This window comes from Scyliorhinus canicula, chromosome 14 (assembly GCF_902713615.1).
Source record: "Scyliorhinus canicula chromosome 14, sScyCan1.1, whole genome shotgun sequence".
Classification (NCBI taxonomy): Eukaryota; Metazoa; Chordata; class Chondrichthyes; order Carcharhiniformes; family Scyliorhinidae; genus Scyliorhinus; species Scyliorhinus canicula.
In genome coordinates this window covers 17,877,032-18,021,210 of record NC_052159.1, presented here as the reverse complement: position 1 = coordinate 18,021,210, position 144,179 = coordinate 17,877,032, and the positions used below count along the sequence as shown (strand labels likewise).

General features: G+C 46.4%; 1 protein-coding gene and 1 long non-coding RNA gene across 2 annotated transcripts; one reads left to right on the top strand and one right to left on the bottom strand.

Annotated features, from left to right (window-relative positions):
- Positions 1-26,643: 26,643 nt before the first annotated feature.
- LOC119977333 lies at positions 26,644-94,983 on the top strand. The gene is made up of 3 exons (XR_005463172.1): positions 26,644-27,017; positions 85,297-85,505; positions 94,747-94,983. It is a non-coding gene; the product is annotated as an uncharacterized LOC119977333 (long non-coding RNA).
- asmtl (acetylserotonin O-methyltransferase-like) lies at positions 70,107-141,106 on the bottom strand. The gene is made up of 14 exons (XM_038818116.1): positions 141,013-141,106; positions 128,917-129,050; positions 114,044-114,175; positions 108,027-108,074; positions 103,548-103,612; positions 100,183-100,247; positions 98,213-98,321; positions 94,994-95,426; positions 93,945-94,116; positions 89,843-90,009; positions 87,479-87,584; positions 85,590-85,733; positions 80,684-80,806; positions 70,107-72,365 (listed from the first exon to the last, which is right to left on the bottom strand). The coding sequence occupies exons 2-14, from the start codon at positions 129,007-129,009 to the stop codon at positions 72,151-72,153; spliced, it is 1,872 nt and encodes a 623-aa protein (XP_038674044.1). The 5' UTR covers positions 129,010-129,050; positions 141,013-141,106; the 3' UTR covers positions 70,107-72,150.
- Positions 141,107-144,179: the final 3,073 nt, after the last annotated feature.

The window sequence follows — 144,179 nt, the reverse complement described above, 5'->3', positions numbered from 1 at the left end:
GTGGTCACTGGATAGACATATGGATGAAAATGGAATAGTGTAGGTCAGATAGGCTTCAGATGGTTTCACGGGTCGGCGCAACATCGAGGACCGAAGGGTCCGTACTGTGCTGTAATGTTCTATGTTCTAAAAGTGGAGCTTGTTCAAGGAACAAATACTGTGTGTCCTTGATAGGTATGTCCCTGTCAGGCAGGGAGGAAATGGCTGTGTGAGAGAACCATGGTTCACAAAAGAGGTTGAATGACTTGTCAAGAGGAAAAATGAAGCGTATGTAAGGATGAGAAAACAAGGTTCAGTTGGGTCGCCTGAGGGTTACAGGATAGCAAGGAATGAGCTACAAAATGGGCTTAACAGAACTAGGAGGGGGCATGAGAAGTCCTTGGTGGGTCGCATCAAGGAAAACCCCAAGGCTTTTTACTCTTATGTGAGAAATAAAAGAATGACCAAGGTGAGGTTAGGGCCGGTCAAGGACAGCAGTGGGAACTTGTGCATGGAGTCAGAAGAAATAGGAGAGGCGTTGAATGAATACTTTTCTTCAATGCTCACCAAGGAGAGGGACCATGTTTTTGAGGATGAGAGTGTGATACAGGCGGGTAGGCTGGAGGAGGTAGATGTTCTGAGGAAGGATGTATTAGCAATTTTGAAAAACCTTCGGGTCAACAAGTCCTCTGGGCCAGATGGGATATATCCAAGGATTCTTTGGGAGGCAAGGGATGAGATTGCAGTCTTTGGCTTTGATCTTTGGGTCCTCACTGTCCACGGGGATAGTGCCAGATGACTGGAGAGTGACGAATGTTGTTCCTCTGTTCAAGAAAGTGGATGGGAATGACCTTGGTAAGTATAGGCCAGTTAGTCTTACTTCGGTGGTCGGTAAGTTAATGGAAAAGGTCCTGAAGGATAGGATTTATGAGCATTTGGAAAGATGCAGCTTAATCCAGGATAGTCAGCACGGATTCGTGAAGGGTAAGTCTTGCCACACAAATTTGATTGAATTCTTTGAGGAGGTAACTAAGTGTGTAGATGAAGGTAGAGTAGTTGATGTCATATACATGGATTTTAGTAAGGCGTTTGATAAGGTTCCCCATGGTCGGCTCACGAAGAAAGTAAGGAGGTGTGGAATAGAGGGAAATTTGGCCAATTGGATAAGTAACTAGCTATCACATAGAAGACAGAGGATGATGGTGGATGGAATATTTTCAGACTGGAGACCAGTTACCAGCGGTGTACCACAGGGATCAGTGCTGGGTCCTCTGCTATTTGTGATTTTTATCAATGACTTGGAGGAGGGGGCTGAAGGGTGGGTCAGTAAATTTGCTGATGACACCAAGATTGGTGGAGTAGTGGATGAGGTGGAGGGCTGTTGTAGGCTGCAAAGAGACATTGATCGGATGCAGAGCTGGGCCGAAAAATGGCAGATGGAGTTTAACCCTGATAAGTGCGAGGTGATTCATTTTGGTCGAAAATGTTTTAATGCAGATTACAGGGTCAACGGCAGGGTTCTGAGGAATGTGGAGGAACAGAGAGATCTTGAGGTTCATGTCCACAGATCTCTGAAGGTTGCCACTCAAGTGGATAGAGCCGTGAAGAAGGCCTATAGTGTGTTAGCGTTTATTAACAGGGGGCTTGAGTTTAAGAGCCGCGGGGTTATGCTGCAACTGTACATGACCATGGTGAGACCACATTTGGAGTATTGTGTGCAGTTCTGGTCACCTCACTATAGCAGGGATGTGGAAGCATTGGAAAGGGTGCGAAGGAGATTTTCCAGGATGCTGCCTGGTTCGCAGGGTAGGTCTTATGAGGAATGGTTGAGGGAGCTAGGGCTTTTCTCTTTGGAGCGGAGGAGGATGAGAGACGACTTAATAGAGGTTTATAAGATGATGAGGGAGTGTGGAATGGACTGCCTGCTGTGGAGTCGGACACTTTAGGAGCTTTCAAGCGTTTATTGGATAGGCACGTGGAGCACACCAGAATGATAGAGAGTGGGATAGCTTGATCTTGGTTTCGGACAATGCTTGGCACGACATCGAGGGCCGGAGGGCCTGTTCTGTGCTGTACTGTTCTATGTTCTATGTTTCTATCAGTGGTGGTGGAGTGTGTAGATGTTTAAGGCGGTGAATGGGCTGCCAATTAAGTGTGGTTCTTTGTCCTGGATTGCCTTGTTTGAGCTTCACTCATCCAGATAAGTGGAGAATATAACATCATTGTGTCTTGTAGATAGCAAACACACTTTGGAGAGGCAGGAGGTGAATTACTCTGCAGAATTCCCAGATGGGAGAGGATTCAGTGATATTAATGCATTGACTATCAAGGGGAGGTTTGTAAATTCTTTCTTGAAGGAGATGGTTATTGCCCGGAACTTGTGTGGTATGAATGTTACTTGTGACTTATTAGTCCAAGTCTAAATGCTGTCCAGTGCTCGCGGATGTATATTTATTTATTTATTCTTTGTTTTTTGGGGGGAATTGTAGTTGTGTAAGTTAACCGAAGGTTTAAGACATGGCAGGATATCCCAGATGCGTGTCATGCTCCTCGTGTGCGATGTGGGAGCTCAGGGACACTTCCACTGTCCCAGGTTCCTTCTCGTGCAAGAAGTGTGTCCAGTTGCAGCTCCTGACCACTTGAAGGCTCTGGAGCTGTCGACAGACTCACTTTGGAGCATTCGCGATACTGAGGACGTCGTGGATAGCACGTTTAGTGAGTTGGTCACACCGCAGGTGAAAGTTACTGAGGGAGATAGCAAATGGGTGACCAAAAGACAGAGCAAGAGTAGGAAGGCAGTGCAGGTGTCCCCTGCAGTCACCTCCCTGCAAAACAGATATACTGCTTTGGATACTGTTGAGGCAGATGGCTCACCAGGGGAAGGCAGCAGCAGCCAGGTTCATGGCACCGTGGCTGGCTCTGCTGCGCAGCAGGGCAGGAAGAAGAATGGCAGGGCTATAGTAATAGGGGACTCAATCGTAAGGGGAATAAACAGGCTGTTCTGCAGATGCAATCGAGACTCCAGGATGGTATGATGCCTCCCTGGTGTAAGGGTCAAGGATGTCTCGGAGCGGCTGCAGGACATTCTGGGGGGGGGGGGGGGGGGGGTGCACAAAGGCACCTACAATATAGGTAAAAAACGGGACAAGGTCCTACAAGCTGAATTCAGGGAGTTAGGAGTTAAACTAAAAAGTAGGACCTCAAAGGTAGTAATCTCAGGATTGCTACCTGTGCCACAAGCTAGTCAGAGTAGGAATGTCAGGACAGATACAATGAATGCGTGGCTCGAGAGTTAGTGCAAGTGGGAGGGATTCAAGTTCCTGGGGCATTGGAACCAGTTCTGGGGGAGGTGGGACCAGTACAAACCGGACGGTCTGTACCTGGGCAGGACTGGAACCGATGTCCTGGGAGGGGGGGGGGGGGGGGGGGTGGTGTTTGCTAGAGCTGTTGGGGAGGTTTTAAACTAATGTGGCAGGGGGATGGGAACCAATACAGGAAGTCGGAAGGTAGTAAAACAGGGACAGAAACAAAAGGCAGTAAGGGGGAAAGTGTAAGTCAGAGAAGCCATAGTCAAAAATCAAAAAGGGCGACAGTACAAGGTACAGTGACTGAGGGGAGCTCAGTGAACAGGCCCAGTAATACTAAAAGGAATAAAATGGGAAGTAAAAACATAAATGGTAAGCGATGCGGCAGGTTCTTGCATGAAGATATGGGTTCAACAACAAGGAAAATTAGGAGAAAAGTTAAGAGGAAATATAACCGAGGAGAGGTTACTGATCGAGGTGTTAAGGTTCAAAACAGAGGTATAAAAGCCAACATAAGTGTACTTTACCTGAATGCTCATAGTATTCGGAATAAGGTAAATGAGTTGATGGCGCAAATCATCATGAATGACTATTATTTAGTGGCCATTACTGAAACATGGTTAAAGGATGGTCACGACTGGGAGTTAAATATCCGAGGGTATCAGACTATTCGGAAGGACAGAGTGGATGGTAAGGGAGATGGTGTAGCTCTGTTATTTAAGGATGACATCCGGGCAATAGTAAGGGATGACATTGGTGCTATGGAGGATAAGGTTGAATCCATTTGGGTGGAAATCAGGAATAGTAAGGCTAAAAAGTCACTGATAGGAGTAGTCTATCGGCCACCATATAGTAACGTTATAGTGGGGCAGGCAATAAACAAAGGAATAACTGAGGCATGTAGAAATGGTACAGCAGTTATCATGGGGATTTTAATCTACATGTCGATTGGTTTAACCAGGTCGGTCAAGGCAACCTTGAGGAGTTTATAGAATGTATCCGCGATAGTTTCCTAGAACAGTATGTAATGGAACATATGAGGGAACAAGCGGTCCTAGATCTTGTCCTATGTAATGACACAGGATTGATTCATGATCTCATAGTTAGGGATCCTCTTGGAAGGAGTGATCACAATATGGTGGAAATTAAAATACAGATGGAGGGTGAGAAGGTAAAATCAAATACTAGTGTTTTGTGTTTAGACAAAAGAGATTACAATGGGATGAGAAAAGAACTAGCTAAGGTAGACTGGGAGCTAAGACTTTATGGTGGAACAGTTGAGGAACAGTGGAGAACCTTCCAAGCGATTTTTCAGTGCTCAGCAAAGGTTTATACCAACAAGAAGGAAGGACGGTAGAAAGAGGGACAATTGACCGTGGATATTGAAGGAAATAAGGGAGAGTATCAAATTGAAGGAAAAAGCATACAAAGTGGCAAAGATTAGTGGGAGACTAGAGGACTGGGAAATCTTGTGGGGGCAACAGAAAGCTACTAAAAAAGCTATAAAGAAGTGTAAAATAGATTATGAGAGTGAACTTGCTCAGAATATAAAAACAGATAGTAAAAGTTTCTATAAATATATAAAACAAAAAAGAGTGGCTAAGGTAAATATTGGTCCTTTAGAGGATGAGAAGGGAGATTTAATAATGGGAGATGAGGAAATGGCTGAGGAACTGTACAGGTTTTTTGGGTCAGTCTTCACAGTGGAAGACACAAATAACATTCCAGTGACTGATAAAAATGAGGCTATGACTGTGGTGGTCCCGGCGGATTGGAAATTAGCAAACGTTACACCACTGTTTAAAAAAGGAGGTAGGCAGAAAGCGGGTAATTATAGGCCAGTGAGCTTAACTTCGGTAGTAGGGAAGATGCTGGAATCTGTCATCAAGGAAGAAGTAGCGAGGCATCTGGATAGAAATTGTCCTGTTGGGCAGACGCAGCATGGGTTCATAAAGGGCAGGTCGTGCCTAACTAATTTAGTGGAATTTTTTGAGGACATTACCAGTGCAGTAGATAACGGGGAGCCAATGGATGTGGTATATCTAGATTTACAGAAAGCCTTTGACAAGGTGCCACACAAAAGGTTGCTACATAAGATAAAGATGCATGGCATTAAGGGTGAAGTAGTAGCATGGATAGAGGATTGGTTAATTAATAGAAAGCAAAGAGTGGGGATTAATGGATGTTTCTCTGGTTGGCAATCAGTAGCTAGTGGTATCCCTCAGGGATCAGTGTTGGGCCCACAATTGTTCACAATTTACATAGATGATTTGGAGTTGGGGACCAAGGGCAATGTGTCCAAGTTTGCAGACAACACTAAGATGAGTGGTAAAGCAAAAATTGCAGAGGATACCGGAAGTCTGCAGAGGGATTTGAATAGGTTAAGTAAATGGGCTAGGGTCTGGCAGATGGAATACAATGTTGACAAATGTGAGGTTATCCATTTTGGTAGGAATAATAGCAAAAGGGATTATTATTTAAATGATAAAATATTAAAACATGCTGCTGTGCAGACAGACCTGGGTGTGCTAGTGCATGAGTCGCAAAAAGTTGGTTTGCAGGTGCAACAGGTGATTAAGAAGGCAAATGGAATTTTGTCTTTCATTGCTAGAGGATGGAATTTAAGACTAGGGAGATTATGCTGCAATTGTATAAGGTGTTAGTGAGGCCACACCTGGTGTACTGTGTTCAGTTTTGGTCTCCTTACCTGAGAAAGGACTTACTGGCGCTGGAGGGTGTGCAGAGGAGATTCACTAGGTTAATCCCAGAGCTGAAGGAGTTGGATTACGAGGAGAGGTTGAGTAGACTGGGACTGTACTGGTTGGAATTTAGAAGGGTGAGGGGGGATCTTATAGAAACATATAAAATTATGAAGGGAATAGATAGGATAGATGCGGGCAGGTTGTTTCCACTGATGGGTGAAAGCAGAACTAGGGGACATAGCCTCAAAATGAGGGTAAGTAGATTTAGGACTGAGTTTTGGAACTTCTTCACCCAAAGGGTTGTGAATCTATGGAATTCCTTGCCCAGTGAAGCAGTTGAGGCTCCTTCACTAAATGTTTTTAAGATAAAGATGGATAGTTTTTTGAAGAATGAAGGGATTAAGGGTTATGGTGTTCGGGCCGGAAAGTGGAGTTGAGTCCACAAAAATCAGCCATGATCTCATTGAATGGCGGAGCAGGCTCGAGGGGCTACTCCTGGTCCTAGTTCTTATGTTCTTATATAGACACAGATTGCTACATTATCTCAAGGGTAGCACAGTAGCACAGGGGTTAGCACTGTGGCTTCACAGCACCAAAGTCCCAAGTTCGATTCCCGGCTGGGGCACTGTCTGTGCGGAGCCTGCCCGTTCTCCCCGTGTCTCCGTGGGTTTCCTTCGGGTGCTCCGGTTTCCTCCCAATAGTCCTGAAAGATGAGCTGTTAGGTCATTTGGGCCTGCTGAATTCTCCCTCTATGTATCTGAACAGGTGCTGGAATGTGGCGACTAGGGGGTTTTCACAGTAACTTTATTTGTAATGTGAGCCTACTTGTGACAATAAAGATTATTATTATCTGAGGAGTTGCGATTGGAACTAAACACTGTGCAATGCACACCACACTTTTGACCTGATGATGGAGGAGCGATCATCAATGAAACAACTTAACTCGGACCCTGAGTAACTCTTGCACATGTCGTGGGGCTGAAATGATTGGCCTCCTGCAACCACAACCATTTACCTTCAAGGTAACCATTATTTCAACCAATGGAGACCTTTCTCCTACTCTGCACGGACTTCAATTTTAGGAGGACTCCTTGCTGGCTTACTTGGTCAGATGCTGCCTTGACATCAAGGACAGTCACTGCTGTCACCAATGAACTCATTAAAGGAGTCTTCAGTGGTGACATCAAGACAGCAATGCTCACTTTGGGGTCCCACTAGGACCACCCAGCAAAAGTTAGATCCAGATGTGGGTGCAAGAGCCGAATGCCACACAATAGGTTAGAACGTCTGCCCTTGCCATCAAAGTGGCATATGGCTGAATTTGCACCAAGGAGTCCTTGCAAACCAAAGTTGGGAACAAACTAATGAATGATCCATTCCGACAGCATAGTTCCCAACACTGATAAACTGGATGGCATTAAATAATCCCTTATCTGTCAGGAAACCTTGCTGCTGATTCATGTGAGAAGTTACAGTATTTTCTCTGAAAACAGTATGTTCTGAAACCATTTCCGTCCTTCAACAATAGTAGAATGAAAATGACATTGCAAAATTACATTATTCAAATGATGCTTGAATTAACAATATCTCCCCTTGCCACCCCAAACCCACGATCAGATAATTACCAGATCATCTGCTTCCTGAGTGATAATGGTTAAGGGATATATGTTGAGCAGGATATTGGAAAGAGCCCCCCCACTTCCCCAAAAAACACCTTCTGCCAAATTCTCTTCAAAATAATGCCATAGAAACTTTTATGTCCACCGAAGACGGCAGAAGAGCTCTCAATTTCAGACCTCCTCCGAAAGAAGGCGGCATGGTGTCACAGTATTTAGCACTGCTGCCTCATAGCGCCTGGATCCTGAGTTCAATTCCGGCCTTGGGAGACTGCCTGTGTGGAGTTGGCACGTTCTCCCTGCTTGGGTTTCCTCCGGCTGCTCCGGTTTCCTCCCACAGTCCAAAGGTGTGCAGGTTAGATGGATTGGCCATGCTAAAAATTGTCCCTTCGTGTCCAGGGATGTGCAGGTTATGTGGAGTTACGGGGATAGGGTGGGAGAGTGGGCTTAGGTAAGGTGCTCTTTCAGAGGGTCGGTGCAGACCCGATGGGCCAAATGGTCTCCTTCTGCACTGTCGGAATTCTAAGGCACCTGTGCAACACTCTCTCAGTATGACACTGGAGTGTCAGTGAAATTGCAATTGAGGGCCTTCCTTGTTTGTATGGACCAGGCTTCTGTTGAAAGGAAAATTACCCTCTATATTTTGGGCACAGCCTAACATTTTAGAAAAGTACAACTTGAACAAGTTAACACCACTGATTGCAAGTCAACATGCCCATTGGTACATGGCAGCATGCCCGGCCCTTCTGTGTTGACGGCTGTTGCAGCTTCCAATACATAATAGTGTCATGTGGTTATTTAAATTTGTAAAAGAAAGACTTCCACATATTTAGTGCATTTTGCCAGCCCATGTCACCCCAATGGAATACTCTTGAAGTGTAATCACTGTGGTAATGTAGGAACTAAAGCTGCCAATTTTCACACAGAAAGTTACTCCAAACATCAGTATGATCTTGACCAGATCACCTGTTATTGGTCAGGGGGCTGGCGCCTTTGATATAGTGCCAAGGAATTTGTTATGCCCAGTTGCCAGAACAGACACTTGAACATCTTATCCAACACAGCTGACAGTCACCCTCAACACCGCCCTTGTATGTCAGCCGAGAGTTTTCGTCCTGAATTCTGTGGAGTGGGGCTTGGACCGACAGCCTTCTGGCCTCAAAGCCAAGACTGCTGGCTTCTTCTCGTGCTGCCCCTTGGGATCGAGGAGGATTTGCTTCCAATCCAGTTCGATGGGTTCTGAAATAGCTGATAAGTTCAATGTGCAGACTCTGCCACACGTGGGGCAGGTGAGGCTTGGAAGGGTTCGGGTGGATGGGTTATTTGGATCTTGCACTCGCTCTCTCGAGTTCACCTCTGCCAGTTCCCACTGAAGGTTCTCAATGTGCTCGGTGACGTCCTGAATGAACTTCCTCCATTTTGGTCAGTCACGAGCCAGGGACTCCCGACTGTCATAGGGGATGTTTGACTTCTTCAGGAATGCTTTGGAGAGACCCCTCAAGAAATTTCACTGTCCCAGGAATCTCCTTTCACGGCCGAATTTCAGTTGAAACAGTTGCTTTCGGAGTCTGGTGGCAGGCATACATGCAGCATGTACCATCCAGCGGAGCCGGTATTGAGTGATTAGCATCTTGGTGTTCGGCATATTGACTAAGGAGAGGATAGCGCAGCTAGCCAACCTTATTTCACATTAGATTTAGAGGATCTTGCGATGGTTGCTGGTGGTATTTCTCTAGTGCTTTGACGTGTCTGCTGTAGGCTGTCCATGACATTGTCCAAAGTATATAGGAGCATTGGGATCACTGCTACTCGGTTAAATTATGACTTTAGATTGAGACTTTCTGCTCCCCCCCCGCAGCATGTTTTCCAGGCGTGGAGGAAGCTCACCATTGGCCAGCGGTGGGATCTTCCTGTCCCCGCTGATGCCAATAGCGTTTTGCGTTGCTCGTTGGTGGGAAAGACAGAAAATTCAGCCTTTAGTCTCAGTTTTCAGATCCCAGTCTTCAAACACTCTTTCCCTCAGTTGGTCAAAGAGTGACTTGGCATGTTGGAGGTAATGATAAATTTTGCCATCTATATCTGTCACCTGTCATTAGAAGGAGGCTCCTGCGATATTGAAAATGGGCCACATTGTCCAGGATATGACCACTGATCTTAATCGATAGAGTTGTGTGGTGCTGTGGGAGTTAGCTGGAAGAGGGTCTTCATTTTCCGAGTGTTTACTAAAAGCCTCTCATATGCTTCGGAGAAAAAGTTGGCAATGACCTGGAACTCAGTTACTGTGTGAGCGCACATGCAAGCGTCATCTATATACTGGATCTAAGTGTGCTACCACAACTGGCACCATAGTGCGGACACAGGCATGAGGAGATATGTTTGTCACTGGTCATAATCATTTAGATGCTAGTGGTGTTATTTTGGTTTATATAGCATCACCTGATCCATCAATCACCTGTGCCATCTTGCTTCACTCCCTAATTCCCACAGGTACTGTGTCAGTCACCCAGTTGACTTGCCATTGGGTCACCCACTAACTCTCTCAGGTGGCATTTAGGAGGGATTAACTAAGACAACTGGCAATCATACTGGAACTTTGCTTCTTCCTCAGGCAGGTACAGAAGTGGAAAGGCAAAACAAAGGGTTTAGTGATATCTCAGTGAACAGTCTTTCCATATATTCCAGTGTAATATATAATGCTACTGAGGTTTCATCACATGTGAATGGAGGGAGGGCTTCAGATACTGCCATGCATCCGGAGGGGGGACAGGTTACCTAGACACTTTATTCCAGGAGGAGGTCACACCCCTTCAGAGAGGCAGAAACTCGGAGTTGGTCAATGCTCAGGGGCTGGAGGTCAGGGAAGCAAGGGGAATCAGCAAGTTTTGATGAAGGAGCTTCAATCGCTGGCTTTCTCCAACGGGCACAAGGTGATTGCGACCTGTGTGGTTGAGGAGAAGGCCACAAGGTGCATGAGCAGGCTGACTATGGCACCGTGGTGAAGGATGCTATTGATGTGGGGGGAGCAAAGAGGAATGTGTTATTGATAGGAGACAATATAGTCAGGAGGATTGATGCTGTTCTCTGCAGCTGCAAACGAGAGCCCCGAATGTTGTCTTACCTGCCTGGTGCCCTGGTTAAGGATATCTTCTCGCGGCTGGAGAGGAACTCAGAGTGGGAGGGAGTGGATCCAGTTGTCAGTGTCCATATGGGAACCAACGACATTGGTAGATTCAGGAATGAGGATCAGCTAAGAATATTTGAGGAGTTAGGTTCCAAATTAAAATGCGGAACATCAAAGGTAACTCTCTCAGGATTGTTACCTGAGCCACGTGCCACCTGGCATGGGGTTAAACTGATTAGAGGATTAAAGAGTGGTGTGGGAAGAAAGGGTTACTATTCATCGGGCATTGGCATCAGTAGGTAGGGAAGAGTGAGCTATTCCATTGGGATGGTCTCCACTTAAACTATGCTGGGACCAAAGTCTGGGCCAATTGTATATCTAGGGTTGTGAACAGGGCTTTAAATTGACAGTGGGTGGGAGGGTGGGGGGGGGGGGGGAGAGTGGGGGTCAGTAGGGGCATTGAAGGTGGTGGGGGATGCGGTGAGGGGAGGGGGGGAAGCAAGGGTGAAGGGAGATTTAATAATCCAACATGAATGGTCGAGCTATCGGAACAGGAGAGTGATGTGGGAATAGACAGGCAGGGACAGAGAATTTAACAAAAAATGTATGTCAACGAATGAGGTCATTGCAGGACCAATATTCTGACTCCCAATATTCTGCTTTCAGGAATTCATCCCAAGTAGATGACCTAATTAGAAAAGAAAATGGCACGTTGGCCTTTATTGCAAGGGGACTGGAGAACTGGAAAATAGAAGTCTAGTTACAGTTGTACAGGGCTTTGGTGAGACCATGAGACTTGAAAATGTTGTGCCCTCGACCAAAAAACATTGTAAGGTTACCTTCAGCAATTGTAGACCAGTCAGTTTATCATCAGGGCCAGAATTCCCGAACCATTGGGATTCTCTGCTCCCGCCAGCAATGCATTCCTTACCTATTGGTTTCCTGGTGGCGCGGGGTAGCTTCAATGGAAAATCCCATTGACAAGTTGAGGGAGTAGAGAATCCCGTCGGCAATGAACGGTGTGCTGCCAAGAAACACATGGCTGGGGGACCAGAGAATCCAGTCCCAGGAGTGGGAAAGCTTCCAGAAACAATTCTTCAGGATGGAATGAGCAGTCACATGGAAAAATGTAGGTTGTTTAGGAAGAGCCAACTTGGATTCCTTTTCTTTTTAATTTTTTTTCCAATTAAGGGGCACTTAGCGTGGCCAATCCACTGACTCTGCACACCTCTGGGTTGTGGGGGTAAGACCCCTGCAGACACAGGGAGAATTTTCAAACTCCACATGGACAGTGACCCGGGGCCGGGATCGAACCCGGGTCTTCGGTGCCGTGAGGCAGCAGTGCGCCAGTTTGGATTTCTAAAGAGTAAACCGTGTTTAACTAACTTGGAGTGTTTTGAGGAAATAAGAGAAAGAGTCGATGAGGGTAATGCTGTTGATGTGGGGTCAACATGGACAGAAGGCATTCCATACAGCGCACCAAAACAGACTTGTGAGAAAAGTTATAGCTCATGGAATAAAAGGGACAATGGCAATGTGGATACCAAATTGACTGAAGCAGAGAGTATTGATCAATGGATATTTTCTGCGCTGGAGGAAATTTGTAGTGGTGTTCCCCAGGGGTTGATATTGGGACCCTTGCTTTTATAGAGCTACTGCAAAATACATCTATCCACCAACACAACTTACTCCCAACCTCTCTCTAAATGTCGTAAAGACCAAGGAACTGATCATCGACTTCAGGAAGCGTAGCACGACATACCCTCCTGTCTGCATCAATGGCTCCGAAGTGGAGATAGTCGATATCTTTAGGTTCCTGGGGGTCACCATCACCGACAGTCTGTCCTGGTCCACTCACATTAATGCAACAGTCAAGAAAGCCCAACAACGTCTGTACTTCCTACGGAAGCCAAAGAAATATGGCATGTCTGCATCGACTCTCACAAACATCAACAGATATGCGATAGAGAGCATCCTATCGGGCTGCATCACAGCCTGGCATGGCAACTGCTCAGTCCAAGATCGCAAGAAACTGCAGACTGTGGTGAACTAAACCCAATGCATCACACAAGCTTGCCACCCCCACATTGATTCTGTCTACACCTCCCGCTGCCTCAGGAAGGCAGGCAGCATTATCATAGACACCTCCCACCCAGGCATTGCCTTCTTCCAGACCCTTCCGTCAGGCAGAAGGTACAGAAGTCTGAAGACCCGGACATCCAGACATAGGAACAGCTTCTTTCCCAAAGCTACAAGACTCCTCAACAACTCCCTTGGACTGATCTGTTCCCAGTACGAGCACTATTCACTACGCCCTAAGCTGCTCTTGCTCATGTATTTGCTTTGTTTGGCCCCTTGTTCCGCACTGTAACTAATCACTGTTTGTCGATGTGCCATTTGTCAATGTTCTCTGCTGATTATTCTTTTTGTCTACAATGTACGTACTGTGTACGTTCCCTTGGCCGCAGAAAAGTGCTTTTCACTGTACTTCGGTAGATGTGACTTTAAATCAAATCAACTGCCCAGACACCGAGCCAGAGTCACCGGGTCAAAATCTTAGAACTCCCTTCCTAACAGCACGGTGGGTGTACCTACACCACATGGACTGCAGTGGCTCAAGACGACGGCTCACTGACACCTTCTCAAGGGCAATTAGGCTTAGGTAATGAATGCTGGGAGAGGCAGTGATGTCCGTACCCCACAAAACAATGTACTGCTGTCCCCAATCAACGTGCGGAGTCTGCACGTTCTCCCCGTGTCTGCGTGGGTTTCCTCGGGGTGCTCCGGTTTCCTCCCACAGTACATAGATGTGCGGGATAGGTGGATTGGCCATGCTAAATTGGCCTTCGTGTCCAGAAAATGTTAAGTGGGGGTTACTGGGTTACGGGGATAGGGTAGATACGTGGGCTTCAGTCGGGTGCTCTTTGTAAGGGCTGGTGCAGACTCAATGGGCCAAATGGCCTCTTTCTGCACTGTAAATTCTATGATTCTATGATCTATTAATCAGGGAAAAAGGCCCTTGTAGGTGCAGGCATGGATATCATACTGCCTCGTTACCATTGATGGTGCACAATTAATTTGCGGGAAGGAGTGTGACAAAAGGATAGACGTGCTCAGTTCTGCACATTCGAGGGGGGGGGGCGCAACTGGTAAAATCCTCTAGACCCTTTCTGCACTGGCCAGTTATGCGTAAGGTGGGATAGGTTCTGAACAACTCCTTTCACTGTATTTGGATAGCTCTCCTCGTTCACCCAGGTGAACAAATGTTCTGAGCTCTCTCCTACACTGGGATCATTCTCCCATTGCCCCATTTGCCTTCCTGCAAACATTTTCTCAGACCTCTGCTTCAGCAAAGACAATGACGATGTTACCAATCCCTTTAAACTGCTGAAAACCTTGGAATCCTGGAGCAACAAAGAATCTTCGCCCCTGAGTCTGCCCGGAGGACTATATGAAAACTGAGGCCTGGAAATTACAGAGGAGGACTGTGTTAACGCCATTGCACAGTCATAAATTCTCAGTACACATGCTCACTTTCAAGCTTAATGAGCAGTTCATTATTGCTCATTCATCAGCTCTGCATTGTCACTTCCTCTGTTTATATTTCTTTGTAATGTGCGTTACATGACACAATATATTTTTGAGAATGTGCTTCATTTTTTATCTGTTTGTCCTCCATCTCTGTGGCTGATATTGAGCAGAATTTTCTGGAAAAATGGCAAAGAGGCACTTTTGGGGTGAAGATTGGTATGAATCCTGCTGGTCCCAGCAACGCGATGATTTGCCACTTTGAAAAAAAAATTTCCCCTCGTGAAAAGCGGCACGCCTGCGGCGCAAAGCATCTGATTGGCCTGCCCCAGGGGTCATGAGAGCACTTCAGTCAAGGGGACGCTGCATTTAAACAGGTGATTCACCTGAGGAAGGAGCTGCGCTCCGAAAGCTAGTGTTTGAAACAAACCTGTTGGACTTTAACCTGGTGTTGTAAGACTTCTTACTGTGCTCACCCCAGTCCAACGCCGGCATCTCCACATCATGATCTACAGGGTAAGTGGCCCTTGTCTCCTCTTGGCACTACACGCCTTCTGTCAACCCCTGGAATGTCACCTTGAACGCACATGCCGCCACCTTGCAGGTTCCCGGCACCCGACCTCCCACCAGCATCCTCAAAACTCCTCTCCCCCCCCCACCTCTCCTCATCAGAACCCACACATGGTTCAGCACAATGCCCACACATGCCAGTTTCCCCCGACCTCTGACTTGCCAGGTGTCCGCCTCACATTATCCCCTTCTGTGTCCCTTGCAGAAGTTTGCAAGAGAGAGAAGACAGGCGGTGTAATACCTGAACTAATTATCTCGATTCTCTTCGAGGAGAAGGCCATGGAGCTGGCAGGAGAAGACGAGGAGCGGGCCTTCACAGATACCGAGGTTGGCCTGCGGCAGAAAGGTGCTGACTGCACTTTCATCCAGATGACCAGTCTCAAGTGAGTTCTTGGTTGTCCAAACCCTTGAACAGGCCATGAACTAAAACCATGTTCCTTGCCTTGCAGGAACATCAACCAGAGAGCCTGGTCGTCAACCAGCAGTGTCCTACCACTCACCCTCGACATCTCTCCACAGCTGTATTCTGCCTATCGGTACAAGTGCCATTTATTTCTGCCCAAAGCTGTTCATAAGGCCTGTTAACAAGGGGTTCAAAAATAGCCATTCAGTCTGGTGTCCTTGTTTCTCACCAGAGAATTGAACCTTGATGTTTCACTGAAGTAACGTATGTTCTATTCCTAAGCACCAACTAACTTTGAGATTTAAGCAGGCATCCTAATTAGACAAGGTTTATTGAGAAGCCAGCACAGCTTTCTGGCATGGTTACCTCTTCATGTATTTATCCTCTGTTCAACCTATCATTAGAATCATAGAAAATTAACGATACAGAAAAAGGCCGCTTGGCCCATCATGTCTGTGCTGGCTGATAAACAACTCACTTTCCAGCATTTGGTTTGTGGCCCTGCAGGTTGCAGCACTTGAGGTGTATATCCAGACACCATTTAAATGAATTGAGGGCTCCTACCTCTATTGCCTTTTCAAGCAGTGAGTTGCAGGCACCCGCCATCCTCTCAGTGAAAAGACTTTTCCTCATCTCCCCTCTAATCTTTCCGCCAATCATTTTAAATCCATATCCCCGAGCAATTGACCTCTTTGCTAAAGTAAATAAGTCTTTCCCATCCACTCTGTCCGGGCCCCTTCGACTTTTACACACCTGAATCAAATCTCCTTCCTCTGATCCAAGGCGAACAGACCTGGCCTACCCAATCTTTCCAATTTTCCCGTCCTGACAACATCCTGGTAAATCTCCTCTGTACCCTCTCGACCGCAATTACATCTTCTCTGCAATGAAGTGACCAGAACTGCACACAGTACTCAAGCAGTGGGCTTAACTAATGTTAGATATAGTTCCAGCATAGCCTCCTTGCTGCAGTACTCTATGCATCGGCTAATAAATGAAATATTTCCATATGCTTTCTTAACCACCTTAACACCTTATCCTGGGATCTGTGGACATCCACTCAAAGGTCTCTCATTTCCTCTACACCCCTCAGCATTCTCCTATGTATTGTGTGATCCTTTGGCTTGTTTGACCTCCACAAATGCATCACCTCACACTGCTCTGGGTTAGATTCCATTTCCTGCCCACCTGGCCAGTCCATTGATATCTTCCTGCAGTCTACAGTAGCCCTCCTCGCCATCCATCACACAACCAACTTTGGTGACATCTTCAAACTTCCTATTCATTCCCCCCTACATTTGCACCCAAGTCATTCACGTAAAGCACAAAAAGAAGGGGACTGAACACTGTTGAACCCCACTGGAAACAGCCTCTCACCCACAAGAACACCCGTCAACAATGACCTTTTGATTCTTGCCATTGAGTGAATTTTGTATCCAGTTTGTTACCCTCCCCTAGATCGCATGGGTTCTTTTTTCTAACCAGTCTGCCAACTGGGGCCTTGTCCCTTTCGGGGAGTGGTGGCGTAGTGGCATCGTCGCTGGATTAGTAAACCAGCAACCCAGGGTAATGCACTGGGGACCTGGGTTCAAATTCCGCCACTGCAGATGGTAACATTTTAATTCAATAAAAAGCTGGAATTAAAAGTGTAGTGGTGACCATTGTCATAAAAACCCACTAATATCCTTTAGGGGAAGAAATGTATCATCCTTCACTGGTCTGGGTACATGTGACTCCAGACCCACAGCAATGTGGTTGACTCTTATCCCTTCCAAAGGACAATTAGGGATGGACAATAAATGCTGGTCCAGCATGTCCCATGAATGAATTTAAAAAAAGGCCTGCCTAAAGTCCATGTAGACCACATCAACTTCACTACACTCATCAATCCTCTTTGTTACTTACTCAAAAAATTCAATCATATTAGTCATAAATGACCCTCCCTTAACAAATCCATGCAGATTGCCCTTAATTAATTCATGCCTTTCACACTAAAATTATCTCTGTTCATACTGGGGTGGTTAAAATTACCATTACTGTCCTACTCTTTTTGCACTTCTTAGAGATTTGCCTACGTATTTGTTCTCTTATCCCCCTCTGTCAGTTTAAGGGTCTATAGTACACCCCCAGTAACGTGACTGCCCCTTTTTTATCCCTAAGCCCAGGCAGTACGGCAGCACAGTGGATAGCACTGTTGCGTCACAGCTCCAGGGTCCCAGATTCGATTTCCGGCTTGGGTCACTGTCTGTCCAGAGTCTGCACGTTCTCCCCGCGTCTGCGTGGGTTTCCTCCGGGTGCTCTGGTTTCCTCCCACAGGTCCCGAAAGATGTGCTGTTAGGTAATTTGGACATTCTGAATTCCCCCTCTGTGTACCCGAACAGGCGCTGGAATGTGCCGACTAGGGGCTTTTCACAGTAACTTGATTGCAGTGTTAATGTAAGCCTACTTGTGACAATAAAGATTATTATTATATGGCCTCAATCGATGATCCTGCCAACATATCATCCCCCTCACAGCTGTAATTGCTTCTCCAATGAAAATTGGCACAGCCCTTCCCTTTTTAATCCCCCTTCCCATCACGTCTGTGAACCCTGTAATCAGGGATATTGAGCTGCCATTCTTGTCCCTCTTTAAGCCATGTTTCTGCAATAGCTATGATATCATACTGCCATCTTTCTATTGGTGCCCTCAGCTCATTTGTTTAATTTGCTATACTCCTGGCATTGAAATATATATACACCCTTGAACACCGCAAAACTCTCTTTTTTATTTTCTATCTTTGGTTTTCTCTGTCTTCCAGCCTCACTCACTGATTTTGTGCCTTCCTTTACCATTTCTGATTTTGCCCCATCCTTCTATGCCCTCAGGTTCCTTTCCCCCTGCCAAACTAGTTTAAACCCGCCCCAACATCACTGGCACAACTCCCATTGAGGTCCCACCTCTTCCAGAACTGGTCCCAAAGCCCCAGGAATCTGAATCCCTCCCTCCTTCACCAGCTGTCCAACCTCACATCAACAGCTCTAACCTCCTATCTCTACGCTCACTAGTACATGGCGCTGGTAGTAATCCAGACATTACCGCCTCTGAGGTCTTGCTTTTTAATGCCTCATCTATCTCCCTCAAAATCTTCTTTCAGGACCCCATCCCACTTTCTAACTATGTCATTGATACCAATGCGAACCACACTCTCATGTTGTTCACCCTTCCCCTTAAGAATGTCCTGCAGCCATTCTGGGACATCCTTGACCCTGGCACCAGGGAGGCAACATACCATCCTGGAGTCATGTCAATGGCCATAGAACTGCATGTCTGTTCCCCTAACTATCGAATCCCCTATCACTATTCCTCTTCCACTCTTCCACACAGGGCTGTTTAGCACAGGGCTAAATCGCTGGCTTTGAAAGCAGACCAAGACAGGCCAGCAGCACGGTTCGATTCCCGTAACAGCCTCCCCAAACAGACGCTGGAATGTGGCGACTAGGGGCTTTTCACAGTAACTTCATTTGAAGTCTACTTGTGACAATAAGCGATTTTCATTTCATTTCTTTTTCCTTCCCGCAAGGTGCAGTTGAACAGTGCCCCTGATGTGGCTGTTGCTACACTCTCCTCAAGGACAATCGCCCTCAACACCATCCGAAATGGAAAACTAGCTCATGAGCGTGAAAGACCCAGAGGATTCTGCCGTTAGCTGCCTGGTCCTACTAGACATTCTGGTGGTCACCCGTTCCCTCTCTGCCTACACACTCCTAATCTGCACTGTGACCACCTCCCGAAACCTGCTATACACGCAGCCCTCAGCATCGCGGATGTGCCACAGTGAGTTCAGGCGCCGCTCCGGAACTCAGGTTTCTGCAGCTGGTAACACCTCCTGCCCATGAGATCGTCTCGGCCTAAAATAATAGGCCTAAAAATAATCACTCCACTAGCTTCGCTTACAGAAAGCAAAGCCCTCAGCAGTTTCTCGTAAAACTAAAATTACAGCGTATCTCCTCTAACTATATTTTTAATTCTAACATATCCCCGCCCTGAGAAGGAAATACCTTACTGATGCCTCACAGTTGACTCCTAGCCAAGTTAGCTATTTCTAAGCTATCAGCTCATTTCTCCAACTTAATAATCACCACGTAGATAATATAATTACTGGAATCATCAAAACAAAGCCTTTGAGTAATTATTGGGAACATGGCAGGCATCCTTAACCAGGGAGTCTGCCTAATGTCCATTTCTGGGGTCGCTCAGTGGTTAGCACTGCTGCCTCACAGCTCCAGCGCCCCAAGTTCAATTCCGGCCTCAGGTGAATCTCTGTGTGGAGTTTGCACTTTCTCCCCGTGTCTGCGTGGGTTTCCTCCGGGTGCTCCGGTTTCCTCCCACAGTCCAAAGATGTGCAGGTTAGAACATAGAACATAGAACGATACAGCGCAGTACAGGCCCTTCGGCCTTCGATGTTGCACCGACATGGAAAAAAACTAAAGGCCATCTAACCTACACTATGCCCTTATCATCCATATGCTTATCCAATAAACTTTTAAATGCCCTCAATGTTGGCGAGTTCACTACTGTTGCAGGTAGGGCATTCCACGGCCTCACCACTCTTTGTGTAAAAAAGCCCACCTCTGACCTCTGTCCTATATCTATTACCCCTCAATTTAAGGCTATGTCCCCTCGTGCTAGCCACCTCCATCCGCGGGAGAAGGCTCTCGCTGTCCACCCTATCTAACCCTCTGATCATTTTGTATGCCTCTATTAAGTCACCTCTTAACCTTCTTCTCTCTAACGAAAACAACCTCAAGTCCATCAGCCTTTCCTCATAAGATTTTCCCTCCATACCAGGCAACATCCTGGTAAATCTCCTCTGCACCCGTTCCAAAGCTTCCACGTCCTTCCTATAATGAGGCGACCAGAACTGTACGCAATACTCCAAATGCGGCCGTACTAGAGTTTTGTTAGGTGGATTGCCCATGCTAAATTGCCCTTAGTGTCCAGCAAGTTTTTCGGTGGGGTTACTGGGTTACAGGGATAGGGTGAAGGTGTGGGCTTAAGTAGGGTGCTCTCTCCAAGGGCCGGTGCCGACTCAATGAGCCAAATGGCCTCCTTCTGCACTGTAAATTCTATGATTCTATAATAATGTTACAGACTGATGCATATATACCAGTCCCAATCTTCCAGTTTTGGATTTTCAACTCTTTCGTCAGACCTTTTTGTCAGAAGTGCTTGCCCTATCCAAAACCAAACTGTGCTTAAACATAGCAAGGGAATTGGGCAGCCAAACTGGGACACAGCCTTGAGGACCTTGCTTTGCATAGTTGATTGATCCTCAATTTTTTAACTCCATATGTGTTTTTTCTGGGAAACAGGACATGGCTCCCAATCACAATGGGTGCTGAAATGGGACGTAAGTTACTCCCATGTTTCACTGTCCTTGCATCATAGTGCAGTGAGTGCCTATCTGAAGGAGTACATCCTTTGCACTATTTTCTCCACTGTTCTGAACACTTGTGTCCAAGATGGGTGATTCTGGATCCAGGGTGAAGCTTCAGGCTGGATTTTCTGAATTCTTAACATCACAGCGGCCCCAATAAGTCCCCTCTCTGAAGGACCAACACTCGGGGTATAATTCTGTGGTCGCATTGTGGCGGTGGGCAGAGCTGGAAAAGGCATTGAGCCATTCAGACATCCACTGAAAATCCCACCAGTGACAGGGGTAATATTCCTTTGGCTAGCCAGGTCTGATTTTGGTTGATTAAAATTGCGGGAGAGGCTGAATAGCGTGAGGATATCCTGTTGCATAGTCCCTATGGATTCTACCTTGAACATTTCCCATTCATTCTTGAATCCGAGGTGCGGTAACCACCAGGCTGTCAGTACCATATTGCCCTGTGCCCTTTACTAAATAGGACAACCCATACTGCCTGGTTCCCCCATGGTGCCATTATAATCCCCCCAATTATCTGTCAATCATTTCTGAAAGATGGAATCAGGTTATTCTCTGTGTTTTTAAGTGCACTCATTACCTGGTCAAGCACATAGATTTCATAGACAGAATAGAAGACCACCCTTGGATACATTTGTTTTTTAACTTCACTCTTTTCTTGAATAAATTAACCCTCTTACACTGCCAGAAAGTCTTTACGATGTCTCGTAAGAAGGTTTGGGAACAGTTCCTGGATTGTGTCCTGTTCTTTGTCCCGGACAGACAAAGCTGTTTCCTCATTGCTTCTTCACGTTGCCACATGTTCTCTATATCAGCCCGGATCTTCTGAGGAGAGGCAATCATTGTGGGAATCCTGCTCTGCACGAACCTTCCCCGGCCTCGACGCTACTCCACATTTCTTTGCTTCTCCTCCCTCAAACCCCAGCCCAAATACCTCTCAATGATTTTTCTATCAGCAGGTCACATACCAGTGGAATGTAGACAGAGGGCCATTCTTTGGACTCAGGATGTTGGTATTGGAAGGGCTGACCCTCCTGATACTGTGCAGGAACAATCGAATAGGGGTCAACCGTGGCTTGCCATTGACTGATCTTATGGGTCAAGTTCCCGGGGCCCTACCCAGTCTAGCAGCTGTTTTATAGCCTTGTTTGCCATGGAATGAACCTTGGCAAGTGTTTCTGTGGAGTGGGATTGTGCTCTGACCTCACCAATGTAAATGGACAGTGTGCCCTCTCAAAGTGTCACATCGATGGATTGAAATAAGCTGGTGAGGAAGTGCAGAAATTATTCTGTGCAGATAGTGGCTGGCGTAGCAGAGAGTTATTTGGGCCAAAATATTAACTCTTTGAGAACTGATAAACTGGATGGGAGTTAAAGAGCTCAGCAGCCTCGGCATATAGTACAAAGTTGGGGTGTGGGGTGTGGGTACATTTGCACTGGATTGTTGAGTTTGGCATGACGATGACATATCCTGTTGCTGTCCCTGTTAGGTGATGATCCATTAAAAAAGACACCTGGAGCCCTGTTACTCAGCTTGGCCCAAACCAAAGGAATGAGGAAGAAGTCCAGTGAAGAAGGAGAAGGCACTCGTGTGGTGGGCCATGATATAGCATGCATTGAGGCAGCAGAGTATTCTGCATGGGGGTGGCTTCCAGATTGTGGTGTGCAAGTTCCAATGTCCAGTGACTTAATCAGGGTAATGACACCGGTGCATCCCCTGGTCAAAGCTGTAGATTTAGGGTACTATGTGGGCTGTGCAGTTGAGCCCTGTGACTTCGCTGAAAGCCCAGAAGGTGGCAAGCATGTGTCTCCCACAGGCAGAGGAAGCTGGTTCAATTCCCCCCTCAGGATTCCTGAGGCATAACCAGTAATCATCTCCACTGATTCTCCTGACACAGAGGGGCAGCCGAACATTTCTCCCAAGGCCCCTCTTCCATTTTGAAGGCCATGTCGGGGTTAAGCGACATCAGACATGTTGCTTGGGCAACAGCTTTTTCCAGCTGTGTCCTCTTCAGTCCAGCCAAGTTGAACCTGGTCACCGTCACCCATTAAGTGGCTGTTTTGGTGACACCGCTATTTCCACAAATCAAAGAATGACGGTCCATTGATAACCCACAGCTCTCGGGAAGAGCGCAGAGCAGTCTTTGGAACGGACAGGGGCAGGCACTGACCGGATTTGACCTCATGTTGATCGAGGCTGTTGTTGGATGACCTGATCTGGGTGGCGAGGAAGGTGACACGATCCTGTACCGACCTGGCTTTATGCGGATGAACCTCCAGGTTGGTTCCCAGGAGTAGCTGCAACAACTTGTGTGAAAGGGTCAAATGTTGAACACTGCCCCCGGTGGCAAGAAGGAACTCTTTCACGTATTGGAACAAGCAGCAGAGGCTGTGAAAATCTCTGCAAAATCCGGCCACATCCTTCTTGGGGAATAATGGGGAGCGGTGTGAGATCCTTGGGTGACTCCGATCTTCAAGATAACAGCAAATTGGAGTGGATCCTCCTGTTCGATTGGGAAATCAGTGGAGATATCCAGGTTGGAGAAGACGATACTGTCACTGGGAACCTAGGAGATTGGAGTGGGGGGTTTCTCAGACTCCACACTGACTGAGTTTCAGTTTATGGTAATCTACAGTTAATCGTCAGCTGCCATCTGCTTGTTTTAAGGATCCAGATTGAATCATAGAATCATTGAATTTACAGTGCAGAAGGAGGCCATTCGGCCTATCGAGTCTGCACTGGCCCTTACAAAGAGCACCCGACCGAAGCCCACGTACCTACCCTATCCCTGTAACCCAGTAACCCCCACTTAACATTCTTTGGACACTGAGGGCAATTTAGCATGGCCAATCCATCAAAGTCACACATCTTTGGACTGTAGGAGGAAACCGGAGCACCAGGAGGAAACCCACGCAGATACGGGGAGAAGATGCGGGATGCGGACGCCGCACAGACAGTGACCCAGCTGGGAATCGAACATGGGACCCAGGAGTTGTGAAGCAACTGTGCTAACCACTGTGCTACCGTGCTTCCCCAAATGCCCCGATGCATTGGTAGTGAGCATATTGTTGCAAACAACATCCTGTTTTAATAGTAACTCAATGATGGCTCCAAACGTACAGAATACACACCTCTCTAAGCTGGATAAGGGTACTGCTTTCTAAAGCATGTACCGGTCTGTTAATTCTTCCCCGCCCACACATTATCTGTGTGCTGCTGCACGGGTTTCCTTCTTAAATTGTGAGTTATTCAGTTGTGCAAAACAGTTGTTATGGGCCATTGATTAAACACGTGCTATCTACTCTGTGTATATTTTCAGTGCAGCCTATAAGTGACACATCATTATATCTGTGGATCTCTGACAATTGAGATGTCAGGGAGAGCGCAGAAGCCTCCGAGTGGCCCATCCAATGAAATGAATGAAAATGAATGAAGAGCTCGAATGAGGGCTCGAAAGGCCCTCATGACTCTCTCTGCAAGCACCCCCTGTCCCTGGGAACTCAGACTGCTGCTCTGCTGGCTGCTGACATTGTGCCTCCATGTGGCACTGTTGAAAACAGGGTTTCACAGCAGTTTATCAATCTGCTCTCCAACACAGATCAGTGGGATTGTGAAGGTGCAGCCCTGGGTGGCTCCATGGAGTATGGATCTACTAACCTGCTCCCAGGATGACGCCGTTTGTGCTCCCACCATCGTCACTCTGCCGGCGCCCTTGCTGTGGCCTGCCAGGCAGCCAGCCCAGACGGCTGAGTCTCACGTTGAGGCAGTGCAGTCCCAAACCAGGCCTTACAGGCCTAGAGCTGCTCAAAGTTGAGGGCAACTCATAATGGCAAGGAAGTGCAGTACACATCCTGGCATCTGCTCAACTCACTCGTGCAGGGCTCCCCCAGATTAGTCCGGTGGTAGAAATATTGCTTTAAGGTCGAGCTCGATGATGTCTTTATGCGACAGTATGACACTCATTGCAGGTCTGATGGGAGCATGTGCAAGGGTTACAGCACAGAATCATGCGGGGTAACCCTTGCAGCTCGATAGCCATCCTTTGACTTTCTGCACTGGTGCAAGTGCAGGTGGAATAGAGAACTGCTGCAGAATGCAGGAATTGCAACTGTTACCAGGATGGCGGGCGCGATGTGCTCCCTGTGGTTGCAGGCCAGCTGCACATGGAGATGGCCAGGTTCACCGCCGACCCACATAAGGCAACGTGTTTCCAGCCAATGGCATCCCGCAGCATGGGGGCAGCGTTCAATCAGGGAAAACCCTCATGCTGAGTCCACTTGCTTGTTTCTGGCGAGAGGGAATGAGATCAAGCCGTCTGTCTTTGCATTGAAAGCCTCAGATGTCCTCCCTTTTGGCGAAATAAAATGAGGCTGCTTTGAGGTTGCAGAAACTGGAAATGTTCGGGCTCACCCTCTTCATTGAAACAAAGACATCCCATGCACTGGTCCTCACTGAAGACAAGGCAAGAGGATAGCGCTCCGAAAGAGGCTCAGTGGATGGCAGATAAAATTGGGACAATCCAGAAGAATGAAACAGTATTTTGTTCATTTCCTCTGCGCACCAAGAATGTGAATTGATTTGAAATGATAGTTTGTGCAGTTTTATGGAAGTCCAAAGATCACGGGTGGGAATTTCTGGCCCTTCCCGCTGGCGGGATCTTCCTGTTCCGTTAAAGCCAGCCTCCCCACGGCGGGTCCGGTGAGTGGCGGGACGGACAAGCCATGCAAAAACTTACACGGAGATTGTAGCAGGACTAGGAGAAGGTCCTGCCGGTGGCCAAGGGATCGCCCCATCTGTAGCGGGCGAATCCACCGTGGGGTCACGGGGAGGTCTGGAAAATCCTGGCCCATACATTATCAGGTTGAGTCCCTTAAATTCTGAATACATAGAACATAGAATATACAGTGCAGAAGGTCATTCGGCCCATCGAGTCTGCACCGACCCACTTAAACCCTCACTTCGACCCGATCCCTATAATCCAATAATCCCTCCTAACCTTTTTGACCACTAAGGGCAATTTAACATGGCCAATCCACCCTAACCTGCACGTCTTTGGATTGTGGGAGGAAACTGGAGCACCCGGAGGAAACCCACGCACACACGGGGAGAACGTGCAGACTCCGCACAGACAGTGACCCAGTGGGGAATCGCGCCTGGGATCATGGCGCTGTGAAGCCACAGTGCTACTGTTGTTCCCACTATCATTTACATTCTACCTATGCATTCCATAAAGCAACAGTTGGGATGTCTCGGGTTCAACATCTTTTTTGCAGAATGGTATCTTTTCTCCTTAATTCACACGTTGACGTTTGTGTCTTTGTGACTCAAGTGCGTGGGAATGAGAGGTGAAATTTGAGAGCTTTCCAGCCATCCAGACAGAGTGTTTTCTGCCTTTCAGTCAGGAAACACCTATTCAGGTGTTTGATTGTGTCAGGGTAGCTTTGCCTCGATGCTTGTTTGTGAATGCTTTCGAGCTTGTTCAATGGTCTTTGGAAAGTCCAGCATTCCAATTGACACTGTGTGTTCTTACCTCAGTATTCAACACAGTGAATGCATCAATTGGAAGTGTGTTGCAAGGCTTGAGAAGAGACAGCATGTGAAGGCTTTGTTTCTTAAGCATGACATGCACTTGGTAATCCCATGTGACGTCGCTTTGTGCATGGATTCCAAAATGGTTGCGCAATTCTGCTCGTTTCTAGTCATGTTCGATTTGCTGAGGAAAAATTTCCAGGCCACCCAAGTGGGGGAGAAAATGCTTTAGCAGATGATTTTCCATGACCAGAAAAATGTTTCAGGATTACTCCCTGAATACATAGAACATAGGTCATATTCAGACTTGAGCCAAGTATTAAAAAGTTCCAAAAGCCTGTTCTCCAGCAGCCAGAAGGAAGAATGCAGCAACCAATCTGTCAAACTAATGATTCCCACAGTGTGGGTGCGGGTGGAGGAAGGGGCATGTCAAGGGTTGGGGCTGTGGGCGCTGGCTACAGTGTCACTCCCGTTGATGCCACAGAAATACTCAAGGAGCCCGGTTGCAGTGTCAACACTGAAGATACGGAAGCAGTTTCGCAAACACAAATTAGTCGGCAGGGACGAAAACCAATGCCAGTCCATGAAAAACATCTGTTTAACCTTCCAAGAATAGACACTGGGTTTCAAGACTGGGAGGAAAAAGGGGACTTGTTTCTTGAAGGTCGATTTGTAACATTTGAAGAATTGAGGGAGAAATACGAGATCCCGAGGAGGGAGGCCTTTGGATATACACAGATGCGGGCTTTCATAAGGGAGACCTTCCCGATGTCCCCAACGTTACCCCTTCTTCTTTTCTGCAGGAGAAGTTAATGGTGTTGGGAATAGAAGGGTGAGTTACCTCGGCTATTTATATTAAAATTATGGACGCAGGATCAGAATCCCTGGATAGAGTTACGGCCGAATGGGAGGAGGAATTGGGGGAGACATTGAGACAAGGGCTTTGGGGCGAAATTTTAAGGAGGATAATTGCTTCGACCGCTTGCGCGAGGTTAGCACTAACAGAATTGAAGGTAATTCACAGAACACACTTGACGAGGTCCAGAATGAGTCGCATGTTTGAAGGGGTTGAGGGCATTTGTGAAAGGCGTGGGAGGGGGCCGGGTAATCATATTGAAATTGAAAATCGCTTATTGTCACGAGTAGGCTTCAATGAAGTTACTGTGAAAAGCCCCTAGTCGCCACATTCCGGCGCCTGTCCGGGGAGGCTGGTACGGGAATCGAACCGTGCTGCTGGCCTGCTTTAAAAGCCAGCGATTTAGCCTCGTGAGCTAAACCAGCCCCTATACACATGTTTTGGTCATGCCTGAAAATGAGGAAGTTCTGGGGGACCTTCTTTAGCACCATCTCGACAATGTTACGGTTAAACCTAGAACCCAGTTCCCTGGGGGCTATATATTCAGGGTGTTGGACTTGCCAGAGCTCCAGACAGGGGTTGGGGCAGATGCCTTAGCCTTTGCCTCGCTGGTGGCGAGCAGGCGGTTCCGATTGGAATGGAGTTTCTCCACCCTGTGTCTCAATATGGCTGGGAGATTGAATGGAGTTTCTAAGCCGAGAGAAGGTTAAATTAGTTTAAAAGGAAATGACGAGAGGTTTCTGAAAATATGGCATCCGTTCGCATCCTATTTTGACGAATTAACCTTAGTCAGCAGCTAAAGGTCGTGGGGGGGTTAGTAAGTTTGTTAATTGTTTTTGGGTTGAGGACGGCATTGTATGCGGAATGCAATTTATGTAAAAAAGTTTGAAAAAGCTATTAAAACTATTTTTTTTTTAAATATTCCTTCCAGTGATGTTGATGGGGGAGGTCCTTCATTCTGTTTAAGAATGAGGGGATTGGCTTTGCAATTTGAAAATGGCAGGACTCATATCAAATCAGCGTTCTATAATAATAATAATCTTTATTATTGTCACAAGTAGGCGTACATTAACACTGCAATGAAGTTACTGTGAAAAGCTCCTCGTCGCCACATTCCGGCACCTGTTTGGGTACACGGAGGGAGAATTCAGAATGTTCAATTCACCTAACAAGCACGTCTTTCGGGATTTGTGGGAGGAAACCGGAACACCCGGAGGTGACCCACGCAGACACAGGGAGAACGTGCAGACTCCGCACAGACAGTGACCCAAGCCGGGAATCGAACCTGGGACCCTGGAACTGTGTGGCAACAGTGCGAACCACTGTGCTATCTGATCGCCAATTAAAGGGGATAAAAAACATTGTTACCGGGGGGTGTTACCAATCCCCCCGGCCCCTTCCGAAGGCCAGTGGAATGCCCCCCCCCCCCGACTGTGGTAGCGCTGGACTGTGGCATACGCAGCTGCCATGCGAGATCCTTGAACAGACACCCTGTGAGACACGCGAGCGACGCCGTTGGGGACTCGGCCCATCGGGGGCGGCGTATCGCGGGAGAGCCTCAGGTGACGTCCTGAGGCTGTCGCAACGGCGTGCGGCGTACTCTTTGAGGAGGTGGAGCCTTGCAAAAACGGTGCTGCTGCCGATTTCTGCGTGAACAGGGATTCTCTGGCCAATCGATGAACGAGATTTCGGCGATCGGAGAATCCTGCCCAAAATTCCAGTGTAAGTCAGTGAGCGCAGGGGCGATGGGTTAACAGGACTTGAAGCCTGGTCTAATATGGATGGCAGAGCCTTGGACTGGATGGGGAAGAAAGAAAGAAAAAGATTTATTGCCAGGCTTGGATGAAGGAGGGTAGGAGGCAGCTTGCGTGGAGTATAAAAATTGGCAGACTGCGCAGAATGGCCTGTTGCTGTGCCCAAATTGGAAGCCATGTTTTCTTCTTTGCAACAGGAACTTTGTAACAAAAATCGCAAGATTTCTGGAGACTAATGACGTCAAGGGATATGGCGATAGCTCCACAGGCGTTGAAGTAGATAATTAGCAATGGCCTAATTGAATGGGGAGGAGACAGCCTCAATGGACTGAATGGTCTACTCCTGTCCCTGTGACTACATTAAAAAAACACTACTCCGGAGGGTATGGGAGGCCTTATGTAAATGTAAACTCTAAAGTGCAAGCCTTCTAGTTTATTAACCTCTTAATCAGCATTGTTATGGTTTAGAGAACCCCAAAGGGTATCATGGAGTTCACCTGACCCATAACTTTTAATAGATTGTGGTTATGGGGAGCACACAGGCCTACCTTACGGGTGTAGTGCAACAGAGAGTTAAAGTACTTTTAAATTAAAACAATGTTTATTTATGAAACTAGTTGACACTTTATAAACCTACTGTAAATATGTGAACAACTATCAACACCAATAAATACCCCAAAGAATACAGTACTCTCTAAGTAACCCTTAATCTTTCCTTGCAACATCCATAAGACAAAAAAAACCTTTTAACAGAAATACATCAGGTTTAACTTCTCTACAGGAGAAATTAATTTTTAAATCACAAAAGGATCTGGAGACCGTCTATAGATTGCAGAGAGAGATCCTTATACAGCTGCTTGCTTTGCCTGCAGCTATCCAGCTCTCAAAATGAAACTAAAACTATACCCTGTAGCAGGCAGCCCCAAAGCGAAAGTAAAAGCAGACAGACAGCCCAGCTCCACCCACTCTCTGACATCACTGATAAACACCCATTTCTTAAAGGTACATCCACGACAGCTATTTTATAAACACCCATTTCTTAAAGGTACTCTCACATGACAGCATAATGGTGCAAAGTTGTTTCAGGATACAGGAGCTCTCAAGAGCCATCACACGGTGCCTGATATGCCTCCTCACTAAATGCCACTTTTCTTTGGAGGAGCAATTTTGTTCAAGTAAAGTGGGTGTCAAATCAACCCCCAAACCGCGTCCTTCACCATTCTCCTGCACCTTCAACTGCTCTCCATGTGATCACATGGAAGCAAGGAAGAGTCTGTTCATGGTGCCCTAGGGTTGTGGAATATGGCAGGCTTTACGAACCAACTGTTCTTTACCTGTCAGTCAATTTCCAATGCCTGTAGGAACACTGGAGATAGTACCAGGGGCCATGTGGACAACTATAGTTTCTGTTCACACTGCAGTTTGTAAATGATTATCTCAAACTTAGCTTCAGGTGGAACCTCCATCTACACCTTCCGCTGCCTGGGGAAAGTGGGCAGCATAATCAAAGATCCCTCCCACCCGGATAATTCAAAATAGGGGCAGGAGCAGGCAATTCAGCCCCGAGAGTCTGCTCCACCATTCCATCAGGTTTTGATTCCCTTGCCTAACAAGAACCTATCTATTTCTGCCTTAAAGATATTCAATGAACCCACCGCCATTGCCTTCTGTGAGACAAAGATACTCCTCATCTCTGTCCTAAAAGGGCAACTTCTAATTTTAAAACAGTGCCCCCTTGTTCTGGACTCAGCCACAAGAGGAAACATCCTTCCCACCCTCACCTTGTCAAGGCTGTTCAGGGCCTTGTATACGTCACTCAAGTCATCCCTCACTCTTCGAAACTCCAGTGGAAACAAACCCAGCCTTTCCAACCTTTCCTCATAAGACAACCCGGTCATTCCAGGTATCAACCGAGTCAACCTCCTCTGAACCGCTGCAATTCGTTGACATCCTTCCTTAAATAAGGAGACCAAAACTACACACAGTATTCCAGATGTGGGCCGTGATTATCCGAACTCCCCAGCCCATGTTTCCCGGTAACGGGGCGGGGGGGGGGGGGGGGGGGCGTGCTGTTCACTGGCGGCGGGATTCTCTGCTCCCATTGCTGCCAGTGGGAATTCTGATTGAAGCCTCCCCCCCGCACGCTGCCGGGCAACCCATGGGATACACTGCTGGTGTCCAGAGGATCAGCCAGAGAATTCCAGCTGTGGCCTCAGCATTTTATGATGGTTGACCTCAGCGACATTTCTGTGTGCATCCATAGTAACAGCTTTGGTTCAGAGGCTCTGGGTCTATAGGGAAAAGAAATGCGTGGGAACCAACCTACTCCACCCTTTAAAAACTCTGCTTTCCTCAAACATCTGAGCAGCAAAGTTCACACACAAGACCCAAGTTTATATTTTGTGACATTTGAATCACAGAGAAGTAAGTTATCTACTATGTTGCCAATGACACTGAACTTGAACTCAACTGTTTCCACACGGCAGTATTTTCAAGTAAAATTCAGCCATCATTGTCATTGGAAAATAATTTATTCTGGTGCCATCCACAGGGCACAAGGCCGTAAGTGCAATGGTTTACCTGCCTGGATGAGAGCAATTTGCCCAAAATCGTTAAAACCAATCCACAGTATGGCAGATTGTTGTAGTGATATTCAGATATCAATATACATGATCAATGTATGTAAATATAGTACAGTCATTTCAACACTAGATGGCTCACAGTGTTATGGGCCAGGGTTTAGAGAACCCCAAAGTGTATCATGGAGTTCACCTGACCCACAACTTTTAACAGATTGTGGTATGGTGAGCACCAACTTTGTCCCACGGTGACTTAGCCATCTCATGTTGTCGGAGTGGCTCCTTGCATTGTGCCGGCCGATGTTTTTGACACGTGTCAAATGTGAGCACCATGTTTGTTATGTCCTCGTTATTCCCGGGCCAGTACACGGATTGTCGTGCTCTTCTTTTGCAGTTCTCAATACCAAGGTGCCCCTCATGAATCCTGCGGAGCAGGTCCGCCTGGAGCGCCAATGGAATGACGATTCTTTCATTTCGCAGTAAGATGCCATCCACCACGGACAGTTCAGTTTTGCCGTTTTGGAACTGTGGGCACCACCCTCTTGGCCAGCCATGCTGAAGGTTGTGCATGACCTGGTGTAGGGTCGCATTTTCTCGTGTTGCCTGATGAATTTGCTGCAGTCTCTCGTCCGTTGCCGGGAGTATCTCTCTGCACAACTCTGCATGAGCTTCTACATCACTAATGGATGCCGGAGGTGTACTGTTAGCATCAATGGATCAGGACAAAGTGTCAGCGATTATTAAGCCCTTCCCTGGAGTGTAGACCAGCATGAAGTCGTACCTCCTCAACTTCATCATCATGCTTTGTAGGCGTGGCGTCATGTCATTGAGATTTTTGTTGATAATGTTGACCAGTGGCCTATAATCAGTCTCCACTAGAAATGTGGGAAAGCCATACATAGTGGTGGAATTTTCTTATACCCGTGATCAATCCCAGGCACTCCTTCTCTATCTGTGCATACCTGCACTCCGTGGCGGTCATCGCTCTAGAAGCATATGCCACTGGGACCCAGTACAATTGGTCATTCTGTTGAAGTAGCACCGCACCAATTCCATGTTGACTGGCGTCGGTGGAGATCTTTGTGGGTTTTGTAGGGTTGAAGAATGCCAGGGTTGGAGCTGCCATCAATTGGTGCTTCAGATCCACCCACTCGTTTTGGTGGCGTGGTGTCCAGTCAAACTCTGTGTCCTTCCTTATCACATTTCGTAACGCTGTCGTCCATGCTTCTAGGTTCGATATGAACTTGCCGAGGAAGTTGATGAATCCAAGAAACCTGAGCACCGCTTTTTGTCATGTGGCCGCTGTATGTTCTGAATTGCCGCGACCTTCTCAATGTTACTGAAGGAGGTGAGAGAGGAAATTGCTGAGGCCTTGACAAAAATCTTTGGATCCTCACTGTCTTCAGGTGATGTCCCGGAGGACTGGAGAATAGCTAATTTTGTTCCTTTGTTTAAGAAGGGTAGCAAGGATAATCCAGGGAACTACAGGCCGGTGAGCCTTACGTCAGTGGTAGGGAAATTACTGGAGGGAATTCTTCGAGACAGGATCTACTCCCATTTGGAAGCAAATGGATGTATTAGTGAGAGGCAGCATGGTTTTGTGAGGGGAGGTCGTGTCTCACTTACTTGATAGAGCTTTTTGAAGAGGTCACAAAGATGATTGATGCAGGTAGGGCAGTGGATGTTGTCTATATGGACTTCAGTAAGGCCTTTGACAAGGTCCCTCATGGTAGACTGGTACAAAAGGTGAAGTCACATGGGATCAGGGGTGAGCTGGCAAGGTGGATACAGAACTTGTTAATTCATAGAAGGCAGAGAGTAGCAATGGAAGGGTGCTTTTCTAATTGGAGGGCTGTGACTAGTGATGTTCCACAGGGATCAGTGCTGGGACCTTTGCTGTTCGTAGTATATATAAATGATTTGGAGGAAAATGTAACTGGTCTGATTAGTAAGTTTGCAGACGACACAAAGGTTAGTGGAATTGCAGATAACGATGAGGACTGTCAGAGGATACAGCAGGATTTAGATCATTTGGAGACTTGGGCGGAGAGATGGCAGATGAAGTTTAATCCGGACAAATGTGAGGTAATGCATTTTGGACGGTCTGATGCAGGTAGGGAATATACAGTGAATGGTGGAACTCTAAACAGTATAGAAAGTCAGAGAGATCTAGGTGTACAGGTCCACAGGTCACTGAAAGAGGCAACACAGGTGGAGAGGTTAGTCAAGAAGGCATACGGCATGCTTGCCTTCATTGGACGGGGCATTGAGTATAAGAATTGGCAAGTCATGTTGCAGCTGTATAGAACCTTAGTTAGACCACACTTGGAGTATAGTGTTCAATTCTGGTTGCCACACTAGCAGAAGGATTTAGAGGATTTAGAGAGGATGCAGAAGAGATTTACCAGGATGTTGCCTGGTATGGATGGCGTTAGCTATGAGGAGCGGTTAAATAAACTCGGTTTGTTCTCAATGGAATGACGGAGATTGAGGGGCAACCTGATAGAGGTCTACAAAATTATGAAGGGCATAGACAGAGTGGATCATCAGAGGCTTTTCCCCAGGGTAGAGGGGTCAATTACTAGGGAGCATAGGTTTAAGGTGCGAGGGGCAAGGTTTAGAGCAGATGTACGAGGCAAGTTTTTGACACAGAGGGTAGCGGGTGCCTGGAACTCGCTGCCGGAGGAGGTGGTGGAAGCAGGGACAATAGTGACGTTTCAGGGGCATCTTGATAAATACATGAATAGGATGGGAATAGAGGGAAATGGACCCAGGAAGTGTAGAAGATTGTTGTTTAGTCGGGCAGCATGGTCGGCACGGGCTTGGAGGGCCTGTTCCTGTGCTTTACTTTTCTTTGTTCTTTGTTCTTTGTTCTTCTGTCCGGCTTCAGCCCGTGCCCTGATATCGTGTCACCCAGGAAGGTAGAGGTGAACGTGCGAAGATGCATTTGGATTGGTTAAGCTTCAGCCCAAATTGGTGGCTTATTTTGAAGACTTGCTTTAATCGAGCAATGTGGTCTTTCTCTGTCGTTGACCATATTATGATGTCATCAACATATACTCAGACGCCGTCAATGCGCTCCGTCATCTTCTCCATAATTCTGTGAAATTTTTCGGATGCAGAGCTAACCCCGAAAGGGATTATAGCAGTATCGTCCAAACGGTGTGTTGAAGGTATGCAGCAGTCGGCTGGAATCATCGAGCTGTATCTGCCAGAAGCCTTGTGAGGCATCAAGTTTGGTGAATATGTGAGCCTTCGCCATTTCGCTCGTTATCTCCTCTCGCTTGGGGATGGGGTAGCGTTCCCTGCAAATGTTTTTGTTCAAATCTTTGGGATCTAAACAGGTTCTGAGTTCACCGGACGGCTTCTTGACACATACCAACGAGCTGTGCGACCTGTGATACAATGCCTTGAGATTGGAGACATTGGAGTTCTGCTTTTAGCCTTTCCCGCAACGGAGCTGGTACCCTCCTTGGTGCATGAATGACCGGTGTTGCATCGTCTTTGAACAGGAATTTGTACTCGTAGGGTCACGTACCCATGCCACAAAAGATGTCACGATACTCACTGAGAAGCAGCTGGATGGCATCAGCCAGTCGTGATGAATCAATTGTGTTCATGAAAATCCTCTGTATCAGCCACAAATCCTGGTAGGCTTGAGCACCGAACAGCGACGTTCATTTGTCGTCCACGATCTCAAAGTGTAGTCCTTTCGTGACTTTCATTTTGACTACTTGTAGGTGGCATGATCCCCCCGAGGTGATCTGGTTCCCATTGTAGTCTGTTAATTTGCATGCAGCAGGTATGATCTTGTGTGTCCCTGGGATAGATACGAGATCTTTGCTTGTCATCAAGTTTGCGGATGCTCCCGTGTCAAGGTTGAACGTAATTGGGGAGTTGTTCACTTGCACCATGGCACTCCATTCGCATGTAGAGTCAATGGTATGCACGTATCGAGGCTGTGTGGTCAGCTCATGCGGTTCCTCTGTGGCATTTATGATTCCACCGCTGTAGGTGTTCTCCCAGCAGTGGAAATCTTCGTGGTCGGAAAGATTTTCTTCGAGTGTCTGAGTGCCCATTGCATCTACTGTGCGAACCTTGAAGTTTCCATGTTTTGCGTTGGAGAGTAATATTTTGCTGTGGACTGACACTGGGAGGCAAAAGGATTCATTTTGGATCACTTTAAACATATTTTCCCTAGTGCAGGACATTTCCCTTTTAAGTGGGCATTGCCACAACGGTAACACGTCATGATGTTCGTGACATCACGCGTTGGCAGCGATCACGCATGCGCAACTTGCTCTTCTGGTTGGGTTTGGACCTTTGCATACTGCGCATGCACAGACATGCTGGAATGGGCGCCGGCGGCAGGAAAAGAATGCGTGTGAGGAGAGGCCACCATTTTAACGTCTTCCACCTGGTGGAGGATTTTCTCCGCGTTTTCTTTTTCACAAAACTCTAGGTACTGCTGTTTTTTCTGTTCTTGCTGTCAGCATTTTGCTATGGTAGTTTTTAAAGTTAAATCGTTTTGCTGCATTAATGATTCCCTTAAATTTACATCTGAGAGACCATAGATTAATTTATCCCTGATGGTGGAGTCTGTTACATCAGCATAGTTACAACCTAGTGCTAGCAATCGGAGATCTCTGACAAAACTAGAGATAGTCTTCCCATTTCATTGGAATCTGTTGCGCAGGTTAAAGCGTTCCATGATTTCATTTGACTGTGATTTACAGTGTTCATCATATTTTGCAATTATTACTTGAAAGCTATTTTTATCTTCATTGTCACCATACGTAAAAGAGTTATAAATGTCCACAGCTTGCCGGCCGACCGTTGACAGTAATATCCCAATCTATCTCTTGTCAGGAGCTGCATTTAAGGCAGTAGCTGCTGTTTATACATTTTCCAGTTACTCTTTAAATTACCGGTAGATTTTAGCAGCTCTGGAAGTGGCGTGTGATCCATCGCTTTAGTAGGTTGTTTGGAATCCAAATGCTGCGAAGTCTTCCACAGTTGAGTGGCCGGCCCGTCACTTTTTCTGCTTATTTTGGTTGTCTCTGGTCTAACCTAATCTATCTAGTACTGTTTGATTAAAGCCAACCTGGTACCATGTTTTGTTACCTGTATGGCAGGTAACATGTGCTACTCAATTCAGTTACAGCAAAGGCTTTCGGAAGAAGGCTCAAACTCGTCCAGATGTTTTACATAAAGTTTATTGAGTAACTCAACTTAAATAACTGCGTGAGCCTTTTACCTGGCGATTTTCATCCCTCATCCTCACTCATTGTGGCGGCTAACTTGCATAATTCCTAAAATGTTATACTTGAGTAACTGGAATTGCCACCATCATGAAGCTAAGACACTGTGCATTGAATTTCTATGAGGGGGTGCAGGGCTTAGAATGCTGACGGTGAGGATGGGAGAAGGCATGGGGGTGAGGGGTCGGGTCACCCGGATGCCTTCTTGGCATGGAGAGGGTTACCCAGCCATTGAGTGGTGGATGTGTGGTTGGCCCTCTGTGTTGGAGGGTTGGAATCATTTCCCTTGTCTGCTGAAGGTCCCGACTTCCAGTTGGAGGTGGTAGTGGCCTTTAACTGCACTTTGCAATCAATCCAATCACTGTTGAACTGGGTTTGTTAATTCTCTGAGGCCACATACCTACCGCCAGAGTGACAGCTCAAAACATGTCCCCCGTTTTTTTTTTGACAAAATGTCAGAAGATTCGGGTCAGGATTCTCCCATCCCGCGGCAGAGAGTCCACGCCGTCAGAAACGCCGTCGCGTTTTACGACGGTGTGAACGGGCCGCTCCCACAACTAATTCTGGCCCCTATAGGGCGCCAGCACGGCGCTGGAGCGGTTCCCAGTCGCTGAAGATCCCAGCGTGAACTGTCCGCCGTGGGGATCCGCGCTTGCGCAGTGGCACCGACGGCAACACGTGCATGCACAGCGCCGGCCCCGATGCAACATGGCTCAGGACTACAGGTGCCGGCGCGTAGGAAAGGAGGCCCCCAGCCACAGAGGCCGGCCCGCCAATCGGTGGGTCCCGATCGCGGGCCAGGTCACATCGGAGGCCCTCCCCAAGGTCGGACCTTCCCCCCCCCACCATGCCACCACCCGATCCTTCCACGCTCAGTCCCGCCGGCCCAGAGCAGGTCAGAACGGCGCTGGCGGGACCGGCTCTTTTCTTATGGCCGCTCGGCCCCTCCGGGCCGGAGAATCGGCGGCCGGCACCAATGACGCCAATTCTCCACTCTGCAGTGAATCACGTGCTGCCATCGGGGTGGCATGGCGCAATTCGTGCGGCCCGCCGGCGATTCTCTGACCCAGCGCGGGGTCAGAGAATCCCGCCCCCGGAGTTGAAACCTGGCTCTGTTTGTGAGGGGAATCACATTGGTGTTTAGTCAGAACCTCACACTTTGCCATTCTTGACTCCACAGATGCTGTCAGACCTGCTGGGTCTATGCAGCATTTTCAGCTTTTGTAACCAATTGGTTGAAGGAAGGGAGGAGGAAACGCTGAATGTAAAATGACTGCATACAAACAAAAGTTATTTCGGTCGTAACTGTGTTATAAAAAGCTGCAAATCCAACTTTTAACAATGTTAGATAGATAGATAGAACAGTACAGCACAGAACAGGCCCTTCGGCCCTCGATGTTGTGCTGAGTAATGATCACCCTGCTCAAACTCACGTATCCATCCTATACCCGTAACCCAACAACTCCCCCTTAACCTTACTTTTTAGGACACTACAGGCAATTTAGTATGGCCAATCCACCTAACCCGCACATCTTTGGACTGTGGGAGGAAACCGGAGCACCCGGGGAGGACGTGCAGACTCCGCACAGACAGTGACCCAGCCGGGAACCGAACCTGGAGCTGTGAAGCATTGATGCTAACCACTATGCTACCGTGCTACCCATAATGTTGTCACTGTAATAGTTGTGTTATGATAGGGTTTCCCAATAAATGTACCAGACTGTTTCTTTTGAAAATGTGACCATTTGATCGTCAAGGAAGCTGTCTGGCTGTTTTCAGTTGCAAATCATTTTTGGAAATGAATCTCAGATTAAAGTAAATTCTTGGCAAAATGTTGCATTTATCTTCTCAGAAAGAAGAATTGCATTAATGTAAATCCTATATCGTTTTGTGTTTATTTTTGTGCAACTAATTGACATGTAGCTGGGCTCCTATGATTTGACAAGAAGTAAAAAAAAGTTGATATTTTTCATTTGTCCCCAGTTCCTTGTCACAGATTATAGAAATTGCATAATTTCTGACCTCCCTTCAATAGTTTTGAAACTAGTCATAGACTCAGAATGATTACAACACGGTGGAAGCCACCATGTCTGTGCCAGATCTCTGCCAGGACAGCACACCTAGAAAACATCATAGACTGGAAAGGCCATTGCCTTAACCCCTCGACCACATTGTCCCAATCATTTGAATAGCATTGCAGGAAATAGGGCGGCACGGTGGCGTAATGGTTAGCAATGTTGCCTCACAGAGCCGATGACCCGGGTTCAATTCCGGCCCAGGGTCACTGTGTCTTAAATTGTTCCAAGGGTTCTTTGTTTTCAGACACAATGGCCGGCATTCTCCGCTCTTGCGCCGGATCGGAGAAGCGCCGGGAGAGCGTGTGAATCGCGCAAGCCACTCCGACACCAGGCCGGCAATTCTCTGCCGATCGGAGAATCGGCGCCAATCGCACCGGCGGGGTCACCGCCGTGCCGGTCGGGGGCCGTTGAAAGCAATCCCCCCCCTCCTGCGATTCTCCGCGCCTCGACTGGCCGAGTGCCCGCAGGTGTGGGTTACGCATGGTCCTACCCGGCGAGACCTCGGAGTTATGGCTGCAGGGGCCATCATGGGGGGGGATCCAACTCCGGGAGGTGTCTCCATGGTGGCCAGGCCCACGATCGGGGTCTACCGATCGGCGGGCGGGCTAATTCTGTAGGGGGCCAATGTTCTTCCGCACCGGGCCCCTGTCGGGCTCCGCCATATTGTGCGGGGCCTGCATGGAGACGGCAACCCAGGTGCATGTGTGGGTCCGCGCCAGCCGTGGCGCTCATGCGTAGCCCTGCGCGGCCGTGGCGCGCATGCGTGGACTTGCACCGGCCGTGGCACATCGGCTTTCGAGCGCCGGCGCAGCGGACACCACTCCGGCGCCGTACTAGCCCCCTTGGAAGGGGTGAATGCCTGGGCCTGGAGGCTCTTTGACGCCGGTGTCAGAACCTGGTCAAGGGATCGGAGAATCCCGGTTAATGTAATTAAGAGAACAATGGCAGAAGTTCGTCTACACTACTTTATTGATAAGAATAATATGATAGAAGAATATAATATAACATCAATATAAGATAAGAATACAACATAAGAATCTCTTGCCCATCAGCTCATTGGGGACCCTGCTGTCGATGGCGGCTTCGAGATTCAGCTCCTGACACCTGTCACGACTCAGGTCCGAGGTGAAGTCCAATGAATGAGCAGCAGGGCCTAATATTTATATAGTGAAGTAAATAAGTCTAGGAGAGTCAGGCGGTTGGGAAAGTCAGCCAGATGTTGCAAATAGTTGGACCAATCCACTCATCCTCGCCTGAGTCATGTGTACCTCATGCACCACCTTAAATTATATCAAATTCATCCTCGCACATGAGGAGGTCGAATTCATCCTGCGAAGTGCCTCACTCCACAACTTATCTTCCCCCAATTCCTCCTCCCATTTCTCCTTGACCTTCGTCACTTGCGCTCCCCCCTGCTCTCCCGACCACTCGTATATGTCCCCAATCCAACGTCCCCTTCCACGTCCGGCAGCCTTGCAAACCCTTTCCACACCGTCTGTGCAAAGTCCGCCACATGTATATACCTAAATTCACTTCCCTTTGGGAGCTCTACCCTCTCCCTCAGCTCGTCCAGACGAGCGAACCTTTCCTCCAAAAATAAATCCCTCGCCCTCACCAGCCCCACCTCTCTCCACCTCCAGTCCATGCCAGCCACCTCCCCCGGCTTGCTTCCCCTGTGCTTCTCACACAACGGTGTTAACACTGGCACCCTCTCCATCCTAACATGTCTCCTCAGCTGGTTCCACACCTTTGTTGTGGACTGTGCAACCGGGCTCTCAGTATATCTCCTCAGTGCCGGCGATAGTGCCGCCATCGCCATGGCCCTCAGGCTGGACCCCCCCCCCCCCCTGGCCCCACAGGATTCTTCCTCCATCCACACCCATTCTAACCCCTCTCCTTCCCACTATCGTTTCACTTACTCCCCATTCGCTGCCCAGTAGTAGTGCAGCAGGTTCGGTGATGCAAACCCCACTTTCTGCCTCTGAAGCAGTGCCCTTGGCATCTTCCCCGCCCATATAAACTCCAAAATCACCACGTCCAACTTCCGGAAAAAGGCCTTCGGAGTTAAAATTGGGAGGGTCTGGAATACGAATAGGAACCTTGCCAGGACATTCATTTTCACCATTTGGACCCTCCCCGCCAATATCAGGTGCAGTGTATCCCACTTCCTAAAGCCCTTCTTTTATCTCCTCCACCAACTTTGTCCAATGTCGCCCACTCCTCCTTCACCTGGATCTCTGGATACCTAAGCCTATCCTTGGCTATTCTAAATGGCAAGATGCCTAAATTAGCTTCCCAACCCACCACATTCACCAGAAACACCTCGCTTTTTCCCACGTTCAACTTATAACCTTAGAAAGCCCCAAAACTCTCTAATGAGCCCATAATTCTCCACATATTCTCCAACGGGTCTGACACATATAACAGTAGATCGTCTTCATACAGCACCACCCGGTGCTCCTTACTCCCCCTCTTAATCCTCTGCCACTCTGCTGACCCCCTGAGGGTCATCGCCAAGGGCTCTATCGCTAGTGCAAACAACAGCAGCAACAGCAGACACCCCTGCCTCATCCCCCTATGCAACCCGAAACTCTGAGAACTCATCTTGTTGGTTCGTACACGAGCCGCCAGAGCCACATACAGCAGATGCACCCATGCCACAAACTTCGGCCCAAACCCAAATCATCCCAGAACCTCAGATACCTCCACTCCACCCGGTCCAAAGCCTTCTCCTCGTCCATAGATGCCACTACCTCTGGTGTCCGTCTTCTCAACGGAGTCAGGATCACATTAAATAGTCGCCTTAAATTATTCGAGAGTTGCCTGCCCTTCACAAAGCCCATTTGATCCTCTGCAACCAACTCGGAACACATCCTTTCATCCTCCCCGCCGCTAACTTAGCCAACACTTTCATATCTGTATTTAACAGTGATATGTGCCTGTATGACCCGCATTCTAGCGTGGTCTTCCCTTTCTTTGGAATTAGTGTGATTGTTGCCTGTGTCATTGTCTCTGGCAGCTCCCGCTTCCCCAGCGCCTCGCTAAACGCCCCAGTAAATGTGGTCACAACTCCGCCGCCAATTCCTGATAGAACTCTGCCGGGTAACCGTCCAGCCCCGAGGCATTCCCCAACTTCATCCCTCTGTCATAAGAATGTCGCTTTAAGAAATGTTTGGCTGCTCATGTTACTGCAGTGATGTCAGAGTGTGGGTGGCGCTGAGCTCTGGTTCTGCTTTTTAGTTTCACTTTGAGAAAACCTTGGGGTGTGTCTGTGTCTTTTTGGTTTCGTTTTTCAGTGAGTTGCACCTGAAGTCAGACAAAGCAGCTGTACTGTTGCGCTCTCTGCCATGAAAGACTATCTCTGGATCATTTGGTGAATTGCAAATTATAAATGTTCTCAGTCGTGAATGTAATTCACAATGAAATTTCCCCCCCCCCCCCCGAGAAGAAATAACCCCCCCCCTCACCTCTGGCCCCCACACTACTTGTGTCCTCTGAACTCCGTTGTTCCAACTCCTCCGTTTCCCATCAAAGTTCAATTCTCCCCCAGTTTATGTTCTTTGATAAAGTCTTTGGCCTCCTCTAGGGTTTCAAAATTGTACTCCCGGCCTTCAAAAGTCACCCACAGTTTCCTGATGTGCTGTTGATAGAGAGCAGCCTTGAACCCAACACGACTTTTTGCCAGCTTCGCTCCAATGTACTGATATATTCGGACCTTGTTCCCCTCTCATTCACAGTTCCGTTTCTCCCTGGCCCAACACAGGATCTTCTCTTCCTCCACAAACCTGTGGTGCCTTACAATCACCGCACGTGGCGGCTCCCCTGCTCTTGGCTTCTGCCTGAGGGCTCTATCCACCTCTGGAGCCTTGTCCAGCATCTCCTCCACCACCAGCCCTGCCAGCATCCTCGAGACATACCTCGTAGCATCGTGCCTTCCACACCCTCTGGCAAGACAACAACATGCAGTTTCTGCCTTCTAGATCTATTCTCCTGCTCCTCTACCTTTGCCCTTAACAAATTGCAACAAAGGTCCCCCAGAAGCCCCAGCTCCGTCTCCAATGCCACCACCGATCAATGTGGTCTGACATAACCCCCTCCATCTCCCAGATCTGTGACCCCTGTGCCTCCAAGCACGTCTTGACTCTCTCCATCGAGCCTTTCAGGAGTGCAACCGTTCCTTCGATGGCCTTCGATCGGTCTTCCTGCATCTCCACTCTTTGATGGCGGAACTCCTCTTTGATAAACGCCATCAGTTGCTCCACCTGGGGTTTTCCAACATGAGACGACCTTTCCCCCTCCGACACCTTTCCAATTGTTGCTGCGCCACATGTCTCTTTCAATTCCTTGACCAGGTCTTTATCCTTCTTTTGCCGGGTCTGATAACCAGCAGACATGCCACTCCCGGTGTGGGGAGGGGGGGGGAACTTCTCCTCCACACCTTCAGCTACGCTTTCCCGTCAAAATTCTCTCGCTTTTGGGTAAAAAGAGCTCAAGCCCACGCCTTTGAGCTGGAGCTGCCTTGAGTGTGACCATTCACTCCATGGCCACCATTCAATAATGATCACTTATAGCAATGCTGGTTCAGGGATAAATATTGGGTTGGGCACCAAGGAGAACTACCCTGGGGTCCTCAGCTCAACGGCTCCTCTGAGAACAGCAGTATTGGCTTAAGTGCTCAAGTATATGAGGTAGGCCTTGCCCTAGCAACCTGCTGAGAGAGAGAGGTGGCAGTGCTACTTACCAACCGCAGCTGGTATGTCAGCCCTACCATGTAAGAATGTCTCCAGTATAACCTCTTCTTTTAAATTCGGTCAACATCTCAAGACTTTTTACAGACTGAAACAAATCAGACCTAACTGAATAACCAAAGAAAGGGAGATAGAATGTTAAAGTAGGAATATTTGCAATTCCAAAAGAATCTAAAATAAATAATAACCTGCACGCAGACGATGCCTCTAATGATGCCGAGCATCTCAAGTCATTGGGAGTAAAAGGAGGCTAGAAGTTTTGGCTGCATGAGACAAGAGTGTTTACAGCACTGCTTGTGGTCCAGTAGGAACAGAAGCACTTACCCTCAGTTTAACAAATTCACCTACTTGCATTTTCGCAGTTGCTGACTCATCGCCAAACTGCTCTGCCACCCCCTCCCCTCCCATCAATCTCCACCAATCTCCATCCGCCAACTGACATCAATCTCTTCCCCCATCTACAATCTCTCCTCCGATCGCAGCTACTCCCTGACGACGATTTCCACTCCCATCCACCATCTGTATCCAGGAGCCAGCTATTTCCATCCCTCTCTAATCTAAATAATTTCCAATTGCTGGTGCAACATTGCTCATTAATTAATGTGTCCCTGCCTGCTTGATTAAATTATCTCTTCTAGTCCCGGCGTTTATGTCTATTGGAAGCATGGCTGTTTGGAAACCAGGTTTCTAACCATTTATTTACATAACTAATTAAATAACTAATTTTGTTATTAAAATTTGACACAACACGCAGTGCTGTGCATCTCCTGTTGCGTTAATGCTTCATACTCCGTGCTGTTAATCCCTATATAGACTTTGGCTGGGATTTTCCAGGCCCGCCTCCCCAGGAGGGATTTTACGACCTGCAGAGGCAGATCAACATTAGCCAGCGAATGATGCAAATGGCCATTGTTTTCAATAGGGCTGGAATATCCAATGGCACAAAATCACACACACACAGGATTGAGGGGAGCGCGGTGGGTGGGGCGGGCAGTTAGGTGAAATTTCCCGGAATTTGTGAAAAGTTATCTCGCGAAATGTGGACGTCACTGGCAAAGACAGCACGCACCCCTGTCGCTAATCGCCCGAGAGAACAAAAACAACTTGGATTTATATAGCGACGTTAACATAATGAAATATCCCGAGGGGGCAGCATGGTGGCGTAGTGGTTAGCATTGCTGCCTCACGGCGCCGAGGTCCCAGGTTCGATCCCGGCTCTGGGTCACTGTCTGTGTGGAGTTTGCTCATTCTCCCCGTGTCTGCGTGAGTTTCGCCCCCACAACCCAAAGATGTGCAGGGTAGGTGGATTGGCCATGCTAAATTGCCCCTTAATTAGAAAAAATGAATTGGGTACTCTGAATTTATAAAAAAACATAATGGAATTTCCCAAGGCACTTCTGACCAGCCCTGTGAGAGAAATAGGTCAGATTCAAAGAGAGAAGAAAGATAGAGAGTTGGACAGGTGGAGGCAACTCAAGGTGCAGCTAGCAATACTGGTGCAATTAAAATTGGAGGAGAACACAGAGATGTGGAAGGGTGAGGTGAGGGAGGGATCTGAAAACAAGGATGAGGATTTAGCATCAAGTGGCTGGACGACACTGGAGATCGTTGGAATAGTCAAGTCTGGATGTGGTGAAAACATGAACGAGGATTTCAGCAGTAGATGAACGGAGACAGGGGCGAGGTCAGAGGTTACTGAGGTGGAAAAGACCATCTTAGTGATGACATGTGTATGCGCACAAAAGCTCCTCTCGGATGATTTGAAGGCAAGAGGGACAAGAGAGTAAGAACCAATTTTAGTGTCTGCAAACAGGGGGGTCTGAGAGGAAGGTTGGGTGATAATCTGTTCACTGGGATTGGATCAAGGAGGTGGGTCTCAAAGGCAAGATGGACTCAAAGAGGGCTGGTGGGCAGATAGGTGAGGAATGAGAGAAATATGTGAGTTTAGGGTTAGGTCAGTGGGAGCATTAATGGATATGATAGTGAGCCATTTTCTTGAATCATAAACAGCAGTTTGATACATTTGGATGCTTGCTTGGATATTTCAGAGGGTACATAAGTGTCAGTCACATTGCTGTGGGTCTCGTGTCACAGACAGGCCAGATCTTTTTTAAAAAGTGTTTGAAAGTGTTTTTATTTGACAGATTTTCACAATACAAAAAGAACCCCAACCAAACAAACCCCCCTGACCCCCTTCAACGAGGGGATCATCTTGTCCACCGCCCTGAAGGAGGAGTTCGGTAAAGAGACATTGAAATAAAAACAGGAATCGCGGCACAACATTCAAGAAATAACTGCCTGCACCCGGCCGGCCAATGGCAGAGGGAGATTGTCCCACCTTGGCAAATCGGCATTCACCCTCCCCACCAAGCTAGTGAAATTAAACTTCCGAAGCTCTGTCCAATCCCGGGCCACCTGCACACCCAAATACCTAACGTATGTTGCCGCAAAGTGGAATGGCAGACCCCCCCCCCCCCCCCCCTCACTCCCAGCGTGGAAACCATAGAATACTCGCTTTTTCCAAGATTTATACCCTGAGAATGTCCCAAATCTCTGGAGCAGCACCATTATACTCCTCACTGCCGTGCTCGGTTCCGGAATATACAACTGCAGATCATCATCATATAGGAACATCCTTTGATACCTCCTCCCCCCTGCCCCCCTTTCTAGCCCCTTCCACAACCTCGAGCTCCTTAGCGGAACGGCCAAGGGCTCTGTAGCCAATGCAAACAATAGGGGGAACAGAGGGCACCCCTGCTTCATAACCCAGTGCAGTGCAAAATGCCCCAAATAAATCCTGTTAGCGCGAACACTCGCCACGGTTCCTTATACAGCAGCCGCACCCACGCCACAAACTTTGGCCCAATTCCACATCTCTCCAGTCCTGCCATCAAATAACCCCACCCTACCTGATCAAACGCCTTCTCTGCGCCCAGTGCCAATACCACCTCCACCTGCCCTCCCTCCGCTGGAGAAAAGATCACATTCAGCAACCTCCTCACATTCGAGAACTTCCCTGCACGAACCCTGTATGGTCCCCTCCAATCACCTTCGGGAGACACCCTTCCAACGTGACGCCAAGACCTTTGCCAATATCCTGGCGTCTATATTAAGCTGCGAGTATATTAAGCTCCTATACGGCCCACACTCCACCTGTTCCTTGTTCTTCTTTAGCAGTAACGAGATGAAACCTGCCCCATCGTTTGAGGCAAGGCACCCCTACCTGTCGCATCCTCAAACATTCCCATCACTAACAGCACCAGATTTGCCTAAATTTCTGATAAATTCAACGGGAACCCATTGGGCCCCACTGTCTTCCCTGCCTGTATCCTCCCACTTGCCTCCTTCACCTCCTGCTCCCCCACCGGCCCCTCCAACCCTGCTCTATCCTCCTCTCCCAGCCTCAGGTACTCCAGCCCGTCCAGAAATTCCCTCATTGCCCCACTCCTCCGACCTATACAGGTTCCTAGAAAATTCCTCAATTACTTTATTAATTTTCTCCAGAGCCACCACCAATGTCCTATCCCGTACTCGAATTATTATCTCCCACGTCGCTGCCTCCCTCCGGAACTGGCTGGCCAGCATAAGTCCTGACTTCTCCCCATACTCATAGACCGCCCCCCACACCCTTCTCAGCTGACGCAGGGCTTTCCCCATGGCGTGTGTGTTAAAAAAGTCAAAGGTGAAGCTCCAAGATCTGTTATGGGGAACACGAGGGAGGTCATAAAGGACAGACATGTCAAAAATCGCAAAGTGTTGGTTTTGTTCCATAAAATCTGGCTGAGAAAGAACTAAGAACAATACAGCACAGGAACAGGCCCTTTTGCCCTCCAAGCCTACGCCGATCACGTGTCCTATCTTGCGGATTCAAGAAGCAAGGAAAATATTGAGGAAGACAGAAACTTTCAGTGACACGGGACTCGGATCAATGAGGCAGTGAACTGCAGCAAATGTCATTTGTCGCATAAAATAATGAAACAATGTTGCCATCTTACCATTTACTTAGAATATTCAGCATTTATCAATAAATTTCCTGGTCATGTTTTTGAAATGATGGGACTTATTTTTGTTGAAAAATGTATTAGTGGAAGGCAGGCACTGTGGATGATTAATTAGGACAGGAACCATTTTCTTCTGTATTTCCGCATTTTAAAAATGCTAATATTGAAATGCATACATAGTAAATATCAGAATGTTGACTTTAAAATGGTGGCATTTATCTTGTGAGTGTGATGCACATCGACCGACACCAATGCCATTGAATTAAGTTTGTGTGAAACATTTTTCCTAATATGAACGCACATCTGCAATGCATCTGAAGTCTTATCCTAACCATCTCTAATGTGTGTTATCTGACCTCCAACCCCAGGTCAGATAGATTATCATAGAATTTACAGTGCAGAAGGAGGCCATTCGGCCCATCGAGTCTGCACCGGCTCTTGGAAAGAGCACCCTACCCGAGGTCAACACCTCCACCCTATCCCCATAACCCAGTAACCCCACCCAACACTAAGGGCAATTTATCATGGCCAATCCACCTAACCTGCACATCTTTGGACTGTGGGAGGAAACTGGAGCACCCGGAGGAAACACACGCACACACGGGGAGGATGTGCAGACTCCGTACAGACAGTGACCCAAGCTGGAATCGAACCTGGGACCCTGGAGCTGTAAGCAATTGTGCTATCCACAATGCTACCGTGCTGCCCGGTAGATGATCCTATATGTAGCACAGAGTGTACTGTATAATATCTAATCCTGGAGTCCGCAACCACAGTCACCTATTATCATGACAACAAATACCCTTGTGAATCTTGCATGATGGGTGATGGTTTCCATGGCAGTTCAGCAGCCATGTGTTCTCCCATATCCCCAAATAATTGTTCTCAATGGTACATTGTTAGTTCAAACAATTAAATAGGAGACTGGGCAGCACGATAGCACAGTGGTTAGCACAGTTGCTTCACAGCTCCAGGGTCCCAGGTTCTATTCCGGGTTGGGTCACTGTCTGTGCGAAGTCTGCACATTCTCCCCGTGACTGTGTGGGTTTCCTCCGGGTGCTCCGGTTTCCTACCACAGTCCAAAGATGTGCAGGTTAGGTGGATGGGCCACAATAAAATGTCCTTAGTGTCCAAAAACGATGGGTTACGAGGAGAGGGTGGAGGTGTGGGCTTAAGTAGAGTGCTCTTTCCAAGAGCTGGCGCAGATTCGTTGGGCCGAATGGCCTCCTTCTGCACTGTAAATTCTATGACTCTATGATTATCGCGAGAAAGCCGGAACTTAGAATTGGCTGCAGTGATCAAAGAATAAGGGAACATTCGAAAATTCTGAATCCGCACCATCTGAGGGAAGAGGTGAAATCCATTGGCCGAGATATTCCATTGAGAATAACAATGAGGTCATGCGCAACAATACGATGGAGTCAAATGGATAACAACTTCCGCACTCCTCACGTGTAACTCAATGTGAAATTCCAAAAGTTAATTCCTGAGTTGATCAGTCCATCCACAGGCTTTGTTATGCTAGTAGATCCTGCCCATAGATTTAGCATTAAAATACATGTAAGGGTGTGAAGTTGATAAACCTGGTCGGTCAGTAACTGTTAGAACAGGTGCAGTCAGATATAAGTGAATTATTGATGGTATGCTGAGTGATAATTACTTACAAACAACCTCTCCGGATGCCTGAAAGTTTAATTTTAATGCAGTGAATCTCATTCTCTCAGAGTTTAATCAGTGTTGGAGGTTTTTAAAAATATATTTTTCTTTTACTTTATCTCTGACCCTTTTATATCTCCCTTAGTCCCATTTGTCTTTCGCTCTCTTCTTTGCATTCTGTTTATGATTTTACATGGAATTAAAATTAATAATGCATATTTCCTGGAATTAGTATCTGAAACTGCTGGAAGTTGCATCAGTCAAAATATTGATGCGACACAAAAGTCGTCTGTAGAAGCTTTATATTCTAGTGCGTACCCAGCGCAAGAGTACTCAAAGCCAGACACCAAAGGTGTAAAATCAAGCACTGCCCTCTTCTTTCCCTCTTCTCCCCATAAAGCAACTCCTTGGCCTGAACTGTAAAAAAAGGCAGAAGGCATTTAGTGGATGGAGCAAGTAGAAGCAGATAAATGGTTTCTGAGAGCAGTTGTACTCTGTCATGCCTCATGTAAATGCTTGAGATTTAAGTGTGAAGATAATGAGGGGATGGGGATGTCAACAGCCGCTCTTCAAATGGGGCTAGCATTTGAATGAAGGCCTACTTTCCCAGGTTGCCCAATTCCCTACTATCGCTCCTGGCATTTCCTTCCAGGAGAGAGAAGGCAGCCTATCAAGTAAAGGTTGGGTAGTGTTGCTACTGTGTGCAAGTTGCTAGACATGTGAGGAAGCAATAGTGAGGAGAGTAGCAGGTGCAGAGTGGCATAGAGTGACCTGAAAGAGGTGAAGTGGCGACGGTGATTGCAGCTGAAGGTTGATGATGGAGGTGGGGGTGTGGCACTGAGAACTGGGCCAACATGCATTTCAAGGCGTTGCGTGGAGTAATGAGAGATGGGTGGCACGGTGGCACAGTGGTTAGCACTGCTGCCTCACAGCACCAGGGACCAAGGTTCAATTCCAACCTCGGATGACTGTCTGTGTGGAGTTTGCACTTTCTCCCCTCGTCTGCGTGTGTGTCCTGCGGGTGCTCCGGTTTCCTCTCACAGTTTAAAGATGTCAGGTTAGGTAGATTGTCCATGATCAATTGTCCCTAGTTGGATGGGGCGGGGGAGTTGGTCTGCATAGGGTGCTCTTTCAGAGGGTCTGTGCAAGCTCGATCGGCCGATTCGCCTCATTCTGCACTGTAGGGATTCTATAATATGAGTGAGGAAACTTAACATATCTAGTTTTGGAAGGTTTTTGAATTTCTTTCTACATTGTAACCATGTCCTGGGCTGTAATCCCCACATGGACATGGGAAGCTTGCCCAGAAAACGTTCTGCCATCCGGTGAATAGAAGGCAACCCTTATTCTGCTGACCTCTTCACCCAAAACCTTCAAAGTTACTGCCCAAAAATCTGGGTGGCCCTTGGATCCTGATTGAGTGGCTGTCATTGTCCATGGAGACTTGTCTGAAGCCAAAGTGTGATTTTCAGTCTGTCTCACCCAATGCTGCCTCAAGCTCAATAAATGCACCGTTTTAATGTGTCTTCCTGATGGTTGGAAACAGATGTGAGAATGATGCAGACGGCTGCAATTGTCTTTGTTTCTCCAATTTGACAGGGGTACAAACATTCAAATGTGACTGCACTCTGAAGTGCTGGAACCACAATGTTTATAATTATCAAGCTGTGATTGACAGCCCCTGGACCAGTTACTCCAGAATGGTGGTGGGAGGCAGTGGGAGTTGTGTTACAAATGTCAAAGGTAAAGCTCAAAGGTCTCTCTTCTGGGGGTATTTGTGTGTGTGTGCGTTGGGGGGGGGGGGGGGGGGGAGGGAGGAGGTCTCCTTATTTAGACAGTCTCTTTATTTAGACAGTCTCTATTTAGGAAGTCTCTGGTGGGTAGGGGTATTGGGAAGGTTCTGATGGGGGTGGGGTGGACAGGTCTAGCATTATGGGTGGCCCTCGGATGGACTTTGAGGGCAACTCCCTCAAAGGAGTAACCCCCTTGGCCCACCATGTCAGGGCCACGTTTGGCAAGACCTGTAGCGATTCCCGCTCACGTGAATCCCGGCCCAGAGAACTGGAGAATCACGCAGGCCGGAGAATCTGGTGCCCGGCCTGTTAATAGGAAGCAAGGGAGTCAGTAAGGCTCATTAATACCCCGCTAGCGCTGGGCGCAAATCTCGATGCTGACGCCAGTGGGGGAGGGGCCAGTGCATCGGAAGCCATCCTGTTTTCTTTACACAGGCTGGATTCTCCGCTTCAGGGGGAGCTCCGCTACAAGTGGGATGGGAACCTGGATTGTAGTTTTGGGGTACGGGAGATTGAGAGTATAGAGGTCAGGAGCACAGATTTGACTTCGCAAGAGGGTGCCAGTGTTCAGGTAGGTGGTTTGAAGTGTGTCTACTTCAATGCCAGGAGTATACGAAATAAGGTAGGGGAACTGGCAGCATGGGTTGGTACCTGGGACTTCGATGTTGTGGCCATTTCAGAGACATGGATAGAGCAGGGACAGGAATGGTTGTTGCAGGTTCCGGGGTTTAGGTGTTTTAGTAAGCTCAGAGAAGGGGGCAAAAGAGGGGGAGGTGTGGCGCTGCTAGTCAAGGACAGTATTACGGTGGCGGAAAGGATGCTAGATGGGGACTCTTCTTCTGAGGTAGTATGGGCTGAGGTTAGAAACAGGAAAGGAGAGGTCACCCTGTTGGGAGTTTTCTATAGGCCACCTAATAGTTCTAGGGATGTAGAGGAAAGGATGGCGAAGATGATTCTGGAAAAGAGCGAAAGTAACAGGGTAGTTGTTATGGGAGACTTTAACTTTCCAAATATTGACTGGAAAAGATATAGTTCGAGTACATTAGATGGGTCATTCTTTGTACAATGTGTGCAGGAGGGTTTCCTGACACAATATGTTGACAGGCCAACAAGAGGCGAGGCCACATTGGATTTGGTTTTGGGTAATGAACCAGGCCAGGTGTTAGATCTGGAGGTAGGTGAGCACTTTGGAAACAGTGACCACAATTCGGTGACCTTTACGTTAGTGATGGAAAGGGATAAGTATACCCCGCAGGGCAAGAGTTATAGCTGGGGGAAGGGCAATTATGATGCCATTAGACATGACTTAGGATGTGTTGGTTGGAGAAGTAGGCTGCAAGGGTTGGGCACACTGGATATGTGGAGCTTGTTCAAGGAACAGCTATTGCATGTTCTTGATAAGTACGTACCAGTCAGGCAGGGAGGAAGGGGTCGAGCGAGGGAACCGTGGTTTACCAAAGAAGTGGAATCTCTTGTTAAGAGGAAGAAGGAGGCCTATGTGAAGATGAGGCATGAAGTTTCAGTTGGGGCGTCTGATAGTTACAAGGAAGCGAGGAAGGATCTAAAGAGAGAGCTGAGACGAGCAAGGAGGGGACATGAGAAGTCTTTGGCAGGTAGGATCAAGGAAAACCCAAAAGCTTTCTATAGGTATGTCAGGAATAAAAGAATGACTAGGGTAAGAGTAGGGCCAGTCAAGGACAGTGGTGGGAAGTTGTGTGTGGAGGCTGAGGAGATAAGCGAGATACTAAATGAATACTTTTCGTCAGTATTCACTCAAGAAAAAGATAATATTGTGGAGGAGAATGCTGAGACCCAGGCTATTAGAATAGATGGCATTGAGGTGCGTAGAGAAGAAGTGTTGGCAATTCTGGACAAGGTGAAAATAGATAAGTCCCCGGGGCCGGATGGGATTTATCCTAGGATTCTCTGGGAAGCCAGGGAAGAGATTGCTGAGCCTTTGGCTTTGATTTTTAGGTCATCATTGGCTACAGGAATAGTGCCAGAGGACTGGAGGATAGCAAATGTGGTCCCTTTGTTCAAGAAGGGGAGTAGAGATAACCCCGGTAACTATAGGCCGGTGAGCCTAACGTCTGTGGTGGGTAAGGTCTTGGAGAGGATTATAAAAGATACGATTTATAATCATCTAGATAGGAATAATATGATTAGGGATAGTCAGCATGGTTTTGTGAAGGGTAGGTCATGCCTCACAAACCTTATCGAGTTCTTTGAGAAGGTGACTGAACAGGTAGACGAGGGTAGAGCAGTTGATGTGGTGTATATGGATTTCAGTAAAGCGTTTGATAAGGTGCCCCACGGTCGGCTATTGCAGAAAATACGGAGGCTGGGGATTGAGGGTGATTTAGAGATGTGGATCAGAAATTGGCTAGTTGAAAGAAGACAGAGAGTGGTAGTTGATGGGAAATGTTCAGAATGGAGTTCAGTTACGAGTGGCGTACCACAAGGATCTGTTCTGGGGCCGTTGCTGTTTGTCATTTTTATAAATGACCTAGAGGAGGGCGCAGAAGGATGGGTGAGTAAATTTGCAGACGACACTAAAGTCGGTGGAGTTGTAGACAGTGTGGAAGGATGTTGCAGGTTACAGAGTGACATAGATAAGCTGCAGAGCTGGGCTGAGAGGTGGCAAATGGAGTTTAATGTGGAGAAGTGTGAGGTGATTCACTTTGGAAAGAATAACAGGAATGCGGAATATTTGGCTAATGGTAAAATTCTTGGTAGTGTGGATGAGCAGAGGGATCTCGGTGTCCATGTACATAGATCCCTGAAAGTTGCCACCCAGGTTGATAGGGTTGTGAAGAAGGCCTATGGTGTGTTGGCCTTTATTGGTAGAGGGATTGAGTTCCGGAGCCATGAGGTCATGTTGCAGTTGTACAAAACTCTAGTACGGCCGCATTTGGAGTATTGCGTACAGTTCTGGTCGCCTCATTATAGGAAGGACGTGGAAGCCTTGGAACGGGTGCAGAGGAGATTTACCAGGATGTTGCCTGGTATGGAGGGAAAATCTTATGAGGAAAGGCTGATGGACTTGAGGTTGTTTTCGTTAGAGAGAAGAAGGTTAAGAGGTGACTTAATAGAGGCATACAAAATGATCAGAGGGTTAGATAGGGTGGACAGCGAGAGCCTTCTCCCGCGGATGGAGGTGGCTAGCACGAGGGGACATAGCCTTAAATTGAGGGGTAATAGATATAGGACAGAGGTCAGAGGTGGGTTTTTTACGCAAAGAGTGGTGAGGCCGTGGAATGCCCTACCTGCAACAGTAGTGAACTCGCCAACATTGAGGGCATTTAAAAGTTTATTGGATAAGCATATGGATGATAAGGGCATAGTGTAGGTTAGATGGCCTTTAGTTTTTTTTTTCCATGTCGGTGCAACATCGAGGGCCGAAGGGCCTGTACTGCGCTGTATCGTTCTATGTAAGTGGCGCAAGACAGAGAATTTTGCCCATCGGCTCCCTTCTCTCTCCATAGCTGTTGTCAGGCCTGCTGAGATTGTCCAGCATTTTCAGTTTTTGTTTCCGATTCCAACATCCGCAGTAATTTGATTTTATCCTTTTTGAATACCTCGATCAAACCTTCCTCCGCCACCCTCTCAGGAAGTTTGCTCTATTTATTCTCCAACAACTGTCCGGGTGAAAAACAATTTCCGCACACCATTTCTACTCCTTTTGCTCGTTATTTTGGATCTGGGCCCTCTCATCTGGAATCTCCCTTGACTGGAAACAGTTTCTCACTATTCACCCTGTCCATACCCTCAGGATCTTGAATACCTCTATCAATTCTGCTCTTAAACGTCTTTTCTCAAGGAAAATAAACCCAACCTTTCCAATCTATCCTCACAGCCACAGTTTTCTATCCCTGGAATCATACTTGGGATTCTCCTCACATAAAAACATTCCAAACTCAAACAATTCTATGGAAAGATCTTTCTTTCAATCATCCTGTCCACATTTCAAGTGACTTCAGATGGAAAAATCTTATTGCTGCCTACTCCACCAAAGAAAATAACTTTAACCATTTAAAAAAAACTATTCAAGGGATATAGGTGTTACTGGCTAGACCAACAATTATTGCACATCTCTAATTGCCCTTGAGAAGGTAGTGAGCTGCCTTCTTGAACCACTGCAGTCCATGTGAAATAGGAACACCCATTGTGTAATAGAGGGTGTTCCAGGATTTTGACTCCGGAACAGTGAAGGAACAGAGATATATTTCCAAGTCAGGATGATGAGTCACTTGGGAGAGGAACCTTCAGGTGGTGATATTCCCACGTATTAACTTTGTCTACATATGAGTTTGTGGCGCTCCCCTCTTCACTCCCCTGATGAAGGAGCTGGGCTCGGAAAGCTAGTGACTCCAAACAAACCTGTTGGACTTTAACCTGGTGTTGTAAGACTTCTTACTGTGCCCACCCCAGTCCAACGCCAGCATCTCCACATCATGTAAAACCTGGTCAAGGAGGTAGGTTTTAAAGAGCAATTTGAAGGAAGAGCGAATGAGGCGGAGAGGTTTAGCTCAGAGCTAAGGGCCTAGGCATCTGAAGGTGTGGAGCGATAAAAAGGGAGGAATTGTGGGGATGTCGAGGAGCCCAGAAGTGAAGTGTAACACTGCCCTGCATACAAATGGCAGAAAATATAGCAGAGTAATGGAAAAATAGAGACAATAGAGAATATTACGCCAGATTTGGAATCTACAATGTTGTTGGTATCAGAAACATATCCTGTTTATGGACTGTGGCAGTAAGGGGAGGTGGCAAAGCAGAAACTAATAGACTTCAGTGGAAGGAAAAGAAAGACTCAAGTTGCCACGTTGTCCATAGTGTGCAGAAAATAGCCAGCTTAATGGCATCACAAAGTCTTCATGTCAACTCGGGCATACATCGGGTTCAACCTCAAAAAGCAGGTTTGTGAATGGTGCAGTCTGCAAATGGTGGGGGAAACAGGAAGGTATCTACAATTTGCCCATTGAAGCACGAAAGGACTTTCGAGAGCATTAAAACAAAAGAGGTGAATCAGTAGCAATGCAGACACTGAAAATCATAAGACAAAGCTTTGAATGCACACCGTCAGCTAAAATCAAATCGGAACTATCTGGCTTTAGTGTAAGTAAGGCCTCAGGCTTGAAGATGAGCCCATTAACTTCATGTTGCCTTTGCGAACATTGGCAGTTGCCACGGTAACAGTTTTTTGTCAACTGCCGCGAATTTTCTCCAGAAAAGAAACGAGGAATGATTAACAAGCTGGCAGAGATTTTTTTTTAAAACACAAAAAAAATTATTTGTTTTATGTTTCTCTCAAGTTCCTGTTCAGCCCCTTGCAGGATTTGGGGTTACCACCGGGGTTATCATCCTATCAGTGTGTCACAGGAGATTGTCTGCCCTTGGGACCGAATTGATGCCTGATATCTCGAAAGCTCATGTTTCAAAACTCCACTCCTAAATATAAAAGAGTAATTTGATTCAAGTAAATATACCACTTAAGGGCAAGTTGTTAAATAATGGCAGTTTGCCACTCTCGACAGACTTAACTTCGCTGGGATTATGAACCCCCCCCCCCCCCGACTCGCACACACTCAGAGGGGGGGTGTCAGTCTGGGATGGGGGTGTGTCAGTCCGGACGGCAGGAACCGGACGGGGGGGGGATGATTGTACCCGAGGTGAGGGTGTCAGTCCAGGCGGTGGGATGTCGGACTGGGTTGCACTGAGAGGGTGGGTGGGGTCAGGTTGTGCCGGGGAGGGGACGGTTCAGGAATGGTGTGGCGAATCCCCTGAGGGGATGGGGGGGGGGGGGGGGGGGGGGGGGGGGGGGCATGTGTGTGGGGAGTGTCCCATGAGAGGTTGGGTCTGGGTTTTTTTAATAGTTACTTTGGAGTAAGAAATGATTTTATTCCTCCAACACTATCAGAGAAACTAATGATAATAATAATCTTTATTATTGTCACAAGTACACAAACACTGCAATGAAGTTACTGTGAAATTCACCTCGTCGCCACACTCCTGCGCCTGTTCAGGTAGAGGCGGAATTCAGAATGTCCAATTCACCTAACAAGGATGTCTTTCAGGACTTGTGGGAGGAAACCGGAGCACCCGGAAGAAACCCATGCAGACACGGGGAGAACGTGCAAACTCCGTACAGAGGGTGACCCAATCTGGGAATCGGACCAGGGTCCCTGGCGCTGTGAAGCAACAGTGCTAACCACTGTTCTACCATGCTCGGCACAACATCGAGGGCCGAAGGGCCTGTTCTGTGCTGTACTGTTCTATGTTCTATGTTCTATGCCACTCAAGAGTAAAACTGGCAGAAGGTGAAGATTTGTGTCTGGGTTCCAAGCCCAGTGCAATTGTCCAGAGGAATTTAGCACTTATGGGCATTGACCAGGTAAACTCTTAGGTGTGAACGTCGTAGAGGGATTCCCCAGCGCATCATAGGTGAATCTCCTAAATGCGATGCTGGGTAACCAGGAAGTTATGGGAAGTCAGCGTTTTACCTGCGATAGCATTGACTTCCTTTCATCAGTTGATCCTGCCTTTCTGAAGCTAGAGTGGCAGATCTTGTAACCTCTTGACAAACTTGAAAGTCGCTCTTGTAAAGGACACTGCAAGAGTGACTGCTTGTTTCGGAGGGAGGTGGAAAACAAACAAGAATTTGCAGTGGAGCCTTGCATGACTGTCAATGATGGGATACGCACAGTACCGTGTACGTGCCTGAATTTTGAAGTGTTCACACTCTGGCGAGAGTTCAAAACCCCAATAAATGCTAACTTCCTGTTCTCGTCTATGGAAGGTAAATGTTGAGGAGTTTCCTGGTGGAAGGGAAGGAAAAGCGTAAAGGATGTTGCTTGGGGTGGTAACGTGCACGTTCTGAGACAGACATCTGAGAGAGAGCTGCCTGACTTCAGCTCCCTTTGCGGCGAAACAGAAAATTCAGACTCAAAAAGAGGGAAAAAAAATTCCCTGAAATGAGAATCACAAATAATAGTTTAAACGAACGGCAAAATGTGCAGGTGCAGTGCGCATTTCACTTCACGAAAGAAGCACAGAGGAATTGAGAAAAAAAAAATCCAATTAATTTTAACTTGCTAAATTCAGCCATCTGGAGCTGTCAAAGAAACAGCTTAAAGTGGCTCTCCTACTTTCCTCACACACCTCCTCTTGGGAAACTGTCTGAGAATTGTTCCGGTCATCCCCATGCTGGCACGGCTGCGATTTCAACATGTAATATATACTGCACGCATTTAATTAAAGCCCTTGTACTTTACAAGGTGTTTAATCCATTTTAGGTGTTGCGTATAACATTGAACCCCTCAGAATTTAAATGAGGTTTTTATTGACTTTAATGAAAAGACAGACTTAAATTTGTAACAGTGACTACCAGGTCCCTGAAAGCACTTTCTTTTGTTTAAAAATCTTTTTATTGGCATTTCCCATATTATAAACAGTTGTATATATACACATCACATTTTTCTCACCCGCCCTAATTTCCTTTATTATACAGAGAGGTTCAGTTTGCCCTTCATTTAACTGACCCTATGTGCATTTCATTGCCCTCTGGATCGATCTATGGTACCTCCCCCTTCCCCGTTGTCTAACCCTCCCTGCCCCCCTCCCCCCCCCCCCCCCCCCCCCGCCCCCCCCCCCCCCCCCCCCCCCCCCCCTCCCCCCGGCTTCGGCTGTGCTTTTCTTCTATTTTCCAGACAGAATGGTCTCTCGTGGTTTCTCCGCCTTCCTTCAGAATTCTACTCTCCACTCCCAGAAGGGTCTCCCTCCTCAACCTGCGTCCAGGTCAGGGTTTTTATACTCAAAGGCTCTTCCTGTTAAGGTGGAAACCCCTCCCTGTTTACCGGGAAGTTCATATACCGTGGTGGCCAAGGGGAACCAGATGGTGCACAGCCCGTGAATTCCGAGGGAGTCATAACACCACTCCCACCCCCTCCCACGCCCAAAGTCCAAAGAAACGTCCATGTCCATTGCCGGTAGCGAGGGGACCCTGGTCCGTTTTGCCGGAGGGCAGCGTCCAAGCATCAATGGAGCACGGCCGGTGCTGCGCACCAGCGGTTTCGAATGGAGAGTCTGGGCTCAACAGGCGTGGCCGGTGCTGACTTGAGAGCCAGCGCAGCAATCTCCACTTGATATTGGACATCCATTTTGGAATCACAGGCTGATAAGTCCAAGTCAAGCATCTTGGTTTCCTGGATGTCGACAGCCGGTGGAGCTGGTGGCAGCAATGGTGGCATCGGAATATGTGGGATCGGCGCATCCGGAATAGGTTCCAGTGGTTCTGGGGTGCATCGGAAGATATGGTTCATATGGTGATTAAACTCTCTGCATTGCGCCCTCACAGAATAAGAGACCGGCCCGGTCTGTGCCACAACTAAACCCAGTATCCACATGGCACCTGCTCCGAACTTCGGACATAAACCACGTCTCAGGGGGCTTAACAACGCAGTGGGGCGTGCCTGCCCGTATCTGATTCAGGTCGGTCCAGCCCAATATTTGGGGTGACCAAACTCGGCCGTGTCTAGAGGCACCACCCCATAAGCGGTTTGGCCGACGTGATCCCTCTGGTGGCGTGTGGAGCAGTCTGATAACATAAGAACTAGGAGCAGGAGTAGGCCATCTGGCCCCTCGAGCCTGATCCGCCATTCAATGAGATCATGGCTGATCTTTTGTGGACTCAGCTCCACTTTCCGGCCCGAACACCATAACCCTTAATCCCTTTATTCTTTAAAAAACAATCTATCTTTACCTTAAAAACATTTAATGAAGGAGCCTCAACTGCTTCACTGGGCAAGGAATTCCATAGATTCACAATCCTTTGGGTGAAGAAGTTCCTCCTAAACTCAGTCCTAAATCTACTTCCCCTTATTTTGAGGCTATGTCCCCCTAGTTCTGCTTTCACCCGCCAGTGGAAACAACCTGCCCGCATCTATCCTATCTGTTCCCTTCAAAATTTTAAATGTTTCTATAAGATCCCCCCTCATCCGTCTAAATTCCAACGAGTACAGTCCCAGTCTACTCAACCTCTCCTCATAATCCAACCCCTTCAGCTCTGGGATTAACCTAGTGAATCTCCTCTGCACACCCTCCAGTGCCAGTGCGTCCTTTCTCAGGTAAGGAGACCAAAACTGAACACAATACTCCAGGTGTGGCCTCACTAACACCTTATACAATTGGAACATAACCTCCCAAGTCTTAACTCCATCCCTCTAGCAATGAAGGACAAAATTTCATTTGCCTTCTTAATCACCTGTTGCACCTGTAAACCAACTTTCTGTGACTCATGCACTAGCACACCCAAGTCTCTCTGCACAGCAGCATGCTTTAATATTTTATGGTTTAAATAATAATCCCGTTTGCTGTTATTCCTACCAAAATGGATAACCTCACATTTGTCAACATTGTATTCCATCTGCCAGACCCTAGCCCATTCACTTAACCTATCCAAATCCCTCTGCAGACTTCCAGTATCCTCTACACTTTTTGCTTTACCACTCATCTTAGTGTCATCTGCAAACTTGGATACATTGCCCTTGGTCCCCAACTCCAAATCATCTATGTAAATTGTGAACAATTGTGGGCCCAACACGGATCCCTGAGGGACACCACTAGCTACTGATTGCCAACCAGAGAAACACCCATTAATCCCCACTCTTTGCTTTCTATTAATTAACCAATCCTCTATCCATGCTACTACTTTACCCTTAATGCCATGCATCTTTATCTTATGTAGCAACCTTTTGTGTGGCACCTTGTCAAAGGCTTTCTGGAAATCTAGATATACCACATCCATTGGCTCCCCGTTATCTACTGCACTGGTAATATCCTCAAAAAATTCCACTAAATTAGTTAGGCACGACCTGCCGTTTATGAACCCATGCTGCATCTGCCTAATGGGACAATTTCTATCCAGATGCCTCTCTATTTCTTCCTTGATGATAGATTCCAGCATCTTTCCTACTACCGAAGTTAAGCTCACTGGCCTATAATTTCCTGCTCTCTGCCTACCTCCTTTTTTAAACAGTGGTGTCACGTTTGCTAATTTACAATTCACCGGGACCACCCCAGAGTCTAGTGAATTTTGGTAAATCATCACTAGTGCATCTGCAATTTCCCTAGCCATCTCTTTTAGCACTCTGGGATGCATTCCATCAGGGCCAGGAGACTTGTCTACCTTTAGCCCCATTAGCTTGCCCACCACTACCTCCTTAGTGATAACAATCCTCTCAAGGTCCTCACCTGTCATAGCCTCATTTCTATCAGTCATTGGCATGTTATTTGTGTCTTCCACTGTGAAGACCGACCCAGTTCAGTTCCTCAGCCATTTCCTCATCTCCCATTATTAAAACTCCCATTTTAAAACTTAATAAAACTGTGGAGGAGTTTCATTAAAACTCCTCCACAGCACCGATGTCATCTCTTACTATTGCCCGGATGTCATCCTTAAATAACAGAGCTACGCCACCTCCCTTACCATCCACTCTGTCCTTCCGAATAGTTTGATACCCTCGGATATTTAACTCCCAGTCGTGACCATCCTTTAACCATGGTTCAGTAATGGCCACTAAATCATAGTCAGTCACGATGATTTGCGCCACCAACTCATTTACTTTATTCCGAATACTACGAGCATTCAGGTAAAGTACACTTATGTTGGTTTTTTTACCTCTGTTTTGAATCTTAACATCTCCAGTTTTATTCCTTTTAGTATTACTGGTCCTAATCACTGAGCTCTCCTCAGGCACTGTACCTTGTACTGTCGCACTTTTTGATTTTTGACTGTCTTCTCTGCCTTGCACTTTCCCCCTTACTTCCTTTTGCTTCTGTCCCTGTTTTACTACCTACCAACTTCCTGCATTAGTTCCCATCCCCCTGCCACATTAGTTTAAACCCTCCCCAACAGCTCTAGCAAACACCCCCCCAGGACATCGGTTCCAGTCCTGCCCAGGTGCAGACCGTCCGGTTTGTACTGATCCCACCTCCCCCAGAACCGGTCCCAATGCCCCAGGAATTTGGCAGGGCTATAGTCCTCCTTCAATCCCTCCTTCTTGCACCATCTCTCAAGCCACGCATTCATCCTATCTATCCTGACATTCCTACTCTGACTAGCTCATGGAACAGGTAGCAATCCTGAGATTACTACCTTTGAGGTCCTACTTTTTAGTTTAACTCCTAACTCCATGAATTCAGCTTGTAGGACCTCATCCCATTTTTTACCTATATCGTTGGTGCCTATGTGCACCACGACAGCTGGCTGTTCACCCTCCGCCCCCAAGAATGTCCTGCAGCCGCTCCGAGACTTCCCTGACCCTTGCACCAGGGAGGCAACATACCATCCTGGAGTCTCGATTGCGTCCACAGAACCGCCTGTCTATTCCCCTTACAATCGAGTCCCCTATCACTATAGCCCTGCCATTTTTCTTCCTACCCTGCTGCGCAGCAGAGCCAGCCACGGTGCCATGAACCTTGATGCTGTCTTCCCCTGGTGAGCCATCTCCCCCAACAGTATCCAAAGCGGTATATCTGTTTTGCAGGGAGATGCCCGCAGGGGACACCTGCACTGCCTTCCTACTCTTGCCCTGATTTTGGTCACCCATTTGCTATCTCTCTCAGTAACTTTCACCTGCGGTGTGACCAACTAGCTAAACGTGCTATCCACGACCTCCTCAGCATCGCGGATGCTCCAAAGCGAGTCCATCCGCAGCTCCAGAGCTGTCAAGCGGTCTAACAAGAGCTGCAACTGAACACACTTCTTGCACGTGAAAGAACCAGGGACAGTGTACCTTTCCCTGAGCTCCCACATCGCACACGAGGTGCATGACACGGGTCTGGGATCTCCTGCCATGTCTTAAACCTTAGGTAAACTTATACAACTACAATTTCAAAATAAAAATAAATAAATTAGACAATGAGAAGAAAAACTACTTACCAGTCACTTACCAGGGTTAAAAAGCACCTCCGAAAAAGCACCTTCTCCCACTCTGCACCGAATTACCTCACTGCAAGTTGCAATTTCCACTCTGGGTGTGCTTCACTCACTCAGGCTGTGTCTTCTCAACTTGCGCAAGCTTACTGAATGCGCTTTCTGTCGGTCTTTTATGCAGACCTCAGCTAACTGATGACTCAAAACTACTTAAACTTCAAAGAGAAGAATACAAGAAGACAAGAACCGGGCTAACCTGGTCTCTCAAGTTCCGCTGGTCTGCTTTTTCTTTTATAATTTAGAGTACCCAATTACTTTTTGAGTTTCTAATTGTTTTTAGTTTTTTTCCAATTAAGGGACAATTTATCGTGGCCAATTCACCTAGCCTGCACATCATTGGGTTGTGGGGGTGAAACCCATGCAGACACGGGGAAAATGTGCAAACTCCACACGGACAGTGACCCAGAGCTGGGATTCGAACCCGGGTCCTCAGCGCCGCAGTCCCAGTGCCAACCACTGCGCCACTGGCTCGTTGGTCTCGGGGTAAGATTCTTGCTTCGGGGGTTGTAATGCACGAAAATGTGAGAGGTCCCGGGTTCAAATCCCAGATGAGCCCTCTGATGTCAGGGCAGCACGGTAGCACAGGTGGATAGCACTGTGGCTTCACAGCACCATGGTCCCAGGTTCAATTCCCTACTGGGTCACTGGCTGTGCGGAGTCTGCACGTTCTCCCCGTGTCTGCGTGGGTTTCCTCTGGGTGTACGGTTTCCTCCCACAGTCCAAGATGTGCAGGTTAGGTGGATTGGTCATGATAAATTGCCCTTAGTGACCAAAAAAGGATAGATGAGGTTATTTGGCTATGGGGATAGGGCGCAAGTGAGGGCTTAAGTGGGTCGTGCAGACTTGATGGGCTGAATGGCCTCTGTCTGCACTGTATGTTCTATGTTCTATATGCCGCCCTTGGTCTGCTTTTTCATACCTCGCTTGAATGTCTGTCTGGACCACCTGCTCTGCCAAACCATTATTATGGTGCTGTCGCACGTGACAAATGCCATTGGCGGCCATGAAGATCCCAAACTCTGTACTTGTAAAGGCTTCCCAATTGTCAGAGACTAGTATTTCGGGAATGCCGTGGGTGCAGACTGTTTAGCACAAATGCTACATTTCGGCCTTCGTGGTGGTGGCTTGCATCGGGTGGACTTCAACCATTGAGTGGGCGACCACTAATATCAAAAACATCGCCCCCTGATAGGGTTTGACAAAATCGATGTGGAGGCGAGACAAGGGCTGGCCCGATCCCTCCCATGGATGCAGCGATGCTGCCAGTGAGTGCCGTCTTCTTGGCATGGTCCACAATGTTGAGCCAACTTTTCAATGTCCGAATTGATCCCAGGCCACCAAACGTAGCTGTGGGCCAGCATCTTTATCTTGGCCAACCCTGAGTATCCATTATGGAAGTCACCAAGCAGTCAATATTGATACCTTTCTGGGCATGATCAGCAATACAAGCGGTTGGCAAACTTGTGTGAATCATTTATAACTTTGCTTCAGTGTAGATATTATGTGCATCAGGATTCTATCAACCACAGCAAATTATATTCTTCTGAACCAACAACAATGCAGCTGTACCACCTGTGAAAACGTGAAAACTTTCACCAAATTTGAAACTTGAGTCTTCAGTATTGAAAATGATTTTGGCATCATCCACAAACACCAGTTCAAATCACTGAAAGTATTAACTTCAGTGTAGAAGTATCTGGTTATGATCAATTGGCCAGAAGCAGCCTCACCGTCCACAACCCTTCAAATATTCATGCAGGCCATGCCCTCATGCAGCAAGACCTAGACAACACTCAGGTTCAGGCTAAGTGGCAAGTAATATTCATGCCAGACAAGTGCCAGCAATGACCACCTGAAATGAAATGAAAATTAAATGAAAATTGCTTATTGTCACAAGTAGGCTTCAAATGAAGTTACTGTGAAAAGCCCCTAGTCACCACATTCCGGCACCTGTTCGGGGAGGCTGGTACGGGAATTGAACCGTGCTGCTGGCCTGCCTTGGTCTGCTTTAAAAGCCAGCGATTTATCCCTGTGCTAAACCAGCCTCATACAATCCCCCCTGATTATTAATGGTGACAAAGCGGTGGGAGTCGGGATGCAGAACCAACTGCAAATATGCATGTCTTATGTCGAGCTTTGTGAAAATCCTGCCCCTGCTGAACGTGGCGTAAAGGTCCTCAATCCGGGGAACCGTGAGAGATGTCATCGCCACACAGGCATACGGAACTATCAGGCTTTACTACAGGCACCACCGGGGCGGCCTAGCCAGCGAACTGAATACCCAGGCTCTCTAGACAGTCTAACTTGGCGCCCACATTCGGCCGTAAAGCATACGGTCCGGTCAAGCCCGGAAATAGCGGGGTTGTGCCACAGGATCCATGCTAATTCTGGCCACTCCACCTTTTATTGTCCCTAAGCCATCTTGAAAGACCTCAAGGAACTTTGTCAAAACTCCTTCCGGGCCATTCGGGTGCATCTGGCAGACTCCCTGTCAGCATAATTTAAGATTTCTGCTGACGAGGGAAGGACTTCGATGGAGGGACACTGAGGAGATCGGGGGTGGAGGCCGCCGTGTAGTGGGTCAGAGGAGGTGCGGCGCATGGGCCGGAGGCAGGCCCAAGGGGATGGCTGATTGGCTGGGGGGTCTTTGCCCCTCCCACTAGGCTGATCACCTGTAATGTTCGGGGTTAAATGGGCCGGTAAAGAGGGCACGTGTGTTTACACACTTGAGAGGAGTGAAGGCGGACGTGGTAATGCTGCAGGAGGCGCACCTTAAAGTAGTGGACCAGGTCAAGCTGAGGAAAGGCTGGTTTAGTCAGGTTTTCCACTCAGGGTTGGATACAAAGACTAGAGGGGTTGCGATTCTGATTAACAAGCGGGTGGCATTTGAGGTGGGAAGAATAGTTTCGGATGTGGGAGGTTGATATATCATGGTTAGCGGCAAGCTGCAGGGGACGAAGGCAGTGCTGGTCAATGTATATGCGCCAAATTGGGATGACGGGGATTTTATAAAGAGGGTGCTAGGGAAGATTCCGGACCTGGACTCGCACAAGCTGATTATGGGAGGGGATTTTAATAGTTATTGATCCAGGCCTGGATCGGTCATGCTCGAGAACGGGCAGGGTGCCAGCAATGGCAAAGGAGCTGAAAGGGTTCATGGAGCAGATGGGGGGCTGGATCCATGGAGATTTAGGCAGCCGAGGGCGAAGGAATTTTCTTTTTACTCCCACGTACACAATGTGTATTCCCGGATAAATTTCTTTGTCGTGGGTAGGGCCCTATTGGCGGGGTTGGTGGACACGGGGTATTCGGCGATTACAATCACAGACCATGCCCCACACTGGGTGGACCTGCAGGTGAGTATGGATAGCAAGCAGCGGCCACAACGGAGGTTGGATGTAGGACTATTGGCGGACGAAGCAGTGTCCTAGAGGCTAAGGAAGTGCATGCTGAATTACTTGCAGGGAAACAATACTGGGGTCTGGGGAGCGCTGAAGGCAGTGGTGAGAGGAGAGCTGATCTCGATCCGGGCTCACAGGTACAGGACCGATAGGGCAGAAACGGATCGACTGATAAGAGATTCTACGAGTTGAGAGGAGGTATGCAGAGGCTCCAGAGGCAGGGCTTTTGAGGGAACGTCGGAGGCTACAAGCGGAATTTGGTTTGTTAACCACTGGGAGGGCAGTGGAACAGCTCAGAAAGGCGAAGGGGGTGCTTTACGAGCACGGTGAGAAGGCCAGCAGGATGCTTGCAACAGCAGATACGAAAGAGGGAGGCAGCTAGAGAAATAGGGAAAGTTACTGATGGGGATGGGAACTTAGTTGGGGACTCGGCGGGGGTGAGTAAGGCCTTTCGGGACTTTTATAGCAGGTTGTGTAGGTCGGAAACGCCTGCGGGGCCGGAGGGGATGAGGCACTTCTTGGATGGGCTGACTTTTCCAAAGGTGGATGGGGAGCTGGCAGAAGGGCTGGCGGCCCCGATCGGGCTGGAGGAGATAGTGGAGGGTCTGAAGACCATGCAGTCGGGTAAGCTCCGGGACCAGATGGGTACCCAGCCAAGTTCTATAAAAAGTTCCCCAGAATATTGGGGCCGGTGCTGATGAAGGTCTTTAACGAGGCTAAGGAAAGAGGGGCTCTGCCCCAGACGATGTCACGGGCCATGATTTCGCTCATTCTGAAACGGGACCAGCACCCGGAACCATGTGGGTCTTACAGGCCGATTTCTTTGCTGAACGTAGATGCCAAACCTCTGGCCAAAATCTTGTCCTCCAGGATTGAGGACTGTGTACCTGACGTTATAGTGGAGGATCAAACGGGGTTCGTTAAGGGCAGGCAGCTGGTGGCCAATGTACGAAGGCTGCTAAATGTGATGATCATGCCCCCGGAAGGCAGGGAGGCTGAAGTAGTGGTTGCGATGGACGCGGAGAAAGCCTTTGACCGGGTTGAGTGGGATTATTTATGGGAGGTGCTGGAGCGGTTTGGATTTGGGAGGGGCTTTATTAACTGGGTTAGGCTTCTGTACCAGGCTCCGGTTGCAAGTGTACAAACAGGACGACTTCGGACTATTTCAGACTGCACCGGGGAACGAGACGAAAGCCCCCTCTCTCCACTGCTGTTTGCGTTGGCGATAGAGCCACTGGCAATTGCTCTGAGGGCCTCAAGGGGCTAGCCCAGGGGGGGTGGACACAGAGTCTCGCTGTATGCGGACGACCTCCTGTTGTATGACTCAGACCCAATAGAGGGGATGGAAGAAATTATGGGAATTCGGCCAGTTTTCGGGGTATAAGCTCAATATGGGGAAGAGCGAGATGTTTGCGGTCCAGGCGAGAGGTCAGAAGAGGCGACTGGAGGAACTGCCATTCAGAATAGGGAGGGGACAGTTTCAGGTACCTGGGTATCTAAGTGGCACGGCATTGGGACCAGCTACATAAATTTAACTTGGCCCGGTTGGTGGATCAGATGAAGGAGGATTTCCGGAGATGGGATGCGCTCCCGTTTTCACTGGTGGGCAGAGTTCAATCGTTAAAAATGGCAGTCCTCCCGAGATTCCTATTCGTTTTCCAATGCCTCACCATCTTCATTCCGTGGTCCTTTTTTAAGCGGATGAATAAGATTATTGTGGGCTTTGTGAGGGGGTGGGGGGCAAGCCTCCGCGAGTGAAGAGGGCAATGCTCGAGTGGAGTCGGGGGGGTGGAGGGCTGGTGCTGCCGAATTTCAGCAATTACTACTGGGCAGCTAACATAGCCATGATGCGGAGGTGGCTGGTGGGGGAGGTGGGGGGGGGGGGGGGGTAGCCGGCATTGGTGCGCATGGAGACGGCTTCTTGTAAGGTCACAAGTCTGGGGGCGTTGGTAACAGCGCATCTGCCGTTGCCGCCGGCGCAGTACTCCAGCAGTCCAGTGGTGGTGGCAGCCCTGAGAGTCTGGGGGCAGTGGGGGAGACATGTGGGAGCAGAGGGGGCATCGGTCTGGTCCCCAATCTGCAATAATCACCGGTTCGCCCGGGGGAGGATGGATGGGGGGTTCCGAATTTGGGGGAGAGCGGGGATTGAGAGGATGGGGGACTTGTTTATAGAAGGAAGCTTCCTGCGTCTGAGGGGGCTGGAGGAGAAGTTTGTATTGGTGGGGGGAAATTAATTCCGATATTTACAGGGGCAGGACTTTTGCAGAGGCAGGTACCAACCTTCCACTCCTGCCGCTAAGGGGGATTCAGGATAGGGTGGTTTCTAGAGGATGGATAGGAGAGGGGAGCGTCTCTGCCAGGGGCCCTGTTCCTTGGGCCTTTGATAAGCCGCCCGGTGCTCAGTTGGATTCCCCAGTCTCAGTACGGCCATCCCTTGGAGCTCTTGCATGCACTACTCCGTGCTTTCACGGGAGATGGCTATCTCTACTGTCCGTTGCAAGGTTAGGCCAGCTTCTGCCGAATGTTTTTGCAGGGTCCCTGTGTTGCGGATGCCGCAGATGAATCTTCTCTCATAGTGATTCAATCAAAGTTCAGCGAGCTTTCAATCCCGCCAAACAAAATCACTGCTGGATTCTCCATGGGCCTGGGCGACCATATGAAACCGGAACCAGCAAACGATAATTAACGGTTTTGGGTTAAAGTGCTTCCCAACCAAGGCCACCAATCCGGCGAAAGACCACAAATCGTGGTGCATCCGGGTGGGTCAGGCTCTTTATGATCCTGTAGGTACGCAGGCCCACCAACAGCCATCAATAAGGCCACAGATTGCTGCTCATCTCCGACAATCGCATTCATCCTGAAAAAGTACTGCATACGTTCGATATACTGAGTCGAGTTATCGGTACTCACATCGAACGTTTCCAACTTCCCAATATGCGGCATCTCGGTCAGTTGAATAGGGGCTTCTGGAAGCCTAAACGAGATGGTCTGGGTACGAAGTGCGCGTTGCCTGCAGCAACTCCATCCCATCCTCGTCGCCCTACGGAGCGAACACACAGGAACAAATGGTTCGGTACAAACAAACACAGATTTATTTCCTTCACAACTTTACTCTCCACTCCCTGAAGGGTCTCGAACTTGCTTCGAGGTTGGGGTTTTTATATTCTGAGCCTCCCCGTCAGAGGGGAAGTCCCGCTCTGTTTACCGGGGAAGTTCGTATTCCGTGGAGGTCACAGAGAACTGGATGGTGCACACCTGGTGATCTCCGAGGGAGTCACACCAGTGATAACGACCAGACTAACTTGCTTTCTGTGATGTTGATGGAGGGATAAATATTGGCCAGGACACTTCTTTGGGAAGTGTTGTGGGATTTTTACATTCACTGACTGATTAAACAGTGCCTCAGTATTACATTTTATCTGAAAAAAGGCATCTCTGGCAATTCTGCACTCCCTCAGTCTGGGTTCTGAAGGATATATTAGACTCGAAACGTTTACTGTTTCTTTCACTACATATTACATATATGACAGGTTCATATTATAGAACGAAAACTGACCACTTGCGACAACCTTAGAGAAACCTATACAACACTATCACAGTCAAAGATTACTGATAGAGTGAGGCACATAATCTGATTTAAAACTGAACATTTGAAGTAATTCAAAGTTTAATATACAGGAGTAAATCGGGAGATTTCATGTGACTCATTTGAATAAAGCCGTTAGTTCTGATACCAATTCTACTGTATTGTGTAGGACTCTATTTTACGTTCTCATAAGAATCGGTAGTCCAGTTGGTGGGAGGTGTCAAAATACAACTTTATTATTGTTAATTACTCAATTGAATAAGAACTGAATAAAAACTTAGAAACAAAATATCAAGCAATACATTAAAAAAAAATCAAGCACATGGCAAAAAGCATAAAGCACAAAAATAAATCACTTTAACACAAAGATAGATGATTCAAGAATTCAGGAAAAAAGACCTCGACCACGAGGTGCTACTTTTGCCTTTGATTGTTCCTATGTTTAGGAACAGTCATCAACACTGGAATAGGCAAGCCTTGAAAGAGTTACAAGCACTTTTGGCTAATAGTAAGAACTGCATATACCTGGTGGAGGTATTTGATTAAGCAAATACAGAAGAACCATTTTAGGACTGCTTGCCATTCTTTTTGATCATCAGAAACAAAACATACATAGCAAAAATGATTACAAAGTACATGACCAAGCCTTGCACCACTGAGGCGCCCAAGGACCCTAGACATCCAGCACCAGAGGGTGCTGGAATCGGGTTGCTTGGGTTTTTCAACCTACTCCTGGATGTGTTTTGCCAAATCAATGATCTCTTCAGAGCTATCTGGAAAGTAAGCACAACATTGTGACCCAATCAGGGCACATGTCCCACCTCTCTTGGCGAGAATTTAATCAACAGTCATTCGATTTTGCAAGGACACAGTACAGATAACTTACATTTCATCAGAAATCTTGGACAGGGCTGTGGAGGTATCATGAGCTATCTTTACTATGAGTGCCAGTTTATTAAACTCTTCGGCTACCTTGGCATCCCTGTAAAAAGTAACAAAGCAAACAACCTACCACATGCAGTAATGGCACGCTTACTTCTTCTCCTACTATTTCTAATAGAGTTGTTAATCAAACATTGGACACTACTTAAATTGACTGGTGCCTATCAAAACTAGCTCAGCATCGACGTGCACAGTCTTAGGAAAATTACTGGATATATTTTCTCACACTTTTTTATGTTTCACAGCTTGGCAGAGACCTTACAAACTGATCAGTTGATTAGACAGAGAACAATACATTCTCAGTGCTGAGTACACTGAAATACAATCATTAATTTATTATATGAGACACTTTAGTTCCCACAGTCAAACCACTTTTAATATTTAGCACTCTTCAGCTATATGTATTCAACTAGCCCCTATATGAATAAAACTCGACTCTATCATACTGTCCTGTCCTACTGAACCAGTAGGCAGGGATCACGGTTTAATACCACAAATAGATACCACTTAATACCACAGTTCAGAGCTGATTTAGCACAGGACTAAATAGCTGGCTTTTAAAGCAGATGAGGGCAGCCAGCAGCACGGTTCAATTCCCGTTCCAGCCTCCCCGAACAGGCGCCGGAATGTGGCGACTAGGGGCTTTTCACAGTAACTTCATTTGAAGCCTACTTGTGACAATAAGCGATTTTCATTTTCAAAGAAAACACCTCCGAGAATGAAGCACTTATGCAATGCAATCCCAACCTCGCTTACATGCTTAAGTATATGGTCAAAGTCCAAATCCTTTTGATGCCGTAGGAAAATGAGCAAACAGCCAAATAAACTAAATTTATGATGTAAAACTCTATGCAATTCAAGGTGATAGCAATGATTTACATGCATCTGGGCTGGTTTAGCTCTCTCGGCTAAATCGCTGGCTTTGAAAGAAGACCAAGCAGGCCAGCAGCACGGTTCCATTCCTGTACCAGCCTCCCCGGACAGGCGCCAGAATGTGGCGACTAGGGGTTTTTCACAGTAACTTCATTGAAGCCTACTCGCAACAATAAGCGATTTTCATTTCATTTCATTTTTTTTTCATTTGTCACTCAATCTCTATGTGCAATAGTTTAAGTATATAATTCTAGCCTGCAATTAAAAAACAGGGACCAATCATTTACTCATTTAATTTATTTTGCAGAAATCACAATGCTGCCATGATTTTAACTGACAATAATGCCCACCTCCATCGGAATCAAGTGTTCGTTTGGTAACAAATACATTTTTCCCTTCATTTAAGAAAAAGACCACCATTTATTAGTTAATTGCAACAAGAAAATTATTGCTTTATGCACAAGATGGCATCCAGAAGAGTTTCTGTGTACTTGACCTCGACGTTTGTGAAGCCGTGTTTATGTAAGAGCTTTTTGTATTCTGACCCACTCCTCTCTCTCCGCTCGCTTTGCAAAAACATGTCGAGGGATTGCAGTACGGCTCTGTTGGACTTGGTCTTCTGGTCACACAACACAAGCTCAGCCAGTAATAGACCACATCCTAAAAATAGTCAGAACAGTTTAATCAATCAGTGAAAGTTCAGAACAATTTAAATCGATGAGAAACATTTCACAACAATTTAATCAGCAGTGTGGCGTACTGAACTGGACACAACATTCCAGCTGAGGCTGAACTCCTGTCTTATACACATTTAATGTAACCTTGCTCTTGCATTTTAGTACTATATAATAAATCCTCGGATACTGGATGCTTTATTAACCATTCTCTGAACCTGCCCTGCCACCATCAACGGCTGCTGCACAGAAACACTCAGATTCTGGTCCTGCTCCTCTGCTCCTGGACTTTCTTCAGGATTGTACCCTTTATGTTACATGTCTCTCCACGTTCTTCCTATCAAAATGAATCGTTTCACATTTCCTCGGATTGAACTTCATCTGCCCATTCCATCAACTAGTTTATGGTTCCTTTGAAATTCCAAACTATCCTCCTCACAGTTCACAATGATTCCAAGTTTTGTATTATCCGTACATTTTGAAATTGTGTCTTCACGTTAGGTTCAGGTCATTAATATATATCAGGAAAAGCAAGTGTCCCTACATTAATCCCGGGTGAAACCTTCCTCCAGCTGGAAAAACATCCATTAACCAGTACTCTCCATTTCCTGCCACTCAGCCAATTTCATATCCAGGTTGCTGCATGGAATTCCACATCCATGTTGCTTTATTCTATGAGCTACAATTTTGCTCACAGATCTGTTGTGCGGCACTGTATCAAATATCTTTTGGAAGTCCGTGCATATCACAACAACCATTGTCAATCCTTTTCTGTTACCTCATCAAAAGCCTCCAGCAAACCAGTTATACACAATTTTCCCTTAAGGCATCCGTGATGGCTTTCCTTAATTAACCTCACTTTGTCCGTGTGACTATTAATTTCATCCCAAATAATTGCTTCCAGAGTTTTCCCACCACTGAAATTAAACTGACTGGCCTGGAGTTGCTGGCCTTATCTTTACATCTGGGGCAGGATTCTCCGTTTGGGAGACTATGTAGCTCAGTGGGCTAGACAGCTGGTTTGTGATGCAGAGCAAGGCCAGCAGCGCGGGTTCACATCCCGTACCGGCTGAGAATTCTGAATTCTCCCTCCGTGTACCTGAACAGGCGCCGGAATATGGCGACTAGGGGCTTTTCACAGTAACTTCATTGCAGCGTTAATGTAAGCCTACTTGTGACAATAAAAATATTATTATTATGTTCTCCCACCAGACGTGAATTGCTCCTGGTTTGCGCTGGCATTAGGATCGGCGCCCAGGTGCGATTCCGTGCCCTTGCGAGGCTAATTTATGCATGGCGGGGAGCGCATGCGATTTTGTTCCGAATTCGACTATTGGACCGCCAATACAGATGTCCAGTGGCTGCCCTTCCTCCCCACTGACAAGGGCATCCTCCCATAATGTTTCTAAACATCTAGCTCTGATTGACAACTCCTGACCACATTAAAAGTAGTTAAGTGCTTCCTACTGAGAAAACTAAGTGAAAGCACTTAACTCATAGATGTGTATAAACATTGTGGTCAAGTTCAAAGGAGGGTATTTGAGATTCATTCAAACGCGAAGGGAAATGAAAATAAACAGGTACCTGGAAGCTACTACCCTGTCAATTGAAGTCTACTAAAAGCTATTTCTCTTTGAAACTGAATAGGCGCATTGCAGATCAAAGAATCTGAAGGGGTTTAAAGCATTGTTGTGTATTTTATTTCTGTGAAATAACAGCTGCTGCTTTTCGCACCTGTCTGAGGCAGCAGGCACAAGGCAGGTAAGTAAAAAAAGCATTAATTTTTTACTGTTTCTGCCTGAAATGCTGTTTAGCTTTCAGGCAGGGGTAACTGATCGGGGGCCTGATGGTCTCTGGTGGGGAGGACTGAAGAGGATCTCTGGTGGTGGTGGTGGGGGTGGTCTGGTGAGCGGGTCTGATGGGAGAGTTGGGAATAAGATGGGCAGGATTGGCAATGTGGCGGGAGGGTGCTCTTGATTTACTTTGGGCGCACCAACATGAAGCACTTATTCCCTTGGCCCACCATGTCAGAGCTACGCTGGAAAATACTTGCGCCAATCCACACTGGCGTGAATCCCAGCCGAAAGGGCCGCAGCATCATGGGGATGTGGAGAATCCGATATTTAAAATTTTAGAAGAATGAGGGGATGCGATAGAGTTATACAAAATATTAAGAGGGACTGATAAAGCAAATGTAAACCAAATGTTCCTCCTTGTGGGGCAATCTAGAATGAGAGGTCACACATTTCGGTTGAGAGGTAGTAGATTTAAAACTGAGATGAGGAGGACCTACTTCTCGCAGAGGGTAGTGAAGTTGTGGAACTCGCTGTATGGTGGAGTGTGAATCAGTATGTGGTTTCAAGGAGGAAATAGATACATTTCTGATTTTAAAAATGGGTTAAAGGGATATAGGGAACAGGCAGGGAGGTAGATTTGGGGCTAGGAAAAGATCAGCCATTGACAAAGACTCATCGGACTCGAAATGTTAGCTTTTGTCTCTCCCTACAGATGCTGCCAGACTTGCTGAGATTTTTCAGCATTTTCTCTTTCGTTTTAGCCATGATCTGATTGAATAGTGGAGCAGGCTCAAAGGGCTAAATTGCCTACTTCTGCTGCTGATTCCCATGTTTCTATGTTCCAGCCCATTAATAGGTTGCAAATTGGTTCAAATGACCCATTTGCATCCTTCCGTCGGCACAGAAAGAAAACCTCAATGCCGCCACGAGTGGGGGAATCGGAGCATCGCAAAGGGATTGCCGCACGATTTTGCCCGACGCGAGATTCTCCGCAACATCGGAAACTCCGCTAATGGTGGCAGAGTTCACAATGAGGTGTAGAATCCTGGCCCTGTTTTTGAACGAGCGCGTAATATTTGCAATTCTCCAATCCCCGGAGTGTAACGAAGACTGAAAAATTATGACCAGTGTCTCTGCAATTTCTACTCTCACTTCCCTCAAAATCCTTGGATGCACTTCATCTGGTCCTGGTCAATTTTTAAGTACAATCCAATGCCTCCCATTTAAACCCATCTCGGGCTGGATTCTCCACTCTGGAGTCAATGTGCTCTTGCTCCAGGGAGCTATGGGTCGGTTTGTTCTATACCTTGACTGTGTGTTAGAACTTTCTCCTCTTTCGCCTTCATGTAGCATGTTAGATCTGTAGAGTTAGGTCTGTGCAAAAAATGCATAGGGTAGGGCATGGAGGAAAAGATAGCATAGTGGTTAGGTTACTCCACTAGTAATTTAGAGGTTTGGGCGAAACATCTAGAGGTTAGCTAAAAAAAAACTGGAATAAAAATATAGTATAAGCCATGGTAACAATTAAGCGACTGGATTGTTGTACAAACACATATACTTTGTCAACGTGGTTTCTGGCATAGACACAAATGGCCTGAATAACATCCTCTGATGTTGCAATGCCAATGAATAATTGTTTGTTTACAAACAAGTTGTACAAAAAGAGCAGGAGCTACTGACAAAATAAAAAGTTTCTATATTAAAAGCAGCAATAGGAATTTTGCCAAGAATGGAGAATTTTAGGTTCAAGGAAAGACTGGTTAGGCTGAGGTTGTTTTCTTTGGATGAAAGGAGGAAGAGGGGTTGTTTAACTGAGGTAGTCAATTCCTGCCGGTCGACGAGCAGGTTCCTGCAAATCCCCGCCTAGTGTGAAATCGCGAACAGTGAACTGCGCGGAGTTGGCACATGTACAATGCACACTATGTGGGAACGACGTGGGAAAGGTGGGAGTTTAACATTCTAACTCGTGGATGGGTGAAGTGTTGGGTCTGCGAACCGTGATTACGCGTACAACTACATTTGTGTGGGTAAACGAATTTGCAGTAGAAGGGGTCGCAAACAGTGGGAATTGAGGGCCACATTTCGAGTTGCTAATAATATCAAGGGAGATATTCAATAATAATAATTTTTATTAGTGTCACAAGTAAGGGCAGCATGGTGGCCTAGTGGTTAGCACAACCGCCTCACGGCGCTGAGGTCCCAGGTTCGATCCCGGCTCTGGGTCACTGTCCGTGTGGAGTTTGCACATTCTCCCCGTGTCTGCGTGGGTTTCGCCCCCACAACCCAAAAATGTGCAGAGTAGGTGGATTGGCCACGCTAAATTGCCCCTTAGTAGAAAAAATAATTGGGTAATCTAAATTTATTAAAAAAAAAAAAAAAAAATTAGTGTCACAAGTAGGCTTACATTAACATTGCAATGAGGTTACTGTGAAAAGCCCCTATGAAAAGCCACATTACTATGAAAAGCCACATTACTATGAAAAGCCACATTACTATGAAAAGCCGCACTCAGGCACCAGTTCGGGTACACAGAGGGAGAATTTAGAATGTCCAAATAACCTAACCTGCACATCTTTCGGGACTTGTGGGAGGAAACCAGAGCACCCGGAGGAAACCCACGCAGACACGGGGAGAAAGTGCAGACTCCGCACAATGACCCAAGTCGGGAATCGAACCCGGGTCCCTGGCGCTGTGAAGCAACAGTAATAGCCACTGTGCTACCATGCCACCCCACACGGAAGGACCTTTTCCCCTTAGCCAAGAGGTCAATAACCAGGAACAAAAAACTGATAGAATGGAGGGATGGTCAAGTGAAAATATTTTCATTCGGGTAGTGTGGGTCTGGAACTCACTGCTTCAACGGATGGTAGAAGCTGAAATCATCATTGCAGTTAAAAAATATATTTGGATATGAACTTGAATTGCCAAACTTAAAGGGTTATGGACTAAGAGCAAGTGGGACAAAGGTGGATAGATCTTTCTCGGTCAGCAAAAACATGATGAACTGAATGGCCACCTTCTGGCCACAGATTTTCACAATTTGATGTTTCAGCACACTCAGTAGACCTTTTGTTTCAAGGAGCACAATATCAATTCAGATCATTCCACAACACCTTCATTTAATTTGTGTTTCTTCCCCTCACATGCCATCTTTTCCCCTTTTCTTTCGCCTTTCTACGTATTTTTGTGCATCTTCATTTCCTTATTTCTGAAATCCATCAGATAATTTTCTGCATCCTATTTTCGCTGTTCTCAGTTTTTCGAAGAAAAACGTGTTCAACCTCCTTCATTTTTGTCAAGCATATTCCCACTTTTCAGATTAGATCCTGGATTTCCACCAGGACACGTCAGACCAGCGGATCTGAAACCTTTAAAACAACTTTGAACCGCTGAATGAAGGGAGGCCGGTTGGCCCCATGATGGGGCCTCACGGTAGCATGGTGGTTAGCATCAATGCTTCACAGCTCCAGGGTCCCAGGTTCGATTCCCGGCTGGGTCACTGTCTGTGTGGAGTCTGCACGTCCTCCCCGTGTGTGCGTGGGTTTCCTCCGGGTGCTCCGGTTTCCTCCCCCAGTCCAAAGATGTGCGGGTTAGGTGGATTGGCCATGCTAAATTGCCCGTAGTGTAAGGTTAATGGGGGATTGTTGGGTTACGGGTATACGGGTTACGTGGGTTTAAGTAGGGTGATCATGGCTCGGCACAACATCGAGGGCCGAAGGGCCTGTTCTGTGCTGTACTGTTCTATGTTCTATGATGGCCCACTTCCAGAGCAACACAGCTGGTTCCACTCCTCCGTCATTTGCCCTGCAGCCTCAAGTGGGCTTACCTAATTTTTCTGTTGAAAGCCACAATTGAAGCTGGCTCCAACCACAGTCAGGCAGTGCGTTCCACATCCTGGCCACTCACTTTGTCAAAATATTTTTCCTCTGACTCTTCACCCTTCTGCTGATGGAACAATGGAACTCATGAGGGACAAACTTCCTTCTGACAGTTACAAAGCACAGAAGCATCAAACATTTCTAAGTTCCTCGAAAATAATTATCTACCCTGTAACTGGTTCTGAGTCAGCACTTCCCCTGCTTCCATAGATTTCATCATTTTAAACCTTTCATCCACAAAGTTAACTCGAACAGAAATACTTTAATGACATTTAGTTCAATTTATTCCTTTTTACAGGCTGTGGGTGCTGCTGGTGAGGTCAGCACTGATTGCCCATCCATAATTGCCCACGAGAAGGTGGTGGCGAGCTGCCTACTTGAACCGCTGCAGGCTCTGTGGTGTAGGCATCCCCACCGTGCTATGAGGGAGTGAGTGCCACGATTTTGACCCACAATAGTGAAGGAACAGTGATATATTTCCAAGTCAGGATGGTGAGAGATTTGGGAGGGGAAACTCCGGGTGGTGGGGTTCCCAGGTATCTGCTGCTCTTGTCCTTCTAGATGGCGGTGGTTATGGGATTGGAAAGTGCTGCCTCAGGAACCTTGGCGAGATTCTGCAGTGCATCTTTCAGAGGATAAAAACTGCTGCCACTGTTTATTGGTGGTAGAGGGAGCAAATGTTTGTGGAAGGTGTACCAATTAAACAGGCTGCTTTGTCCTGGATGGTGTTGTGGGAGTTGCACTCATCCAGGCAAGTAGGGGGTATTCCATTACACTCCTGACTTGTGCCTTGTGGATGGTGGACAGACTTTGGAGGGGCAGAAGGTGAGATACGTGCTGCAGGATTCCTAACCTTTGACCTGCTCTTGTAGCCACATCATTTATATGGCTAGCCCAGTTCAGTTTCTAGTCAATGCTAACCCCCAGGGCGTTAATAGTGGGGAATTCAGCAATGGTGATGCCATTGAATACCAAGGGGTGATGGTTAGATTCTCTCTAATGGGATATGGTCATTGCCTAGCATTTGTGTGGTGCAAATGTGTTTTCCCACTTGTCAGCCCAAGCCTGGATATTGTCCAGGCCTTGCTGCATTTGGACATGGACTGCATCTGTATTTCAGGAGTCACAAATAGTGCTGAACATTGCATAATCATTAGCGAACATTCCCACTTCTGACCTTATGGAAGGAACGTCATTGATGAAGCAGCTGAAGATGGTTGGGCCGAGGACACTACCTGAGGAACTCCTGCAGTGATGTCCTGGAATGGAGATGATTGATCTCCAACAACCACAACCATCTTCCTTTATGCTAGGTACAACTCCAACCATTGATTCCAGTTTTGCTTTGGCTCCTTGATACCACAATCGGTCAAATGCTGCCTTAATGTTAAGGGCAGTCACTCACCTTACCTCTGGCATTTAGCACTTTTGTCTATTTTTGGCCCAAGGCTGGAATATGGTCAGGAGCCGAGTGACCTTGGCAGAACCGAAACTGAGCATCAGTGAGCAGGTTATTACAAAGTAAGTGCCACTTGATAGCCCTGTTGATGACGCCTTTCATCACTTTACTGATGATCGAGAGTAGACAGATGCGGGCATAATTAGCCGGTTTGGATTTGTGTTTCTTGTGCACAGGACATACCCAAGCAACTTTCCACATTTTCAGGTAGATGCCAGTGGTTGTAGCTGTACTGGAACAGCTTTGCTAGGGACACAGCAAGTTCTGGAGCACAAGAATTGTCAGAATATTGTCAGGGCCCATGGCCTTTGCAGTATCCAGTACCTCCAGCCGTTTCTTGATACTAGCTGAAGACTGGCATGTATGATGCTGGGGACCTTCGGAGGAGGCGGAGATGGATCATCCACTCAGCACTTCTGATTGAAGGTTGTTGCCAGTGCTTCAGCCTTGTCTTTTGCACTTATGTGTGCTAACCTCTCTCATCATTGAGGATGGGGATATTTGTGGAGCCTCTTCCTCCTCCAGTGAGTTGTTTAATTGTCCACTACCATTCGTGATTGGCTGTGGCAGGACTACAGACCTTTTGCCTCTCGTATTGTTAAAAACTTTCTTCACAGGGTAAGGCTTGCATTTACTGCCCATCTCAAATTTCCCGAGAAAAAGGGCTGAGTTGCCTTCTTGAACTGCTGCTGTCGTGTGGTACGTGTGCACTCATAGTGCTGCTAGGAGTTCCCGCATTGTAACCCAACAAAGAAGAAGTAATGGTGATATACTTCCAAGTCAGGGTGGCGTGTGATTTGGAAGGGTGCTTGTGTGGGTGGTGTACCCATGCACCTACAGTCCTTGCTGTTCTAGATGGTAGAGATGGCACTGTCAAGGAAACTTTGGCAAGTTGCTGCAGTGCATCTTGTAGACGGTAGATACTGCAGTTCGTGTGCCAATGGTGGAGGGAGCGAATATTTAGCAGACGAATACAGATCAATTTTCTTGGACTAAAGAAAAAAGAGAAAAATTGGGCAGGTGTAATGCCCAAAGTTAGAATTACTGTCAACTGGTTTGTAAAATGTTCAAACGTAGGCAGAGTGTTTTTTCCTAGGAGGGAGATTTATTTTGAAAAAACATAACAAGGCAACTTCTGCTGAAGAGGTTTTATGTTCGAAGATCCTATTACCTGGTTTGCACTTCTGAGAGAGCTTGCTTAATAAGAAGTCAATCTTGTCTTCCTTCCAGTAATGAAGAACATTTGACAGAATGTAAAGATCTGCCTCTGGGAGGTCGCCCGTGAAGAGGTCTCCTTAAGAAGGTTGGGGAGGGGGTAGAGAGAGCAATGGCAGAGGAAACAAACTGAAATGTTAAAACATTGTTTGGCCTGCTGAGTTTTTCCAACACTTTCTGTTCTTACTTCAGAATTCCAACATATACAGCATTTTGCTTTTTTTTTCTGGAAAATAACCCTTAAATATAACATTGGGTAACTGAAAACTCAGTTCTTGGTGTTGGGAAATGAGTGCAGCCCGATTTAGCAACATTTCTGGTGTATTTACCATTCATCATTCATGCAGTTTTTACAGCAGTATCACGATGATCACCGAAGTTGCCTGATTAAAATGAGCACATCTGAAAACTAGTGGTATCAATATCACATTACATTGAAACTCTAACAGCTTTAAAATATGGAACTAAAAAGGCTGATTTTGCATACAAATTATGCAACAGGTACACTTAAGGGTACTTTGGGTCTGCTTCAGATATTCTCTCAGGTACAGCCATGTTGTTCAATCACGTTCGTGGTCCAAGAGTCTCCTATTGAGAAGTGTGCCCAAACTGCCCAATATCATATCTGAAGGTAGAGCCAAGGATGGAACATTAGGGTCCTCTGGATTCAGTATTTACTGCACATGCACGTATCTTTGAAAACACTGGGAAGGTGAGGTCAGGTCCAGTCATTAAAATGCTTAATTTTAGGCAGCAAATCAATGTCAGTATTGAAAGAATATCTCAATTATTTTGTTCAAATGTCATTCTCCTGAAAGGAGAAAAAAATAAAGCTATCCTTTTGGTCCGGGAGAGGCCGTTTCGTGCCGAAGACGTCATATACGCTCAAAACTTTGGTGATGGAGCATTGTGGTTTCATGGGGTAGTCCTAGAACGGGTGGGCCTGGATTCCTATGAAGTCCAGGTTCAGGGGAAGACCCTTAAGAAACATCTGGACCACTGGCGTGAGCCTACCAATTGGAAAGCCTGACCTGCAGTGATACCACCTACGCCACATCAAGAGCCACCCATCGGGTTGAGGGCCCAGCAGCCTGGGATACCACGACTGGTCCAGCAAGAGGACGATGACTCGGGTTCCAACATGGACACAGGCATGCTGCACCGGTGGATGACAGAGTGTCCGGCACCGCAGTTCCAGCTGTAGCTCTTCAGTGGTGGACCAGGAAGCAGCGTTCGGCCACTCTGTACACTCCATCCGAGCCAGAGCCTTCAAAGGAGGAGACACAGCTACAGGCAAAGCGGCACAGCAAGCCTCCTCCATTGGCAGCTGAAGGGAACTTTTGGACTTGGGGGAGAGGGAGAGGGGCTGAGTGGGTATCATAACCCCTACAAGGACCATGGGAAAGCCTTCATCAATCTCCCCCTGGGACATGTGGAGGAGGAGCTCCCCAGGTAGGGGGCGGAGGTCAACCACCTAGGGCTCGTTATGACCAAAGGTTAAAAGCGGGCCCAGATCTGGGCCTGGTGTAATATATCTTTCCAGCTAGGATTGCACTGGGAGTGAGATGCCGCGTTATGCAGGCCATTGTAAATACTTGTAAATGAATCTATCTTAAGTTTATGGTCAGGCACCTCTGTGTCGTTAAAGGCAATGGCCCTGTTAATAAAACTAGCGCTCGCTCCTCCTCAACTAGGGTCTGGGTCTCAAGAAACATCCGCTTGTTGCCTTCTCAAAATGAACAGGGGACATCCTTGCTTAATGAGCCTGGGGGAGTCACCCTACTCTACCAGAGTTTGAACAGATTGTCAGGGGTGACGTTTTACATATTGGCTTGGCTGGCCTTACTCCACATTTTCAATGCATGGCCCATCAAAATCTGGTGCTTGAAATGTAATTTAATGTCAGATGAAGGATGCACTGACCTTGGTTTGGGTTGATACTCACTAACTGAATGGTTTGCCAATAACATATAGCTTAGCACATAGTAAAAGTGCTGAGGTAGTGAACTCTGATCAATATCAATGGAGGGGCACCCTCGTGGTGAGAAAATTACCAAAAATAAAGTATAATCTGTAAAACTTGGACACTTTCTGCTGAGGGATTCCACCACTATACTCTCTGAACAAGGCACAAGATTGATGGCAATCTTTCTTTCACCTCCAGTTTCCCACTTCACGTCCTTCTCCAGCAGAATATCCCTCGCCTCTATTTTACTATTACAAGTATGGCAAGTAATCCTGTGGACTTTGTTCTTGTGTCTCCCTTGCCGCAAAGGTGCTGCCCAGGTTCCCGCTCCAGCAGGGAAGCAAATAACCCAGACTGGCAACCCCCTGCACTGCTAGAGACAGTATCCCATGGATAACTGATGCCTCTTTTTGCCTGGTTCCAATGGATATTAAAAAGGTCTCATGGCATTATTCTGAAGGCAGTGAAATCTTCTAGTCTCCTGTCAACATTTTGTGTCAACCAATACCACCGAGCACAGATTAGCTGGTTATTCATCCAAATAGCTGCAGTGATGTCAGTGTGTGGGTGGAGCTAGACTGTCTGTCTGTCTTTTACTTTCGTTTTCGGTTTCATTTTCAGAGTTGGAGAGCTGCAGTCAAAGCAGGTAGATGTGTAATGATCTCTCTCTCTACAAGCTAAAGAATGTCTTCAGCTCACTTGATGATTTCAAAGTAATACCTTTTTCTGTAGAGAATTTAAACCTACTGTCTTTGTAAAAGGGGTTTAACTTGGATGTTGCTAGGAAAGGTATTAAGGGTATTGTATCTGTGGGGTTACATGTGTTGGTAGTTGATAAGATGTTTACGGTGTGTTTATGAAATGTTACTGGGTTCATAGAATAAACATTGTGCTGTTTTAAAAATACTTTAGGTCTCTGTTGCATAACACCTGGAGAGCGGACCCTTGTGCTCCCCATAACCAAAAATTCTATTAAAAGTCGTGGGTCAGTACGGGGTCTATCTGGGAGCGGGTGGAAGCGGCTTCCTGCAGGGGCTCCAGCCTGGCAGCCCTGGTCACGGCTCCTCTACCGCTGCCGCCGGCCAGGTACTCCCCCAGCCCAGTAGTGGTGGCGACCCTGCAGATATGGGGCCAGTGGAGGAGGCATGTAGGGCAGATGGGGACGTCTGTTTGGGCGCCAATCTGCGACAACCATCAGTTTGCCCCCGGGAGTATGGATGGGGGGTTTCGAGCATGGCGGGCGGGGGTGGGGAGGGTGTGCGATATGTTCCTGGAAGGGAGCTTTGCGAGTTTGAGGAGCTTGGAGGAGAAATTTGGTCTGGTAAGGGGAAATGATTTTAGGTACCTACAGTTGCGGGACTTTGTCCGTAGACAGGTCCCACCTTTCCCACGCCTCCCGCCAACGGGGATCCAAGACAGAATAGTCTCTAGAGTGGAAGAAGGGGAGGGTAGAGTCTCTGATATTTATAAGGTGCTCATGAGGGAGGAAGGGTCCCAGACGGAGGAACTAAAACTCAGATGGGAGGAGGAGCTAGACGGGATAATGGGGGACGGGCTGTGGGCAGAGGCCCTGAGTAGGGTAAATTCGACCGCAACATGTGCCAGGCGTGGCCTGATTCAATTTAAGGTCGTTCACCGGGCCCACATGATGGTGGCTCGGATGAGCAAATTCTTTGGGATAGAGGACAAATGTGCTAGGTGCACAGGAGGACCAGCGAACCATGTTCACATGTTTTGGGCATGCCCTAAGCTTAGGGGGTACTGGGAGGGATTTGCGGGCGTCATGTCCCGGGTGCTAAAAACAGGGGTGGCAATTTTTGGGGTTTCGGAAGACCCGGGAGTCCAGGGTGAGAAAGAGGCCGATGTTTTGGCCTTTGCTTGCCTGATAGCCCGGCGACGAATACTATTGGCATGGAGGGACTCAAAGCCCCCGAAGACTGAGTTGTGGCTTGCGGACATGTCGAGTTTCCTGGGTATGGAAAAAATTAAGTTTGCCTTGAGGGGATCTGTACAGGGGTTCGCCCGAAGGTGGCAACCATTTATTGACTTCTTTGCGGGAGAGTGAGCGTCAGCAGGGGGAGGGGGTTGGGGGGGGGGGGGGGGGGGGGGGGGATAGAGTAGAGTAGGAGGGATAAATTGGTGGGTAGTACCGGTGGGAGAGGAGCGGGCTTGTGCAGTAGGTTACGACTGAAGTATTGAATGTACGTGGATGTTTGCACATTTTTGCCTTTTTCGCTTTCTTTCTGTTGATGTCTGTAACTGTTTACAAAGCCAAAAACTACCTCAATAAAATTGTTTATTAAAAAAAAAAGTCGTGGGTCAGGTGAACTCCGTGATATACTTTGGAGTTTTCTGAACCCTGGCACATAACACCAAGAACTGGTTGATGCATTTGTCTGCACAATTAGTCACTTTTTTCAAGTAACTCACTAAATGAAACGCTTTAAGATTTTTGATTGATTTGCTACGGCAATATTTTGATACAAAAATATATTTTCTTCTTCCTTTTAGCCACATCTTTATCATGGAGACACCAGGAGAAAAATTATCATTCCAAATGACCTGTTTGAGTTAAATATGTTCCATTTGTGTTTGGTCTTCAGCAAAGGGATCACCGAGATGGGAGGAAGGAGCCCAGCAGCTTGCTGTAGCTAAAAGTTGGTTTGCAACTGGTTCCTTCTATCAAGGATATCCGAATGCGTTGCTGGAAGAGGTGCGTGCAGAAGATGCCCACTGCTAATTAATTATTCGAGCTACAGACACCATCAATTCAGTTTGCTAAATCTTCCATCAAAATGTAGCAGGACAAAAGGTAATTACGAGGAAAAGAAGTTTGAGACTGACATGCGCACCAAAAAGAGAAAAAAAAAACTAAGTGTTGCTAAGAGTTAGTTACCTTCCCTGAAAGTAATTCGACATAGGTTTTGACCTTGCGGCTGGAATTTCTTAACGTTTTCCAATATTTGTGGCAGATTAAATACTATGAATGTCATGTCTTGATATGTATTTGCCATTTGATACGTTAAAACTCCAGCGCATCCTGCAAAAGAGAAGTCATTTTGATCATAATTACAATGTGCTTCTACCAAAACTATCCAAAGACTTATCATCAACTTCCTTGGGATCTATTTTGTTCAGCTTTATGCTGACAGAAGATTCATTTATCAACCTGATCTGCATTTGAAAAAAACAGGACATGGACCGGCTAGACAGTGAGCTAAACAGCTGGTTTGTAATGCAGAACAATGCCAGCAGTGCAGGTTCAATTCCTGTACTGGCTTCCCCGAACAGGCGCCCGAATGTGGTGAACAGGGGCTTTTTACAGTAACTTCATTGAAGCCTACTTGTGACAATAAGCGATTATTATTTATTATATATGCGTTCTGCTGAAACAAACCAGGCCCGGAGGTGACATAATGGAGATATTTAAAATTGTAAGGTTTTGATATAGTGGGTACAGAGAGAATGTTCCCGCCTGTTGGGAAGAGCACAAGAGGCAAAGACAAGAGTAAGCTCAACTTGAGCGTAAACACTGGCATGGCCTGTTGCTGTGCCCTATATCCTATGTAAACCTGATGTGGAGATTCCGGCGTTGGACTGGGGTGAACACAGTATGAAGTCTTACAACAGATTAAAGTCCAACAGGTTTGTTTCAAATCACTAGCTTTCGGAGCACTGCTCCTTCCCAAGGTGAATGAAGAGGTAGGTTCCAGAAACACATATCTTACTATGTAAACCTGGGGAGAAAAACAGGCCAGCCAGCAATCCTTGAACCCGAGTCCATCCATATCTCTGAGCAAGATGCTCATAATGAGAGTTCTCCATGATTCTTGGTAGCCTGGTTCAAGAATCAAAACTACAGTTTTTATCTCTAACTATATGAGATATACCATAGAATTTGTGAGAACATGAATATAATAGTTATGAATACAGCTGCAAAAATCCCATTTAGTAACGGGGTGTGAGAGAGAAACCATGCTGTGATAGATTAAGTGCTGCATAAAATGTTGGCAGATCGGCCAAATTGTAAATGAACTTCAGTTTAGCATGGACTGTCCATACAAAGAATTCACTACAGATGGATGGGGGCTACAGTCCAATCAGTCGTTTTTTGGTAGAAATTTCAAAATTCTATCAGGCACTAATGATCATCCTCCAGCTTAGGAGGGGACTGTGATTAGCTCTGCCTTTCGGTGGCGCAGTGAACATAGAACATAGAAAAATACAGCACAGAACAGGCCCTTCGGCCCACGATGTTGTGCCAAACCTTTGTCCTAGATTAATCATAGTGCAGAAGGAGGCCATTCGGCCCATCGAGTCTGCACCGGCTCTTGGAAAGAGCACCCTACCCAAGGTCAACACCTCCACCCTATCCCCAAACCCTGGAACCCCACCCAACACTAAGGGCAATTTTGGACACTAAGGGTAATTTATCATGGCCAATCCACCTAACCTGCACATCTTTGGACTCCCAAAGACTCCATGGATTCAAGGGTCTCCATACCACATTCTCAGGGCAACTAGGTATGGGGGTTATGTTTTGGCCCTGCCAGTGCAGTAAACATCCCAAAAGCAACAAACTAGAAATAGCACTGAGGTTAAAGCTCAGGAACCACATTTTATTTCCAATTACAAATTCACTTTTGATACGTGAGGAGCCAAATGGCCTAATGAGGCCACATTGGAGACTGTTTTACAACAACAGTTGCAGGGAAGGGAGAGAAGAAAAAAAAAGCTGCATTTGTTAAAAAAAATACAATTACATTTTTTTTTTTAAATTCGTACCCAAGTCGCAAGCAGTTTTAAATGATGAAAGATCAAATGATGTGACAATGTCATCTCCTGTCACCTTGATAAAACAGTTAATTGCAGACAGTGTTTGTTCTGAATTCTGTTGATAGAGAAACCCAAGTTAAAGTGACACTAAAAATAAATGACTCAGTGCAGACCAATTTAGGCCAATAATTTAACGTCGATCCAAAGTACAAATTAATAAATATATATTTCTTAGAACCCCTACAGTGCAGGTGGTCATTTCACCCATCGAGTCTGTATCAACCCTCTGAAAGAGCACCCTACCTAGGTCCACTCACCCGTCCCATCCACGTAACCCCATAACCCCAACTAATCTGCATATCTTCGGACACTAAGCGGCAATTTAGCATGGCCAATCCACCTAACCTGCGCATCTTTGGACTGTGGGAGGAAACCACAGCACCCGGAGGAAACCCAAGCAGACACCCCCCCCCCCCCTCCACCCCGTTCGCCCCGAACAAACAAACTACACACAGGCCGTCACCCAAGGTCGGAATTGAACCCGGGTCCCTGATGCTGTGAGGCAGCAGTGCTAACCCCTGTGCCACTGAACCAAGTGTAGTCTCGAGGGGTGAAGTGAGATTGGAAGAGAAAGGTTGCTTGGTCTAGTCAGTGCAAATGTAATTCTCTCCCCCTGCTGAGTAATCCCAGCTTGTTCTGTACTTATTTCAGATTTCCAACACCTGAGGCATTTTGTTTTAAAGTCTCTTATTACTTGTTGGTTGAGGGATAAATATCAGCCAAGACTCGTCATCTCTTCTTCAAGATAATCCCACGGGATCTTTTACCAAGGCCAGACTGGGCTGTGGTATAACATCTTATCCAAAAGACGGAACCTCTGAAGTTCCAGCGCTGCGCTGGCGCATCAACCAAATACAAACAGGCCAGTCGTGGCTCCTTTTTTAAACAATCCACTGGCTGTTTATTTTCAAAATGTATTTATAGGATGTGGGTGTCACTGGCTAGGTCTGTATTTATTGCCCATCCCAAATGCAAACACTAAGCTCATTAAATGAAATGTAGAATTTCTTATTGTTATGGGCCAGGGTTTAGAGAACCCCAAAGTGTATCATGGAGTTCACCTGACCCACAACTTTTAATAGATTGTGGTATGGGGAGCACACGGCGCACTCTACAGGTGTGGGACAGCAGAAATGGAAAAGTATTTTTTAAAGCAAAACAATGTTTATTCTATGAACTCAAGTTAACTTTTTTAAAACATAGTGAACATCTTAGCAAACATTAATTCAAATACAACCCCCAAAGAATACACTAAGTAATCCTTTAAGCTTTCCTTTTAACATCCATAAGACTTAAAAATAAAACCTTTAACAGAAGCACATTAGGCTAAAGTCACTACTGAGAGCAGTTATTAGTTTTAACTAACCAAAGGACCGATTTACAGTTTTTAGATTACAGAGAGAGACTCTAATACACCTTCTGGCTGTGACTGCAGTTATCCAGCTCTGAAAACGAAATCAAAATACACCCGGCAGCAAACAGCCTAAAACGAAAGTAAAAAGCTGACAGACAGCCCAGCTCCACCACTCTCTGACATCACTGCAGTAATAAACACCCATTTCTCAAATGTACTCTCACTACAGATATTTACATGCTGGCTTATAAACACCCATTTCTTAAAGGTACTCTCACGTGACGCTTCGGAGCTGAAAGTTGCCAGAAGCTAGAATTGGTCGAAATTACTGTTGATTCCTTTTAATATTATGAGAAAAGACCGGTTGCTGCTCATTCAGCATCATCCCTTTAGAAGTGCTTCTGCGTATACAGTGGTCTTTGTCATTAGGCTCTAGTCTAGTGAAACCTGACAAATACAATCAGTTGTACAAATGGAGTCCACTGACTTATTGTAAATTCAGTCTGCAATGTGAAACACCGTTGGCTAGGCCAGCATTGCTTGCACACTCCTAATTACCAGAGTAGTTGGTTGCGAGCTGCCTTCTTGAATCACCAGTCTTATTTGTGTAGATATACACACATTGTTGTTAGGGAGAAAGTGCCAGGATTGAGAATGCATTCTACAGATGAAGGGCTCTCAATGTTTTGCTATGTTAAAGGTGCTACATTCATAAAAATTGTTGTTGTCTCACAGTAATAAGTCTCCATCGTCCCCGATGACCATAGGCTGCTTTCCCCTTTGGTGATTTAACCTCAGGATCACCACAACTCATCGAGAGGCAAGGTTGGGAAAGCAGGAGGGTTCTCATGAATAAGAACAAGCCAGCTGTCAAGCCAACTGAGCTAGCCAAACGATAATAGCAGAAATGGTTTGCTGAAATTATGGAGTTTCAATTACAAAAAAACTGGACACGTTACCTGGAATAAATCGTTAGCCATTTTTCCACTCGAGCCTTCCTTTATGGCGGAATCCAGACGAGAGAAAAGTGGCCAAATGTGGTCGTTAGCATAGATAATATAGTCCTGTATAGAATTTTCACTGCCTGACACCAGATACATGTCAGCAAATTGCGTGTTCTTGTACACTGCAAGAGTAAAATTGAAAGAAAAAAATCTACGTTACTCGATTTATTGCTGTGACAGGTTGTTAATTATTGTTCTTATGTTAGAATCATGCAGGAGGCCATTCAGCCCTTCGAGTCAGCACCAACCCTTCAAGAAAGCACCCTACCTGGGCTCAATTCCCCGTCCTATCCCTGTAACCCCACCCAATGTTTGGACACTAAGGGACAATTTAGCATGGCCAATCCATTTAAGCTTTGGACTGTGGGAGGAAACTGGAGCACCCGGAGGAAACCCATGCAGGCACATGGAGAAAGTGCAAAGTCCACACAGTTTCCCAATGCCGGAATCAACCCCATGTCACTGGCATTGTGAGGCAGCAGTGCTAACCACCGTATCGCTATAACTAAGCACAAATCGTTTTTTACTGGAAATACCCAAACAGCTATTCAATATTATATTTCTGGGAACTCTCTTATAGAAAGAACATTTAAATTAGACGTGGGAAGGTTACACAATACAATTGATAGTATGATGCTAAGAATGACAGCATATGGTTATGAGACTCTGGGACATTAAGGTCATGTTTACACAAGCAGAGAACAAAATGAAATGAAAGGAGCTGTTCCTTCAAGTCCCTTCCAGCAGTCAACCAGACTGTGGTTCATATTCTACCTTGCAAGTTCCCTTAACCTTCTTTGTATCCAAAAATCAACTGATCTCTGTCCAGAATATATTCAATGACTGGGAATCCACAGCCTTCAGGCATACTGAATTCCTAACATCCGTAATCCTTTCAGTGAAGATATTCCTCCTCTCCTCAGTCCTAAATGGCCGATACTTTATTCTGAGACTGTGTCCTCGAGCTCTAGGCTCCCTAACTAAAGGAAACATCCATCCAGAATTCCATAAACATGGCTATCCTAGTAGACCTATTGTTTCAGCCTATTCTTGCCTCACTGAACTTATTTCTTCCTATCCTGACTATTTTTCCCACCTACATTTGTGTTTCTTCTGACATCCTACATCTTTTCAGTGATTCCCAGTTTCCTAGTCCTAACTGCCTCCTCTTCATTGTGGATGTGCAATCCCTCTATACCTTCACCCCCTACCAGGACGGTCTGAGGGCGCTTGACTTCTTCCTTGAATGGACACTCAAACAATCCCCATCCACCACAAATCTCCAGTTGGTTGAACCTGTTCTTTCATTGATTATTTTCTTCTTTAACTTGTCTCATTTCCTCCAAATAAAATGGTTACTCATGTGGGCCCTAGTTAAGCCTATCTTCTTGTGGATTATGTGAAACATTCCTTGCTCCAGTCCTACTCAGGCCACCTCACCCAACAATTTTTAAGTCCATTGTTGGTGTTCTTTTAGATTTGTTCATGGGATTTGGGCGTCGCTGCCTGGGCTAGGATTTGTTACCCTTCCGTAATTATCCTTGAGAAGGTGGTGGTGAGCTGCCATCTTTAACTATTGCAGTCCATATGTTGGAGGAACATCCAGGGTGTTGATAAGGAAGTTCCAGGATTTTGACCCAGCGACAGTGAAGGACCAATGGTGTATGACCTGGAGAGGAGCTTACCGGTGATGGCCCATGTGCTGGGTTCTCCGGTCAGGACTGCAGATCTTAAATGTAATTTATGGGTTGTGAGATCACATGCCACTTATGTTGCTTGCCTGTGTTGTAACTTCACCAGGTTGACACCTCATTTGTAGGTATACTCAGTGCAACTCGTGGCACGCCTTCCAGCACTCCTCATTGAATCAGGGCTGATCTCCTGGCTTGGTGATAATGGTAGAGTGGGGGATATGCCAGGCCATGAGGTTACAAGTTGTGCTTGTATACAATTCTACACTTGCTGATGGTCCACAGCACCTCATGGATACCCAGTTTTGAGCTACAGGTCTGTTCAAAATATATCCCATTTAGATTGGTGGTAGCATCACACAACACGATGAAGGGAGTCCTCAATGGGAAGACAGGACTTCACCTACACTGTGTAGTTGTCTTTCCTACCTATACATGGACAGATGCATCTGCGAGAGGTTGACTGGTGAGGACTGGAGAGAATGTAGTTCTCTCACCTGCTAAAGACCCATCTAGCACCTTCCTTTAGGACACAGCTAGCTTGGTCAGCAGTGCTGCTACCAAGCCACATTTGGTCATGGATACTTCAGTTCCCCAGCCATGGTACATTCTGTGACCTTGCCACCTTCAATGCTTCCTCCAAATAGTGTTCAATCTATGTTTGATCTGATGCAATGAAACCTCACAGGGTCCAGAGTCAACGTTCAGAACTCCATGTGCAACTCCCTCCTGACTGTCTACTACTGTGCCGCCATTCTGGTGTATCTGTCTGGTTGGTGGGCAGGGCATACCCATAGATGGTGTCTGGGACATTGCCTGGAAGGTATGGGTGCACGAATAGAACTGTATCATGCTGTTGCTTGGTTGGTCTGTCAGACCACTCTCCCAATTTTGGCATAATTGTACCAATTGTTGTAATTTAGGCATTCACAAACCGCATTGAGATAAATGAACAGACAATATATTTTAGCGCTGCTGGCTGAAATGTTGGCTAGTATATGGGATATTATAGGTCCACCTGAGGGGGTGGAAAGGCACCTGAAAAATGCTATGTTTGATAGTGTAGCACTCCTTCAGCACCACACCGAGCTGCTCAAGTTTCAGCAGGGCTGGACCCCCCACCCCAATCTGCTGGGATTGGGATCAAAGGGTATGGGAAGAAAGCAGGATTTGGCTATTGAGATGGATGATCAGCCACGATCGTGATGAATGGTGGAGCAGGCTCGAAGGGCCAAAAGGCCTCCTCCTGCGCCTATCTTCTATGTATCTACGCTGACTCCGAGGCAAGAGCCCCATCATTGAGCCAAATTAGAAAAGCATTCAACTGCTACATTTCAAGACTTAGTTTGGTAACTTTTCCACAAAACAAATCTGTGGAGAAAACTGTTTTTAACGTTTGTGTTTTAACACACAGCAGTTTCACCCAAGTTTTAAAACGTAGGGGTCGAGATAAATAATTTTTAAAATGAGGATCTGGCGTTGTCTACTGTTCAGTGTTTTGGGGACACAATTTTGCCTGTCTCAGTAATGGATTCCGTCTCATGTACATGGTGCTGGAGGTCTCTGGTCCTGGGTGTCTGAAGGGGTTTGTCTGGGAGCATAAAATATTTTCAAAACAACATACAGGAGAAGATATGGTCAAATCCAGCAATGGTTGCAAAGGACTTTAAAAAGAAAGCTTCAAAGGCAAACTTTTCCAAGGGAAAACAGGAGGATAGATAAAAGTTAAATCAAGAAAAGTGACCCATTCATGCATTTTCTTTTAAATTTCAAATACCCAGCATCCGCAATATCTTGTTTTTAAAGGTAACCCATTGATCTAGGGAAGCATTGTATGCTAATTTTGTTTCATATTAATATGTGACGGTAACTTATGTTGATTGAATTACGCAAGTCAGATCACAATCATCCTTCCCGATGTTCACATGCTCTGAAAGAATACAGCTCGAATCAAATGAGGGCATGTGAAAAAGAAGGAAAAATAGTTCGGAGTACATGTTACTGTCATACTGCTGGCTCACACTAACCACTAAGTAGAAATTGGGCAAGTTCAGTCTGGTTCTCCAGATAAGGATCACTTACAGAACATCTGACAATGAAGCAGGGAAGATATTAAGGCAGGCCAAATTAGTAACAAGTCTTCCTTTCCCCAAGTTTCCTTCATTCCTGGTTGATTATCACATCTCATGTACAGTAAAGCACCCCAACATTGTCTATGTTACAAGGAGCTCTATAAAAATACCGACAATAAAGTATTCAGTAAGAAACTGCACAAGCATGCACAGAAGAGTAGGGAACGAAGGAACAGCAAAGATACACCCATTAGTGCTAAACACGGGATTACCTGAAGAGCATGTGTCACTCACCCTGTGATGTCCCTGGGGATGTTTCCAGCAAGTTAAGTGATACACACGCATCTAAGAGGCGTTCTGTCCCATCAACTGTGGCTGCTAATCTCTGAGCAACTTCTGAACTATGTAATCCATGTTGTGCACTCAATACATCAAATACTTTCAGTTTTGAAGCTGTGAATAAGACCTGCAAGGTACAAAAACATTATAGTCAGCTTCTGTGAAAAGGTAGTGTTCAAAAAAGTGAAAGGAAATTGCTGAGGAGCCTACTAATCAAGAAAACGAATGTAACCATATAATTGTGGATACAGTTAAACCCTTGCATCATCTGAATAGTTGAAATAAATATTGGATGAGGGCCATTTCGAAATTAACATGCAATGCTTTAATTTGAAATGCTTCCAGCTCAATTTTTTAAAAAGTCTTTAAGCGCATTGCAACATCCCATCCTACGATCGTTTGTGTTGTTTAGCAGAGTGCCAAGAATTCAGGTAAACACACAAATGAGAATAAACAGAAACAAGTTTGATCTTAGCTACTCAACAAAAGAATTGTACTTTTCCTTTCAAGACCCATTCCACATTTTTCCTTCTACTTGAAATGTAATTCTTGCCACTGTATAGATCAGAGATGGTGCTAGCCTTCTGAAACCATGTTGAACTGTCCATTTGTCCCATGGGAGCTTGTACAGTAGACATGTTTGATTCTGGGGCGGGTGATGGTGGACAAGAGGCCGGGGGGAGGGAGTTGTTGGGGGGCATCAACAGTAAAGGATACTCCAGTAATTAACCTGGGCATATGTGTTTGCACTTTCCAGGAGTCTCTGCATTGTGATTAGGAGAGGCAATATTGACTGATTCTCTTCCTATGAAAACCAGACACCAAAACCCACTTAGACACACCAGCTGCTGCTTCTGCTGACTGAACAAGGAACTCAATCAAACTCGAGAACCGTACCGCCTACATGGGTTAACATCACGGATGGGCATCTCAAGAACAACTGTCAAATTACTTTAACACCTTCAAAATAAAATATGCTCACAATTTAAATCCACATCCATTACCTTTGATGCTTTAAAACCATCCACCAAGTCTGCGATTTTATGAAGCCATTCAACATTTTTCACACTCATGGTGGAGGCACCTGATAGACAGTGCTGCGGTTTCGCTGGCCCCCTTGCCTCAGACAGGCAGCGCTTCACCGCGCTAGGACTATTCATCTTCTCTGCTGACGCTGCACTTTGGTCAGATTTCAGTTTCTTTTCTGCTGTTACATTCTCCTTGTGGTTTGCAGGATCATGCTGAAGATCACTCAGGCCTTTCCAACTGGGAATGGAGTGGTCTGCAATACACCGACTTCCAGCCGTACTGTAGATTTCATCCAACTTCTTGCAGAAGTGATTTAAGGGAAATCCTACAACATTCAAAAAGTCCCCACGAACATACTCAACTAGCATTCCACCAAGTGCCTGAATTCCATAGCCACCAGCCTTGTCCCTAGAAAGAAAAGGAACAGAGTACAACATGAAGACCAACTTGTCTAATATATGGCACATAGCATATCAGAAACATTGAAGCAATTAAAAAATATATTGAATATCAGGAAAAAACTACAAAGGCTTTAAAAAGAAAAATCATTCACATCATTCATGGAATGTGGGTTTCCCTGGCCAGCCCAGCATTTGTTGCCCATCCCCAATTTCCCTTCAGAAGGTGGTGCTGAGCTGCTGCCTTCTTGAACTGCTGCAGTCCATGTGACATAGGCACACCCATTGGGGAGTTCCAGGATTTTGTCCCAATGACAGTGAAGGAACGGCGATATGGTTCCAAGCCAGGATGACGAGTGGCTTGGAGGGGAACCTCTAGGTGATGGTTTCCCTATGTTTGCTGGTTTTGTCCTTCTAGATCAGCAGTGGGCAACCTGCAGCCTGGGAGCCACATGCAGCCCATGAGACATTTGGCTGACCATTGCCCACGTGTATGGTTGCTAAATTCCACATAGATTTTTTTCCTACTGGTATGATTGAAGCAATATGCACGTAAAGAGCAAGTGATGTGAGGTGCATGCTGATTGCACACAACGGGGGTGATTCTCCAATACGGAGCCCAAGTGTTCGCGGCGTTGTGAACCTGGCCCGGGTGCGACCGATTCTGGCTCCCACAGGGGGCCAGCACAGCACTGGAGTGGCTCACAACACTCCAGCCTCCTTTCGTGGCGTCAAATGGGCGCTGCGCCAACCCGCGCATGCGCAGTTGGGCCGCGCCAACCTGCGCATGCGCGGAGGACTTCTTTAGCGCGCCGGCCCCGACTCAACATGAGCAGGTGGACAAAAACCTAATAGTTTTAGAATCAATTAAGTGCAAATGGCAGGCAATTCGCTCCACAGCAATCATGTCAAAATAATACTGAAGTTCACTCGATGGCTAAGAGTCTCCACTTAACACTACAAAAATGAATATACCTAAAACATGCCCTAAAACATAGGGACTGAGTTTCCATTTGTAAAGATGACTCTGAACAAGTTAGCTTCACTTAAAGTAGTATAAATATATTTCACATAGGATAATGATATACCTTCCATATACTTCACAGCAACATACTTAACATCACTCAAATAGTTTTTGTTGCAAATTCAGTACAAACATTGCGCAGAAATTTCACACACAAATATGCCTGGTTAATTGTTAACTAACCGACCTGACCTAAAGGACATGCTACTCATCAAATATGACTTCTTACAATCAATAATGCTCTGATAACACACTGTCCATGAGTACATAATGGTCATAAAATACAATGTACGCTAATAGCTGGTCAAACTCAGATACTTTAGATAACATAGAGCTGAAAGGGGGCATCATGGTGGTGTAGTGGTTAGCGCTGATGCCTCATGGTGCCAGGACCTGGGTTCGTTCCTGGCCCAGGGCCATTGTCCATGTGCAGTTTGCACATTATCCCCATGTCTGCGTGGGTTTCACCCTCATAAAAGAAAGATGTGCAGGGTAGATGGATTGGCCAGGCTAAATTGCCCCTTAACTTGAAAAATTAATTATAATTATTTTTTATTTAATTAAAAAATAAACACAGAGCTGTAAGCCATGCAGTCATATATACAATTTTACAAGGCACTGAGGACCCTATCACAATAGCAATTATAAAGCATGGATAATGTAGACAAATGTCCCAACAGTCTACACATGGGGCTGTTTAGCACAGGGCTAAATCGCTGGCTTTGAAAGCAGACCAGCAGCACGGTTCGATTCCCGTATCAGCCTCCCCGAACAGGCACTGGAATGTGGCGACTATGGGCTTTTCACAGGAACTTCATTTGAAGCCTACTCGTGACAATAAGCGATTTCCATTTCACAAGCTGTATAATCAGACAAAAATATTGCCAAGCAAAAAAGGTGTTATGAGGATGGATGACCATAAGCTTAATTAGAAGTGGGTACATGACGATCTGAAACAAAAGTGGCTTGAAGAAGCACCAATGTTTAAAGAGAGCATTCCAGGGCAAGCAACCAGATGGTTGAAGGCCTGTCAATCAATTCTCCTCAAAAACACAAGACTGGGAGAATTGGTTGAAACCTGTCGTTTCCTGGCCAACATTTTAGCGCACAATCAACATCACCGAAACAGCTTATTTAATGAGATGAAGAGAATTTTTTTCTCTTACCGGGTTGTGCGGCTTTGAAACATACTTCCTCAAAAAGCAGTGGAAACAGTCTCTGAATATTTTTAAGACAGAGATAGTAAGCGGAGGGGGAGGGTGAAATGTTATCAGGAGTAGGCATGTATGTGGAGTTGGAAGTTACGCTCAGATTAAAGCGGCCTACTTCAGCTCCAAATTCTCATCGAATGGTGAAGGAGGCTCAAAGGGCCAGGTGACCTACCCCTGTTCCTAATTAGCATGCACGTCCGTATGTATGTATGTATGCTTATCACGTTGATATTCGTGGCTGATGCTTCCACCACAAACAATGACCACAAACATCAAAAGGACTTATTGGCTGTAAATGTTTTGGGATGTCTGAGGATGTGAAAGGCTGTGTAGAGTTTTGTTTGGCTGGCTAAAGGAACTGATGTGAAAGATCTCTTTCACAGGGAATTGTACCTGTCGCCGTTCATCACTTAGAAGAAACAGCCATGATAAATTCCTCAACACTGCCAACCCAAAAAAGGGCAAAAGGTCTTCTTTGTGTAATAAAATAGAGGACTCTTTGCAAAATCATGTTCCTATGCTGAACCTTATCTACAGGTATAGGAATGTGTCTGCACGTACATTGGTTCACCGCTGTGTATGTACTCCCAGAGAAGTTCTTCCGACAAATCTGAAAACTTTACTTTTGTTTCTTCATAAAAAGCAACAGTTTCGGTCTCCAATTGGTTATCTGAAATAATAATGTTGATTTGAATTAATACTTTCAGTTTCTCCAATAATAATAATAGTCTTTATTATTGTCACAAGTAGGCTTACGTTAACACTGCAATGAAGTTACTGTGAAAATCCCCTAGTCGCCACATTCCGGCGCCTGTTCCGGTACACTGAGGGAGAATTCAGAATGTCCAATTCACCTAACTGCATGTCTTTCAGGACTTTTGTGGGAGGAAGCCAGAGCACCCGGAGGAAACCCATGCAGACTCCACACAGACAGTGACCCAAGCTGGGAATCGAACCCGAGTCCCTGGCGCTGTGCTAACCACTGTGCTTCCGTGTTGCCCTATCTCTTGAACTTGTGGTGAAGTATTAGTTTAATAAATTCACATCTTGCGATGTAAAAATGTCAACAAAGTTCAAATAAAAATAGACCAGTTCTCTCAATAAGAGCAGGAAGTATATTAAATCACAAAATCATTGCACTATGTAAAAGTAAAAACTTTGAGATGAAACATGCCATTGCAGTCAATAGCTTATGGCCTATTCTGCTATTTCTTAAAAGGTTACAATTTCAGCAATGATTTAGCACATTTAATATCCAATATAACAAATGAATAGTACAATAGAAGCTAGCAAAACCATAGTTTATACTAGCCCTTCCAACAAGTTCTGCAGATGGGAACAGAACCCAGCAACGGTGCTTCGGCAGACCAAGTGAGTGGGGAAAAGTCACAGCATGTGGTAGTGTGATGTCATCTACCACGAAGATGGTAAAGAATAGTTGGAATATTTTCTTAAGGGTCAAAGACTGGGAGCTGTTGAGGAGCAAAGAGATTTAGGTGTGTCTATGCGCACAAGTAACTGAAAGTTTATACACCAGGTACATAATGTAATCTAATCGGGTAATGCAGTGTTGGCTTTCAATGCGAGGGGGCTGGAATACCAAAGTTAAATGCTGCTTTAGTTACACATAGCTTTGGCCAGACTCCACCTGGAGAGCTGGCATTCAACATTGTACACGGAACTTCAGGAATGACATACTGGCCTTGGAAAGAGTAAAGCACATATTCAGTCAAAGGTTAATGGTCGGGTTAAATTATGATGGTATACAGCTTACACGTGACTTGTATTTCTTTTTTTTTTTAAATTTAGAGTTCCCAATTCATTTTTTTCCAATTAAGGGGCAATTTAGCATGGCCAATCCACCTACGCTGCACATCTTTTGGGTTGTGGGGGCGAAACCCACGCAAACACGGGAGAATGTGCAAACTCCACATGGACAGTGACCCAGAGCCAGGATCGAAGCTGGAACCTTGGCACCGTGAGGCATCAGGGCTAACCCACTGCACCACCGTGCTGCCCCGGTGACTTGTATTTCTTGACTTTAAAAAGTCGAAGTGAGATCTAATTAAGATCATTAATACGACAAAAGAGAAATAGAGAGAAATAATTTTCTTTAGGAATGGCGGGTGGGGTAGAAATTAAAACAAAAAAGGGGTCAGCACCATAAAATTAAAACTAGGCTATTTTACTTCCCAAAACGCTATAGATCCATAAGAGATGAACAAACTGTCAGGTAAGTACATCAAGGATAGGTAAATGAAGGTGAGTCACAGATCAACCATTAGCAAATTGAATGGTGGAACGGGTTCAAAGGACTGACCTGAAAGCTCACGGCATCCAGGTGCACGGAATTGTGTTTTTAATTTTCCTACAATCACTTCTTTAAATAAGTAGTAATTAAACAACATGAATCCAATGACCATTCACAGCACATATTGAAAAATGCCATTCTCAAAGTGTAATTAAAAAGGAACAAACAATAAAATAAAGATCAAGCAGGCAATTCCACGGTAAACATACAAATACATCACCATTTTTGCAGCTGCAGAGGATAATTGCAACCCCGGTGATGACGCTGTGCTCTCTGCTGCTCAGTCTGGACACCAGAAAAAACACAAACATTGTTGTTAGAGTATTTTCACACCTAAATACTGTGTTTTTTTACCCTTTGGGGAATAGCTGGGGAAGTGGTGGAAAGATTTCCAAACTGATTGTCAGTTCGTTCAACTGTGTTGAATGCTCCTTCTGTGGCCAACAGGTCCTGGCATTGGACTTTGACCCGGAGTTTCTGGTCCACCACTGCGCCACTACGCCACCATACAAAACATTATAACACGGCAATACTTACACATTTAAAAACTGCTTCAAAGTTATTACAAAAGCAAAATATTTCAGATGCTGGACAGACCTGACATGCTGGCTCTGCTTCTCTCCCCACAGATACTGCCAGACATGCTGAGCATTTCCTTAAAACTTAACTTGGTGTATTCTCTCTCCTCACCCCCTTCTGCAGTTTTGACAATCAACCCCACCACCATCACTCGTATTATCCAGCTTACTGGATTTGCACTCACTTGCTTTCTCATCCCTTTCTGGTTGTAGTCACAGCATTTTCAGCAATGGCTTTTCTCCACATCTTGGCACGTAACCTCCTGAATCTATCAAAGATCTATCCTCACTCTACCTTCCCCTGCCACCAACCATCGCCACGCCACGCTCGCACCCAAGCCCCCAATCTTTCCCCATCCATGTACTGACTCTTGGGATCAGTCTCCAGGGAAAAGGAAGGGGAATGCCGCTAGATGAATTGCTCCTTCAGAGGGCCAGCACTGAAAGGATGGAAATAATTGATTAATGAATGGCCTCAGTTGGTATGGGGGAAAGAGACCGTTGGGCCTCAAGTGACGTGGGGATGATGCCTTTGGCCGTTTTATGATTAGGCAGAGCCAACTCAGATTTGTGAAAGAGAAATCATGTTTGACAGATCTATTGCACTTTTTTGTGGATGTAATTAGCAGAATGTCTAAGGCGGGACCAGTGGATGCAGTGCATTATATTTGATTTTGCAAAATACATTCGATAAAGTGCCACAGAAAAGATTAACATGCAAGGCAAGCTTATAAACATGGACGGAGAATGGGTTAATGGACCGAAAACGAAAGGTTTTCGGATTGGCAAGCTGGATACAACTAGCGGCGCATCACAAGGATCAGTCCCTATGTCTCAGCAGCTTCTAATCAATATTGGTGACTTAAACGAGGGTACTGAGTAATGTATACAAGCTTGCTGATGGTGCAACATTAGGTGGGACAATAAGTGGTGAGGAAGATACAAAGAGGCCACAGGGCCCATGTTATAGGCGGATTGGTGAATGGGCAAGGACATGGCTGATGGAATACAATGTGGCAAAGTATGAAAATATTTGGTCGGAAAAATAAAAAAGCACAAAACTTTTTCAACAGTGAGATACTAGAAGAGGTTCATATTCAAAGGGACGTGCTGTCCTGGTACATGATTCAAGCCAGTCAAATGACATGTTACTTTTTTGTTGGAAAGGATTGGAATGGCAAGAGTAAAAAGATTTAACTACAATTGCAGTGGGAATTTGAGGTCACACATGGCACACTGCATAGAGATTTGGTTTAATTATCCAAGGAAAGACCCAAGAAGTATTTCAACAAAAACTCACTGGTTCCTGGGATGAGAAACTGAGTAAACTGGGCCTATATTCCCTGCAGTTTAAAAGAACGAGCGGTTATCTAATTGGATTATATAACATTCCTAAGGTGTTGATATGGTAGGTGCTGAAAAATGTTTCCCCTGTGAGGAAACAAGAACACAGGGTCATAGCTCCAGGATAAGGGGTCAGTCATTTAGGACTGAGAGGAGAGATTTCTTCATTCGATGAGTTATGAATCTTTGGAATTTAGTCATTGAGCATATTCAAGACATATTTTAATACCTTTTGTGTGCTGACGGAATTTAAGGAATATGGGGATAGGTTAGCTAGGTGGAGTTGAGGTATAAGATTAGGCATGATCTTGTCGAAGATCCACAGTCTGAAGGTGAATTTCCAATCTCTTCAAAAGATGGCCTATTTCTATTTCCATTAAAATCATAAGCCACATCCCTCCATCTGGCAACCTTCTCTTGCAATCTTGGTCCACATCTTTGTGAACTTCATGTATAATTATTCCAGTGTTCTGCCGGCTAGTCCCCTGTCCTCCAACGACTGCAAATGTCAGCGCATTCAAAACTCTGCTATTCATATTCAATAGTGCACTAAGTTCCGATCAGCCCTGTCCTTGTTGACTTACACTTGCTCCCATTCCCCACTTTAGAATTTTCACCCTCATGTTTGAATCCACTCAGTCTTGCCTCTTCCGACCTTTCCTCTAACTCCGACCTTTGGATCTTCCTCCATTGTCAGCTATGCCTTAAGCTGCTCATGCTCTGACATTCTTCGCCCAAAACCCTGCACCTCATCTCCTCCCTCACCAATCAACCATTTGACGGTGTTTTTCAGCATCTGCTACCCCAATTTCACTTCCTTTGACTTTCGATCAATTCAAGTCTAATTAAGCTTCTGTGAAGAAGCTGAAGAATGCCGCTGTGCAGAGAGACTTGGGTGTGCTCGTGCATGAGTCACAGAAGGTTGGTTTACAGGTGCAACAGGTGATTAAGAAGGCAAATGGAATTTTGTCCTTCATTGCTAGAGGGATGGAGTTTAAGACTAGGGAGGTTATGTTGCAATTGTATAGGGTGTTAGTGAGGCCACACCTGGAGTATTGTGTTCAGTTTTGGTCTCCTTACTTGAGAAAGGACGTACTGGCACTGGAGGGTGTGCAGAGGAGATTCACTAGGTTAATCCCAGAGCTGAAGGGGTTGGATTATGAGGAGAGGTTGAGTAGACTGGGACTGTACTCGTTGGAATTTAGAAGGATGAGGGGGGATCTTATAGAAACATTTAAAATTATGAAGGGAATAGATAGGATAGATGCGGGCAGGTTGTTTCCACTGGTGGGTGAAAGCAGAACTAGGGGACATAGCCTCAAAATAAGGGGAAGTAGATTTAGGACTGAGTTTAGGAGGAACTTCTTCACCCAAAGGGTTGTGAATCTATGGAATTCCTTGCCCAGTGAAGCAGTTGAGGCTCCTTCATTACATATTTTTATGGTAAAGATAGATAGTTTTTTGAAGAATAAAGGGATTAAGGATTATGGTGTTCGGGCCGGAAAGTGGAGCTGAGTCCACAAAAGATCAGCCATGATCTCATTGAATGGCGGAGCAGGCTCGAGGGGCCAGATGGCCTACTCCTGCTCCTAGTTCTTATGTTCTTTAAATTAAAGCATATTTATGTAACACTGACAGACACAGGTAAAGAATAAGTACAAACCTTGATAGCATAGTGTGTGCATCTTGTTTATCCACAGGCTTCTCTAGAATATCACCATCAATAGACTGAAAAGGAGGGAAAAAAATCACAAACATCTAAGAAAGTGAAAAATAATCTCCTCGAAGGATTTCATATCACTCAATCTTTTTCAGCTTTAAGATAGCTATTTATTCAGCAAATAAGACCAATAAAACCTTGGGCAGGTATGTGGAAATAGAGGTGGGGGCAGTGTGCAGGAAGGGAGGTCAGCCCAATGCCCACTGACCCGTTTACAAGTGCACATGTGTACAGAAGTGAAGGACAGCCTGAATTGCTCAACATGAGATTAAGTGGTTTGCAGATTCTCAAAAAAGTTCCATCAGACATGTTAGCACGTGTGAAAGCTCAACATAAAAACAAGAGTAGGCTGTTCAGTCCCTGAAGCCTGAATTACCATTCACTTATATATTGACTGCTCCAAATCTAAACTTAATCTATCTGCCTTGGTTCTGTAATTCTTAACTAACAAAAATCTATTCAATGTAGTTTTAAAATGTACCATTGACCCAGTCTCAATGGCTTTTTACTGGTTGTGGGAGGGATTTCCTGCTATCACCCCTGAATGGCCCAGCTCTAATGTTGAGGTTTTTAAAAATTGAGTATCCAATTATTTATTTTTCCAATTAAGGGTCAATTTAGCTTGGCCAATCCACCGACACATCATTTTGGGCTGTGGGGGTGAGACCCACGCAGACACGGGGAGAATGTGCAAACTCCACACGAACAGTTAGCCGGGGACAGGATCAAACCCGGGTCCTCGGCACCCTAGGCAGCAGTGCTAAGCACTGCGCCACTGTGTCACCTTATCTCTAATTTTAAGGTTACGCTCCCTTTGGTCTGGACTCCCCAACCAAAGGAAATGGCTTTGCTCCATCCAGTCTGTCACATCTTTTGATCATTTTAAAGCATCTCAGTTAGAATATTCCACAGTCTGGGGAACACAAACCTGGTTAGTCTGTGCAACCTGTGCTTATAATTAATTCCTTTTTAGCCCAGTCAGCATGCTCGTGGGCAGCAGCTAAGAAAATGGGGGAAAACATCACTATGGGATCCCGTCTCTTTCGCAGTATATTAATTTACCTGATTACTGTCCAACTGTGTTGACACTAACAAATAAATCAATATTCTAATTAATCATTTATAAATGGTAGCACCATAGCAAAACAAAATCAGCATTTGCTAAGTTACAGACAAAAGAATTTTTCAAAATAGAATATGATAACAATACTTATGCCAGCTATATTTTGGTTCAATAAAAATAATTCTTGTATCATAACCCAAAAATAAAAAATTGTTTACATCTCAGTACGATGAAATCTTAAGTCATAATTTACAACTGTTCGCAAAATGTAAGGTGGGAAACAATGTCTACTACCTGTACAACAAAGTAAGGCTGTAGAAATTTAAATAGGATGGGGGTGGTCCAGAATCGCTCTGGCCTGCACTCTACCCATAACCCCATATTTGCAGCTTTTTCAAATATTTATCGACTTTTCCTCGAATCAGTTGAGAGATTATACTACAAAGCAGCTCGCTTATCATTTGGTTCCAAAGAACAGTTTACACTTGACTCATGTTTACCATGGCCAAACTCAGCTATCCTTATCCTATAGTGTATTGTTATGTTCCTGTGACTCCTAACCTTGCTGACTTACACTGGCTCCGATTCCCTACTTTCAAATTTTCATCCTCCGGCGCGATTCGCTCAAAAGAGAACAAAGTCTCATAGGGAGTCCACTTAGTAGTGTGTTTCCCAGCGCTCGCAGTTGTACAAGGGGCCTGAACGGGGAATGCGTGTCCGAGGCAGCACATCACCCTGTTTTGTACAGTAGGGAGCTCCGCCAGTGTAGCGAGACATTGGGCGTCATTTAGAAGTGGTGTCCCAATCTCCTAGGTCCCTGAAGCAATCCCTGACACCCCCAGCCCAAACACAATATGGGAGGGTCCCCAGCCCCCCCTCCTCGCATCCCTCTCCAAAACCCACACAGGGCACCCCTGGCCCGATCGCGTGCTCGTGCAAAGAATGAGCATAAGAACATAAGAACTAGGAACAGGAGTAGACCATCTGGCCCCTCGAGCCTGCTCCTCCATTCAATGAGATCATGGCTGATCCTTTGTGGACTCAGTTCCTCTTTCCGGCCCTAACACCATAAACCCTTAATCCCTTTACTCTTCAAAAAACGATCTATCTTTACCTTAAAAACATTTAATGAAGGAGCCTCAACTGCTTCACTGGGCAAGGAATTCCATAGATTCACAACCCTTTGGGTGAAGAAGTCCTACTAAACTCAGTCCTAAATCTACTTCCCCTTATTTTGAGGCTATGCCCCCTAGATCTGCTTTCACCCGCCAGTGGAAACAACCTGCCCGCATCTATTCCCTTCATCATTTTATATGTTTCTATAAGATTCCCCCCTCATCCTTCTAAATTCCAATGAGTGCAGACCCAGTTTACTCAACCTCTCCTCGTAATCCAACCCCTTCAGCTCCGGGATTAACCTAGTGAATCTCCTCTGCACACCCTCCAGAGCCAGTACGTCCTCTCTCAGGCAAGGAGACCAAAACTGAACACAATACTCCAGGTGTGGCCTCACTAACACCTCCCTCGTCTTAAACTCCATCCCTCTAGCAATGAAGGACAAAATTCTATTTGCCTTCTTAATCACCTGTTGCACCTGTAAACCAACTTTTTGAGACTCATGCACTAGCACACCCAGGTCTCTCTGCACAGCGGCATGCTTTAATATTTTATCATTTAAATAATAATCCCTTTTGCTGTTATTCCTACCAAAATGGATAACCTCACATTTGTCAACATTGTATTCAATCTGCCAGACCCTAGCCCATTCACATAACCTATCCAAATCCCTCTGCAGATTTTCAGTATCCTCTGCACTTTTTGCTTTACCACTCATCTTAGTGTCGTCTGCAAACTTGGACACATTGCCCTTGGTCCCCAACTCCAAATCATCTATGTAAATTGTGAACAAAAGCCTGGCACCTTGGCAGTGCCAACCTGGCATCCTGGCAGTCCCCATGCCAGCTGGCAATGCAACCTGGGCACTTTCCCAGTGCCAGGCTGGCATCCAGGTGGCACTGCCAGGGTGCCCAGGTGGCACCAGCAGAGCCAGGGAACCACCCTGCCCAAAGGGCATGCAGCTGTGGGGGGGTGGGGGGGGGGGGGGGGGGGGGGGCTCCAATCCCTTGGGAGACTCTGTTGGGACCAGTGCTGAACGGCGCTCGCCCAAGATCTGAGGTGAAGGGGATGAATCCAAAAGCCTCAGGTACATTGGGAATCGGCACATTAAAATGAGGCTAGCTGTCCCTAATATGCAGATTTGCCAATAAATAGTCCCGCCCATTTACATCGCAACGTCTCACGAAACCGCGTTGGATTTCGTCAGGCATATAAAGTCGGGTAGATCCTGGGAAAGTGGTCTCCGGCTTTTATTGGCCACACTGCGCCGCGGCGTCATGCTTTTCCGGCTCAGCGAGGCCATTGGAACCCGCCCTCGGGTTTAAATCCATTCACAGTCTCACCTCTTCCCACCTTTCCTCCAACCCTTACTTTTTGAGCATCTGTCTGATGGCAGCCATGCCTTACGCTGCCCATGCCTGAGCATTCTCCGCCCAAAACCCTGCGCCTCGCCTCCTTCCTTACTAATTTTCTATTTGACCATGTTTTCAGATGTCACTTCTCCAATTTCACCTTCTTTAGCTCTCTGTTAATTCGTGTCCGATTAACCCTCCATGAAGCAATTTGTCTATCTCTTAATTCCAAAGAAGAGTCCACACTGGGAACATTGCTCTCTCCTGGAGTAAATTAATCTGTCGTGAATTTTTAGTTTTTAATTCAGGTTTGTGGTTTTGGCTTTATAATTCTTTATACTTTGCTTAGTTTCAATTGTGCCAAAATTGTTAACCCGTTGAACAGTAACCAATCGGAGATAGTTTGCCGTCATTCCTTTCAAAAAATTTAACTTTCACTGCAATTGCAGATCGCTGCCACATTAGTGCCTTTGTTTTTTTTTACTGTCACATGTTTTTAAATATGTTTCTTCTGAGAGACCAACACTTTGAGAATTCAATTTACCTTGCATTTCCTGAAAAATGCAACAAAGCACAAGTTAAAATTTAATGCAAACAAATGAAACTCCAGGGCACGAACCTAGCATTACAAGCTACAAAGATCAGATTATAACACATTCAGAAAGGAGGAGAAAAAAAACAATTGAAATTAAAAATCTTCGAGGACGTGTTTGCAATTTGCAGCAATGAGGTTTGAATTTTTTCCTTTTCAAGCTGAACAATTTGAGAGGCATTGAAGGATTCCTACTTACCACAGCGAGTTTTATTAATTTTAGTAACACAAATGCAGCTAATAGGGAGGATGATGGTGATTATATTTTTCTGCAAGTTCCACAGTCTATTTTTGCTCACCACAATAGTGTCTGCTCCAATGACGACATCTGGAGTCTTCAAGTGTTTCTGTCAAAGAAGGAAAATTCAGAATCTCTTATTGCTTTTTTCCCCCCAAAGAAGGTTAAACTACACTTTCTAAATTTTGTAAGTTAATGCTACTTGGCAAAAAAAACTATGCCAACTGGGAAAACACTTTTTTTCACTGCAGTATTTAAAGATACCAAGAAGCGCCGAATAAAGTTAAGAATTTATACTGTATATTTGTTTGTGGGAGAGCCATTATATTTGGGAGTGCCTGTTATAGTTTGCTTCTTCATTACTGTTCAGTGATAGATTTATAATCAGGTTTATTTAAATCCTTTGCCAAGAGTAAGATGCACAGCCATATTTACATTTACGTAACAAGTCAACACAAAGAAACATCTCAAATCATTTTTCACAATTATTTCCTTTTAAAGGGCAAATTACTTTTCAAGTAAAAACTAATTGTGAGGGGGAAGGCGCTTGTGTAGGGGTATTGTTGGTGTAACATTTAACATTCCTCAAACTTCCCAAGAAGCTACTAGAATTGACAAGGGACCGTCAACAATTTGCCTCAAATTTGGGTACTTGTGGTTACTCAGCCAGATGTTAGTGTTCCTGGCCAATACTCAATTTATGCAGAATTCACATAGAGCTGGACTATTATTATTATTGAGAAAAGCAATAGTGAGGCTTTCAGTGCTCACTATTATTCAAATACAAAAATCAGACAGAAACCTCTGACGACCACACAAAAATTAGGAAGCTGCTGTCTGTGGACAGAGCTTCTCTCTGTCAGGCAGTCTGCTGGCACTGGGGAGAGGACATTGAAAAATATTCCGGGAGTGGGATGGAATTCAGCCAATCCTCCAGACTGTTGACACACCAGCGAGTTCAAACTGGGGAGCTGCTGTTTACATGTTCTCTGTGCGGATAGAGAGTCACTCACTCATCCCACTTCCTGACACACCAGCGACGTCATGTTTGACTGCGGGGGTTGGACTTAGCTGAGAGAAATATTCACTCTATCTGAGCCCCTCAGAATTACACACAACTCAATTCAATCTCCACTCAGCCTCCTCTGGTCGAATGGAAACAAACCCAGCCTGAAAAGTTGTGAGGTTGTCCATTTTGGAAGGACAAATATGAATGCGGAATACAGCGTTAACGGTAGGGTTCTTGGCAATGTGGAGGAGCAGAGAGATCTTGGGGTCTATGTTCATAGATCTTTGAAAGTTGCAACTCAAGTGGATAGAGCTGTGAAGAAGGTCGATGGTGTGCTAGCGTTCATTAGCAGATTGAATTTAAGAGCTGTGAGGTGATGATGCAGCTGTACAAAACCTTGGTAAGGCCAGATTTGGAGTACTGTGTGCATTTCTGGTCGCCTCATTTTAGGAAGGATGTGGAAACTTTGGAAAAGGTGCAAAGGAGATTTACCAGGATGTTGCCTGGAATGGAGAGTAGGTCTTACAAGGAAAGGTTGAGGGTGTTAGACTTTTTTGCATTAGAATGGAGCAGGATGAGGGGCGACTTGATAGAGGTTTATAAGATGATCAGGGGAATAGATAGAGTCAGAGACTTTTTCCCCGGGTGGAACAAACCATTACAAGGGTACATCAATTTAAGGTGAATGGTGGAAGATATAGGGGGGGGGATGTCAGAGGTGGGTTCTTTACCCAGAGAGTAGTGGGGGCATGGAATGCACTGCCTGTGGAAGTAGTTGAGTCGGAAACATTAGGGACCTTCAAGCGGCTATTGGATAGGTACATAGATTAGGGTAGAATGACGGGGTGTAGATTAATTTGTTCTTAATCTGGGACAAAGGTTCGGCACAACATTGTGGGCCGAAGGGCCTGTTCTTTGCTGCATTTTTCTATGTTCTATGTATGAGGTTCCCTTACTCGGCTCATGCTATTAACATAATAAGTGATTTACACCTAGTGTCAATTACATCTGTTCTTTCACAGAATCACAAAATGTACAGTGTAGAAGAGGCCCTTCGGCCCATCGAGTCAGCACCGACGCATGAAAGACACTCAACTTGCCTACCTAATCCCATTTGTCAGCATTTAGTCAATAGCCTTGTCTGTTATGACGTGCTAAGTGCTTCATCCAGGTACTTTTTAAAGGATGTAAGGCAACCCGCCTCTACCACCCTCCCAGACAGTGCATTCCAGACAGTCACCACCATCTGGATAAAACAGGCTTTCCTCAAATCCCCCATAAAATTCCTGGCCCTCACCTTGAACTCGTGTTCTGTCATAACTGACCCTTCAACTGAGGGGAACAGCTGCTCCCTATCCACCGTGGATGTCGCTCATAATCTTGAACACCTTGATCAGGTCATCCCTCAGTCTTCTCTGCTCCAACGAAAACAACCCAAGTCTATCCAACCTCTCTTTATAACTTATATGTTCCATCCCCGGGCAACATCCCTGTAAATTGCCTTTGCGCCCATCCAGAGCAATCACATCCTTCCTATAATGTGGCGACCAGAACTGCACGCAGTTCTCCAGCTGTGGCCTCACCAAAGTTCTAGACAACTCCACGTGACTGCTCTGCTTTTCTAATCTATGCCTCTATTGATAAAGGCAAGTGTCCCATAGGCCTATTTCACCACCCTATTAACCTGCCCTTCTGCCTTCAGAGATCTATGGACAAACATGCCAAGGTCCCTTTGTTCCTCGGAACTTCCCAGGGTCAGGCCATTCATTGAATATTTCCTTGTCAAATTACTCCTTCCAAAGTGTATCATCTCACACGTTACAGGGTTAACTTTCATCTGGTATTTTACCGTTCACTTGACCATCCAGTCCATATATTCCTCAACTTCGCTGTTAACCTCCCAGCCAATCTTTTGTGTCATCTGCAAACATAGTGAGCCGACCCCCACAAAGTCATCTATGTCGCTTATATAAATGACAAACAATAGGGGGCTCAACACAGATCCCTATGGTAGGCCACTGGACACTGGCAATCATTAAAGCAGCCGTCTGTCATCACTCTCTGCCTCGTAAGCCAATTTTGAATCCACCTTATCTAGTTAGCCTGTATCCCATGTGCAGTTGCCTTCTTTTATAAGTCCCCCATGTGGGACCTTGACAAAGACTTTGCTGAAATCCATGTAAACTACATCAACTGCACTACCCTCATCTACACACCTGGTCACATGCTCAAAATATTTAATCAAATTTGTTAGGCATGCTGACTATTCATGATCAAACCTTGGCTCTCCAAGTAGAGATAGATTCGCTCTTTCAGAATTTTCTCCAATAGTTTCTCTACCACAGACGTGAAACTCACTGGTCTGTAGTTCCCTGGCTTATCTCTGCAACCGTTCATAAGTAGTGGGACCATATTAGCTGTTCTCCAGTCCTCTGGCACCTCCACCGTGGCCAGAGAGGAATTAAAAATTTGGGTTTGAGCCCCTGCAATTTCCCCCCTCGCCTCCCACAGCATCCGGACCAGGAGATTTGTCCACTTTTAAGCTGCCAACACCTCCAATACCATGTCACTATGTCAATTAGCTCAATAATCTCACAGTCTCTCTCCCAGACTTCCATATCTCTCTCCTCATTCCCTTGGATGAAGACAGATGTGACGTATTCGTTCAACATCCTACCAATGTCCTCGGACTCCACCCACAGATTTGCCCCTTGGTCCCTACTCTTTCCCTGATTATCCTCTTCTCATTGATGTACTTACAGAATATCTTGGAATTTTCCCTACTGTTACCAAACAGAGCTTTCTCACATCCTTTCTTTGTTCTCCTAATTGCTTTCTTAAAGCTCCATCCTGCACTTTCTATACTCTACTAATGCCTCCATTGATTTACTACCTTGGAATTGTTAAAAGCCTCTCTTTTCCTTCTCATCGTATCCTGAATGTCTTTGGTTATCCATGGTTCTCTGGACCTGTTACTCCTTCCTATTACCCTAGAGGGAACATTTTGGGTCTATACCCTCCCATCTTTTACACTGGTTTTACAATTCAAAATGGGTGAGTGAAGCACCCACAAAACGAGCCACGTTGACATTGCAGGTTACAGGTTTGAGATTGGGAAGGCTCTTCAAATTGTGTCAATTTCCTTCGGTGCAGCGTTTTAAATGATATTGCATCAAAAGGTATTCTGGTTACAAATAAATTGCCTAGTGTATGCCGACAAAGCCAGTGCATGTTTCACTTCACTGCAGTTTTTTAAAAGTTACTTTCAGTGATTTCAAACCGGGTCACTCACAAGTGGTGGAGCAAACATTCATTAAAAATGCTCAATTTTTGAGATAAACCCATTTTCAGCTATAGAAATAAATCTGGACCATGCTACCACCAAAATGAACAATTAAGTTCTACTCTGCTGCAAGATTATGTTGGCTCATGATAGCTTTCGTGTTTGTAATTAGGCAATTTTTTTTATATATTCCTTTAAAATCAGAAGCAAACTATAATTCAATCAGCAAATTTTGAGAGAGATTTACTGATTACTACCAAAGCTGAAACTCTATCCCAATCTTTTCACTGGGGTGTGCATTACAGATGCTAGAATTAGCTTTGTGAGAATGAAAAAATAGGGAGCTGAAGGCAAAAAAATAGAGTGCTTTAATCGGTTTACCTTTTAGTTGTGTATTTCAGTTTCCTGGGTTTGATCAATATGATTAGGTAGCTTTATGATCATTGCTGATGATGGTTCTATTAACGGTCTAGAATTGTGTAATTCAGCACAGCTACTTTAAGGGAAGGTGACAATGTTAACCGTTTACCGATTGTGCAGGACACATCTAGTGTGACAAACACGATACAGCAAAACCCAGTTTTCAAGATATAGACCGTTTTGAAATTTATCGTAAGATGAATGTCAGACCCATGCAGCTCGTTGTCCCACAGTATTCTTTCAATCTGGCAACAAAATAAAATCTGTATATTTATTTCATTTAGGTGTATATATTTTAGCCTAACTGTAATGAATTAATACATTGCTGAATATTTTTAAAATAACTTTGTGCTTTGTTTATCTTTAGTTAACTTGGCATTTTTGAATGGCAGAGCAGGCTCGACAGGCTGAATGGTCTACTCCTGCTCCTAATCTCTATGTTTCTATGTCACACAGACGGAGGTTATTCAGGGCATGTCTTTGCAGGTTTCTGTTTGAGCTCCTTCGCTGGTCCTGCTCCCCAGAGATTCTCTACATAATCATGTGAATACTTTCTCTTCAGTAAATGATCCAACAACCTTTTGAAAGCCACGACTGAGTCTGCATCCACTGCTCTCTCAGGACATGAAATAGCTCCCCCTCATGTCTCTGTTGCTTCTTTTGCCATTCACCTTAAAGCAGTGGCCTCTGGTTCTCACCCATTCTGCCAATGGGGACAGGTTTTTCCACATCTTCCCTGTTCAGACCCCTCATGATTTTGAACACTATCAAATCTCCTCTCCATATTCTTCTCGCAAAAGAGGACAACCCCAGCCTCGCCAATCTGTCCTCGTAACTGAAATCTTTAATCCCGGCACTATTCTCAAAAATCTTTTCTTCACTCCCTGTAAATGCCCACACATCCTTTCTGGAACGTGACGTTTGACACAGGATGCAATATTCCCATTGAGACTGAAGCCGGAATTCTCCGGCCGTTGGCTGGCGGTCTGTGATTCTCTGGTCCCACCGACAGCACACCCCCGCCCGCGGGTTTCCCAGCAGAGTAGGGCGTGTTCGATGGGAATTCCCATTGACGTTGACAGTGGCGGCAGGAGAGAAGCCTGTCACCAATGAACGGTGCGCGGCCGAGAGGCTGGAGAATTCCGCTCTGAAGCAGTGTTTAATAAAAATTCACCGTTATGTCTTTGCCTGAAATTTCTCCCCCTCCTATTTCAGTAGGTGCGTTAAACCATTTATTTTAAAACAGACAGATGTTAAATTTCCCAATGAAAACATTTCCTTGCATTCCAAAACAATTACATTGGTGCTCCGATGTAGTTGAAACATGCCTTTCGGTACATTATTTGATCAGCTTTTTATTACCTACCAAGTGCATCCTCTTCGCTACCTCGAGGGCTTTTTCCTTTGCAGTCTCTGTTGCATAATCACTTGGCATCCCAAAAGAGGACTTGTCAAGTGTCTCCTTAAACCATGATGGCACCACTTCAAACCGGAGACCCTGCAGGATTGAGGGAAAAAACATAAGGTGAAAAAGCACTGGGAAAAACAAACATCAACAATGTGTTACTAGGCTCAACAGGTTAAATTATTCACATATTGCAATCTCTCCTGTACAGAAGATGAATAGGTGATTTAATTGGTCTGTTGACGGTGATCACTCTTCCACTTCTTCTTGGGCAGTCCCTCAGCGTCGAGGATGACCTGCTTCTACTCCGGGGAGGTGGGTTCTGCAGTGGCTGAATAGTCTAATCCTGGAGACCAGATTCTACCACAGGGTCAGCAGGTGGCGTTTGATGAGGTGGGTGGGTGGGACTCTCTGGATTCTGTGCTCTCCTTCCGCTGTTTACGCTTGGCCTCCGCGCGCTCCATCCCGTGATGCTCGAGGTGAAAGGCGCCTTCGCAGATACCTCTTCTCCAGTTTGTGCGTTCTAAGGCAAACGATTCCCACGTGTCGGTGGGGATGTTGTATTTATTTAGGAAGCCCAGTGTCCCTGCAGTGTTTCCTCTGCGCTCCTAGTGATCGCTTGCCATTGCAGAGCACGGAGTAGAGCATTTGTTTTGGGAGTCTTGTGTCAGGAACGTCGGCAATGTGGTCCGCCGATTACAGCTGATCGAGCTTGACCACTGCCTCGATATTGGCCTGGGAGAGGGAAAATTTGCGAAGGCAGCATTGGTGATATCTCTCCAAGGATTTGAGGTGTCTGCTGTACATTGTCCATATTTCTGATGCATACATGAGGCCGGAGACTACGGCTGCTCTGTAGACCATGAGCTTGGTGCTGGGTTTGAGGTCTTGGTCTTTTAATACTCTGTTCCTCATACGTCCTAAACTGCACTGGCGCTTTGGGGTTGATGTTGTATTTTGTCGTCAACGTCTGCTCTCACCGAGAGGACACTCCCAAAATATGGGCAATGATCCACATTGTCCAAGGACTCACCGTGGATCTTGATGGTTGGGGGGAAGTTTTGTGTGGCAGGAGCGGTCTGGTAGAGAACCTTTGTTTTCCAGATATTTAGTCCAAAGCCCATTCTCTCATATACCTGGTGAATGTGTCAATGTTGGTTTGTAGTTCCAGCCCCGACCAATCGCTGTCCCACATCCCAAAGGGAGACACTGATTCTCCGCGGCGACCTCAATGCTAGAGTCGGAAAGGACGCAAGCTTTGGAAAGGCGTGTTAGGCAGGGAAGGCACGGGGAAAACAAATGCCAATGGAGTCCTTCTTCTGACAAAATGTTTAGAACATGACCTTGTCATCACAAACACCCTGTTCCGCTAGAGGTACAAGCAGAAGACCCAATGACAACACCCCCACTCCAAGCATTGGCACCTGATAGTCCATATCATCGTCTAGGCGAGGGACCGCAAAAACGTCTGCATTACCTGCACCACGGCTGGAACCAATGACTGATGGACTGACCGCTGACTAATCTGCTCTACCATCTCATCACCCTGGCTCCAAAACAACACAAGCAGAAGAAACTCTGCCACAGGAGTTCAATGTCACTGGACTCAATAGATTCCGAGAAGGTAGGGTGCCCCACGGCTAACCTGGTGACAACCACCGACTCAGAGCTGCAGAACGCCCACAGCGCCTGGTCTGCCTTAAAAGCTACCATGGTCAGCACCTGTGACGAGATGCTCGATTCTCAACCAGGAAACAGCAAGACTGGTTCAATGAGAACGATCAAGATATTTAGGATCTCCTTCGCCCCAAGCGCAAGGCATTCCCTGAACTGACAACTTCACCAAAACTTGAGTGAGAGGAAACAAGTCTACAGGCAACTAAAGGCCAAGGTGCAACAAAGAACCCTTGACCTAAAGAACAGGCGGTGGGTGGATAGAGTGCAGGAGACTCAGCAACACACCGACAACCACTATGTGCACGGCTTCTTCAGCACAATCAAGACCATCTGCGGTCCGAGTACCCAGGGGCCCACCCCACTGAGAGCCAAAAACGAAGGGACAAGGCAGAGAGTCAGTAAACACTTGCTGGCGAGAGCTCTACGAGGACCTCTTCAACAAAGACACCACCTTCGACACAAGCGTCCTCGCCACCATCCTGCAACACGTTACCCGCCACCATCTAATCACAGGATCTAACAGGATGAACAGAGAAAAACAATCTTCTCTTGTGTAGGAACCCAGAACAAGGAGCCATAACTTTAAAATTAGACCTAGGTCGTTCAGGGGTGATGTTCTGCCTCTGGCAGAGATATGTACCTCTCTCCCCAAAAAGCTGTTGAGACTAAGTTAAGAGAAAATTTAGAAACTGAGCATTTTATTTGGATTCGGATTTTGTTTATTGTCACGTGTACCGAGGTACAGTGAAAAGCATTTTTCTCCGAGCAGCTCAACGGATCATTAAGTACATGAAAAGAAAAGGAAATAAAAGAAAATACATAATAGGGCAACAGAAGGTACGCAATGTAACTACATAACACCGGAATCGGGTGAAGCATACAGGGGTGTAGTGTCGATAAGGTCAGTCCATAAGAGGGCCGTTTAGGAGTCTGGTAACAGCGGAGAAGAAGCTGTTTTTAAGTCTGTTTGTGCATGTTCTCAGAATTTTGTATCTCCTGCCCGATGGAAGAAGTTTTGTTATTTGTTAGTTGAGGATATCAATGGTTAGGGATTCAAGGTGGGCAAACGCAGACTAGCCTACCTTTGTTCCTGTGCCCCTAATTGTTATTAACCATTTAAATACCATGAACAAATTACTGCAGCCATTATTGCGGAGGCTGCATGGTTTTAAAGCTAAAAGGTGCCAAAGATCAACAGTGCTATACCCTAAAAAACAACCCGTCAATCTCCAGGCCTTAGCCATTTGATAGATTGAAGCTGCTGGTAATTTGGTGTAAGGTTGCTCACAACTCCAAAGCAGGAGGAAGGAGAAAGGGATATTTCAATTCAGAAAGTAATGAGAAAAATAAGACAGAGTCACCTCACTATAGGAGGGATATGGAAGCATTGGAAAGGGTGCAAAGGAGATTTACCAGAATGCTGCCTGGTTTGGAGGGTAGCTTTTATGAGGAAAGATTGACGGAGCTAGGGCTTTTCTCTTTGGAGTGGAGGAAGATGAGAGGCGACTTAATGGAGGTTTATAAGGTGATAGGGGGGATAGATAGAGTGGACGTCCAGAGACTATTTCCATGGGTGGATGTAGCTGTTACAAGGGGGCATAACTATAAGGTTCGGGGTGGGAGATATAGGAGGGATGTCCGAGGTAGGTTCTTTACTCAGAGAGCGGTTAGGGTGTGGAATGGACTGCCTGCTGTGATAGTGGAGTCGGACACTTTAGGACCTTTCAAGCGGTTATTGGATAGGCACATGGAGGACACCAGAATGACAGGGAGTGGGATAGCTTGATCTTGGTTTCGGACATTGCTCGACACAATATCGAGGGCCGAAGGGCCTGTTCTGTGCTGTAGTGTTCTATGTTCTAGAGTAAAAGTCACTTCGGAAAAGAGTCAATTTAGAGTTAAAATGCAAAAGAGAGGGGAAAAAATGGTCAAAAGATCTTTTACTTTTATGCTAAATTTAGCAGTTTAATAGTGAAATTGCATTAAAGTTACAGCATGCTTTTTATGTTATCTCGACAGTGTGGACAATGCTGGTTCAGTCAGTCCATGATTATACGTATTAAAGAAAAGAAAATTGTGGATTAGATAACAGAAAAAGTGTTAGGGACTGGACTAGAGCCAGCAGCAAAGCTCCTCACTGATATTGGGGGGAATTTGCTAATGATGAATTTTGGGATATTTGTGAGAACATGAATATAATAGTTATGAATACAGCTGCAAAAATCCCATTTAGTAACGGGGTGTGAGAGAGAAACCATGCTGGGATAGGTTAAGTGCTGCATAAAATGTTGGCAGATCGGCCAAATTGTAAATGAACTTCAGTTTAGCATGGACTGTCCATACAAAGAATTCACTACAGATGGATGGGTGCTACAGTCCATATCAGTCGTTTTTTGGTAGAAATTTCAAAATTCTATCAGGCACTAATGATCATCCTCCAGCTTAGGAGGGGACTGTGATTAGCTCTGCCTTTCATCCCGGCTCTGGGTCACTGTCAGTGTGGAGTTGCACATTCTCCCCGTGTTTGCGTGGGTTTCGCCCCCACAACCCAAAAAGATGTGCAGGCTAGGTGGATTGGCCACGCTAAATTACCCCTTAATTGGAAAAAATTTGCCTTTTCTGAGCATTTGAAGGCACTGCACGCAGGCAAGAGAGCATTCCTTCAAGCAGAAATCTCAAAGAATTCAGAGCTTTGAGGCACAATGTACGGCCATCGGAAACTATTTTCAGACAGCCAGACATGGCACACAATAGAAGAGATGGATTTAATGAATGGAAAGGTCCAGGAAAGTTATGGGTACAGAAGGTGAAAGATTCAGGCACAGAATACAAATTTGTAGATTCAAAAGAGGTTATTGAAAGTACTGAGAAACCAGGTAATTCTCATACACATGTTACGGAATTATTACAGAATTATGAGGACCAGATCACTGAAATTGACAGGGTGCCTGAAGGGGGGCATCATAATTCTGCTGAATCGGAAGAGGCTATTTGTCCCAAAGGACAAACTGCCTTTGGTACTAAAGTGACACACTTGCCAGAAGGGTACATTCAGTGGAAGGATGCAGCTATTGTGGAGAGAGCAGGGAAGCCCTCCATAAAATATAAAAACTGGTTGAATGTACAAGATTAAGAGAAGGTGGTTAGTTAGGCCCATGGATTGGGAACATGAAGTACAAAAATGGGGAGCACAGAAACGTAGTGTCACTTCGGACAATAGGTCTGGCAGTGAACGTTGCCATAGGAGGAGATCAAGAAATGTTGAAAGAGCATCCCCTAACAGGAGGGGCAGATCAAGCGATAGCAGTCCGGAACGGGATACAAGGCAAGATAGAGGGCGTAGCTTAGCAAGGTCAAGAAGTATGGCCCAAACTAGGAATACTATTCGGAGCAGAAGCTCATATGATCGAGAGGTCTTCCAACAAATCAGGTGATAAATTAATAAAATATGCAAAACAGCAAGAACATTTGGGATGTACACAGTGGTGCCAGATAGGGGACACTGAGTTTGATCACATAGATGGATGTGCATGGACAAGGCGCTTCCTGATGTAACTTGTAAGGCCAAAGCCAGGCTGGTGGCTTGATGTTTTGAGGAAAACTTGGGTGACCAACATGTGAGGATAGATTCACCCACGTCAGGAAAGGCTATTTTGAAGATCTTCTTGGCTATGTGAGCCACAAATGCTTGGGAATACAAATAGATAGACATTAAAGCTGCTTTCTTACAGGGATAACAGCTTCAAATATATTTTTTTCTTCATCCTCTGAAAGAAGCGCCAAACACAGGAAGAGTGCTCTGGGAGTTGAATAAATGCTTATATGGGTTGACTTTGTTAAAGTTGGGCTGCCTTCAGTTGAAAGCAGACCATGCAATGTTTTATTGGCACCATGGGGGGAACCTTTCAGACATCCTGGAGGTGTCGGGTATGACCACCAAGAGGTCGGAGGTTCTGAGCCAAATTTGGCATGATACACTCTTTGCCATAGTAACATTCTGCTCAATGTAGTCCGACAGTGTGCAGTCACTGGTTACAGAAACAGAAACGTAGAAGGCAGGAAAGAGTTCACATTTCAGGTCAATTACCTTTTTAGCTCACTGGGCTAAATCGCTGGCTTTTAAAGCAGACCAAGCAGGCCACCAGCACGGTTCAATTCCCGTACCAGCCTCCCCGGACAGGCGCCGGAATGTGGCGACTAGGGGCTTTTCACAGTAACTTCATCGAAGCCTACTCGTGACAATAAGCGATGTCATTTCATTTAATTTCATCACAGCCTTTGCAGTCATTGCCCTCCCTCTAGTGGCATAAGAATGACACTGCTCTTTCAAATAAAACTAAAGTCACTATAGTCCCAGATGACCATAGGCTGCTTTGTCCTTTGAGGGGAGAGCTGACTGGTGATGATTTAACCTGAGGCTCACCAAAACCTCAGGCAAGGGGCAAGATTGAATTGAACCCACGGTGTTGCCGTCACCCCGCATCACACACCGGTTGTCCAGACATCTGAGCTAAATCAACGAACATGAAAAGAGATGGGAGGGGGAAAAGTTGAGAAGGTAACTACTCTGTCTAAGGCTCGCTCAGCATTTTGGTTTCAAGAAAAATAGCTAGCCTGCAGCTCAACCAGCACAGCTGAATGGCTTCTCGGATAACAGGGAGAAGCAGGTCTTTCCCAAATTAACTGCACACAAAACAGTGCCCCATTTAATACTGGATCTTCATCAATACCTTCAGGACGATGAAGGATCTCAACTTGTGCTACAACAAGGAAAAGCTTAATTCGTCATTAAAACATTGATGTTTCCCCCTTGGGCTGCTTTAGCACAGTGAGCTAAACAGCTGGCTTGTAATGCAGAACAATGCCAGCAGCGCGGGTTCAATTCCCGTACCGGCCTCCCTGAACAGGCGCCGGAATGTGGCGACTAGGGGCTTTTCACAGTAACTTCATTGAAGCCTACTTAGAACATAGAACATAGAACAGTACAGCACAGAACAGGCCCTTCGGCCCTCGATGTTGTGCCGAGCAATGATCACCCTACTTAAACCCACGTAACCCGTATACCCGTAACCCTACAATCCCCCCATTAACCTTACACTACGGGCAATTTAGCATGGCCAATCCACCTAACCCGCACATCTTTGGACTGTGGGAGGAAACCGGAGCACCCGGAGGAAACCCACGCACACACAGGGAGGACGTGCAGACTCCACACAGACAGTGGCCCAGCCGGGAATCGAACCTGGGACCCTGGAGCTGTGAAGCATTGATGCTAACCACCATGCTACCGTGAGGCCCCTACTTGTGACAATAATGATTATTATTATTGATTGACAGGCAAGGGATATAAACTGATTGATCGTTTACATCACTTAGTTAGTTTGCATCGAAAGTGACGTGTTTCTCCATTTTTCCTGCACCCCCATTAAAGCAAAGAGCCAGTCTAATTAGCCAGTCCAATGGTGTTGACCCTCACTCCCTCCATGAGTACAGACCATTAAACTGTGTACATTCTCCATTGCTTCAGTCACCCAAAAATCGGGACTCTTTATTCACTGTTGCGATGAGCCTTGACCGAAACAATTCTGATCAAGCCTTACTGTTCAACCTTAAAACATCCCGCTCTCCAAGATGATTCCTTCCTCTCCTGAGGGCATTGATTAGATTGAAATACACAGAATATAGAGCACAGAAATGGGGCATTCATCCCACTTAATCTGCGCTATTTTTATACTACCCAAGTCTCTTCCCATTCTATCCATCTCACCTTCAGCCTTTCAGCATTAATAATAATAATCTTTATTGTCACAAGTAGGCTTATATTAACACTACAATGAAGTTACTTTGAAAAGACCCGAGTCGCCACATGCCGACGCCTGATCGGGTACACAGAGGGAGAATTCAGAATATCCAATTCACCTAACAGCACGTCTTTCGGGACTTGTGGGAGAAAACCAGAGCATCCAGAGAAAACCCACGTAGACGCAGGGAGAACGTGCAGACTCCACACAGTGATTCAAGCTGGGAATCGAACTGGGATCCTGGAGCTGTGAAGCAACAGTGTTACTCACTGGGCTACTATGCTGCCCAGCTTTCTATTCCCTTTCCTCTCAAGTACCATTTGCTTCCAGCGCGTGTTGTGGTTGTGAGTTCCACATTCCAACCTTGCTCGGAGTAAAGAAATTTCTGCTGATTTCCCTGTTGAAGGTATTAATAATCACCTTGTATTTATACAGAAAATGCTGGAAATATTCAGCAAGTCAGTGTTATGGGCGTCTGGTCAGTCCTCAACAATGGCTAAGATACTGAACCAGACACATACCGTTTTTAAGTTTGAAGACTGTGCAGAAAGATCGATATGTTCCAGGAGTGATAATATAAGAAATAGGTCTTGGTTATTTTATAAACAAACTTATTAAAATAACATTTTTAAAAAATCTCTCAACTCTTACTTCAGCTAACACTAATAGATTACATGTAGTTTCTTAACCTTAACATACAGGTTCCCATTAAACCACACTAAACATGAAAAGGCAGCTCTTGTTCCACTTACACAAAAAGACTAAGGCAATACTTGCATTTACCAAACTACTTTTCTTCTGTTAGGGACAATTGTTCAGAATATTTTTTCCAAGTCTCCCTCAGCGGCAACTTTCATTACCTCACTGCTCAGTTTCCTTTTCTGGAACTGTTCAAAACAGCATTTTCTGTCTAAGCTCCACCTAGTCCCTCAAACAAAGGTTCTCCCCTGAGGTGGCCAGACATGAATCAATTATCGTTATCTGGGCTATCTTGTTTCCCACTCCCGTTTCTATAAAATAATAGAATTATGCCGATCATATGTAACTAACCTTTCATTGATGGACAAATAGGTCATCAGACTCTGTGATGGGCTGATGGCTTATCAGACAAGGTTGCCCTGAATGACAATTGTTCTCGAGTGGATCACCCTGGCTGAAGCGGGGCATACTCACTGAGAGGTTCAGTCTGAATAGGACAAGGTAACTCTGGGTGTGGGCGTATTCCTCTTACTCTGCTGCTAGTAATTTTTTCCTTCAGCCTGTTTAACCCTCAAATTGCCAGCTACATCGTGGAAACCATTTTTGGACCCAAATTCCTATATCTTCCTATCATCTGTGGAGTGAGAAGCCGAGTTAACATTTCGGGTTATGTGCAGGCAGACCCAGAATTTAAACTCTGCGTTTCTCTCTGCCGATGCTGCTAAATCGGCTGACTGCTTCCAGTATTTTCTTTTGCTATTTCAGACTTCCAGCATCTGCAGTATTCGGTTTTCATCTAGTTTTGAATTCTCCCATCAGAGGAAGCATTCACTCCACATCTACCCTATCCAACCATTTCACATGCTTATCAGGTCCCCTCTTAAGTCTTCATAACTGTTCAATCTTTCGTACTATTGTGACCTCTGCAGCATCCTTAAAAATCTATTTTTTGTACCTTCTACAGTGTCTTGATGTTCTTTTTGCCCCGAGGTGTCTTTACCCTTCTATCATTAATTAAAATGTAGATAATGGACGCAATCTACGTGAATGGGAACAGTGTCCCATAACGAGTGCATTTGACTGGGTATTTCAGAGTGCCGTGAAACCCCTACTATCGAATGGAACTCTGTTCCTATTCGGGTAAATCAGGGGCCTCAGTGGGGAAACTCTCTGATGAGGCCGCATTTAGTACTTTTTTTTCGCTTGCCGGAACTCTTCAGTGCAGAAGGAGATGGGGGAACAAGTTTTCCCATTCCATTCCCACCTCTCACCACCCCCCCCCCCCCCCCCCCCCCGGGACACGATCCCTGAATCCCCCAAAGCCCTAACTTACCTATAAGGGGATCTTCAGGCCCCCACGCACTTCCCAGCACCCACACAGAGCACCCCCCGGGCCTGATCACCGTCGCGGGAAAAATGCAGCTTGCCACTCCAGCCTGGCACCACAGCAATGCCCGTTCCAGCTCACAGCGCCATCTGGGCACCTTGGCATTCCCAGGCTGGCACTTAAGTGGTAGTGGCGTTATCAGTGTCTGGGTGCCACCCCGCCCAGAGGGCAAACACCTGGGTGCCTCCAATCCCCTAGGAGACCCTCAGGAGTGTTGTTCTGTCTGGTCCCTGTTTGTGGAGACAGCACTGAACGGCGCTTACCCGAGGTCTCCAAGGTGAAGGGGTTACATCCTTGGTTAGATCATGGGAGTGCATGTTAGAGTGAGACGAGCTGTCTCACTCTAATATGCAGATTTTCCTAATGTCTTTGTGTGCTATGTTATGTTCTTCCTCACTGTTTGATTTACCCCCAGTTTGCAAACATTTGAAAATTCTGATGAAGTTACTTTTTCCCTAGTTCAGATCATTAACACACTTTGGAAAGACCATAGACCATAAGACATAGGAGCAGAATTAGGCCACTCGGCCCATCGAGTCTGCTCCGCTATTTAATCACGGCTGATAGATTTTTCATCCCCATTCTCCTGCCTTCGCCCCATAAACCCTGATCCCTTATTAATCAAGAAGCCATCTATCTCGGTCTTAAAGACACTCAGTGATTTGGCCTACACAGTCTTCTGCGGCAGAGTTCCACAGATTCACCACCCTCTGGCTGAAGAAATTCCTCCTCATCTCTGCTTTAAAATATGAGATAACTCCACCCCAAGCACCAACTCAGGTTGGAAAAGTGGTATGTAGGCCACCAGCAGCGCTGCTAGCTTTTCCCAGTGAAATTTTGAACTCTCTGAAAAGAAAAATCCAGGAGACGGGTCCCACGATGTCCAGCTGGCGGGGCAGGCTGAACATCAGCTTTCAAAAGATCAGAGCACCATTTTTTAAGGGCATCCCAACTTGCACGGCCTGAGCATGACCCACTTCCCCTCCCCCAGGGGATGTACTTACCTGTGCGCCCCTGTCGAATTCTGTTAGCCAGTTCCCTGTTTTCAAAACCCTGCCACAGGGGAAGGGATCTCCGGCCACCGAAATGGGAGGGGGGGTATTTTTTTAAAAAACTAATTTACGGGATGTGGGTATCGCTGGATAGGCCAGCATTTATTGCCCATCCCTAGTTGCCCTTCAGATGGTGGTGATGAGTTACCTTCTTGAACCGCTACAGTCCTTGGGGTGCCACTGTGTTGTTAGGGAATGAGTTTCAGGGTGTTGCCCCAGCGACATTGAAGGAGCGGCGATCTATTTCCAAGTCAGGATGGTGATTGACTTGGAGGGGAACCTCCCGATGGTGGGGTTCCCAGGTATCTGCTACTCTTGTCCTTCTGGATGGTAATAGTCATGGGTGTGGAAGGTGTTATCTGAGGAACCTTTGTGAGTTACTGAAGTGCATCTTGTAGATGGTACACACGGCTGCCACTGTTTGTCAGTGGTGGAGGGTTTGAATGTTTGTGGAAGGGGAAGCAGTCAAGCGGGCTACTTTGTCCTGGATGGTGTTGAGCGTCTTGAACATTGTTGGAGCTGCACTCGTCCAGGCAAATGGAGAGTATTCCTCCGTTTACGTGCGAGAGGGGTCTGAGCACTCATCCTTGTGCAATGCTCATTTCTACCCTTCTCCAATCAAAATGGCCACCCATTATCTGCTTCCTGTTTTACTGTAAATTTGCTATCCAATCAACTATATGTGCATCGTCATGAATAATTTATCCTGGGTTATAGAATCCCTACGGTGCATGAAGAGGCCATTCGGCCCATCGAGTCTGTACCGACCCTCCAAAAAAGCACCTTACCCAGGACCACTCCTCTCCCTATCCCCTTAATCCCACCAAACCTTTGGACATTAAGGGGCAATTTAGCATGGCCAAAGTTAGTACAGAACTGGCATATCACTGAAAGGAGAGCTATGTTGCTGAGGAATTCTTGCATTTATCCTGTATGATTCTAAGTGGTATGATTCAAAATCCAATCAACGTAACCCTGCACCTCTTTGGACACCAAGGGACAATTTTAGCATGGCCAATCTACCTAATATGCACATCTTTGGACTGTGGGAGGAAACTGTGTGGTGACATGGTAACACAGTGGTTAACACTGTTGCTTCACAGCAGCAGGGTCCGAGGGTCGATTCCCGGCTTGGGTCACTGTCTGTGCGGAGTCTGCAAGTTCTCCCCATGTCTGCGTGGGTTTCCTCCGGGTGCTCCGGTTTCCTCCCCAAATCCCGAAAGACGTGCTTGTTAGGTGAATTGGCTATTCTGAATTCTCCCTTAGTGTACCCGAACAGGCGCCAGAGTGTGGCGACTAGGGGCTTTTCACAGCAACTTCATTGCAGTGTTAATGTAAGCCTACTTGTGACAAGAAAGATTGTTCTTATTAACTGGAGCATCCGGAGGAATACCACGCAGACACAGGTAGAAAGTGCAAACTCCACCCAAGGCAGGAATGGAACTGGGTTGCTGCTAACCTAAATCTAATGAGAAAAACGCAGGAAGATTTTTCATGAAGGAGCGAGAAAGTTAATGAGAAACCTAAAAATAAATAAACAGACTTGTACAAAATTGTAAATGAGTTCACTGAATACAGGTTTCACTAGGTTGGGGTATTTAACTTCTCAGAAGAGTTAAAAATAAACATATATAAAGCTATACTACAAGCCAACATATAAAGCCAGCCGGCAAGAATTAAGTAAAATAGTTTCTATTTCAAAATATTAGTACCTGGAGATGAGACAAAGTGCAATGAGAAAAAATGTACTAAATATTTTCAATGTCCATTCAGTAAGTGAAATTCAAACATTTGACCATCATGGAGTGTTAAATCCTTCAAACCCAAATCTGGGCAAGACTCGAATGCTGTGCCTGTATCTGATATCACTAAACAAGGCAAGAAATGACCACTAGTGCCTCACCATCAACCTCCAATTTCTCTGATCTTCATTTTAACACTTACCTGATTTCTCTCTAATTCCTTGTGAGCTAAACCAGCCCCTTAACATCAAGGGGCTGTGTGCAACATCATACCCATGTATATTCCTCTGCTTAGATCAAGACTCATCAGATCAAGACTATCTAACTCACTATTTCCCAAGACGGGCATTCCAACCCATCTCAATCGCTTCTATCATTTTAAAGCTTTTAATGACTCACTGTTGGCATCCCTTAACATCCACATGCACTTCCTATTCCTAAATATTGATAACTTTCCAGACAGTACAGACATCTGTCTTTTCTAAAACAGGCATTTCATAAAAATAATCGACGGGCTAATTTCCTCACTCTTAAAAAAAGCTGACTGTACAAAACAAGAAGAATGCACAAAGGAAATTAATATAACCACATACATAACGGTAGCAAAGTGGAGGCAGCATGGTAGCACAGTGGTTAGCACAATTGCTTCACGGCTCCAGGGTCCCAGGTTCGATTCTCGGCTTGGGTCACTGTCTTTGCGCAGTCTGCACGTTCTTCCCACGTGTGCGTGGGTTTCCTCCGGGAGCTCCGGTTTCAATAAGGTCGCCTCTCATTTTTCTAAACTCCAGTAAGTACAGGCTCAATCAACTCAACCTCCCCTCATAAGGAAATCCCTCCATACTCAGGATCAACCTAGTGAACCTTCTCTGGATTGCCTCTAATGTCAGTATATATTTCCTTAAAGGGACCAAACTGTTCACAGTATTCGAAGTGTGCTCTAACTAGTGCCTTGCATGGTTGAAGCAAGTCTTCCCTATTTTTATACTCCAGTCCCTTTGAAATAAAGGCCAACATTCCATTTGCTTTTCCCATGACCAGCTGAACTTGCATGCTATTTTTTTGTGATTCATGCACGAGGACCCCTGGGTTCCTCTGTGCTGCAGCTTTCTGCAGCCTTTCTCCATTTATATAATAATAATCAACCTAAAGCTTCATCAAAGAAGTAGGTTTCAAGGAGTGTCGCAGGAAAGAGAAGCACAGAGGTTTACAGAGGGAATTGTGGAACTTAAGGACTTTGCAGCTGAAGCCTACGGTGGAACGATTAAAATTAGAGAGGCTCAAAAGGCCAGAATTAGTAGGGCGTAGATATCTTAGTCATACAGATTTACAGAACAGAAAGAGGCTCTTCAGCCCATCATGTCTGTGCTGGGCATTCTAATTCCATTTCCACCACTTAGTCCATAGCCTTGAAATGAGCATTTCAAGTGCTCATCTAAATGCTTCTTAAATGTTGAGGTTTTCCACCCCTGTCACCCTTTCAGGTGGAACGTTCCTGATTCCCACCACCCTCTGGGTGAAAAAGGTTTTCTTCAAATCCCCTCTAAATCTCTTGCCCCAGTACCTTAAATCTGTGCCCCATGGTTTTTGATCCCTCTGTTAAGGGGAAATGTTTCTTCCTATCCACCCTATATTTATCAATCATAATCATATACACCTCAATCCGGTCCCCTCTCAGCTTTCTCTGCTCTAATGATACCAATCTCAGTCTATCCAGCCTCTCTTCATATCTGAAACGCTCTAGCCTGGGCAACATCCTGGTGAATCTCCTTTGCACCCTCTTCAGTGCAATCACATCCATCTTATAGTGTGGCGACCAGAACGGCACACAGTAATCCAGCTGTGACCTAACAGGCATTTCATACAGCTCCAACATAAACTTGCTGCTCTTATATTCTATGCTTCGACTAATAAAGGCAAGTATTCCATATACCTTCTTAACCATCTTATCTACCTTTCCTGCTGCCTTCAGGAATCTTTGGACGTGATCCCCAGGGTCCCTCTGGTCCTTTGTACTTCCTAGCATTTTACTGTTCATTGTCTTATTACTCCTCTGCTAGTACAGGATAAAGGTATTGCTGGAAAGAAACACATGTTGCCAAAGCATATATTATGAACGTTTTGAAATTTGGCATTCTTGTGTTTGTCCTGACATGACACTTTTGGCAATGTGTCTCTCTTTTCAGCAATGTCTTTATCCTGCAGTCGGTGAGGACTAACAAGGCAAGGGAATACACAATCAACGGTTGGACACTCGGAATGATTAGAGGTAAGGAAGAGTGAGGTACAAAAGGGATTACTACATGTCTGATGTCAATGAATTAACCTAGCTAATTGGAAAACCACTGTTGATCTAAACTATCTTTAAATTGACCACTGAATGGCGCACATTTTGTTTACAGCAATATTGCATTACTGAGTTTTTCAACAATCTTATTTCACAGCATAAAAAGTGCGGCCACAAGTGGACTGTACTTACAACATTGGTAAAAATTTCTCTTCGGCGTGGTGAAGCACTGGCAAGGACCACACATTTCCCAACAAGTTTGGAAATAACTGGATTCAGCACCATGATGCCTGTCAACCAATTTTAAGTTTCAGTATTCTCACTGCCTGCAAAGAGTAAAAAGAGAGGTAATTATAATAAACTCTGTAGCCAGCCAATATATCATACAAATTTCGACAAACACCTGGTTACACCAGCGCAGGTCAAAATCTGGAGCACCAAACACCTTAGAGAGAGACAGAGCGAGATCAGAAAAGGCCCTTCAACTCATCGAGTCTGCACTAACAATAACTACTCCTAATCTCACGCTAATCCCCGTTACCAGCATTTGTCCCATATCCCTGAATGTGATCGTGTTTCAAGAGCTCATCCAAGTGATTTTTGTAAGTCGTGAGGTTTCCAGCTTCCACTACCTTACCAGGCAGTGCATTCCAGATTCTCACCACCCTCTGAGTGAAACAAAAATTCTCAATCTTTCAAACGTGGTTAAAATTTTAAAATATTTTTGTCCCAACCCATTGTAGCCACTGTAGCCACCTAAAATGGACGCTGAGCTGCAAAGTAAGCCAAGCGCTAAGACTGCAGGGAAAAAGGCAGTTTAGCCAAAACAGCAGTCTGCAAAGAGAGCATTTTGCATTCTGCAAGTAGCAGAAACCAGTTTGGGCTCAGGTGAGAAGACCTTAGTTAGGTGCAAATGGCAAAACGCTTTGCATACTAATAAGGCAATCAGACCTGAACACCCACACAATAGAAACATTTGACTCTGAATGGACACATTTGAACCAAGGCCCAGACATCGAGGCACCAGAAACCTCCAAACAAAAGGGCATAAGAAACGCCCCCCCCATCACGGAGACCCCCTCGCATTGGGGAATTCAAACAGTATCGATGAGGAATTGACCCAATAGATAACCAAAGGTAAAGCCCGCCCAAGAAGAGGGAAGGACATTGGGGACCCCTATAAATATAGACCCCCACACATGGTCCTGTCTGTTGTTTTCGTGCTCCGGCCCTGACCAAGAACTTGAAGCTGTATCCTGACTCCAGCCGTTGAGCACCAAGCCGCCGAACCGTAAGTGCCAGTACGACGCTCGCTACGCGAACTAAGCCCGCTAGACCCCCAGTGACCAGCACGCTTTCTGAAGGTTGCAGCCCAAGACCGGGACGAAGGCCTCGCTCCCTGACCTTGCCTGTTCCTGTGTAGTTAAGTATTCTGTTTGCTTAGTCTAGTCATAGCTTAGTCCCTTAGTGTGTGCATGCGTATTTATTATAATTGTATAATAAATATTGATCGTTTGGAACTTACTAATCGGTGTATCGTTTTATTACTTTGAACTTGACCTTGGAATATATGTGAGTTGTCTATATGGCAACTGGCGACTCCTGAGCTGAAAAATACATAAGACAGAGCCTAGTGGTGTTAAGCACACGGCCTTTAACACAGGCAAGTTAATACACCCCAATAAACGCGCTTTACACTCATAGCAAAACGGGCAACATTTAGTGGCGACTTCCTGACGGGACACGGTTGTAAGTGGAAACCCCACACCGTCCAGGACCCTGAAATTTGAATTAGAACTCCAAATTACAGAGAAAGTAAGAAAGTAAAGAAAATCACAAGTATTCAAGGTGTTCAAACTAATAAGCGTAATTCGGAAGTGTGTTTAGTGCATGCGTACTAACAGGGCTGTAAGGTAAAACTGAAAGCATTTTTGTTGCGACAAACTTTCGGTAGTTTCGTGAACGGAACATAGTGTAAGCCGTACCCGTTTCTTGAAACACAACCCCAGCAACCCCCGTTCCAAATTAACTAAAAGAGAGTCAGAGAAAATGGCCATGCAGGCAATGGAACGTCTGATGGATCCAGAAAGGTTTGTGGTCGCAGCGACCAGCAGCAGTAGCAGGGTAGGTCAGTGTCCCACGTGGGAGCTGGAACTCCGCAAATATCTGCAAGGAAAGGGATGGCCCCTTTGGAAAGAGTTTTGTTTGAATGAGGAGACAGGTCCCGGAAGTATAGGACATACTTGGTGGGAGAACCTCTCTCAAATTCACAAAAAGAACCTTAGTAAAGCACGTAAGCCGATGGCGATTGTGTCCTGTTTGGCACAATTGCGAGGCACAGAGGAGGTCGTCAGGACGCTCCGGGCAGATTTAGAAGAAAGGAACCGAATGAGTAAGGTCGATGTCAGGGACATTGAGAAGGAAAATCTGGATCTAAAAGGGAAGTTGGCAGAGAAAGGTAGAGAGGTGGATGATGCCAAGAGGGCACATCAGTCTTGTCTAGCCCATCTCAGCAGTTCCCAGACCCAGTACGAAAAGGCCTATCAGGACGTGCAACGTGCCGTCCTGATAAGAGAAGAATCAGAGAAGCAGGTAGAGGCTTTGCAGAGGCAATGCTCTGATCTCAAAGCAGCTTTGAGAGCACTCCATGCTGCAACCACAGAGCAAAGGCAAAGTACTGTGGATCACGCGAAATGCAGGAAACAGATTGCAGAGCTGCAATCGCTGCTTTCGGTGCAAAATGGGTTCCAAAGGAACCCAGTTAGATGGAGAAAATGCCCCAGATTGGCAAGAATTAAGTGAGACAGCGCAGCGTTATGTTCAGGGAACATGTGCGCCAGCAGCGCAACAGAAAAGGCAAGCACCCCAACCCCCTACAGATCAGATCATAACCGCACCCATGAATCCCGTAACCACGCAGAGAAAAGCTATAACAGAAGGCGCACCAGATATAACCTACACCACCCCCTTAACTGTAACCCAGCTCAGGGACGCATGTGAGAAGATCACTCCGTTCCTCCCCACCGCAGACCCCCACCAGTTCTTTGCTAAAGTAAAGCAGCAGGCTACAATGTACGGCCTGGATGAGAGAGAGCAGGTTAAGCTCACCGTGCTGAGCTTAGACCAGTCAGTAGTAGCAGCCCTCCCCGACACACAGAACGTTGCCGGAGGCACCCTAGAGGAGATGCACACCTCCATTTTAGATGCCATAGGGTATAATCGAGGTGACCCCGTAGAAGGACTTAATAAGTGCCGGCAGAAAAGATCCGAACACCCCACAGCATTCGCAGGAAGGCTGTGGATTCATTTCAACGCAGTTTTCGGCGATTTAAATAGAGCGCATTTGAACCAGGAAAATATGGTCAAATGGACGCGCACCATAATCTCACACGCGACAGAGGCAGGACAGAGCGCTTGCAACAGTTATGACCCCTCAGAGGAGGCCCATAATGAGAAGTGGGTCCTGAAAAGATTGTCCCGCATTTGGCAGCAATCCGTCCACAATAAAACAGCATTTATAAATCCCGAAGAGCAGGCAGATGCAGACACGAATCCAGTTAAAACACATCAAAACCCTGCATGTGTAAATGAGGGAAGGAACAGCCCACAGCAGATCAAGTCAAAGGAATGTTTTAACTGTGGACAATTAGGACATTACGCTCGAGAATGTCAAGCCCCCCCGAAACAGCAACAGAATCAGCCCACCAATGCCCCCCGAAGCAGCAATGAAGCCAACAGCCCAGACCCCCCTCTCAGGGAACAGTACACAAGGGAACAATGCACCAGAGTGCCTGCTCCACCTTATGTGCCTCAGGGGTCATGTTACAACTGTAGGCAGCCAGGACACTTCTCCCGAGATTGCAGGAGACACCCAGCACCAGCTAGACCCGCCCCCAGATATGAAAGAGAACACCACCCACAGCAGCTACAAGGTCCCAGCTGCCCCATGCAAACTATGAGTGCTTACCCACCACTTCTCATGGCAGGGATACCTCAGCAATGCCAGTTCATTTTTGTTTCTCTCCTTCCCCTCTTCTTCGGTCACACTGCACTGGCTCCGTATGCTAGTTACACCCCAAGCCACATGTAATTTATAGTACCCTTTGTTCTGATGGAACCTGTACGTTGCATGTTTGTTTGTATGTGTTTGTTAAATGTTCAGTGTTTAAATTTAAACAGCTTTTCACAGCCCCACGCCACCACTGATGGAACCTGCACGTATGTTTGTCTTCGTTTTATGTTTGTTTTGTTTCAGGAATGTAAATGGTTCAGTTGGAGGATGGACATCTTCTTTTCAGCTGAAAAGATTGTGACCACCTCACATATACGTTAGCTTGTCCGCCGATACCTTTGAGAACTTCGGTTCCAAAACACCAGTTTGATTGGAGATCTTTTCAAAGTTGTAAGGCTTGTGACCACCTTACCCACCCAATAGTTTCTCTGCCGAAACCTCTGAGAACTTCTATGGTGAGCAGCTCACCGTATCGTCTAAAATATCTGAAGCCCAGCTCATTTCTTTCAGATGAAGGAGCATCTTGGCTCCTCCATTGTTTTTAGGTGCCCCTCTATTCGGTGAATAGAGGCTGCAAGTCACGGTTAACACATTCGTACCCGTTTAATCCAGGTTACTCAGGCAGTGGACAAACGGCACTGAGGACCCGCCCTGTCTGAGAACCAACCTTGGTCAGCCAAGCTCGGGTATGGCACAGCACGCCCTACCCGGGGATCCCATCCAACTCGTACCCGTAGCGGCCCATACGCAACTCATTCGGACGTTTCTTTCAAAATTTTGTTTTCATTTTTCGTTAGGTAGCCCTTCGGCCGCCATCCCACATGCTATTTACATCCAGGAACATTCGGATGGTAAACTAGCAAAGCCTGCGAGACGGCTCGCAGGAGAAGGATTGTTAGGTGTATTCTGGTCTTCAAATTCGCTTTTGAAAAAAAAAAATGAGGGGAGTCACAGGGTGTGACTTGGCCAGTCATTTTTAAAGGGTCAATCGGAATATAAAAGACAGATGCACTAACAGGTAAAGATCTTAAACTGTGTATTGACAGATACTGTGCTTGATCCCATAGCTTTCGAAGGAAGAGATAGGGATCGAAGCAAGGATTGTCCATACAGGAGGAAGAAAGAAGGAAGAACAAGTTGCAGATGATGGAAGCTCACCTATTGCTTTTAACTGTTATATCTGTTTGTGTGGAAGCAAGACACGTTTCCCCCACAACCCCCACAGTAAATGTTTCCCTTACAGCCACTCCCCAGTGCTCAGCTCTGATCAGTGAGGTTCAGACCTGGTGCACAAAATTTATGACATGGTACTCCATGTCATACGTAATCGAATCACTACTGGTGATTGCGATCCTCGTTATACTTGTACAGACCCTCAGGTTGAGGAAGTGGAAGAGGAGAGCCTCCCGTTCCTGCCCTTCCGTCTATGGAGTTCGATCTCCTATTTTCCGATTTCATCAATCCCCTTTGCCCCATGATGAATAAAGCACTGTGTAATGAATAAAGAAATGTACCCATGTATTATATTGTCCTGAACTCGACTGCCGAGTCAGGAAATGTTATGTGATGTGGTATGAATGGATGAGGTTTAGTCTGTAAGGAAATGTTTAAGTTAAGTTAAGGATAATTGTGATAGGTAGAGGTTCCCGTTTTTGGTAATGCATGTCCCCTTTGACATAGCGCCAAGTAGAGATGTAAGGTAAAAAAATTTTCTTCCCATAATTAAGGACAGAGTAGACGCTCAGGAGCTTGCCGAGGTCAGGGAACACAAAGAAGGAAACCCAGATGCACTCAAGGCAACGTACATAGGTGATCCTTCACAATATTTTGATTGTGAGGATCACAAGGAGGGAATGTAGCCACTGTAGCCACCTAAAATGGACGCTGAGCTGCAAAGTAAGCCAAGCGCTAAGACTGCAGGGAAAAAGGCAGTTTAGCCAAAACAGCAGTCTGCAAAGAGAGCATTTTGCATTCTGCAAGTAGCAGAAACCAGTTTGGGCTCAGGTGAGAAGACCTTAGTTAGGTGCAAATGGCAAAACGCTTTGCATACTAATAAGGCAATCAGACCTGAACACCCACACAATAGAAACATTTGACTCTGAATGGACACATTTGAACCAAGGCCCAGACATCGAGGCACCAGAAACCTCCAAACAAAAGGGCATAAGAAACGCCCCCCCCATCACGGAGACCCCCTCGCATTGGGGAATTCAAACAGTATCGATGAGGAATTGACCCAATAGATAACCAAAGGTAAAGCCCGCCCAAGAAGAGGGAAGGACATTGGGGACCCCTATAAATATAGACCCCCACACATGGTCCTGTCTGTTGTTTTCGTGCTCCGGCCCTGACCAAGAACTTGAAGCTGTATCCTGACTCCAGCCGTTGAGCACCAGCCGCCGAACCGTAAGTGCCAGTACGACGCTCGCTACGCGAACTAAGCCCGCTAGACCCCCAGTGACCAGCACGCTTTCTGAAGGTTGCAGCCCAAGACCGGGACGAAGGCCTCGCTCCCTGACCTTGCCTGTTCCTGTGTAGTTAAGTATTCTGTTTGCTTAGTCTAGTCATAGCTTAGTCCCTTAGTGTGTGCATGCGTATTTATTATAATTGTATAATAAATATTGATCGTTTGGAACTTACTAATCGGTGTATCGTTTTATTACTTTGAACTTGACCTTGGAATATATGTGAGTTGTCTATACGGCAACTGGCGACTCCTGAGCTGAAAAATACATAAGACAGAGCCTAGTGGTGTTAAGCACACGGCCTTTAACACAGGCAAGTTAATACACCCCAATAAACGCGTTTTACACTCATAGCAAAACGTGCAACACCATCTTCAACAAAGGTATAAAAGTACACATCAAACGAATCCAAAATTGAGAATGTTTAAGCAAGCTACGTTTGTTCCTGATTGAGCTGATGTTCTTAATTCAGATCTATGTTTAAGCTTAAATAAAACTTTACATCCTTATTTCGCTGTCAAAGCCAACAAGAGATGCAAGATGAGCCTGGATCTAAACCACAGTGAATTCCAAACTTTCAATCTAAACCCTGCTCTTTAAAGGTTCAGCAAACACAAATAAAATACACATGCACACTGACATCACAGCTCCGACAAGGTCACTGACCTGAAACATCAAATCTGATTTTCCTATCCACAGATGCAAACAGACCTGATAACTTCAAGCGATTTCTGTTTTTTGTTCTGACAGCAACACACAGACACAAACCAGAACCACACTAACAAACACTAGTCTATACAGTGGCACATTTACAGGCAGTGCCACAATCACAGACATGTGCCGCCACTGACATACGCGCAACCACTGGCACATGTGCACACAACAGACCCTGACACGCACATACAGACCCTGGCACGCACACACGTACAGACGTACAGACCCTGACACGCACACACGTACAGACCCTGGCACGCACACACGTACAGACCCCGGCACGCACACACGTACAGACGTACAGACCCTGACACGCACACACGTACAGACCCTGACACGCACACACGTACAGACCCCGGCACGCACACACGTACAGACCCCGGCACGCACACACGTACAGACCCCGGCACGCACACACGTACAGACGTACAGACCCCGACACGCACACACGTACAGACGTACAGACCCTGACACGCACACACATACAGACCCTGGCACGCACACACGTACAGACCCTGGCACGCACACACGTACAGACCCTGGCACGCACACACGTACAGACCCTGGCACGCACACACGTACAGACCCTGGCACGCACACACGTACAGACCCTGGCACACACACATACAGACCCTGGCACGCACACACGTACAGACCCTGGCACGCACACACGTACAGACCCTGGCACGCACACACGTACAGACCCTGGCACGCACACACGTACAGACCCTGGCACGCACACACGTACAGACCCTGGCACGCACACACGTACAGACCCTGGCACGCACACACGTACAGTCCCTGGCACGCACACACGTACAAACCCTGGCACGCACACACAGACCCTGACACGCACACACGTACAGACCCTGACGCGCACACACGTACAGACCCTGACACGCACACGTACAGACCATGACACGCACACGTACAGACCCTGACACGCACACACGTACAGACCCTGACACGTACAGACCCTGACACGCACACACGTACAGACCCTGACACGCACACACGTACAGACCCTGTCACGCACACACGTACAGACCCTGTCACGCACACACGTACAGACCCTGGCACGCACACACGTACAGACCCTGGCACGCACACACGTACAGACCCTGGCACGCACACACGTACACTGAAACGCACACACACAGACCCTGACACGCATACACATACAGACCCTGGCGCGTGCACACACACACCGTGACACACACACACACACCGTGACACATAACACAGACCCTGACACATAACACAGACCCTGACACATAACACAGACCCTGACACATAACACAGACCCTGACACATCACACAGACCCTGACACATCACACAGACCCTGACACATCACACAGACCCTGACACATCACACAGACGCTGACACATCACACAGACCCTGACACGCACACACAGACCCTGACACGCACACACAGACCCTGACACGCACACACAGACCCTGACACGCACACACAGACCCTGACACGCACACACAGACCCTGACACGCACACACAGACCCTGACACGCACACACAGACCCTGACACGCACACACACACCCTGACACGCACACACAGACCCTGACACGCACACACAGACCCTGACACGCACACACAGACCCTGACACGCACACACAGACCCTGACACGCACACACAGACCCTGACACGCACACACAGACCCTGACACGCACACACAGACCCTGACACGCACACACAGACCCTGACACGCACACACAGACCCTGACACGCACACAGACCCTGACACGCACACACAGACCCTGACACGCACACACAGACCCTGACACGCACACACAGACCCTGACACGCACACACAGACCCTGACACGCACACACAGACCCTGACACGCACACACACACCCTGACACGCACACACACACCCTGACACGCACACACAGACCCTGACACGCACACACAGACCCTGACACGCACACACAGACCCTGACACGCACACACAGACCCTGACACGCACACACAGACCCTGACACGCACACACAGACCCTGACACGCACACACAGACCCTGACACGCACACACAGACCCTGACACGCACACACAGACCCTGACACGCACACACAGACCCTGACACGCACACACAGACCCTGACACGCACACACAGACCCTGACACGCACACACAGACCCTGACACGCACACACACAGACCCTGACACGCACACACACAGACCCTGACACGCACACACAGACCCTGACACGCACACACAGACCCTGACACGCACACACAGACCCTGACACGCACACACAGACCCTGACACGCACACACAGACCCTGACACGCACACACAGACCCTGACACGCACACACAGACCCTGACACGCACACACAGACCCTGACACGCACACACAGACCCTGACACGCACACACAGACCCTGACACGCACACACACAGACCCTGACACGCACACACACAGACCCTGACACGCACACACACAGACCCTGACACGCACACACAGACCCTGACACGCACACACAGACCCTGACACGCACACACAGACCCTGACACGCACACACAGACCCTGACACGCACACACAGACCCTGACACGCACACACAGACCCTGACACGCACACACAGACCCTGACACGCACACACAGACCCTGACACGCACACACAGACCCTGACACGCACACACAGACCCTGACACGCACACACAGACCCTGACACGCACACACACAGACCCTGACACGCACACACACAGACCCTGACACGCACACACACAGACCCTGACACGCACACACACAGACCCTGCCATGCACACATACAAAATGCAGACCCTGACACACACATACAGACCCTGACACACACACATACAGACCCTGACACACACACATACAGACCCTGACACACACACATACAGACCCTGACACACACACATACAGACCCTGACACACACACATACAGACCCTGACACACACACATACAGACCCTGACACACACACATACAGACCCTGACACACACACATACAGACCCTGACACACACACATACAGACCCTGACACACACACATACAGACCCTGACACACACACATACAGACCCTGACACACACACATACAGACCCTGACACACACACATACAGACCCTGACACACACACATACAGACCCTGACACGCACACATACAGACCCTGACACGCACACATACAGACCCTGACACGCACAGTTACAGACCCTGACACGCACACATACAGACCCTGACACGCACACATACAGACCCTGACACGCACACATACAGACCCTGACACGCACACATACAGACCCTGACACGCACACATACAGACCCTGACACGCACACATACAGACCCTGACACGCACACATACAGACCCTGACACGCACACATACAGACCCTGACACGCACACATACAGACCCTGACACGCACACATACAGACCCTGACACGCACACATACAGACCCTGACACGCACACATACAGACCCTGACACGCACACATACAGACCCTGACACGCACACATACAGACCCTGACACGCACACATAGACCCTGACACGCACACACACAGACCCTGGCACGCACACACACAGACCCTGACACGCACACACACAGACCCTGACACGCACACACACAGACCCTGCCATGCACACATACAAAATGCAGACCCTGACACACATAAATACAGACCCTGACACACACACATACAGACTGACACACACACATACAGACCCTGACACACACACATACAGACCCTGACACACACACATACAGACCCTGACACACACACACAGACCCTGACACACACACATACAGACCCTGACACACACACATACAGACCCTGACACACACACATACAGACCCTGACACACACACATACAGACCCTGACACACACACATACAGACCCTGACACACACACATACAGACCCTGACACACACACATACAGACCCTGACACACACACATACAGACCCTGACACACACACATACAGACCCTGACACACACACATACAGACCCTGACACACACACATACAGACCCTGACACACACACATACAGACCCTGACACACACACATACAGACCCTGACACACACACATACAGACCCTGACACACACATACAGACCCTGACACACACATACAGACCCTGACACACACACACAGACCCTGACACACACACATACAGACCCTGACACACACACATACAGACCCTGACACACACACATACAGACCCTGACACACACACATACAGACCCTGACACACACACACACAGACCCTGACACACACACATACAGACCCTGACACACACACATACAGACCCTGACACACACATACAGACCCTGACACACACATACAGACCCTGACACACACATACAGACCCTGACACACACACAAAAACAGACCCTGACACACACATACAGACCCTGACACACACATACAGACCCTGACACACACACATACAGACCCTGACACACACAAACATACAGACCCTGACGCACACACACATACAGACCCTGACACACACACACATACAGACCTTGACACACACACACATACAGACCCTGACACACACACACACATACAGACCCTGACACACACACACACATACAGACCCTGACACACACATACAGACCCTGACACACACATACAGACCCTGACACACACATACAGACCCTGACACACACACATACAGACCCTGACACACACACATACAGACCCTGACACACACACACATACAGACCCTGACACACACACATACAGACCCTGACACACACACATACAGACCCTGACACACACACATACAGACCCTGACACACACACATACAGACCCTGACACACACACACATACAGACCCTGACACACACACATACAGACCCTGACTCCACACAGCCTGGCACACACAGACCCTGACACATACAGACCCTGACACACACACACCATGATAAATAGCTTTGTCAATGCAGTCCGCTCGTGTCCAAACTTAGCAGAAGTTCTCTCCTGGGGGGGGGGGGGGGGCTCTCACAGCGATTCCTCTCCCGGGGACAGCCTTGACATCCCCACACAATCCGTCGCCCCCACCCCCGGGTTCCCGTTCCCTCTCCCTCTCCCTCTCCATGTCTTACCTGTTGTTACGGTGGAATGAAGGGACTGAGGCCGGTGCAAAGGACGCCTGCGCAGTGCTGAGGGTCCAGTGCGCAGGCGCGAACGAGTTTACACTGCGCCAGGGCCGGCCTGGCTCCTCCCTCCTCCCGTCCTGGGGGTGGACCTGTGGTTGAAATGTGGCCCAGGGGTGGAAGGGGAAAGTTCAAGACAAAGTGGTTCAGAGAGTGTCTTGAGTTCTGAAATTAGAGCTGAAGATTTATTTCCAAAACAAACTCCAAGTATTTATTATTCATTAGTCCTGCGAAGCAATGGCGTGCAGATTCACCAGACTTATCAAGACTTCAAGGGCCAAATTATGAGGAAGGAATAAATACCCTTATCTTTTATTCCATGCAATATAGAAGATATATACGGGTGATTTGTTTAAAGTTTTTAGAAATTTGTAAGAAATTGATAGAGACAATAGAAATTGTAGTGATCTGTTATTATTATGTGCATGTACACAAGGGGTTAATGAGTAATCAGTAGCATCACATGATCACGAGACCGCCGGACCAACTGGAGTATAAAAAGCAACCACAATTGGGTTTTTGGCAGTGTCTCCGGTGCACTACGACCAGGACAATATCAGAATAGTTCAGATGGCTAATGGAGTTACATATAGTTATTGTAGTTAGATCTTGTTAACCTTATCACTAGTATCAAAGTTAAAGTAAAGAACTCATGCACTTGTTGTTATAGTTACACAATAAACCTTTGTTGTTACTGGACGAGTTTGAGTCTTCTTCATTGAGGTTCAGAAGATCTCACCATCAACCAAGTATTGAGTAGCACGAGTTACCTACCACACAGGTAACAAGACAGAAATGTTTACATTGTGGTGAAGTCTTGGAACAATAACTTATACAGCACACTCCACAGTCTCAAAGCACTTTACGTCCAATGCAGTCACTGTTGTAAAGTGAGAAACACAGCAATCAATTTGTGCACAGCAAGGTCCCACAGTTATAGATAGTTCATAGAATTTACAGTGCAGAAGTAGGCCATTCAGCCCATCAAGTCTGCACCGGCTCTTGGAAAGAGCACCCTACCCGATGTTAACACCTCCACCCTATCCCGATAACCCAGTAACCCCACCCAACACTAAGGGCAATTTTGGACACTAAGGGCAATTTATCATGCCCAATCCACCTAACTTGCACATCTTTGGACTGTGGGAGGAAACCGGAGCACCCGGAGGAAACCCACGCACACACGGGGAGGATGTGCAGACTCCGCAGTGACCCAAGCCGGAATCGAACCTGTGACCCTGGAGCTATGAAGCGATTGTGCTATCCACAATGCTACCGTGCTGCCCTTATGTGATATCCAGAAATGTTGTTTCAAAACAAAGAACAATACAACACAGGAACTGGCCCTTTGGCCCTCCAAACCTGCACCGGCCATGATACCACCCTTGGCCAAAACCCTCAACACTTCCTAAGTCGTATCCCTCTACACCCATCCTACCCAAGTATTTGTTGAGATGCCTTTTGAACGCCGTTAATGTATCTGCTTCCACAATCTCCCCTGGCAGCGCATTCCACGCACTCATCACCCTCTGTGTAAAAGACCTGCCTTGCACACCTCCTCTAAACTTTGCCCCAGGGACCTTAAATCTATGCCCACCAATGACTGACCCCTCCACCCAGGGAAAGGGTGCCTGCCCATCAACTCTATACATGCTTCTCATAATCTTGTCGAACTCTATCAGGGCAACCTCCGTCATTCTAATGAAAACAGTCCAAGTCTATTCAGCCTCTCCGCATAGCTAACACCCTCTAGACTAGGCAACGTCCTGGTAAACCTCCTCTGCACCCTCTCCAAATCTCCCACATTCTTCAAGTATTGTGGTAGTAATCTTGTTGATTGAGGGATATATTTTGGAACCTTAGCGAATGCCCTTGCAAGTCCACATAGAATACATCCATAAAAGAAGATAAGAAATAGGAGCTGGAGTAGTCTACTTGGCCCGCCAAGCCTGTTAGAACATTGCAGATAGAATATAATGTGATTAAGTGTGAAGGTTTCCAAACTTTATCTTTTTCAGCTGCCCAACCTCCGCAAAATTTTGCCACACTGTCGCTTTAGGTAGCTCTGAGACCTGCCACCAGCTCCTTAGTATTCCCCTCTGGGCTATCCGGGAGGCAAAGGCCAACACATCAGCCTCTCTCCCACCTGCATTCCTGGTTCTTCCAAAACTCCAAATATTGCCACCCACAGGCTTGGAGCCATCTTTAACCCCAACACTTTTGACATAATTCCCGCAAAGGCCTCCAAAACCCCTCCAACTTCAGGCATGCGCAAAACATGTGGACATGATTCGTCGGTCCCATTGTGCATGCCCTGCATCTATTCTGGAAAGAACCGGCTCATCTCATTTTTTAATATAAATTTAGAGTACCCAATTCATTTTTTCTTCCAATTCAGGGGCAATTTAGCGTGGCTAATCCACCTAGCTTGCACATCTTTTGGGTTGTGGGGGCGAAACCCGCACAAACACAGGGAGAATTTGCAAACTCCACATGGATAGTGACCCAGAGCCGGGATCGAACCTGGGACCTTGGCGCCGTGAGGCCGCAGTGCTAACCCACTGCGTCAACATGCTGCCCTAACCGGCTCATCTTTGACACCGTCACGTGCACCCGATGCACCACTTTGAATTGGATGAGATTGGATGAGGAGGATGAGTTTACCCACTGCAGAGCCTCATTCCATAGCTCTGCTTCTAGATCCCCCCCTCCCCCAGCTCCTCTTCCCACTTCCTGCACCGATGACCTCTCCTTCTCCGTCAACTCCCCATATATGGCCAAGACCCTTCTCCCCCCCAAGCGTATCCTCGGACAAATCTTAACTTGTAGTGCCGTGGGTTGTAACTTTGGAAATGTAGCCACTGCTTCCTAACAAAGTGTCTAAATGGCAAATACTGAAACCCATTCCCCCTCGGTAGTTGGAACTCTGCCTCTAGCTCTCCCAACTCTGCAAACATCTCCCAACAAACAAGTCCCTAAAGCAGTCCATTCCTGCCCTCTCCCACACCCAGGCCTGCAGGAATAAACCTGTGATTGTCACAGACCGGCGCTCACAATGACATACCTTCCATCTTAATATGCTGCCAGCATTGATTGCATATCCTCAGGGCTGATAC

Bases quoted from the DNA above. Each gene is read 5' to 3' on its own strand.
- asmtl (XM_038818116.1), bottom strand. From the start codon at position 129,009: ATGGTGCTGAATCCAGTTATTTCCAAACTTGTTGGGAAATGTGTGGTC. The intron at 108,075-114,043 runs GTAGGTAATAAA...CTTCTTTGACAG, and splicing joins TAGCGAAGAGGATGCACTTG to AAACACTTGAAGACTCCAGA. The intron at 90,010-93,944 runs GTGAGTGACACA...TTACTCTTGCAG, and splicing joins ATCCCCAGGGACATCACAGG to TGTACAAGAACACGCAATTT.